Here is a 144,179-nt window from a genome sequence, read left to right on the forward strand (position 1 = left end):
AGATGTCGTTTATCGCGATGCCGACTAATCTTCATGCCAAGGATGTGTCGTGCCGGACCGAGGTCCTTCATGGCAAACTTCAACCGCAGTTGCCGAACGAGATCGGCAAGTTCGCCCGCGTGGCGTCCAGAAATTAGCATGTCGTCCACGTAAATGATGAGGAAGATGGGTGATCCATCTTGAGCTGTATTGGTGAAGAGACAATGGTCCTCATCGCTTTTGGAGAAGCCGATCGATTGGATGAAGTCGTCGAACTTCTTGTACCATTGTCGCGGTGCCTGTTTGAGGCCGTATAGACTCTTCCTGAGTCGGCAGACTAGATGTTCTTGGCCGGTTGCCACGAAGCCTTTGGGCTGCTCCATATAAATTTCCTCGTCAAGATCACCATGGAGGAAGGCTGTTTTGACATCTAGCTGAATCAGCTCCAAGTTGTCGGCTGCCACTACGCCGAGTAGGAAACGAAGGGTTGTCATTTTCACCACTGGTGAAAAAATCTCGTCGAAGTCGACGCCATATTCTTGTCGGAAGCCCTTCGCAACTAATCTGGCCTTGTGCTTTGGGGTGGTCGAATCAGACGTCTCTTTTAGTCGATAAACCCACTTGCAAGGAAGAGCACGTCGATTCTTAGGTAGTTCGACCAGATCCCAAGTCTTGTTTGCCCGAATGGAGTGCATTTCCGACTCCATCGCCAGATGCCAGGTGGCTGAATCGACAGATGTCGATGCTTCTTCGTAAGACGTCGGTTCGCCGGCGTCGGTGAAGAAAATTCCAGGAGAATACCTCTCCGGAGGTTGCGACAGTCTCTCGGATCGGCGAGGTATGATTGGACTGGTCGCATCGGGTATCGAGGTCGGATGGTCCGAAACCGAATCATTCGGCTGTGCCGAGTCAGAGTTGTCTGAGTCGGTAGTGTAAGGTTCAGCTACCCGTGAAGCTGACCGTGTGTTGAGAGCGGGGCCTTCTTGAAGGGTCGTCGGCACATCGGAAAATGTTACCCTTCGGACTTCGATCGGTTTTTCGATTGATGGATTCATAGCCGACTCGTTGAACACAACGTCCGAACTTCGAACGATTTGTCTGCGTTCGGGGTCCCAGAGTCAGTATCCCATTTCGCCGTCGGATCCATATCCAAGGAAAATGCATTTCCTGGACCGAGGTGCAAGTTTTCGGCGATCATCTTTCGGAATAAGGGCGTACGCCTCGCATCCGAAGATCCTCAGCTTGTCGTAATTCGGCTTACTGCCGATCCATAGTTCCTGAGGAATTTGAAGTCCTAGAGGTCTACTTGGCGACATATTGATTATGTGTACTGCCGTGAGTAGAGCCTCTGCCCAGAAGCCATCCGACAGTCCGGAGTGTTGGAGCATGGAAACTATCCGTTCTTGGATTGTCCGATTCATTCGTTCTGCAATCCCGTTTTGCTCCGGACTGTGTGGTGCCGTAAATTCACGTCGGATGCCGCGTTGTCGGCAGAATTTGACGAATTCTTCTGATTTGAACTCTCCCCCATTGTCGGTCCGAAGGCATTTCAGCTTTCGGTCGGTTTGATTTTCTACCATAGCGAGCCAATCGGTGAAGATCGAGAAGACCCGATCTTTGGTGCGAATTGGATAAGCCCACACCTTTCGAGTCGAATCGTCAATAAAAGTGACGAAGTAAGAGGCACCGCCGAGAGACTGATGCGGCATTGGGCCACAGACATCCGAGTGGACCAAATCGAGAGGTCTCGTTTCTCTTGGTGCTGATGTCGGGTGTGATGCGGCGGCTTGTTTGCCATACTGGCAATGCTCGCAGAATTGATGGTCCGAGAAGGAGAGTTTGGGGATGTATCCGGCTCTAGATAGGTGCGTGATGCCGGCCTTGCTGAGGTGTCCTAATCTTCGGTGCCATAGTGATGACACAGGAATATCCACCAGAAACAGGTTACCCTCTCTGAGCGTAACATGTAACGGATACAGGGAGTGTATCTTGGGTCCTCTAGCAAGCAGGAGGTTCCCCCTGTGGAGTGTCCACCCTCCCGAAGAAAAACCGGCACGAATGCCGTCTTCATCTAGTTGTCCGACTGAGATCAATGGCCTTGAGAGCTCGGGTACATGTCGGACATTGTGGAGTACAAGTGTAGAGCCACCTGCAAGGTTGAGCTCTACTGTGCCGATTCCGATGATGTCGCAGTGTTGCGAGTTGCCGACCCGAACTGAGTCGGAGTGACGGATCGTATATTGCCGAAATTGGGATCGATGAGGAGTCACGTGAAATGACGCGCCCGAATCTAAGAGCCATGTGCTCGATTCTTCAGTCGTGAGCAGAACTTCTGATCCGACTGGATTTTCGATTGATAGTATATTCGGGTCGTCCGGTAGTACATCAGCTGAGAAGCTGACGTAATTGATCTCCTCATGCCGGCCACTCTTCTTGTTGTTCTTGTTCTTGAGTGCGCGGCAGTCGGCTTTGATGTGTCCGGGTTTCTTGCAATAGTTGCAGATTCGATTATCCCGTGACTGGCTCCGTCTTCGCTGATTGTTCGGCGGTCGTGAGGAATCTCTTCCTCGTATGTTCGATCGGTCTGTCGAACCTTGTACTACGTAAGCGTCATCTGTTGAGTCTTTGGCGAAAGACTTTCTCCGAGCTGCTTCGGTCAGGATTGCGCTCGTGACTTCGGAGTATTTAACAGCCGTGGTTGACGCGTTGCACACGGTTGTAACGAAAGTTTCCCATGATGAGGGAAGGCTGCTCATGAGTATCATTGCTCTGAGTTCATCCTCGATTGCCGTCCCCTGTGACGAGATTTGGGAGCTTATGCTTTCGTACTCATTGAGGTGTGCTTGAACCGAATCGGATTCTTTCATCCGCAAGTTGTAGAGGCGCCGGATCAGAAACATCTTCGTTGCGGCGACCTTCTTTTCGTAAGTGTCCGACAGTGTTTTCCACAGTTCGAATGCTGTCGTACACGATTGCACCGTAAAGTATACCGATTCCGATAGGTGCATCCGAATCGTGGCGCGGACAATTCTGTCCAGCTTCTGCCACTCAATTGGTTTGTATCCTTCTGGAGGTTCTTCATTTTCGATGGGATCGATTTGCCCCTTGACTATGAGATAGTCCTGCATTTGCTCCTTCCAGAAGTTGAAGTTCGATCCATCGAACTTTCGTAGACTCATTTCTGACGAGCCTGATGTTGATGCCATCAAATTCGGTTTCGGTTGACGAAGCTCGGTTCGGAGTTGACTGTGAACCTTGTTGGAGTGCAGCCGGTTGGCTCACCCGATATCGTTCTAGTCGGATTTGAACCCGAGTCGGTTCGGCTTCGGAACTTGCTCGAATTGACTCCGGTAACTTGAGGGACAGAACCGACTGGTCTTCCCGAGTGTTGCCGAGTCGGAGTGAGCCCGGTTCGCTTCGGATATATGTGCCGAATACCGATTATTGAAACCGATTATCTGGACCGATTCTGCTTCGGGTGGCTGCAGCGACGAGAGAGACAGATCCAACTGATTCTCTCGAATGTCGATCAGCCGGATGAAGCACGAATTGGGTTTGTTGTCTTGAGACCGATCTGCACCGAGTGGTTACAACGAGCAGCGTTTGGTGACCTCTTCGGATGCCGTTTAACCGAATGGAGCACGATCGTGTCAATGATGCACAAGGGGATTTCACCTCGAGCGGTTACGATCACAAGGAACAGAGTACAACCTGAGGGCTTACTCCAAGCAAGAGGATCTAACTCGATGAGGTGCAAACCTCGTTTTTGTTCTTCTTCTCTCTTTCTTCGAATGACGCGAATACTGTGCAGGCCGAGATGAAGTGAAGAACCGAATGCTGTGCAGGCGGTGATGACGGCCGAACCTTGCTCTGATACCAGATGTTGGAAGCGAGGTCGTCAATGCGGAAGATCAAGGAGCATTCTGTTCTGTTCTGAGTACCTGCGTATGACAGAAGGTAGGTCGTTGCACAGAGAGAGAGAGAGAGAGGCACAAAAGACTTTCTTATTGCATAAACAAAGAATACAACAACCAACCTCACAAAGAGGTTACAAGGTCACTATATATAGTGACCGACTTAGGGCAACTACCCTTTATGATAATTACATAAATGGCCAAAACGGAATAGTGTGAATACGTCCATTATACACATGTATTCGACAATGTGGTCCAAACTAAAACAGATGTTTGAACCACAAGATGGTACTACTAGAATCCATAGTCTTGCTACCCTATTTCACATGTGTGTTTTGCAGGAAGAAGAAGATGTTCTTAGCTTCTTGGATACCTCAGAGACATATCTCGAAGAAGCCACCCTAGCCAGAAATGAAATCTCAAAAGAAATGAAGATTGGGCTCTTATTGAGTAAACTTCCAGAATGGCAATGACGACAACTTAAAAATTCTACTCCATCAATGGCAATGATGGCTATAGTCAACAAACCACAAAAATTGTCATATAACAATTGCTACAAGCCTAGATCTGACAATTACAAATACACTGAAGTCTCTAATTCGAGAAAGGGAAATGAATCACAGAGAACTTCATCAAAACAACCTGGTGGAGGCTTCAAACTAGTTTGCAGATATTGCAAGTGAGAAGGGCACACTGAGAGGGTATGTCGATTCAAGAAATTTGCTAAAAATAAGAAACTACCACAAGCCAACAATGTCATTTTAGAGGATAAATCTGATGATAAATCAAAATGATATTCAGAATCAAGAGGTGATTATGATGACATGCCAGAAGAAGGAAACATTATTCAAGCATACCACATCACTACAGAAGAATTCAAAAAAAATTATGACACATGGTACTTGGATATTGGTGCCACACACCATCTCACATATCGAAGAGACTGACTAGAAGATTATCAAGTTCTCTCCAATCAGTTGCAGGTGATTTTTGGTGATTAAGAAAAGAAATCTCCAATCAATAAAGGTACAATTAAAATCAAACTTTCGAAATATCACCTAATTATTGTTCATAATGTGTATTATGTGCCTGGATTGGCAAAACATATGTTATCAGTCAGACAAGCGACAATAGATGGACTTACAATTCAGTTTTGCAGAGATAAAGCAATTCTACAATTTCAAGATGGTAACTCATCCATTCAGATGGTTTGTCCTAAAGAACAACTTTTGTATCCAGTCCATAATCAATCAGCATATGCATTAGTTGCACCTATTGAAACAAAGAAACAATCAGTGCACTCAACAACATATTTATGGCATTGTCATTTTGGTCACTGAATATTTCAGCATTTCAAAAGTGTCAACAACTAAAAAGAATGAAAGGATTGCCAGGCATAGGCTTCAAAGCTATTTCTATATGTGAAAGCTGCTTGTTCGGAAAGATGTCCCATCAACCATTTGCCAAAAGCAAGACTGTTACAGAATTCCACTTCAACTTGTTCATACAGACCTGTGTGGGCCATTTCCTGTACCGTCTCTCTCCAGAGCAAGGTATTTCATTTCATTTATTGATAATACTACCAGATTCACAGTAGTTAGCTTCTTAAAACAGAAAAGTGAGGCATTTGCGGCATTCTATAAATACAAACAACTTGCAAAAAATCAAACATCAAGAACAATTAAAAAGTTGAGAAGCGATAATGGTGGAGAATATGTATCCCAAGAATGGGAGAAGTTTTTCAACAAAAATGGAATAATTCATCAAAAACCAGTACCCTACACTCCATGGCAGAATGGCATTGCTGAAAAAAAGAACAGAACGTTGTTAAATGTTGGTCGTAGTCTGCTCAAAATGGGACAAATGAAACAACGGTTCTAGGAAGATGCAATCTCCACAACTTGCTATCTGCAAAATAGGACTCCTCATACTGCATTACAAGGTTAAATTCCATTTACATTATGGTATGGTGAAATACTTGATGTTTCCCATCTCAAAAAATTTGGTGCAGTAGCCTATGTATATGTAAATCCACATCACAGATCAAAGCTGGATGATAGATGCTTCAGAGGATGGTTCATTGGGTATGGGGAGCAAAATGGTCTCAAAGCATACAAAATATTCAACCCACAAACAGGTAAAACAGTTTACAATAGGTCAGTAAAATTTGATGAGTTGTCCCTTGTAGAGAGAAATGGAGATATTATAACTAGTGAAGATGAAGATCCTGGATGTCCACCACACTTGGTGGAAACTGATCACAACAGTATTTACCCGAATGAGTTGTAACAGTATTTACCCGAATGAGTTGTATCGCATTACATCTCCTAATGATGCAGCAAAAGATTCTTCATCACAGATGCACACAAATCCCAGCATCAAGGGACAACCATCGAGAACTGAAGCTCTTGTGTTTCATGTCACAACAACCCTGCTGCATCCTCTCAACCTGATGTGCTAAATATAATAACCTCATCATCTCCGTTAACCGCGGAGAAATGGTCTCACAGGTACCACAGAATAGATGAGATTAGGAATCCTCTTATCAATCTCGACCGCTACTTTCTATAGTCATCACAATGTCACCACTACCTAGGTGCTCGAAGGAAAATCCACACAGAAATGATAGAATGACAAAATCAGCAAGTAGAGCAAAAAAGGGGAAAACTAAACCTATCCAAGAACTTTACGAAACTACAGCTACCATCGACGAGTATTTTGAATCTGTCATCGACTCTAACATTTCAGCCTTTGTCATGTATGTCAAAGATGCAAGCATCGATTTTACTCCCATTTTAACTCTGAAACAGGTTCTCCGAAGCAATGAAAAGGAAAGATGGCTACAAGCGGTACAAATCGAGGCAGATGCACTATACAAAAACAAGACATGGAGCTTGGTTCCAAAACCATCAAAATCAAATATTATTAGTTGTAAGTGGTTATTTACAAAAAAAATTGATGCTCAAGGCAATTCTATTCGCTTCAAAGCTCGATTGGTAGCTAGAGGATTTACTCAGATTATGGGGGTTGACTATCATGAGACTTTCTCTCCCACACTTAGACTCACTTCTCTCCGTCTCATATTTGCCATTACTGCATATTTAAATTTAGAACTCCATCATGTTGACATTGAGACAGCTTTCCTACATGGAGATTTGAAGGAGGATATCTACATGGAGCAACCCCCAATACTTCAAGCTAGTGCACATCCCGACTATGTATGCAATCACCACGTCAATGGTATGCCAAACTCCATACCTTTCTCCTTCACAAGGTTTTTATGCAACTACAATCAGAACTAGCATTGTACATCCGCAAGCAGGATTCCAATTTCCTCTTATTCGGAGTTTCTGCAGATGACTTACCAATTGCTGGTACCTCCCAGCATGACATTCTTCAATTTCTCAATGAGTTACAAACTTCCTTTCCCACCAAGCACCTTGGAGAACTTGAATACTTTCTTGATCTAGAAGTCAAGCGCAATCACTGTATAGGAATACTCTCCATCTCCCAAAATAAATTAGTTGATGGTATTCTTCAAAAGTTTGATATGATGGATTGCTCCTCCATTGCTACTCCACTCACTATTCTTGCCATCTATCTAGCTTTGACTCCCCCTCTACTCCTGAAGTAGTTGTGTTTATGAAAAATATACCATATCGCCAAATTCTTGGTAGTTTGCGGTAATTAGTGAGCTGCACCCGCCCTGACCTATCATTCTCCACAGGTTTTCTATCACGTTTTATGGAGCATCCAAGCCCCCGTCATTGGGAAGCCTTGAAACGTGTCCTCTGATACTTAAAATACACACGTGATATGACCCTCTCTTACAAAGCCTTGCCCGCCTTCTCTAGGCTAAGCTCTTTTGCATAAAATAACTAATACAAGAAATATTGTAACTAATACTTGTTGAACTTGGTGACCATTTCTTCTAGGCTAAGCTCTTTTGCCACAACTCGTTAAAAAACTGACACAAGAAGTTGCTCATCCTTAATTCCTTCCACCGCTCTCCAATAAGACAACTTCATGTCGTCCGTTGCTTCCTCTATTGTCAGTTCAATCTTCTTGGCAACATTCTACTTCAATTCTAGATGAGGGTTAACTTTCAATTTCTTTTGTCTTTGACCTTTGACCTATTTGTTCTCCCATGTTGTGAAAATCCAGTCTTGTAACTCCCACACTTCTCCATTTGTAAAGGCCAGCTGGAACCATGACTCGTACTTTCTAATGCCCTTAGACATCGCTTGATCATTCACCACAATTCCGACCTCATGAAGACATTGACGTCTAAGAGCAAGATATAAATTTGCTCCATGATATGACGTCTAAGTATTCCTAGTGGAAAAACCTATTTGTTCAATTGAGGACATCTTCTAGCAATAATCGTTGTCATTGTTATGGTCCCATGCTAACAACCTTGCCTCTTCATTTGTTAGTCCCACATAAATTTTACATTCTGCGTATTTGAAGAAATATGTGATGGGATGTTCTTTGACCAACTGCCTCCTTGCCTCTGCCGAGTGTGAACCCCCAATTACGTAATAGTTATATTGGACCTCATGTTTTCTAACATCGAAGTCCCCTAAAGACGAACACTCATCTGGATCGACCATTACGATGAATGGAACAACTGTAGCATGGGGATTAATCTTCATTTTCTTTTTTAAGTTTTGGACATGTAATTTGTGAGGCTCTCTTATCTCTAGTGTCCGACGTCGAGTCTTTTCAACAACAGGTGGGCGATGAATTTGAGTGATAGGAAGGTTCAAGACTTGTCCTTTCCTCACAAGCTTTCTTTGATTGATCTCTCTTCTAATTTTGTTTTTCTTGGTTGAAAGGACACCAGACGACAACTCTGCCCTGGTGTTGTTCGATCATCTTCATCATCTATTGAACTTGAGGACTTTGATTCAAACATTTTGGTCACTTTCTTCTTAGCAGGCCTCGAGTGTGTGGCGGGTCTTCTAGTTGCTACTTTTACAGGAGAGAGGGATGTTAGGGTTATGTTCTAAAGTAAGCATATGATAAGGATAACAAAGATAGATTATAAGAAAGGAGAGAGAGAGAAAGAAGGGTATTGATCCACCCAGCCACCCCCGGGCGAAGGGATCGAGATGGACTCGAGCCTCGATCGGCGTACCATACCATCGTCGTGGCGTCGGGTCGTACTTGGTGCTCGCGTGCTCGCAACAAGAGTTGACCCACCACAAGAACAAAGTCTCGACGTAGTCAAGAGATGATGAAATGAGGGTAGCTACGCCTCATATTTATAGCCAGATCCAAGGCCCCCAGGCAAGTTCAGACTTGGCCTAATGGGTTGTCTCAATCCTGAGGATTAAAAGTAATTCTCCCCTTCTTTACACTCTCGTTTAACCCTCACACTTTATCCACGTGTATAGAATACTATGGTACATTCTCACCACGGGATATTATATGGTCATGCCCGTAACATACTCCCCTTCTTTAAAACATTGCACTCTTGCAATGGAAAGTTAGGGAAGTTAGTTCTAAGAGTATTTTCATGTTTCCGTGTGGCATCTTTGATAGATTTATCCATCCATTTAATTTTAAATTCTCAGATTATTTTAGAATGCAAATTTTGTGTTTTAACATCGAGAATTCGTTCTAGTACATGTGGTTTAGACGATAATTCTTAAGTGTAAAGAATTGACGCTATCAAATCTTTCGCCTCTCGGCCACAACCGAGACAACACGGATCAATGCAGCAGAAATAAAAACACAAAGACCCAGAGAGACGAGTACACAGGGTATAACGTGGAAAACCTTAAACAGGAAAAACCACGGGAGTGCACGACTCCAACTACCACTATACACTGGAATATACAATGGCGAGCTGCAAGGCGACGACCTTGAGCTCGCTGTCCTCGCCACAGGCGGCGGTATTACACAGAGGCGTCGACCTCTTTGTTTCTCTCTCTCTTTCTCTCTTTCTCTCTTTCTCTCGCGGCTGCTCTCACTTTGCTCCCTCTAAAGTGAAAACAGAAAATGAGCAACAACAAAAACTGTTTGCCCTAAGTCATATTTATACATATATGACTTTCGGGCTATTTACAAATATAGCCTCAAGGGCTCTTAGCAAACATATTCACAGATATGTCCCTGCATCCGGATCTCTCTCCGGGTACATCCGTCATCCGGCTCCGTAGCCGGGGTCTTCATCATCCGGATCCGTATCCGGGTACTCTTCATCATCCGGATCCGTATCCGGGTACTCTTCATCATCCGGATCCGCATCCGGGTACTCTTCATCCGGCTTCATGCCGGGTACTCTTCATCATCCGGTTCCGTAACCGCAACCGGGCTTGCCGTCATTCATCTCCGGACATCCCATCCGGAGGGACCGTAATCCCAACAAACTCCCCCTTCACTTCGGCATGGGATGTCTCTCCAATCCGATCCTCTTCCGGCATGCTTCCAGCTTGTCGGGTGTGAGCACCTTGGTCAGCATATCCGACCCGTTCTCGTCCGTGTGGACCTTCGTCAGCACGAACTCCTGGTCTTCTATCCTTTCCCGGATCCAGTGATATCTTCGCTGGATGTGCTTCGTCCGGGAGTGATAGGCCGCGTTCTTCGCAAGGTGGATGGCACTCTGACTGTCGCAGTAGAGTCGGTACTCCTCCTGCCGGATACCGAGCTCTCTAATGAAGTCCTTCATCCATATTATTTCCTTGCCGGCTTCAACAGCCGCCATGTACTCCGCCTCCGTGGTTGACAACGCAACCGTCTTCTGCAGCCTCGACTGCCATGAAACAGCTCCCCCTGCATACGTCATCACATACCCTGATGTGGACCGGCTGGTATCTGCATCAGCCGACATATCCGAATCGGTGAAACCGTCGAGTTCGGGCTTACCGGAGCCGAATCGGAGGCACACGTTTGCCGTGCCCTTCAGGTATCGAAGTATCCACTTGACCGCGTTCCAGTGCTCTTTGCCGGGATTGCTCATGTACCGGCTCACCACTCCGACTGCGTATCCAATGTCTGGTCTTGTACACACCATTGCGTACATCAAGCTTCCGACAGCAGAGGCATAAGGTACTTTCATCATGTCCTCTTTCTCAGCCTTTGTCCTGGGGCTTTGCTTGCTGGACAGCTTGCAGTTTGCCGGGAGGGTTGATCCGACCGGTCTTGCTTCCGACATGTTGAACCGGTGAAGCACCTTTGTCACGTACTTCTCCTGTGACAACCACAACTGCTTCTTCTTCCGGTCCCGGATGATATGCATCCCTAGTATTTGCCTCGCCGGACCCAGGTCCTTCATTGAGAAGGTTCGGTGAAGCGCTTTCTTCAGCATCCGTATCTTGACCTGATCCCGTCCGACGATCAACATGTCGTCCACGTACAGGAGGAGTATTAGAGAGTCTCCTCCTTCGAACTTCTTCACAAACACGCAGTGATCAGCCTGCGTTTTGTGGTACCCTTCGTCGGTCATGAAGGAGTCGAACTTCCGGTACCATTGCCGGGGAGCCTGCTTCAGTCCGTAAAGGCTCTTCTTCAACCGGCATACCAGGTGCTCCTTCCCTTTCTTCTCGAATCCTTCCGGCTGCTGCATGTAGATCTCTTCTTCGAGGTCACCGTGAAGGAATGCCGTCTTCACGTCCATCTGTTCTACCTCGAGGTCCATGCTTGCCGCAATGCTCAGCACCGTCCGGATGGAGGTCATCTTCACTACCGGGGCAAATATCTCGTCGAAGTCGACGCCCTTCTTCTGCTGGAACCCCTTCACCACGATCCTGGCTTTGTATCTCGGGGGGTTTCCGGCATCTCCCGGTTTCAGCTTGAACACCCACTTGTTACGGAGTGCCCGTTTTCCTTTCGGCAACTCCACAAGTTCATATGTGTGGTTCTCATGCAGGGAATCCATCTCGTCCTGCATGGCACTTAACCACCTGCGGCTCTGGGTGTCATGCTTTGCTTCTTCAAAGCTCTCCGGCTCCCCCTCGTCGGTTAGCAGCACGTGCTCTGGTTCCGGAAATCTCCGGGGGGCCCTTCTCTCTCTTAGAGGATATCTCCGTTCCGGAGCTTCAGTAACCGGTTCTTCCGATTCTTCTTCATCCGAATCCATTTCGGGATCGGGGCCGGTTCCGGTATCATTTTCATCTTCTTCGGCCGGTTCTGTTTCTTCACCGTCTTCGGCCGGGTCCTCGAGTGCTAACCGGTCCCTTGCCGGTCGGGACTGCTCCTCGTAGAGTTTATCCTCACCAGTCGACTTGGAGCTCTTCATCTTCTTCTCCGACTCCCAGTCGGCGAGTGTCTTGTTCTCCATAAAGACGATATCTCGACTCCTGAATATCTTCTTGTCGACCGGGTCCCATACTCGGTAGCCAAACTCGTCGTCGCCGTAACCGAGGAATATGCATGGCCGGGTCTTTGGATCTAACTTTCCTCTCCGGTCCTTTGCCACATGCACGTATGCGAGACACCCGAACACCTTCAGATGTCGGTAGGACACTTCCTTACCGGTCCACACTTTCTGCGGCGTGTCTCCGTCCAAAGGTACTGAGGGTGATCTATTTATCACATACGTCGCCGTCGACATTGCCTCAGCCCAAAATCCCTTGGGTAATTTCGCATGCGCCAGCATACTCCGGACCCTCTCCATTATGGTCCGGTTCATCCTCTCGGCCAGCCCGTTCAGTTCCGGCGTCTTCGGCACAGTAAACTCGAGCCGGATTCCCTTCGAGCGACAGTACTCCTGGAACTGCCCCCGGTATTCTCCTCCGTTATCCGCTCGTACCGCTTTCAGCTTCTTGCCGGATTCTCTTTCCACCCTCGCGTGGAGTTCTTTGAAGACGGACAGTACTTGGTCCTTTGTCTTCAACGGTGCCGTCCACAGCTTCCGGCTGTGGTCATCAATGAATGTCACGAAGTACTGGGCTCCACCATGTGACTTCGTTTCTACTTGACACACGTCTGTGTGCACCAGCTCCAACGGTCCGCTACGTCTCGTCGGTGGCCTTGAGTGGAAGGAGGTCCGGTTTTGCTTACCGGCCAGACAGTCGGTGCACTTCTCCAGGTGCACATGCTTTACTGGAATAAGGTTGTCTTCTGCAAGCCTCCTCATCCCCTTCTCACTCATGTGGCACAGTCTCTTGTGCCATAGCTCACCGGCAGCGTCGGCTGCCACGTTCAGCTCCTCCGGACATAGCCGGGAATTCATCAGGTACAGTGTGTTGACCTTCCGGGCCCGAGCCACTATCAAGCTCCCCTTGCTGAACTTCATGACACCGTTCCGGATGCTACCCGTGTAGCCTTCATCATCTAGCCTCCCGGCCGAGATCAGGTTCAATCGGACCTCCGGAACGTGTCGCACATCCTTCAGCAGCATCTTGCATCCGGTCGGGGTTGTCAACCACACGTCTCCTATGCCGGCAATCCGGCACGTACCTTCGTTTCCCATCCGAACACAGCCATGCTCACCGGCTGTGTAGGATGAGAAGTATCTTCTCTCCGGGGTCAGGTGGAACGATGCTCCGGAATCGACCACCCAGGTCGTCTCATCGCCGGCAATATTTAGTTCACCTTCTTCGGTGATGAGCATGATCTCCTCTTCACTTGCTGCGAGTGCCGTCGTTCCTTTCCGGTCCTGCCCTCGCCGATCCGAACCTCTCCGGTCCGTGGCTCCCCGGTATGCACCGTTTCTCTCCGGTGACTTCTTCGAATCGGTGTCGTCGGCTCCGTTGTCTTTTCGGTAATGCCGACAATTCTTTCGGAAATGCCCCGGCTTCCCACAGTGAAAGCATGTGGGCCTTCCTCTTGACTGCGACCGGGTCCCCGACTTCTCCCGTCTTTGCGGACTCCGGTTCCATTGTCTTCCCCGATCCGATTCGGTAAATAGCATCTTCGGTTCGGAGGCCGGTTCCTTGTCTCTCCGACGCGCTTCTTCGTTCAAAATGCTTGTCTTTACCGTTTGTAGAGACAAGTTATCTTCGGTGCAGGAGGTGCTGAGAGTCACCACCAAGTTCTCCCAGCTATCCGGCAATGTACACATCAGGATGATGGCTTGCATTGCATCCTCCAACGGGAACTTGATCGCCGCAAGCTGATTCACGAATCCCATGAACGTGCTTACGTGTTCCACCATACTCTCGCCGTCCCGGTACTTGAGATTCACTATCTTCCTCATCAGGGAGGTCCGGTTCAACGCATTCTTCCTCTCGTAGAGGCCCGACAGCTTCTTCCACATCTCATATGCGTTGGTGTCGTTCGCCACATGTTGTAGGACGCTTACATCGACATATTGTCGGATCGTCGCTACGGCTTTCCGGTTCAGGAGCTTCCACTCCGACTCAAGTACCCCTTTCGGTATTTCCGACCTGTCAATCGGTTCATACAGGTCCCGAACGATCAGAAGGTCCTCCATCTTGATCTTCCAATCGGCGTAATTCTGCGCGTTCAGCACCATCATCCCCGGCTGCCCGCTGCCGCCGCCTTCCATTTTCTGCAACGATCGCTCTGATACCAATTTGTAAAGAATTGACGCTATCAAATCTTTCGCCTCTCGGCCACAACCGAGACAACACGGATCAATGCAGCAGAAATAAAAACACAAAGACCCAGAGAGACGAGTACACAGGGTATAACGTGGAAAACCTTAAACAGGAAAAACCACGGGAGTGCACGACTCCAACTACCACTATACACTGGAATATACAATGGCGAGCTGCAAGGCGACGACCTTGAGCTCGCTGTCCTCGCCACAGGCGGCGGTATTACACAGAGGCGTCGACCTCTTTGTTTCTCTCTCTCTTTCTCTCTTTCTCTCTTTCTCTCGCGGCTGCTCTCACTTTGCTCCCTCTAAAGTGAAAACAGAAAATGAGCAACAACAAAAACTGTTTGCCCTAAGTCATATTTATACATATATGACTTTCGGGCTATTTACAAATATAGCCTCAAGGGCTCTTAGCAAACATATTCACAGATATGTCCCTGCATCCGGATCTCTCTCCGGGTACATCCGTCATCCGGCTCCGTAGCCGGGGTCTTCATCATCCGGATCCGTATCCGGGTACTCTTCATCATCCGGATCCGTATCCGGGTACTCTTCATCATCCGGATCCGCATCCGGGTACTCTTCATCCGGCTTCATGCCGGGTACTCTTCATCATCCGGTTCCGTAACCGCAACCGGGCTTGCCGTCATTCATCTCCGAACATCCCATCCGGAGGGACCGTAATCCCAACATTAAGAAGTAACCAAAGTTTCAGTTGTAACTGTATTGTCGCCAAAACCTAAAAGTTTGTTTCAGACGACTTATATGAAAAACTGGATGGATTTCAACGACATCAGAAAGAGCGAGACGATAGGCTCATGAACCAATGCATTTGAGGACTGCAAAAGGTCCACAAAACCATGCCCGGCTAACTTAGCACAGTTACCCATAGACAATATCTTAGAATTGTGAGGTACATGTAAAAATACCTTCTCTCCATGGTTGAATACACGAGGTTGCCTATTATGATCGGCATAAAAACACGCTATCTTGAGCTATTTTTATATTATCTCATGCAATATGCAACATATCTTGCATATCCCGAAGAAAGTTTTGCGTACTTCTCAACTCATCATGATGTATATTAACATCAATCGGGGCTTGTGGCTGAAAACCATACATCAACATAAAAGGACTATATCACGTCGATGTATGTTTGGAGCTATTATAAGCAAACTCCAAAATTGGGAGATAACATTCCCATTTTGTTGGTTTCGCGCCAACATATGCACGGAGCATGTCCTCAATAATTTGATTTACTCGTTCTATCTGTCCATCAAATTGAAGATGATCCGTGGAGCTCATGCTCAATGTAGTTTCTAACTTCTTAAAGACATGCATCCAAAAGTCACTAGTAAACTTTGGATCTTCATCACTCATGATATCCATTGGTAACCCATAAAAACGAAATAACTCGTCCACGAATTGGTAAGTCAATTCAAGAGTTGTTACCATGGTTTTAGTAGCAATAAATCTAGCCATTTTAGTTAGTCGATCAACCACAATTCAGATGGCATCATGGCCTTTTTGGGTGAGAGGAAGGCTAACAATAAAATCCATAGATATACTTTCCCACTTATTATTGGGAATGTCCAAGGGATGTAAAGTCCAGCGGCTTTAAGTCGCTCGGCTTTGTTAACCTGACATTGGTGACATTTAGTCACATAGCTATGTATGTCAAGACGCATCTTAGGCCAATAGAATTGAGTCGAAATAAGAACGAGTGTGCGATGTATTCCAGAGTGCCCTACTGAGAGTGCATTATGACATTCAAAACGAATTCTCTTTTTGACCTCAGACAAATCTAGAACACAAACCTTCCCATTATGGTAGAGCAAACCATTAGCAATGTTCCAGATTCAACTCTTGCCTAGTATTTTGCAAAATAAGTGTCATCAGGATACTTTCCTCAAAGAACCGAGTCTCGAAGTAGTCAAGAGATGATGAAATAAGGGTACCTAGGCCTCATATTTATAGCCAGACCCAAGGCCCCCAGGCAAGTTCACACTTGGCCTAATGGGTTGTCTCAATCCCGAGGATTAAAAATAATTGTCACACTTTATCCACGTGTATAGAATACTATGGTACATTCCCACCACGGGATATTATATGTTCATGCTCGTAACAAGGGAGAAGCCTCCTTGTTGAGATACAAGCTCAACATTGGCCGGACCGGTGCATAAACCGATGCGCAACAAGAGGCCGAATCGGTGCGGAAACCGGGAGTCCATTGAATCGATATTCCACGCGGGAATATATTTGGGAGTTAGTGAAGGAGCTCATTTATGAGAATTGAAGTACATGTCAGTACTTCTGTCAGTCCATATGGACTTGTATAAAAGTGCCCTCTGAGCACATCCTATGTATAGAGTTTTACACATTATTTTGAATTTAGTTTTTCTGTGTGTTTTCCCTCTCTGTCTCTCCGACATACATTGTGTCTTAAGCTCTCCCTTAAACATGTTTTTTCTCTGTCGGTATTATGTGTTTCGTATAGCTTCCGCATGTAACATTTCACATGGTATCAGAGCGTGAGGGTTGAGAACCTGTTGAGAGACAAGCTCAACATCAGCCAGATCGGCTGAGCAAGCCGAGGACCGGATCGGTTGGGACTGATCGGTTAGGTCGGACGGGTGCGTAAAACGGATGCGTAAACCGTTACGCAAACCGGTGCATAACGAGAGGCCGTATCGGTGCGTAAACCGAAAGGCCGTTAGAGAGATATTCCTTGTAAAGGAATAAATTTGGGAGTGAGTGTCGAGGCTCATTTATGAGCAGTCAAGTACTATCAGTACTTGTGTCAACCCGATTGTCAGGGCTTGTATAAAAGGTGCTCACTGAGCACGATGTATGTACAGATCGAGTATTATTTTTGAATTAAGTTATTGTGTTTACTCTCTCTTTGTCTCTCCCGTGCGTACTGTGCAAACCTAAGCTTTCCATTAAACCTACGTTTTCTGTTGTTCGGTTTCCTATATTGCTTCCGCACGCCATTCTTTTCATGGTATCAGAGCGCAAGGGTTGAGAACCTCTGCAGTAGACTTTGCTTGAAGGAAAAACCAACGAAGAAGAACAAGAAAACCGATGGACAGAGGAATGGCTAGCTCACTTCCAACGGAGAAGCTCGACAGAACCAACTACGCATCTTGGTCCTACAAGATGCACTAGTACTTGCTTGGGCACGGTTACTGGAGTTATGTCGAAGGAGTGAATGACGTGGCACCCGAATCGACACACAAAGACTTCCCGACGTGGGAACAATCGGTGAGCAGAGTGTGTTACCCGTAGGAGTTGAACAGGGCGGCATAAGGGTAAAACACGTTGAAGGGGTTGTTCGGTATGTGTAATATGTATATGAGTGTGTGAGGATGAGTATGTGTGAGTACATGCACAATTATGTGCATGTGACAAGAGTGTAACGGTCGTCTCTTTTGTAACAATTATTATTTACCGTTACATTTTGTATTATATAAACCCCTTATGGGGCATGTAATGAAGATAGTTTTTTCCCCTCATTTTTGGTGTCATCTTGTATTCTCACTCTCCTTAGCTCTCTCTATTGTAATCCCCTTGGGAGGGGAGGTAAAGTCATTCTAGGCTTCACCCCCCACCCCAACAACAGAGTGTTGTACTGTTTCGCGTTTTGTGTGGGCGAACAGCTATTAAGCTACGTTCGGGATGCAAAAATGCCGAAGGGTGCGTGGGAAAATCTGAAGAAGATCTTCGTCGTGACCACCACAGCCAGGAAGCTTCAGCTCTAATAGGAGTTAAGCAACCTACGACAACGCGATTTGTCGGTGGCTGACTATACCTCAAAGATCAAGGACATATGTGACTCCTTAGCTTCCATCGATGTGAATATCGAGGAAAGCGAGATGGTCCAGGTCTGTCTCGGGGGTTTGGCATCAAAGTTCGGATCGTTCCGAACTGTTGTGCATACATGGGAGAATACGTCGTCGTTTTTCGACTTACAGTCGATGCTCCTTATAGAGGAGAACCACGCGGGTGCGTCGACAAGCACACATGCCGACAACAAGATGTTGTACAGGGAGGGAGATAGGCCCCGTGGTCGTGGCGAACGGGTTGAGTTGGTACGCAACAGGATCAAGGAAGAAGGCACCGAAGTGATGCCGACAGCAATTCCGGACCCTCCGAAAACAGGGGGAGTCGAGGCGACGAGAACCGATAAGGGAAATCCGCCCGCGGATTGCTAGTACTGTGGCAAGAAAGGCCACAGGGAGAGCGAGTGCTGGAAAAAGCGCGCCGATTCGGAGAGAACCGGGTTCGGAACAGGTTCCGAATAGACCGACAAAAGAAATCGGCAACGATCGCACTACGTCGAAGGATCCGGAGAAGCCAAAAAAAGGTTAGTCTTCGTGACAAGACACAAAGCAAACTCAATGAAGAAGATCTCCCCGAAGTCGGAGGTGTGGTACGTCGACTCTAGCGCGTCAAACCACATGACATGCCATAAGGAGTGGTTCTCGTACCTAGAGAAACCGACGCAACCAGGAGTAGTTGCAACCAGAGACGACACTCTGCATCCGATCGCGAATGTCGGTGAAGTTCCCTTGAGCTATGTCGGGCAGAAAGGGAAACTCATGAATGTGTTACACGTCCCAACAATCACAAAGAACCTAGTGTCAGTCGGGCAGATCGTTGACCAGGGGATGCAGGTTCGGTTTACGCATCTTGGGTGCTTCATTGAGGAAGAAGGTCGTGTTATTGCACAAGGGCGCAGAGATGGGAGGATGTTTATCCTCGACTCTAGTGACGGTAGCACCGCAATGTTCGCGAAGGGACAAAAAGTCGAGTCGGATATCGACTTATGGCACAAGCGGATAGGCCACATCAACTACTAGCGGCTTCAGGAGCTGCAATCGAAACAAGTGGTGTTCGGATTGCCCAAATTTAGTGGCCGGAAGGCACAAATTTGTGAAGCCTGCCAGCTTGGGAAGCAACACCGACTTCCCTTCCCCAACGAGCGTAATCGAAGTCGGAACAAGCTCGACTTGATACACTCCGATGTGTGGGGGCTGGCACAAAACGGTAGTCTTGGCGGGAGCCAATATTTCGTCTCCTTCATCGACAACTACACGCGCAATGGACATGGTGTGATCCTTACGCGGAGCAAGGAAGCAAATGCATCCCTTTCTTCCAATTCACAACTAGATTGGGTCGCCACATTCTAGCTGCTCAAACCGCCCGAGAGCCGGCTGCTGCAAAGGTCTGGCACACATTTCAAGTTCCTCACACAATTATCACCAAGTTTTGGAAAAAAATTTAGAAACAACAACACGTGAGGCGAATTACCACGTTCCAATGGCTATTAATACATAAGTCACTACCGGTGGGAGTATGGCAATGTGGGAACCTTAGCTCTCCTAATTGTAAAGAGCGCCCAAATGTAGTAGAATTAATACGACACGCTCTATGGGACTGCCTAGCGTCCCATGGAATATGGCGGGGGGTTGGCCTCTTGTTGCAATTATGCTATCATGGCAAACCCCAGTTGGCAGATACAAGCATTAGGAGGGGATGACTTTGGTGAGAAAAGCACAATAAACTTTTTTTCTCCACCAACGGCAATGTCCACTCAACTCCTCTTAATGACAAATCTCAAGTTGTGTTGGAATTGGTCAACTCAATAACTCTTTGGATTCTATGGAAACAACAATGTAGATGAGTCTTCTCCAACCAAACCGCACATCCAACAAGGTTACTACAAGAGATATGGAGTGAAATTGTAGCCACTCTAAAGAGCCAATATGATATCCTCAAGGGCAGCTCTGATGGAGTTGAAAGACAATGAATAGCCTTCATACAATAGTGGGCATCCACATAAGGTGGAACTATCGCATCCCTACAAGGATTTGTACATAATAGTCTCATTTGTAAAATTTTATAACTAATGGAAGGAGTTTTTTTTTTGGAAAAAAAAAACACGAACAATATTATAGTTTTCATTTAATTTTTGTACAATATAAATCCAATTATTATGAGACAAGTCATATTTGGTGTTGGTCTTCATGAAAAATTTATGTTTAATGAAGGGACTTAAGACTAGTATAAACTAGTCCATTGTTTAAAAGTACATGAATGAAGTATTTAATGTATTATACATAAAATATATATCTTAATATTTTATAACCATTTAAAAAATACATATGCACATAGAATATTCAAAATACTTTTACTTCAAGGGGTAGTTACGTCATATTAATACGCTAAATACACAATAACAAAAAATTGCCACAGTAGTTAAATTAGCAAGGGAGGTAAATGGCTTTTGACATTGTTGGCCTTGTTAGTAATAATTACATGTTGAAAACGATTTGTACAATTGTGTAAGCCTACTCTTCATGTTAGTGTGTGACATAAAGAGGGAAATGAACATGTTTCAAGATTGTATGTTTATTATCTATAAGTATGTGTATGAATGTATTCGTGTTCCTGTGAACGAGTAGCAAGGAGTAACAGGTGGATTGTCTGAGGGATTAACAAAGTGGTTTGTTTGAAGCTTTGTTCATCAGCGGTTCCAATTTGATGACAAGTTAGCTCCCCTTGTGTTCACACATCATTAAATGCGCAGGGAGTGAGGGTCTTAATAGTTAAGAACCAAATTGTAAATTTAGAAATACAATTCATAGTGTTAGCCAAAAAATATTAGATTGACTCAACATATATTACAAGTAAGCTAAAATCTCCGTGAGATATTATAATGGATGATCCTGATTACATATACTATTCTCTTGTTCAAGAATAAGGAAAAGGAATTAGAGAGGGAAAGTTTAAGGCACCGACTCCAAAGAATGATATAAGTGAAGAAGTTTATCCTTTGGCTTGTAAATGTCCTGTAGATTAAGTATTTACATCTGTCCCTTTTCTGATTGGAGACATTAGGTTTTTTTCCCTGTGATTTATAAGTCCCCCCTTGTTTCGGACTCACATTTGTATCATGAAAAAAATATCTGAAGAGAAGCACCTGGCCAATACTGAGAGAGAGAGAGAGAGAGAGAGAGAGAGAGAGAATTTAAGAGTATCACTAGAAAAATCTTCTTCTATCATTCTTCATATACGTTTTTGAGGACTTTACAGAGTGTAAATCCCCATGGCAAAATGGGCAATATTCATAGTGGTTCAACAATAAAAAACTCAAAGAATGCTTACATACATTACAAATAACATATTTCTCACCCATAATTAATTGTCCACTTGCCATGCATATATTGTATTTGTAGTTACACTTTGTACATCTTTGATCTTTAACCTGGGAATATGTAAATGGAGATTTTCGATTTGAGTTCATGAATAATCCAATCAAATTCTATAAAGGTTAATTTAAATGAAATCAATTCAAATCATAGTTTATCTCAAATACCTAAAATAAATACACCTTAGAGCAGAGGCCTAAAATATCCTAAAAGACCTAAAGCGATAAATCATGGTTTTGACTGAAATGTAAATTATAAACTAATCTAATAAGTAAATGAAAAAGTTATCATGGTGTCACGAATGTCAATGCATGATCTATCCATGCAGGTTAAAAGGTTTCACAGTTATGGAAGTGTGAAGACTATCACCTAGGACAAACTTCACAATACAATCATCATGTCCACGACCATAAAGAGAGAGAAAGAGAGAGAAGGGACATCTATGGAGTAAGAGGGATGTGAGAAAATTGGGTTTTGAACTCTCAATCAATGGTCATGCCCAGACAACATTCCATTGGTGACTGTGATATCATGGCCTTTAAATCCTTGAGACAAGAGAATAGAGAGACATTTTCCATGCATATATTGTATTTGTGAAAGGCAGAAAGGCAGAAAGGCATTGTAAAAGCTATAAAAGACAGTTGCATGAGTCCATAAAGCTTCCTAATATTGTGGTTTCCTTTCTTTGCTTTACGCATTTATTGTGTTAAGTACCTTAACACCTATATTTAAGTCTTCATCTATTGAATGCATGATTAGGTATCAAGTTTAGAGGTTGTTTGTTTGTTAACCTACTCTTACTTTTCCCACAAACAATAGAGTAGACTGTCCCAGATCTCTAGATCATGGTTCCAATGTAGTTACGTGCAGCTAGGTAGAGCATGTGGTAAGTTCAAAACTTTCCCACAACCTTTTAGCAGCTCTTTCTAATAATGAGAGATGTGAATATAACACATCTCCATGGGAAACCATAACCTAGTAGTCAAAGTGTTAATGATGACATTTATCAATATGCCACTGATCATTTACTATGATCTTCATAAATGATTAATGTATGCATTCCTTAATTTCTAGAAGACTCTCCCATAGCACGACCAGGATGTAGTGCCAGGAAGTGCAAGAGCATAATCTAAACCCATGACTACAATAATAATGAGATATTCTCCAGTGTCAGCTTCTACGGGAATCTTAATTGACTATGCCACAGTTGAACATTTTCATCCAATCAATATGTACATGTGAAAAACAAATTCACTATGCGTTGATCGGTTTCTAATTCAAAATGGTATCAATAATTATGATGACATTTATCAATATGCCACTGATCATTTACTATGATCTTCATAAATGATTAATGTATGCATTCCTTAATTTCTAGAAGACTCTACCATAGCACGACCAGGATGTAGTGCCAGGAAGTGCAAGAGCATAATCTAAATCCATGACTACAATAATAATGAGATATTCTCCAGTGTCAGCTTCTACGGGAATCTTAACTGACTATGCCACAGTTGAACATTTTCATCCAATCAATATGTACATGTGAAAAACAAATTCACTATGCGTTGATCGGTCTCTAATTCAAAATGGTATCAATAATTATGATGACATTTATCAATATGCCACTGATCATTTACTATGATCTTCATAAATGATTAATGTATGCATTCCTTAATTTCTAGAAGACTCTACCATAGCACGACCAGGATGTAGTGCCAGGAAGTGCAAGAGCATAATCTAAATCCATGACTACAATAATAATGAGATATTCTCCAGTGTCAGCTTCTACGGGAATCTTAACTGACTATGCCACAGTTGAACATTTTCATCCAATCAATATGTACATGTGAAAAACAAATTCACTATGCGTTGATTGGTCTCTAATTCAAAATGGTATCAATAATTATGGCAATCTTTCCAACTGCCAATTCTTATTAAACATGAACTATATGAATTACGCTATCCACTGCTTTTAACCATGTTTAAATTCATTTTGTGTACAGGTTTACGTGAACTAATCTCAAAGACTTTGACTTTTACACCACTCTATGCTAAAATACAGAGTCAAGCTTATACTAAGGAGAAGTGCTTATAGATGTTCTCTCAGTCACCCATTATACCACAATTGTGACTTAGACTTAATCTGAGTCTTGTTTAATCCCAGAGGCTGAGAGAAGGGTGAAAACTTCCTCGGGAGTTCCTTACTTCCATTGCCAACCCAAGAAAACATTTGTGCTTTCTTGAAATCCGTTCTCTCCTAGACTTTGCAAAGACAAAAATGACTTTTCAAGAAAACGAAACAAGAAAAGAAACTAATTGGAAAGTTATGAATACAAGAAAAGAAACTAATTGTATTTCGGAACAGCTGCTAACTTATGCAGTATGATTATATCTCTCAAGAAACCAAAACACATGCTGGATTGGGCTGCATAGAAAATGAATCTCATATACAATGTTGCGATTGCTTTACCGAATAATCTGAAATGGAAATACGTAGAAATGAAAACACAGAAATTGTGCACCATTGACTTAAAGTTGTAATTCCACCATCAACTTAAAGTTGTATTGAAAATTCCATTTTATTATTGGCTTAAAGTTGTCTCCTCTGGTATTATATCCCCCATAGCATTAAATGGAATATATTATTTATTTATATTGGCTTTGACTGTGGAGATGCCATGAAAGAAAGAAAGAAAGAAAGATATATTAACGTCTTTTAAGAGGCCAAAATGGCCTATAAGACCGAATAAGAGATTACATCTTAAATGTTTTCTCGTCTTTGAGAACAAATCAAAATAAAGTAAATATTACACAGTAAATATAAAAGTAAATAAGATGAAAAGAAAAGAGACGAGAGAATCTGGTTTTTGGCACATGCGAGATTCTCAAGTTAGGTATATTGTAGTTTTTGTCTCCGAAAGATCTCTATCATAGGTCGATCCAGAATGGAAATGTCTCCAAAGCGAGGGACGCACCTACGATGGCGGGAGATAATGGCTTTTATTTGTCGATGACAAGGGTGTCGAGGTCATGGTCCATGGGGCCGGGGCCTACGTGCACGACAAATTGCCATTGCCCGATCAATCGTAACCCCTTTGTTATATCCTGGTCTGGGTCCCATTTCTGTATCCTGGGGTTGACTTCTAGCATTAGGAGTGATGGAGCTAAAGAAAGTTGTGATTGTTCTTTGTGGATGAGCTTGTGTGGCTGTATTCTTCAACAACTTTTCCCGATGTCTCTTGAGCTCGAGCAAGAAAAGTCCTAGGCATCTTTGGTCCTCATATTCCATTACCTTGCGTAGTGGGCCAAAGCCTTGTTTAAAGAGGCAATGATATCTCCCTCTGGATTTCATAAAAGACACTACAATAACAAACATAGTGTTCTTCAGATTCCACTCCTTGATGACACAATTGGCAAATTCTCTCTTCTAGAGGTAGTCGTGTATATCTGCCCACCTCAATCTGTAACTGATGTGATGAGGTTCACAGCTGCCCTATCACACTACGCAGCGCATAGGATAGATGTATGTCCATATAAGGTGGCCTTATGACAAATCCATTCTCCGACGTATGTAAGAAGTGTGTCTTATAGTGGGCCATCTTTGTACCAAGTGGTATTTTGGGGCTGATCCATGTTATCTTGTTTTCTAAGTTAATAATATCAGTTCGGATCACTCTATTCTTTTCCACTTTGGTCATATTGAGATGGGGACAGTCCAAGCTATATTGGAACGGGGGTACTGCATTTATACTCATGCCATGTGACTCGAACCATTGCTGCATTTCAGCATACCAACAATGAGTGTCTCCATTTTCAGCCAGTTGTCTTGATGACATAAGTGCCAACCTTGGGTACCTTCGTTTAGGGAGCTCCCAAAGACGTTGGATAAATGTCACTGATCGGAACAATGCCTCGGTTATTATAGGTGCTGCTCCCATCTCTGCCCAGATAATATCGTGGGGCACCGATGCTTTGCTCCTTATCATGCGAGCAATCATTGACACTAAAGGTCTCTCTAAATCTTTCCAATGATTGGCCTTGTTAAGACTCGGTCCCCATGTCTCTACTCCATAGAGAAGAGTTGGTGTGACAAGTGTATCAAATAACCACAGCTTAGTCTGTGGCTCTTGGAACTGCAAATGTGCACATTGTCTTTCGAGAGCACCAAGGGCTGCATATCCACGAGAAAGTCGGGCACAAGCGGCCTCTTGTAAGGAGAACCTAGGTCCTGTAAATGTTACTCCTAGGTATGTGTAGGAGCATGTGTATTCAACCTTTTCCTCTCCCAAGAAGAATTCTGGTTCTGATCTTGTTACCCATGCTTGGGTGGTGTTAAACACCATCACTTTAGTTTTATTCATGTTGATTGACAAACCTTTGTCCGTACAAGATAGTTTTAAGGCATTTAGATGTCTTTGTAGTCCCTCCGGAGAGTCAGAAATCAGCACAATATCATCAGCATATAATAATATCTGTATAGCTATACCTGCTAGGTGTGCTCTGGAACCACCAAATCTCTCTATGTACTGTGATACCTCATCTATATAGAGACCAAAGAGTGTGGGGGATAGTGGGCATCCTTACTTCACGCCAATTGTGCTAGCCACCGCCTCTGACAAGCCCTTAGGAGACAAAACTTTTCCTGAAACAGATTCATAGAGTGCATAGATTCCCCATTGCATATCTATAGGAACACCAATGGCCTCTAGCCGCTGCATAAGCCGAGCACGTGGCACAGTGTCAAAGGCTTTTCGAAAATCCACAAAGCAGCAATAAATCCTCTTATTGTGGGCTCTGCCCTCCTCAATAAGGTCCCGGAGGGTGAATATGTGATCCAAAGTTGTGAAACCCTTCCGAAAACCTACCTGTCCAATTGAGCGGCAGCCATTTTGCTCTGCCCATATACTCAATTCTAATTCCAGAATCGAGCCATATAGTTTGGCCAAGTAATGGCCAATCATGATTGTCCTATAGTTGCTTGGCATCATGGGGTCTCCACTCTTGAGGATTGGCACAATGGTATGCTGAGTCCATCTAGTAGGAAAACCTTCGCACATGGCTCTATTAAAGATGTGTGCTAGCAATGGGAGCAAGGTGTCACGGGCATAGATAAAGTGTCCACCCACCAACCCATCATGATCTTGGGCCTTCCCAATTTGTAGCCTATCAATGGCATTTCTTACATTTTGTGGTGTAAAGAAGGTTGATTCATGTGGGCGTGAGGCATTCGGGTGGGGAAGAGGAGGTTGCCTCGGGATATCATATAGGACCTTTGCATATTCGTGCCACACCTGAGGTGAGGTCAGTTGAGTGGTGGGTTGCCTCTCATTAAACAGTTTCCATGCTCTTTTACTCTCTCGTCCTAGAAAGAAAGAAGTATTGATGGCTCTAAAGAGGCAAAAATAGCCTATGAGATTGAACAAGGAATTACATCTTGGAGGTCATTTAAGAAAAAATAAATATAAGCAAATATTAACAAACCAGAGATTTACCCAATGAATATGGATGCCAATGATTTGCAAAGATTAAGCAAACATTTGCAAAGAATGAAAGTGTTCATATATGAGGGCCTGATGATAATCTAGCCTCTGGTGTGTGTAGAAAGTGTCTTAGCCATCTTCCTACCAGATAATGTTTTGGGGTTAATACATGTTATCTTGTTTCTCAAGTTAAGAATATCAGTTTAGAACTCTCTACTCTTTTCCACTTTGGTCATGTAAACAAACTTAGATGGGGGCAATCCTGGTTATATAGCGCATTTACGCTTATGCCATGTTAACTGCCCAATCTCTCTGTGTAATGTGACACCTCATCTATAGATTGATTGATTGATAGATATTTCTATAGAAATATATATATATATATAAACGTCTTTTAAGAGGCCAAAATGGGCTATAAGACCAAACAAGGGATTACATATTAAGTGTTGTCTTGTCTTTGAGAACAACAAATCAAAATAAAATAAATATTACTCAATAAATATAAATGGAATCTGGTTTTCGGCACATGTGAGATTCTCAAGTTAGATATATTGTAACTTTTGTCTTCGAAAGATCTCTAGCATAGGTCGATCCAGAATGGTGAGGTCTCCGAAGCGAGGGAAACACCTGCAATGGCAAGAGAAAATGGGCTTTATTATTGATGACAAGGGTGTTGAGGTCGTGGTCCATGGGGCCGGGACCTACATGCACTATTTGCTATTGCCTGATCTATTGCAACCCCTTTGTTATTTCCTAGTAAGGAGCCCATTTGTGTACCCCTTTATTGACTCATAGCATTAGTAGGAGTGATGAGGCTAAAGAAAGTTGTGATTGTTCTTTGTGGATGAGCTTGTGGCTGTATTATTGTCCTTCAACAACTTTTCCCTATGTCTCTTTGTTGAGATACCAAGCTCAACTAGTTTTAATGTAGTTGTTGGTAGTTATTAGTTCAGCTAGAATTTAGTGCTCATGAATGAGCGAATTGTACGTATGTCAGCCCGCTCCTTTATGAGAGGAATAAAAGGGCTTTGTATAAAAGGTGCTTTGTGAGCATGTTGTAAGGTGTCGACCATTTTTGTTAATGAAACTGACTCTTCTGTAATTTGGTGCTAACTCTCTCTCTATACTGATGTATGCGGTTTGTCTAATCTCTAATTCCATCTCAGTTTTCTGTCTCTTTGATTCCATATGTGTTATATAGCTGTTTCGGCCCTGCCGACTTTGTGTCAACTTCTGAAATCTTTACACTCTTGAGGTCTAGCAAGAAAGGTCCTAGGCACCGTTGGTCCTCATATTCCATTACCTTGTTTGGCGGGCCAAAGCCTTGTTTAAAGAGGCAATGGTATCTCCCTCTGATTTCATAAAAGACAATACAGTGACAAACATAATGTTCTTCGGATTCCACTCCTTGATGACACAATCGGCAAATTCTTTCTTCTAGAGGTATTCGTGTATATCTGCCTACCTCAATTTCAAGCTGATATGATGAAGTTCACAGTTGCCCTATCACACTGCGCAGTTGCTCTAGGATAGATGTATGTCCATATAAGGTGTCCTGATGATGAATCCGTCCTCCAATGTGAGTAAGAAGTGTGTCTTGTAGTGGGCCATCTTCATACCAAGTGATATTTTGGGGCTGATCCATGTTATCTTGTTTTCCAAGTTAATAATATCAGTTTGGATCACTCTATTCTTTTCCACTTTGGTCATATTTAGATGGGGACAGTCCAAGTTATAGTGGAACAGGGGTAGAAAATCTATACTCATGCCATGTGACTTGAACCATTGCTGTATTTCAGCATACCAACAATGAATATCTCCATTTTCAGCTAGTTGTCTTGATGACGTAAGTGCCAACCTTGGGTACCTTCGTTAAGGTAGTTCCCAAAGACGTATACATGTCTAGCAATGGGCCCGGTTTCGGCTCAAACCGAACCGAACCGATAAACCGTGCCTTAACGGTTTATAGGTTCGAAGATAAATAAAGGGTTTGGTTTGGTTTCAAATGTTACTAATTAGTTTCCGTTCGGTTTTGAATTTACCGGTTTAGCAGTTTAGCGGTTTATCGGCTTCATAAATTTTAAGCAGTTTGGTTCGGATTTTTTTATTAATAAATGGTTTGGTTTGGTTTGGTTTCATGCCACTGATCGGGACAATGCCTCAATGATTATAGGTGCTGCTCCCATCTCTGCCCAGATAATATCGTGGGGCACCGATGCTTTGCTCCTTATCATGCAAGCAATCATTGACACTAAAGGTCTCTCTAAATCTTTCCAATGATTTGCCTTGTTAAGACTCGGTCCCCACGTTTTTACTCCATAGAGAAGAGTTGGTGTGACAAGTGTATCAAATAACCAAAGCTTAGTTTGTGGCTCTTGGAACTACAAATGTACACATTGTCTCTCGATAGTGCCAAGGGCTGCATATCCACGAGAAAGTCGGGCACAAGCAGCCTCCCCCGTAAGGAGAACCTAGGCCCTGTAAATGTCACTCCTAGGTATGTGTAGGAGCGTTTGTATTCTACCTTTTCCTCTCCTAAGAAGAATTCTGGTTCTGACCTTGTTACCCATGCTTGAGTGGTACAAAATAGTTTTAAGACATTTAGATGTCTTTGTAGTCCCTCTGGAGAGGCAGAAATCAGCACAATATCATCAGCATATCGTAATATTTGTATAGCTATACCTGCTAGGCATGCTCTCGAACCGCCAAATCTCTCTATGTAATGTGATACCTCATCTATATAGAGACCAAAGAGAGTGGGTGATAGAGCACATCCTTGCTTCAATTCCGATTGTGCTAGGCACCGCCTCTGATAAGCCCTTGGAAGACAGCACTTTTCCCGACACGGATTCATAGAGTGCATAGATTCCCCATTGCATATCTGTAGGAACACCAAGGGCTTCTAGCCGTTGCATAAGCCGAGCACGTGGCAGTGTCAAAGGTTTTTCGGAAATCCACAAAGCAGCAATAAATCCTTTTATTATGGGCTCTGCCCTCCTTGATAAGAGCTCGGAAGGTCAATATGTGATCCAAAGTTGTGAACCCCTTTCAAAAGCTTGCCTGTCCAGCTGAACGGCAGCCATTCTGCTCTGCCCATATACTCAATTCTGATTATAGAGAGGCCAATATATAGAGACCATAGAGAGTGGGTGATGGCATCCTTGTTTTACTGATTTTGAGCTAGCCACAACCATGATTGTTCGATAGTTGTTTACATTATTTGTATATCCACCTTTATGTCAAGATATGCTCCTATTTGTACTCCAATCCTAGGACATACCATGTCGCGATGCACAATTAAACACATCACTTGTCACATGCATGTGCTTCGTTTCCAATTAATTTGACCATTTCTACCTTCATACCTTCAAGATCTTCTACCTTTAGAAGGCTAGTTTTTTAACCCACATGTATGCATCCTCAATGGTAAAGAAAAAAAGAAAAAAAGAAGCATACACTAACATTGTAAAGAATCTAACTCTAGTAGAGTTGAGTATTCAGAAGCGTAGTGTGTGTGTGTGAGAGTGAGTGTATAAGCAAGAGAAGGAATCAGAGAGAATAACCAGAAAATAAGAAAACACACAGTAGGGGGATGACAGCTTATGCACTTAAGAGAGCTATATTAATTAATTAAAGATCATCAACAAAACAGAATGGGCAAAGGGGGTTTTATATACAAGTCCTAAAGGGACTGCCATATTAAATGTGTTGGTGGATCTAACCAAGATATCCACTTGAGTATGATTTTGTCATAAGAATATCTAATATTCTTTGACCACATTAACACTCGACAACTACACAGATTACAATAAAGTGCGCTCACACACTTTTTCACACACCGTCCTTTTCTTCATAAGCACATGTTCACACAAGTTGAGCTTGATTCTCAACAAACGTCTTTTAAGAGGCCAAAATGGCCTATACCTATAACACCAAAACAAGACATTACATCTTGAGTGTTGTCTCATCTTTGAGAACAACAAATAAAAATAAATAAGTGTCTTGAGTGTCCTTTAAAGGCAAGTGAAAGGATTTGTTCATCTGTGGAGAGAAATGACAAAATGGTTCGGCAATATCTACCCCCTTGATGGTTGTTTCCTCCATAGGTGGAGTTTGTTTTACTATATGACATAGTGAGGGATATACTTTTTTCTCTGCTATAGCACCTGCACTGGCGGGAGAGAATGGCCTTTATCTGCCAATGATAAGGGTGGTAAGATGGTCCATGTGGCCATGGACAACATGCACAACAAATTGCTATTGCTTATTGTAACCCCTTTGTTATGTCATGGTCAAGAGCCCATCTGTATAGCCCTTGATTAACTTGTGGCATTCGTAGAAGTGATGGGGCTAAAGAAAGTTGTGATACTTCGTTGTGGATGAGCTTGTGTAGTTGTATTGTTGACCTTCAACAACTTTCCAAAATGTCTCTTGAGTTCTAGTGAGAAAAGTCTCAAGCACCGTTGATCCTCATATTCCATTACCTTGCATATTGGACCAAAGCCTTGTTAAAGAGGCAATGGTATCTTCCTCTTATTTCTTTGGATTCCACTCCCTGAAAACACAATTGTCAAATTCTTTCTAGAGGTATTTGTGCATATATGTCTACTCTACTCTAACTGATGTGATGAAGCTCACAGCTGCCCTATCACACTGCGCAGTGCATAGGATAGATGTGTATCCATATAAGATGGCCTGATGATGAATTCATCCTCCGATGTGTGTAAAAATGTCTTATAGTGGGCCATCTTCGTACCCAATGATATTAGATGGGAACAATGCAAGCTATATTGGAACGGGGTTAGTAAATTTACACTTATGCCATGTGACTCAAACCATTGTTGCATTTCAGCATACCAACAATGAATGTCTACATCTTCAGCAATTTCTTTTGATGACATAAGTGCCCACCTGAGTACCTGATCGGTATAATGCCTCGATGGTTATGGGGGCTGCTCACATCTCTGCACAGATTATATCATGGGGCACCAATGCTTTCCTCCTTATCATGCAGGCAATCATTGACACTAAAAATGTCTCTAAATCTTTCAAGTTATTTGCATTGTTAAGATTTGGTCCCCACATTTCTACTCCATAGCGAAGAGTTGGTGTGACAAGTGTATCAAACAGTTGAGTTCATGGCTCTTGGCACTGCAAATGTGCACATCTTTCGAGAGCACTAAGGGCTGCATATTCACAAGTAGCCTTCCGTAAGGAGAACTTAAGCCCTGCAAATTTTACTCCTAGGTATATGTAGGAGCATGTATATGCCACCTTTTCCTCTCCCCAGAAGAATTATCGTTCTCAATTTGTTAACTACACTTGACTGGTATTAAACACTATCACTTCAGTTATATCCATGTTTATCTACAAACCTTTGTCCATACAAAATACTCTGAAGGCGTTTAGATGTCTTTATAGTCCCTCAAGAGAGTTGGAAATCAGCACAATATCATGAGCATATAGTAAACATATACATATAAACATCTTTTAAGAGGCCAAAATGGCGTTCAAGACCATACAAGAGATTACATCTTAAAATGTCGTCTCGTCTTTGAAGACAACAAACCAAAATAAATGTAACTGAATTAAAAATTAAATAGAAAATAGAATAAGTCGTGAGTAAAGAATCTCATCATCTATACATTTAAGATTCTCAAGTCACTTGGATTGGTGATTTGTGAGAGAGAGATAGATAGATAGATAGATTATATTATCGTCTTCGGAGAGAGAAAGAAAGAGAGAGAGAGAGGAACCTGGATTGGTGACTTGCAATCTCTGCATATATATTCAATGCCCTCAGCAAATTCCAATGTATGACTCTCTTTAGATATCACCCTACAAAGATTAGATAATCTTTGCATTGTCTCGTTTGAAATATTCTCCATACGTTGCAATACCAATGTTGCATTTTTGCATTCTTGGAATCTCTGGAAGTGAGTATCAAATAATTAAAGAATGTGATAACAAAGAAATTATGCTTTTATCAATCATTTCTATAGTACTAAATGAGAATATTAGGAAGTCTTATAAATTATATGTTTGTTTAGGAAACAAATGTTCTACTCAAATAAAGTTTATTGAAAAGACGAAAAAAAAATCTGAAATCATAGGGCTACTAATATAAGAATATTTTCATATATTATCAGGAAATATAATGTGGAGTACCCACAGGTGGCATCCAACCCATGGATAGTTCAATTAAATCATCATTGATGAGTATAGTCATAAGAAACTTAAATGATGATATTTGACGTATAGTTGTTGACCATGCATGCAAGTACATGCTTTAAGTAGTTTTTTCCCTTCATTTATCGCAAAAGAATTACAACAAAATGAAGTTACAAATAAACAAGAATAGAAGTCCTGCAAATTGCTTGTTTTATTTAACAAGGCAACTGCCAATAATACAAATCCCTTACCCAAGTTTCAACCCTAACTACTAACTGAAAATGCCGATAGGAAAACACTTAACTTGGATGAATCCAAATGATCAAGAAACTCTTGAATATTTTATATATAAATAAAGTGAACCATTTTAGTTCAAAACCTGTACACACTAGAAAGAATAAATATGTGGGTTCAAACCCTAAGCATACCCAAACAAATGCTCTCATAACATATACTTCAAACAAATAGACAAATATGTATACATGATCAGACATTAATGAGCCATGGTAATCTCAGAAGGTGCAGTACATCCAAGAGATTTCAAGACTCATAAAAATGCACATTGAATATCTAAACAAAGATAATTTTCAGGCCGAATCTTATGCTTTTATAACATTCCTTTTGATATCTTTGTAATGACAGCACTCAAATAAGCATCTATAAAATACAATCACATAAAAAACCCCAACATTCTATGCACACATAGCATAGTGTATCAATATGTCGTATCTATTGCCTTCTATGAATTGCCTTTCTTTAACGAACTTATGAGTATAATATTTTAAAATAATAGACTAAAACGGAAAATACCTTGACATAAAACGACAACACAGCTATTAAGCAATATATCTTTTTTGGGTCAATAACATTTTCATACTCCTTGAGCCATAATGCAACCTGAATAAACAGTGTAAACGATTACTTATGTTTACATATTTTTGTAGTCTAATATGTAAGAATGTGTATACAATAACTGAACAAATTAAACATAGAGCCTGCTTCTAATCTTCTTGTATACATGCTAGAAACCTAGATATACCTTTAGAATAAAAATAGATAAAAGTTAAGAAAGACTTCATAAACCATTACACGAAATGCATATTCGAAGTTCCCTGAATAAAGATGGTTGTGCGCTAAAAACCAATAATGGTAAGCTTCTGCATGATGCCAAGGTTTCTCCAACATGTCCATTAAATAATCATCTTCAACCTTTAAGTACAACAAATCTCATTGTAAGCAACACAAACAATAACTGTATCTATTTAAGAATCATTTAATCAATTATTAGTGTGTGCTGAAACAAATTACGTTTTATTTTTTACAAGCATGTGCACCACTGCATTTGCAAACATTGATGTCAATGTTCAAACCAGTATCATGATATGCAATTAAATTCAAATATTTAATCCCTCCTATTGAGGTACAAGAGGTCTGACTGAATAGAAGATATTCAAAATTTATGAACATTACAATGTTTCTTTCTATAGAATAAAAACCAAGTGGTAGCATTCATATATCCATCAATGCATAATAACAAATGTTGTTATGCATAACTCTACAAACCAGAGCAATACTGATTCAACAAATATTATATGGTGTTTAAAGTCTCCTCTCAAGAATATCCTCTCAGATAGACTGAATGCTCATTAAAAGAACATGTAAAGAATGTTCTACTCATGATTCTGACGTCTAGAATTCATTTCAACCTATCCGACTGCCTCTAAAATCAAGGCAAGGTCTGACCATGACAAAAGACTGTTGTCATAATGTTATATTATTTGGTAGCAAAGAACCCTGATTACTCATAAGGGTTTAAATTCTTTTTTAGCTACACCGTCAAATTCCTAAACCTCTAATAGGAGTACCTACCTATTGGCCCCAAGCAATGGACAGAAGAATATTTTCTCATTCGATCAGTGCCATAAAATCCATCCGAAAACTTAACCCTCCAGATGAAATAGTCACTCATAATCAACTCAATTCTGATGGAAGAAATCTGGTATTGACATCGCATATGCATAAATGGTATGGTCATAATCTCTCTTATCACCTGGCTGGATATGTAAGATTCTGCCATTCAGTTTATGAGTCAGCCTTCTTGAGTACAAGGAACATCTATATTATAATTCCTCTTGAGTAATGATATAAGGATAATGTCATCATCATATGGATAGTATTATCTTCTCCTACCCATTTTCTTCATTTAATACTTTAATACAGACGAATTACTTCATACCAAGTTATTAACCTCGTGTTGTCAATGTTAATAATGCAAAAAAATTTAGCATGAGGAGAACCTTCAATTTTTGTGTTTCAAGTTTCCATTTTTCGATCTTCAAGGCCATTGCAACATAGACCTTCTTTCTTATGTGTAGAGAAACCTGATTGCCAAAAACAAACATCGTAACCAAAGAGAAGTTGAAAAAAAAACTGAAATAAAAAATAAGATTAATGAAACATAAGACCTAAAATTTCTAACCTTTTCATTGATGATTTTCTCTGCAAATTTTCGAAGTAGTGTGGCAGCTTGAAGATGTTGTTTTACATCGTCTGCTGCTCTTATGGCTAGACTGTGTTTCTCACAACTTAAAAGGTATTCTATGTATGTATTGAATTTCTCTTTCACGAGTACAAGATGATCATATTTCTGCCCAAGTTCAAAAGCCAACTTCCATGCATGGAGGTCTAAGCAGCATTCAACGGACGACAATATGGAACCATGTTGAATAAATGCACATACCTATGCAAAGAATATGATACGATAAATGAAGACATAGAAGGAGAGGATATTACATCCAACCTAAGAAAACTACGACCTAGAAGTAACATGAAGAATTGTTTGAATGGAACAATATATTGAAACTATAATTACTAAATAAATGCACAAAAAGAAAACAGAAACCAGACAATGTATGTTGTGGAGATGAGAGGAAGAGCAAGTAAAAATGAAGCTGCATAAGAAAATATGTAGCTATACACCATCACCTATACCAAGCATGTAAGCTTGACCATAAACCATCTCTGACTTTTCTTCTTTCCTACTTACAATCAGCACTGGAAACATGTGGTAGAGCCACAAAAATGGTTGGTATGATGATGAACGGCGTGATAGAATGCAATGTGCAAATCTCTCTATACACCTATAATGAGCACTCAAAACATGTAGTAGAGCCGTGAACATCGTGATAAAATGCAATGTGCAACTAGCAATCTGAAGCTCCCAATGTGCATTGGGATTCCATGCTTAACTTGTAAAAGGAGCTACAGACCGTCAGGATCCAGCTGATACATGATGGAAGGTCTACAAACTATGTTCAGTTTCATCGATAACACATCAAAAATGAGTTATATGTACCTCATCAAATTAGTAAAAAGTTCTCAATCACTACCAAAATTATATTTTATAATAAAATAGAAGCATTCTAAAAGAACTTGAGACTGGTCCTATACTACATGCTAAGGATCATTTCTCACTGATCAGTCAGTACTCACCGCTTGATCACACATTCCAACATTCCAAAAATAATTTGCCACGCATAGAAGAACTGGATCTTCTTTCTTAAGTAGCTTACACAATCCCTCAAGAGTCGTCCAATCTCCAAGTTTATGTAGGCAATAAGCTATGCAAGCATTGTTTTTTGATTGTTCATAAAATTTCTTAGCCTCTGTCCAATTTTGCCTTTCCAAATAGAACTTTCCTATGTTATCGTTAATCAACTGAATCACAGAATCTTCAATAGCAGAAGCAACCAGCTTTTCAAGACTGCAAAGAAAATGGGAGAGATCTTCAAATACCAGTGGCTACAATCACGAAACAAAGTTCTTCACAGGGTAATTTTGGACTAAAGAGAAACCCTTTACAAGTGACATCTGCTGTTATTAAAGTAACACCTAACAGATATTATAACATTATTCCATAAACATAATTTGCATTAATTGTAAACATGCATATCACACAAGTTCCCTTGTTCATATTGTTCATAAACATAATTTCAGATGTTCCCAAATATTAGCAACTTTGGGGGCTTTCGGATAAACTAGAATACCACTTGATGCACTACTATTAAACACACATTGGATAAAACCAGCAAGGATCCAATTTCAGGGGGTGGGGGGAGACTCACGCAAACCAACGTCCAAATTTCATGTGCATTTGCAAAGCTAAATCAGCTCGCTCCAATTTAATAAGTAACCTCTCAGCTTCATCAAATCTTTTAAAATATGCAGAGACCTGATGAAAAAGAAAAAATTGTTGTGAGCTAACCAAATACATAGCTAAAACCTTGAAAGTTTTGTGTTTATATCTCTCATTCTTATCTTGGATATTCTTGCAATATTAGACATTTAATATGATACATAGAAATAAGTATGCATACAGAATTGCATGTCACAATTGTCACAACCAACGTGATTCTAGAAATCAACTTCAAGTAGTTTATGTGTGTCAGTATATTGTCTGGTTAATCTAATGTCAAATGAGTGGTCACAAGGTGACTTGTATGCATATCTTCCATAGAGAGGTACAAGATGGCCCACATTCATGGCACTTGTGACTTGTATGCACGTCTTCCAAAGAGAGGTGCAAGGTGGCACGCATTCATGGCCTAAATAGGGGGTTCCCACCCTGGTTGTCCTCAAGGAGTTCAAAACAAGTTATTGGGTGTATTGGACTCTATTCATGGCCTAAATAGGGGGTTCCCACCCTGGTTTTCCTCAAGGAGTTCAAAACAAGTTATTGGGTGTATTGGACTCTATTCATGGCCTAAATAGGGGGTTCCCACCCTGGTTGTCCTCAAGGAGTTCAAAACAAGTTATTGGGTGTATTGGACTCTATCTACTGATCTTTCTCTTCATTGCTCTTTTTTCTTCTTTCTTCTCTCTCGTCTCGCTCATTCGCTGGTTGGCTTGTCTTTCTCACCTTGCTTGTTCACTTATTTGTTGATCATCGTCTTACATTCGTAACAGTAATCCATCAAACAAAAGGCAGGCTCAAAGTAAAAGTTGGCTGAACTATCAGGTAATACACGTGCCCAAGCTCTCCCTGGCAAGGATACTGATTGAGAAATGAAAGATGATGGAAGCGTTGAAATGATTTTCAGATAGAATGCACCTCACTGAACTGCTCTCTTTTGAAGAAAGAACTTCAAAAAAGCATTAAAAGAACTGAATGTTAGCATAAAACAACTAAAATATAAACAGGCTGGATAATCCCAATGGTCAATAGAATATTACAGAGTACACAACAGATAGAACGGGAGAAAAAAAGAACGATACATTAACATCTCTAAAAGACTGTAATAGTCAATGAGACCTGACAGTGGTTCAACCATTTATATTAATTCATCAATGTGAATAATAAAGAGAATACAAAAGAGAAATATTTTTCTACAGTAGCTTCCTAAAACTAAATTGACATAAAAGACAAAAAGAAATATCTCTAGATTGTGACATATCTGAATCGTCAATGCGCTTTCACAGGGATCCATGCTATAAGGGTGACTCTAGCAGTAGCCATATGGAAGAAATCTGTCATAGTTCTCTCTCTAGGTGGATTAGCGACTGCCACCCTCTCTATCAAGAGGTTCTCTATGTCTCCTAATCTAAGGAGTTTTTATCATTGTATTCCACTCTGTGGAGATCACAAAATTTCTTTGATTATCACTCACTCTCTTAGATTTTTATATAGATGAGATATCTAATTACATAGAGAAATTATGTTCTTAACGAGCATGCTTAGAACAAGTAGCCACACCGATATTACTGTATGTTGATGACATTGTGTTGATCTCCATCTAAACGCTTTAAAGTCATTTTGTATTGAGAAGGATTCGCCGGTCAACCTTGACAAAATTACAGTGACAGTGTTTAACTCTACCTCACGCATGTGTAACAAGACCAGAACTACAATACTTCTTGAGAAAGGAAACAGTGCCATACACGTGATCCTACACATATGTACGAGTAAAATTCATAGGGTCTCAATTCTCCCTATAGGAGATTTCTTGTGCTTGATTTTCTAGTGGGTAGGTAGCCCTTGAAAGACAGTGTGCACATCACATTCCAAGAACGAACTAAATTTTAACTGTTCAATACATTTCTACAAAATAGCAATTTTGTGACCCAGCCTCCAAGGACTCATAATTAGACATATTTAAAGAGACCTTTAGTCTTGATCATTGCCCCCATGATAAGAAGAAATGCATCAATGCCCCACAATATAATCCAGATGGAGATGGGTGTAGACTCAACAGTGATCAACCCATTATTCCAATCAATAATCTGTATCCAACAGATTTGAGAAATCCCTAACCAAAGGTACTCAAGTGCTAGGGCAAAGATATTCATAATGCTCCTCAGATTCAACTTTATGATTGCAAAGCTGCCAGGTGCAGTCCTCTAAATCTAAATGTATATCATCCAATCTGCTGGGCTCACACTAACATATTGAGACAAAGTTTGAATCCTCTTTGTTGACAAAAACTTCAGACCTGCCCTGCCATTGTTTGAAGGGAATGTAACAAGTGTGTCTCCTCACTACCCCCACTGCATTGAAGCTTGGATTTTCCACACCTTAACGCAAAAAAAGATGCAAAGGAATAGAGTAATTTGATTTTGTCATTAAATTGGATACAGAAAACATGGATTAGCTCTACGTCTATTGGTTGGAAGATGACCTACACATTGCAAGATTGTTGTATCATCAAGCCTTCTTATATGGATATAAATCTATTTCATGTGCTCTATTGGCATCATTAGAGATGCAACCAAGGGAAGAATGGATGTACTAATTGTGTTGTGCCATATGAAGTACACGGGAGATACCATTGTCTCTTCACACAAGGCGTTGGCAAACTACACAAGGTAATAAAACTGAAGACCAATGGTGCTTGGGACATTTCTTGCTAGAAATCAAGATACATAGAAGTTGTTGAGGAATAACACAGCCACAACAGCTCATCAGCAAAGGGCCATCACAACTTTCTTTAGCTCCATCACTCTACAAGTGACCTAAGGGCTACGTACGTAGGGTCTCTACCACACACTTGAAGGGCGTTACAATAGACCAGGCAGTAACAATTCAACAAAGGGAAAATGCATCCCAAGAGTAGTCGTCGAAGAGCCCAAGCTCAAGTGGCAGTTAGAGATCTTTCCTGGATCCTTGCATGTCAACCATATGGCTAACATTAAAGAGAATCGTGTTTAAAGATTATCATAGAAATTAGGCCCATTAGCTTGAAAGTACAGCAGCTCAACAAGACTGCTATATGGACAAATTTTTGGACAAATTTTGCTGACTCGCACTGCAGTTTCACATTCAGAATATATAGAAATCTTCTTGGACAAATTTTCAGCAACACAGTGCAGTTTCACATTCATAATATGTTATTATTGCATTTAATTTTACAAAGTTCCATTTCTCAACTTTTGAGGAGCTTTCAAGTATAACCTTTTTTGGATAAAGAGATAGTGCCCTGGAGAAAACTAACTTACCTCTGCTTTTTTCTCATTATTCTCTTTCAAGGAATGAATTCTTTTGACAAATTGAATTCCGAAATAGTTCTTGCATTTGACAAAGGCCTGCATATTATGTATTAGTGTAGGAATTATAAGTATATCTTCAAGAGCAAAATAAGAAACTCATCAATACTTTTTCTGCAATGGAAAGATCAAGCTTTTCAAGCGCATGCTCTGCAAGTATTGTCCAGAGTTTCGGATGAGAATGATCCTCAATATAAGAGAATGCATCTTGAAGCTGTGCAGCTTTTAGTATCTGAAGTGTGTCACGTTGAGACTTAGTTTCATAGTAAAAAATGTGCTCCTTTCCTGGATCCTCAGGTTGTTGCATGATCTCATCTAGCTGAACAGCTTGTATCTAACAATTGACACATAAACAAACCTAAGACAACACTTACCAGATCTAGAAATAAACTAGGCACAAACCTATACAACCACATAGTTCAATGTTTATGATACACTCCAACCAAATTGAAACCTTTCCAATTCAAACTTGTAAATAAACATAAAAAAAACAATCCGTTGAATGTGCCACCCATGAAACTGGTATTGGACATGCCACCTAACTATATCTTGTCTACTCACAAATTATGGTCTTTTAGAAAGAAAGATATAATAGTATTTTTAAGAGCCCAAAATGGCCTATAAGACCAAACAAGAGATTAGAGCTTAAGTGTTGTCTCATCTTTGAGAACAACAAACCAAAATAAATATTACTAAGAAATATAAAAAACTAAATAAGATAAACAGAGACTAAAGAATCTTGGTATCAGTACATGTAAGATTCTCAAGCCAATTGCCTTCAATGATCTCTAACATAGGTCAATCCAGATTGGAGAGGTCTCCAACAAACAGGAATCACTTCGATGGCGGGAGATAATGGTTAATAGTTTCTTTCAACAAGACAGTCATGTTTCTGAACGGTTTCACCATCGTGGATCACACAATGGCCTTCAAATCCTTATTGAGGAAGAAAGAACCAAAAGAGGAAAATCAATTATTTATATGTAGATTCCTTAAATGCATTCGACACAGTACTGCAAGCAAAGCTCATGCAACGACTAGTGGCCATTGGGGTCTTATGTGCTAGATAGCTAGAAGAAACATGAAGATAGAGTCAGATCTCCCTATAGGAGCCTGCCTGTTCCCAAATTTTCAAGAATATGCAGTCCTTTCTGCCCGTGAGAGAAAATGTCAACATACAGCGCTGCAAGCTAAGCTCATGCAATGACTAATGGCCATTGGAGTCTTATGCGCTAGATAGCTAGAAGAAACATGAAGATAGACTCAGATCTCCCTATAGGAAGCCTGCCTGTCCCCAAATTTTCAAGAATATGCAGTCCTTTGTGCCCGTGAGAGAAAATGTCCACATACAAAATTCCATGAGCCACAAACAAAATTGAGGCCATCCAATACACTAGTAATATTAACTCTTCTCCATAGGATAGAAACTCGTGCACTCCATTTATTTTTTATTTAATGGTCTTCAAGATAGACACCATTATCAGATATAATTCCTTGTTCATTTTCAAAGGTTATTTTCGCCTCTTAAGAGCCAATTGTGTGATCAAGGAGTGGAATCCGAAGAACACTATGTTTATCACTGTAGTGTCTTTTATGAAATAAGAGGGAGATACCATTGCCTCTTTCAACAAGACTTTGGCCCACTACCCAAGGTAATATGAGGACCAACGGTGCCTAGGACTTTTCTTGCTGCAACTCAAGAGACATAAGGGAAAACTTATTGAAGGACAACAATAATGCCACACAAGCTCATCCACAAAAAACAATCACAACTTTCTTTAGTCCCATCACTCCTACTAATGCAACAAGTCAATCAAGGATACAAAAATGGACGCCCATAACAAACGGGTTACGATCTATAGGGCAATAGCAATTTGTCGTGCACGTAGGCCCATGGACCACGACCTCACCACCCTTGTTATCAATAGATAAAGGCCATTATCTTTCACCATAGCAGGTGCTTCCCTCACTTAGGAGACCTCTCCATTCTGGATCAACCTATGCTAGAGACCTTTCAAAGACAAAAGTTACAATATATCTAACTTGGGAATCTTACATGTCCCGAAAACCAGTTTCTTTAGTCTCTTTTATCTTATTTACTTTTATATTTACTTAGTAATATTTAATTTATTTTGATTTGTTGTTCTCATAGACGAGACAATACTTAAGATGTAATCTCTTGTTTGGTCTTATAGGCCATTTTGGCCTCTTAAAAGAAGTTAATATATCTTTCTTTCTAGAGTTCTTAACAGACAGCTTTTGTCAGTGTTGTAACTTTGGTTTCCTAGTTAATTTTCATATTTTGCAGACATTAAGATGGTATACATTTCATTTTGATTTTTCTTATAGGTCAACTAAGGCTTTTATTGTTCCTTTCTTTTGTACTCTCTCAAAACTTCAACCCCATAATATTCTGAGAAGGTTTGCATTACACTATCAATATTAGTCTTCTAACAGAAATAAATGAATAAATATGGAGAGTTAGCCCATACACATCTGAGATTTAGAATCCTTACTTGTAAGGCACGAAACCTGCATAAATAAGCAGTACAAGGAACTGGCTCTTCAAGTTCTGTTCCACGGAGTATATACATTCGAAACTTCTCCATGATGGCAAGAAGGTCAGTATTATCATCGGCCCACTTCATATTCCACACATCTTTTCTTTCGAAGTTCAACATTTTGATACCTTCTCCATTCTGTAGCACAAGACATCACCTTTTATTAGATACTTTGGAAATGTGATTTTTTGTGGATTGTCTGCAGTAAGATATATGGCTGGATGAAGAACCGTCAAGTATATACCATTACAAGACCATATCCAATACACAATGTCCGCCTCTGGGTTGGCAGTATTACCCACAGAAGAAACAGGCATTGCCTTTCCCTCGGAGAAAATGCCCCTTTCTTGTTACTGTCCTAACTTGTCAAAGCTGCTCTATATGCAACAATGCAGCATATGAACCAGACATGAAAACAGAAGATGGCATTCCCTGTATAGATCCTACAACGAAACCTTCTACAGGTAATTTTAATACATTTTAATACATGAGAAACTGGTTTGGGTTTAGATCTGGAAGCGTGAGTTATAGATAACAACTTGCTATAAAATATATGTATCATAACTATGTATCTTTCACATGGCTCTTGAATGCCCCTGACATAAGAAACTTATTTTAAAAAGATGATTGTTTTTACCTATTCAATGAGATTGGTACATGACACTGGGTGTTTGAATTTCAAATCAAAATGCAGAAACAGCAGTACATCTGTAAGAAATAGCCACTCTTTGATCTGGCAGTCCAGACATGTGTCAATAATCTGACAACATTTCTGTAGCTCATGAACAAAGAACAATCACAACTTTCTTGGCAGAAAAAAGTAACAATATATCGGACTTGAGAATATTACATATGTAGATGACAAGATTTTTAATCATGTCTTAATTCTATTTCTATTTACCATTTTATTATTTTGGTTTACTATTCTCAAAGATGAGACAACATTTTAAGATGTAATCTCCTGTTTGATCTTATAGGCCATTTTCGCCTCTTAATATACATGGGCCGTATATAGAGATGGCAAGGTCATTATTACAAAGAAGCGAACCGCATGATGATATATGGCCTATGAGACCCTACGCATGACCTTATGGAATTGCAACGGCTCTCTACGGACAGATGTCGGATATTTTGAAGATACATTGAAAAACACAGATATTGCTATATATACAGAGAGAGATTCACCAATGCATGGCTAGCAAACTCCCCGAGGTACAAGGATATAGATGGGAGTCAATATGTCGCCCCCAACCTCGGACATGAGGAAGTACTAGAGGTTCAGGAGGAGTGGCTGTCCTATACAAAAAGGAGTTCCATGATAGAGTGCATGTTGTCCGTAAGGATGTAGATGCACGCTACATGTGGATACGAATAAAAAGAGGGGATCTTAGGGAGTTATATATTGCAATTTGCTACTTTTCGCCTGGTTACTCAAGGTTTGCACCTCTACGTGAATCACCATATTTACCTCTATATGATATGACATCATAAGATTTGCTACTATGGGGGACATTATACTATTAGGAGATTTGAATGCACAAACCAAGGATGAACAAACAACTATGTTTAACACCAACGAGGCTGTTTATGGAGAAGTTATGGCAGAAGAGGTTGGTCTAAAGCGACAAGCTCAAGATATGAGTGCTATAACGGAATATGGAAAACACTTTCGAGCCTTAGGAAGTGCGCATGGATTTGTGATATATAATGGCTTGTCACAATGGCCTGGATCAGATGCTTTGACATGTTGGAACCCAAAAGGGGGTGCAAGCACAATTGACTATCTAATGGGATCTCCATCTCTTATACCTGAAATAAAAGTGTTCACTATATCGGGTAGGCCTATTGGCTTGGCAGCAGATCATGCATATCTACGCTTCAAGGTAAAGGATGGATGCACAAAGGATGTATATGCTAAGGAGAGTGGGCTGGCTAAGTATCTATTTACTGATGAGACAATTGGTGTGTATAATTGTGGTGTACACAATGGCATGCTAGATTTAGATCCTTTCACACCCCTTGAAGAACTTACCCAAGGATTGTCCAAATCATTGCATAAAGCAGCCACAAATGCCTTCCCTCACACAACGGCCAATCCCCCCAAACTTGGTAGAGTAATACAAAATAGTTGGTATGATGAGGAATGTCGTGATACAAGGAGATGCTTGCAGCATGATGTAACTCGGGGCATTTATACACACAACCAAGCAAGAGCAACCTTCCAACACCTCGAAAGGAAGAAGAAGAGATTGTATTTGGCTAAATTTGAAGATCATTTGTATCACTTGTTCCTAGGACAAGAGAGTAAAAGAGCATGGAAAATGTTTAATGAGAGGCAACCCACCACACAACTGACCTCACCTCAGGTGTGGCATGAATATGCAAAGGTTCTATATGATATCCCGGGGCAACCTCCTCTTCCCTAACATGCCTCACGCCCACATGAATCAACCTTCTTTACACCACAAAATGTAAGAAATGCCATTGATCGGCTACAAATTGGGAAGGCCCAAGATCATGATGGATTGGTGGGTGAGCACTTTATCTATGCCCGTGACACCTTGCTCCTATTGCTGGCACGCATCTTTAATAGAGCCATGTGTGAAGGTTTCCCTACTAGATGGACTCAGCATACCATTTGTGCCATTCCTCAAAAGTGGAGACCCCATGATGCCAAGAAACTACAAGACAATCATGATTGTCCATTACTTGGCTAAACTATATGGGTCGATTCTAAAATCAGAATTGAGTATATGGGCAGAGCAGAATGGCTGCCGTTCAGTTGGACAAGCAAGCTTTTGGAAGGGGTTCACAACATTGGATCACATATTCACCCTCCGGGCCCTTATTGAGGAGGGCATAAGGTTTGTCAATCAACATAGACAAAACTAAAGTGATGGTGTTTAACACCACTCAAGCATGGGTAACAAGATTAGAACCAGAATTCTTCTTGGGAGAGGAAAAGGTGGAATACTCACGCTCCTACACATACCTAGGATGGGTAACAAGATTAGAATACTCACGCTCCTACACATAACAAGGATGGGTTTGTCAATCAACATAGACAAAACTAAAGTGATGGTGTTTAACACCACTCAAGCATGGGTAACAAGATTAGAACCAGAATTCTTCTTGGGAGAGGAAAAGGTGGAATACTCACGCTCCTACACATACCTAGGATGGGTAACAAGATTAGAATACTCACGCTCCTACACATAACAAGGATGGGTTTGTCAATCAACATAGACAAAACTAAAGTGATGGTGTTTAACACCACTCAAGCATGGGTAACAAGATTAGAACCAGAATTCTTCTTGGGAGAGGAAAAGGTGGAATACTCACGCTCCTACACATACCTAGGATGGGTAACAAGATTAGAATACTCACGCTCCTACACATAACAAGGATGGGTTTGTCAATCAACATAGACAAAACTAAAGTGATGGTGTTTAACACCACTCAAGCATGGGTAACAAGATTAGAACCAGAATTCTTCTTGGGAGAGGAAAAGGTGGAATACTCACGCTCCTACACATACCTAGGATGGGTAACAAGATTAGAATACTCACGCTCCTACACATAACAAGGATGGGTTTGTCAATCAACATAGACAAAACTAAAGTGATGGTGTTTAACACCACTCAAGCATGGGTAACAAGATTAGAACCAGAATTCTTCTTGGGAGAGGAAAAGGTGGAATACTCACGCTCCTACACATACCTAGGATGGGTAACAAGATTAGAATACTCACGCTCCTACACATAACAAGGATGGGTTTGTCAATCAACATAGACAAAACTAAAGTGATGGTGTTTAACACCACTCAAGCATGGGTAACAAGATTAGAACCAGAATTCTTCTTGGGAGAGGAAAAGGTGGAATACTCACGCTCCTACACATACCTAGGATGGGTAACAAGATTAGAATACTCACGCTCCTACACATAACAAGGATGGGTTTGTCAATCAACATAGACAAAACTAAAGTGATGGTGTTTAACACCACTCAAGCATGGGTAACAAGATTAGAACCAGAATTCTTCTTGGGAGAGGAAAAGGTGGAATACTCACGCTCCTACACATACCTAGGATGGGTAACAAGATTAGAATACTCACGCTCCTACACATAACAAGGATGGGTTTGTCAATCAACATAGACAAAACTAAAGTGATGGTGTTTAACACCACTCAAGCATGGGTAACAAGATTAGAACCAGAATTCTTCTTGGGAGAGGAAAAGGTGGAATACTCACGCTCCTACACATACCTAGGATGGGTAACAAGATTAGAATACTCACGCTCCTACACATAACAAGGATGGGTTTGTCAATCAACATAGACAAAACTAAAGTGATGGTGTTTAACACCACTCAAGCATGGGTAACAAGATTAGAACCAGAATTCTTCTTGGGAGAGGAAAAGGTGGAATACTCACGCTCCTACACATACCTAGGATGGGTAACAAGATTAGAATACTCACGCTCCTACACATAACAAGGATGGGTTTGTCAATCAACATAGACAAAACTAAAGTGATGGTGTTTAACACCACTCAAGCATGGGTAACAAGATTAGAACCAGAATTCTTCTTGGGAGAGGAAAAGGTGGAATACTCACGCTCCTACACATACCTAGGAGCAACATTTATAGGACCTGATTCTCCTTACAGGAGGCTGCTTGTGCCCGACTTTCTCATGGATATGCAGCCCTTGGTGCTCTCAAGAGACAATGTGCACATTTGCAGTTCCAAGAGCCACAAACTAAGCTATGATTATTTGATACACTTGTCACACTAACTCTTCTCTATGGAGTAGAAACATGGGAACCGAGTCTTAACAAGGCCAATCATTGGAAAGATTTAGAGAGACCTTTAGCGTCAATGGTTGCTCGCATGATATGGGGTAAAGCATCGGTGCCCCACGATATAATACGGGCAGAGATGGGAGCAGCACCTATAATAACCGAGGCATTGTTCTGATCAGTGACATTTATCCAACGTCTCTGGGAGCTCCCTAAACGAAGGTACCCAAGGTTGGCACTTATGTCATTAAGACAACTGGCTGAAAATGGAGACACTCATTGTTGGTATGCTGAAATGCAGCAATGGTTCGAGTCACATGGCATGAGTATAAATGCACTACCTCCATTCCAATATAGCTTGGACTGTCCCCACCTAAATATGACCAAAGTGGAAAAGAATAGAGTGATCCGAAATGATATTATTAACTTGGAAAACAAGATAACATGGATCAGCCCCAAAATACCACTTGGTACAAAGATGGCCCACTATAAGACACACTTCTTACATACATAGGAGGATGGATTCGTCATCAGGCCACTTTATATGGACATATAACAATTTGTCATGCACGTACACCTGGCCTTATGGACCACGATCTCACCAACCAGGATAATGCAAAGGTATTCTAATATATAAAACAATTGCAATTTGTCATGCACGTATGCCTGGCCTCATGGACCACGATCTCACTACCCTTAAAGAAAAATACAGGCCATAATCTCCCGCCGTAGCAGGTTCTTACCTTGCTTTGGAGACCTCTCCATTCTGGATCAGCCTATGCTAGAAGTCTTTCCAGGACCAAAAGTACAATATATTTAACTTGAGAATCTTTACTTGTATAGATGACGAGATTCTTTGGTCACATCTTAATTCTATTTCTATTCACTTATTTTACTTGGTTACGTTAGACATTAATATATTAACTTGGAAAACAAGATAACATGGATCAGCCCCAAAATACCACTTGGTACAAAGATGGCCCACTATAAGACACACTTCTTACACACGTCGGAGGATGGATTCATCATCAGGCCACCTTATATGGACATACATCTATCTTATCCGTTGTGTAGTGTGATAGGGCAGCTGCGAACTTCATCATATCAGTTACAGATTGAGGTAGGCAGATATACACAACTACCTCTAGAAGAGAGAATTTGCCAATTGTGTCATCAAGGAGTGGAATCTGAGGAACACTATGATTGTCATTGTAGTGTCTTTTATGAAATCCAAAGGGAGATATCATTGCCTCTTTAAACAAGGCTTTGGCCCACTACGCAAGGTAATGGAATATGAGAACCATCAATGCCTAGGACTTTTCTTGCTAGAGCTCAAGAGACATCGGGAAAAGTTGTTGAAGAATACAGCCACACAAGCTCATCCACAAAGAACAATCACAACTTTCTTTAGCCCCATCACTCCTACTAATCCTACAAGTCCATCACGGGATACACAAATGGGCTCTAGACCAGGACATAACAAAGGGGTTACAATTGATCGGGCAATAGGAATTTCCCGTGCACGTAGGCCCCGCCCCCATGGACCACGACCTCGACACCCTTGTCATCAACAGATAAAAGCCATTCTCTCCCGCCATCGTAGGTGCTTCCCTCGCTTCGGAGACATTTCTATTCTGGATCGACCTATGCTAGAGATCTTTCGAAGACAAAAGCTACAATATACCTAACTTGAGAATCTCACATGTGCCAAAAACCAGATTCCCTCGTTTCTTCTCTTTTCATCTTATTTACTTTTATATTTACTGTGTAGTATTTATTTTATTTTGATTTGTTCTCAAAGACGAGACAACACTCAAGATGTAATCTCTTATTTGGTCTTATAGGCCATTTTGACCTCTTAAAAGACGTTAATATTTCTTTCTTTCTTTCTTTCTTTCTTTCTTTCTTTCTTTCTTTTGTAAGCCTAGAAAACATTGTAAGATGTAATCTCTTGTTTGGTCATATACACCATTTTGACTTCTTCAAAGACGAGAAAACATTGTAGATGCAATCTTTTGTTTGGTCTTATAGGCCATTTTGGCCTCTTAAGAGACATTAATAGCGCTTTCTATGTGAAGTTGGAAGTGAGAATTAACCAGAGAGTCTATCTTGAAAAAGATTAAAAATTCCATTGGGTATTCTAGCAGGATTCCAATCCATTGCAGCTTTCAGTGCCCATACGAACAGATGCCCTTACATATGCAGATGTCAGAACTATAAGAACAGTGGATGATACTTTCAGTGACAAGTTACAATAACTTCTTGTATTTAACTTGTTCCAGATGACAGTCATAAGCTTTAAAAAGAAAATCAATCAAAAAGCTTGACCACTTTTCATTACAAGAATTGTTCATTAATTTTTCCTGAATATGCAAATACCCTTTATCAACCCTTCATAAATATTTTTCATTTATACCTTCTAACATGCATCAACTGCTCCAACTTACCATTTGTTCCTTTTCTGAAATATTCTTCATATCATATAACTTCAGAATCCCATTCATGTCTATGACTGCCAGGCGGGTTGAGTTAGAATTCAGTTCCATTGCTGTTAGATAATGTATAGAAATCTAGTTAGAAAATATTGGCAGAGTGCAAAAAATCTTGCGGCAAAATGTTATTTTAAAAATCTTTAGAAAAATACCCAATAAACTCCAAAGATATAATACCTTGAGGTCTACACTGCAGTAAATCTGTGCTTTCTAGCATAATTTGGGGAAGAACAAAACGGTGAAGGATCCCAGAATCTCTTCCTACCATCAAGAATTCTTTGGAGGAGCAAATGCAACTGATTTGGTCATTGCAGTCTTTGAACTTTTCAGTTTTCTCCTATATCAGTACAGAAAACAAAGGTGTTGAAACTTTCAAAACATATAAATATTATAGATAAGACTGAAAGTTTCTTGATCTACCAAAGAAGAGAACTGTATCATATGCAGCATAGCTAAAAATGCTTTACCTGAGAAGGTGCAAGGCCAAAGTGAGGATCCAGCTGGAAAGTATGACAATCATTTATTGCCTCTGACTCTGATCTTGACATCAAGATCTCCTTCTTCGGTGAGCGAAGTTGACAACTTTGATAGTCCCAGCAGAACAATGAAATTTCAGATGCAACAAAAGCAAACCTCTGCATTAAAATTGATGTAAGCATATTACTAACTTCTGAAACTTTTGGCTTTGACTATCACCTTGAAATTCAAAATCATGTTTCTATATTATTTTCATAAGTAAATTGATTGGCAATAGAATAACCTTTCAGTTAACGACATTATGCTATAATGATTCACAAAACGATATGGTATTACAAATAGATCCAAATAACACACAGAGATGGGTCATCCTTTCTTCATGACAGTTACAGGTGTCTTACATTTTATTTTACTTTGCTCTCTCCTGAACAGCAAGAAAGGAACGAAGAGGTTGACAACTAAACAATAGAGTTTGAACTTATGTCAGCAGCATAACACATAGTGAGGACTCATGAACACAGCTAGAATTATACAAGGAGATATTGCAGCACGGAGTCTGATGCAAGTTGTTAAGGGGTTGAACTTATATTTGTAACTCTTATTTTTACGGGTGTTTTCTGTACATTCTGAGCGCATGACCCACAGGATGTTTTTTTACTCTAAAAAGATATTTCATGGTTATCAATCAGTAAAGAAGACCAGGGCATGACAGGAGAGACTTGCAAAGCTCCACTGGTTCTCATTTTTTCAGATCCTTTTTTTTCGTTCTCATATTATGCAAATGGGACGGAGGCCATTTTGTACATATGAAAAATGTCATTGTCAATCAATATGATTACTAAATGCTGAAAGACCAAGATTTTCCAACTCTCATTAGATTCCAAACACCCTGTTACTTACAGAATTCATTGACAGAAATTGAGGCTCCACGGTTGTGGATTTAGAAGAAACACATTGTCCAAAAGAGTTACACAGATTCAGATCATAATTACCAGCTCCATCACCCTGTTTCAATTTACAAATACTTTCTTAATACATCACTTCTGAATTATTCATATGCTTTGGTGCTCTTTCATAGTTCTTTTACCTAAGAAATTTTTTTATGTAGAAATTTTAAGATGCTGCACATCTAATAAAACAGAGACAATTTATTAATTAAAAACACTCATAAGGGGGTGGATCACATCAAACACATGAATGCTCAATGCTGTGGAAAAGACTTCACGCTGACAATATCTATGACTCCCAATGTCATACTGTCAATGATTTGTAGAAATGTAGGGTGGAATGGTCGGATCATCTTGAGACATCCAACAAAAATGATGCGGGATGCAACGAAAAAAGATATCGATTGGACATTTGTCTTATGACTTCAACCTTCCAATTTTGGTAGTTCAATCATAAGGGATCGTCAATGATTGTTATATAATCACAAGGGATGGAGTTCCTTTATGGTGGAATGCAACAATAGAATGCGAGATGCAATAGAAAAGGACTTCAAGCTGACAAACTTCTATGACTTAGAATCTTCAGCATTCATAAGAGATCGCCAAATATTCACACAAATGTAGTGTAAAATGGCTGGATATCCCTAAGACATCCAACTGAAATGAATGCAATGGAAATGAGCAACAATCTTCTATGACTCCAAATATTTAGCATTCATAAAGAATTCTCAATGATTAGCACAAACATTGAGTAGAATGACTGGAATGCCTTAAGATATTCAACAGAAATAAATGTTAGATACAGTAGAAATAGACGACAAACTGATAATCATCTGATTTCCAAGTTCCACATTTGGCAGTCATAGGACTGTCAATGATAATTATATCACAAAAATGGGTGGAGTTCCTTTAAGATAGAATCCAGCAATAGAATTCTAGAAAGAAAAAGACTTCAAGCTAACAATTTTCTATAACCTGCATTTGAAAGCAGCCATAAAAGGACAGTCAAAAGATTATTATGGAAGAAAAACTGCCAAGGTAGCCATAAAAGAAAGGTGTGGAGTGCAACTTCTGCACATATATAGTTCACAATATTTCAGAATGTTTGTGAAAGTTTCCTAAAATAATTCCAAGTATAACTTCATTCTTAAGACCATTTACATAAATTTGCGCCTTATGAATTCATATCCTAATACAGCAAGACCCACACATCAATAACAACCACAAAGTGGGTAGACTGGTTAAGAGTTTTAGACCTAAACTTTGCTATACCCTTGGCAATTATATTGGTTATTCACTTAATTTCATCAAAGCATAAAACATTTCAATGAGTGGAACTCATTATTGAGGGAAAAAAACCCTAATAAGATATTGAATGAGGTCTATTGTTTTTCAGAAAATATATGTAGTACCATTGTTGCAAGCATGCAATATTCTTCATTTCCACATATTCTGATCAAGCCTTTTATGAATTTAGAATGCCTGAAATTTTCAGATATTTTCTTGTTTCAAAAACGATTTCATCAAATAAACTGCATAAAGAAAAGAGCCCATTACATGAGATATAACAACTGAGAAGAATCTGGTTCTATCTTAATTGTTTTCACTATCTATGAAATATGCAATATTCAATGAGGGATGTACCATAAAGAACCAGTTATATTGTAAACTGAAATTTTCCACATGTTCCATATTAATATATTTACCCAAAATTTATGTGCCTCTCTTCTTACATGGAATGTCAGTTATCAAATGATATATAGAAACCCTTTAAGACAAACCATCATTAAGAATACAGGGATACCTTTCTCCATTATTGATATCCCAGAATATAACACAATAGTCTTCGCTTCCTTTCTTTTGGAAACTATAAACACATGTGCTTCCATTGAAGAATGACCATTTGTATTCTGGTCTAATGTTGGCAAGATATATATAAGAATCCACTGCCAAGGCTAATTTAAGGCCACCCCCTTCCCAAGCCAGTGTACTGAAGACATATGTACATACAAAGAAAAAGACTGATCAGTTCCAAACGAAGCTTGAGCATTAAAATATTTAACAGAAAACAAACATCAGAAACAAAAATTTGGTTACAAGTTTTCCATTATACCTACCAAAATTATCTCAGAATGAGGAAAAGAAGGTTGGCCTAGTAGTTCAGATTCTTCCCTTCTAAGACCTGTGTTGGGAGTTCAACAACTCCCCCCCCCCCCCAACCATGATTGGCATTGTATCATCTCTTACCTTACTTTCCTGAACAGTCATGGCTTAATTTCCTCTTAGCACTACTCTACATCCATGTTTCTATTGTCCTTTTATTTAGATGGCCACATGAGCAAATTGAACATAAAACCTTGTAGTATTAATATTTATTTCATTAGATTCCGACCACTAAATTGTCAACATGGAATGGAAAAGAATTTAGGTCTTTCTAGTTTTTGTTGTATGCAAATATCTATTCGGGATCTCCAGTTCGGCCGACTAGATTTACAAATCTAAGTGATTAACTCATTGCTATACTTAAATATCGATCCAAAAACCTAACAGTTTCCATATACATTGCATTGAATGTGAGCAATGATTACCTGCTGACGCTGAAGCATAAAGAAAACATAACCACAAACAAAGGATTATTGCCTTCAAGTCAATATAGAGATGCCTTTTGTTTCACAGCCAAATTATATGAGTTCATCGCAAAAAAATGTTTCAAAAAAGTACCTTATGTTTTTCCCCGGTATTTGTAAAGTGCGAAGATGTATCCCATTGTGCGAATATAACTGCACACTTGGGCGATTTTCCACAGCACCACGCATTTCAGACTTCTCAGTTCCAACAACACCTAAAACTTCACCATTTGGACTCCATCTAATGCGAGAAATGTTCATGTTTGTATCTATTAATACAGGCTCTTCATCGAGTTCATGCCTCATCATCTATAAGCAAGTAATAATTTGTGAGTATACTTCACACACATCAATTAAAATGAAAGAATGATTTTTTACCCATTAAAATGTAGACATGTGTGTCTGGTTTTATGGCATAAAATAAATCAAAGAAGAGAAAGTTTTAAATCATAAAGTTGGACCTGAATTTTCCCATTATAGAGTGCAACTGCCAAAGTTGGGGCTCGCGAATCATACCCATCAGCCTTACTGAACCAATCAATGCCCATTATTGACGGTATTTCTACTTTAGAATCAAAACAGATATGTAATCGTGAAAGAAAATTTCCAATATAATCATGAATGTTGCATTGTCCCTGTGTTAGTCACATATTGTCAATCCATATTAGCATTACTCAACAGAGAAAACTCTCGTTCATGTTACCTTCTCATTATTTAATTTAATTAAAATAAACGACAGTATACAATGTTCACAATATACTATGAATTTAGATTCTTCCAATGAGCTCTAGATCAAGGCGGAATTTCTTTCTCTATTCTTCAAAAATTTAAATTTTGATGAAGCCAAGGAGAATAGCGACACATTGTTAAAGTTGCATAAAATACGGAGGAAGCACAGAGAATTATTTAGCACAGAGCATACAATGGAGAGCAAGAAAAACACAACATGAAAGGTCCTGAGCTGCCCGATCACACTGTGGGACACATGAGATCGATGTGTATCCATGTAAGGCCTGTAAATATCTACGAAAAAGTCGAATATAAGCAGCCTTCCATGGGGAGAACCAATGACCTGTGAATGTTATTCCTAGATGTGCATCGGATTGTGTGTATGCCACCTTTTCCTCTTCCAAGAAGAATTCCAGTTCTGATCTCGTTACATACTCCTAAATCACCCAATCTCTCATGTAATTAGATATCTCATCGATATAAAGACTGAAACAAGTAGGTGATAGGAGCATCCTTATTTACTCCAATCATGCTAGCCACAACCTCCCATACACCAATAGGAATATGTACTTTTCTTGAAAATGATCCATGGGTGCATAGAATTGCATATCTACTAGAATTCTGACAGCTTCTGGTCATTGCCTGAGCTGAGCATAGTGGAAAAACGTCAAAAGCTTTCTAGAAATCCACAAATCAACAATAGATTCTATGTGATCTTCCCTCCTCAATAAGGCTCAGCTCGGAGAGGCAGTATGTGATCGAAAGTTGTGAAAACTTTTCAGAAACCTGCATGTCCAGCTGAACAACAGCCATTTCAGAAACCTGCCATTGCAGGTGCTTCCCTCGCTTCGGAGACCTCTCCATTCTGGATCGACCTATTCTAGAGATCTTTCGAAGATAAAAATTATAACATATTTAACATGAGAATCTCACATGTGCAGAAAACCAGATTCCCTCGTCTCTTTTTATCTTATTTAATTTTATATTTACTGAGTAATAGTTATTTTATTTTGATTTGTTGTTCTCAAAGACGAGACAACGCTTAAGATGTAACCTCTTGTTTGGTCCTATAGGCCATTTTGGCCTCTTAAAAGACGTTAATATTTCTTTCTTTCTCCAACCATAGTCTCAATTCTAAGTCTAGGATCAAACCCTATAGTTTAGCAAAGTAACACCCTAACAGGGATCATAATTATTGTGCCCCCTTATCATAACTTTCAGTAGTTAATTGTCTTTATTATTTTTAGAAAAATCATTTCACACGTGAAGTTGCAACCTCCTCTTTCCAATAATTAATTTTACACTTCTATCCATGTTTATTATAACTTAAGGACCTTATCAATGAGCTAACCTAGAAGGGCTTCCAAAGTTCAAACCCATGACGAATCTCACAATATTCCCATTCCCATTGGCTGAACTTCACAGCAAATTTATCAAGCTCAAGACCAACGTATTTGATGTTTGTAGCAAAATAATTTTCAAAGCAAGGTCTTATCCAAAGGACTTTACGATGACTGTTTGAATCTACCTGTCTCTGTATATGGATAGAGATTCCTTTTGATAGGTTGAACAAAGGTTCCATCTCCTTCAGCAAATCTCTTAATCTAGCATATTGATGGTTCTTGCTATCATTCAAGGCTTGTGGTTGTTAAATGAAGTGTGGAGGAATATGGAAGATTCTTGTTACATCTATTGGACAGCATAAAGGACCAACTCGTGATTTTCAGTGAAATATTGTCCAATGAGGCACAAAAGAGAAGTATTGCATGGTTAATATGGGACCTTACTTCATCAATAAAAAACTTAGCTCAGAAAGTAGAGCATCCTCACAACTAGACTTTACATTGTAGGGCCAGATCATGAATATGATGTAGGTGACACTATTTCATCAATTCAGAAAAGTAAGAAAGATAAGTTGTGGATAAGAAAATCATGATTCGAGACTGAATCGCTGGAGAATTTTGCAAATTTTCCCTCATACAAGTCATGTACGAAACATGCAAACTCATACTGAGAAAATGTTTAGACATGTACAAAAGAACATACTTGCATATAAAAACACAATTTTAGGTACATTTTTTCATTCAAAAACAATCATTAGACAATGCACGAAACAAATATGCCATCCATGCATTAGAAACTTCAGATATGAAGAAACTTACGTCCTTTGTGCCAAAAAGCAAGAGTCTTCCATCCGGCGACCAATCCACTGTACTTAGCTTCACATTCAGGTTTTTTCCCCAGATTCTATCTCCATCGACACTCCCAACAATCACTTGCCCATCCTCGTATATGATGCAAATTTTTTTTCCATCAACAGACCATTTCATGTCTTTCACTAAACTTTTGTTTCTGCTGTTGACCATTTCTTCAAACCACATTCCCTGAAAACATTATATGAACAATAAGTCTGGATTTAATTTGAATAAAAATTTCAGATATCTTAGAACTACAAAGCAACCTAAAAGTAGCTTACACAGTCAAAACTGTATGAAAAACTTCAAATAATAAGGAGAAATTATTCTACGATAGAGCATTAACCTTAGACCCTTCACAAAAATGAATGTAGAGTCAAAGTGGAAAGACATCACTTATCTTTGGCAGTTTTACAGCTCTAGTTATATCTATTTTTATTTGTTCTAAAAGGTGAGATGTCATTTTAAGATGTAATCTCTCGTTCAGTCTAATAGTCCATTTTGGTCTCTTATTTTTCCATTTTCTTTGTAAAAGACCATAATGTATTGCAAGGCCTTACGAAGATTACACGTATTCATGTTAATTTGTCAATGTAAGTATGGACCTACTCTAGCCTCCTTGAAATGTAATGTGTGTATTAAAACAATTACAAGCAACACAAAAAGCATGTTCTTCTGCAAGCTATCTTGTATCAAAACTGAGAAAGTAAGATTGGAAACCTTATGGAGGATCCATACAATAATGAGACCTCTGTCATCACTAGATGTCAGCTTCCGATAGTTCTCATTCCATTGTACAACAAGGACTGAACCTTGGTGTCCTTCAAGGGTTTGATTCATTGAAAGATTTGACTGTGCTGCAGAGAAAGGATCCTTGACTTCATTTTCACACGATGTTCCTGATGCGGGAAGTTTCAAGACCTGATTATGAACAAGTAAATCAAGAGTTAGTAGTGAATGAATATGCACATTGGTTATGTATACATACACATGCAGAAGAAGAAAACACAAAGGCATGAACATGATAACATTTTGACTTAGTACACTTCAAGATTATGTCCCTCCTAAACTCAATTAACTATTATTTCTTTTCTTCACACTCTATGTTGTATCCTTCTGCATCTTGTGATGAAGATCTTTAAAGAACTCTTTCGATGAGCAACTTTATTTTAGAGTGGCCATTATTGAGCTCTAACTTGTCATATTTGAATTCCCTGGTATCATTTTGAATGGGGTATCTTTTCTGACACAAAAGAGTTCCACTTCATCTGGCATTAACAGGCAAACATCATGCAAGACACGGAAACTTTGGCAAACATCCTTTAATGCATTCAGTGCCTCTCGAGGTTTTGCATAATGGAGTGTGTAATCGAGTTATCACTTTACAAACCATACATTGAGATCCTTTTCAGATAGAAAAGCATTATTTATTTAAGGCAGCATTTCCATAAGAAAAGGTTAATCGTGGCTAAAATAATTTACTGTATTGATGGCCATTTAATATGTTCCTCCTGTCCAAGTTCGCAAGATATTGTTAGACAACATAGAGTGTGCAACAAGGTTTAATATGAATCCAAAGATTTGATCCACGACAAAATTCTATCATTGACCACCCATGCTCTTCTCTCAGTTGAAGGAAGGCATGTATGAATGGCCAAAGGTAATAAATATCATGACGAAATGGAACAAGTTCTCATGATCCAAATCTAAACACATGGGAGGGAGAGGAAGCAAACGTGCCATGATCCTCCCTATGATGGTCCTTAACCATTCCACGTGTATGTAGCATTATTGCATGTGTTTAGCACAAATTCATGGGACCCCTAGCCAAAGTTCATGACCCTGTGATTATTAGCCTTTGCAAATACCACACATACCTCCTCACCTCGGAAATATTACCTAGTGGCCCTAAGCAACATGGTAGTGTCTGGACTCTGGTGAGCACATCCATGTTCAGGATGAGACATTGGCTCAAATATTTACAGGCACATGGGAATTTACAAACACTGTCAATCAATCACATTTTCAAATCCGGGTCGGATTTTCCAAACGATCTAAAATCATGTAGTTTTTCGAATTTCTAAGTGAGCCAATTACAACACCACATCATTCATGGAGCTCCAAATGAAGAGACCATAACATGACATGGTACAGCATAATCGTTAGACATTGCATTGCATACAATACCATAATGCAAAACAAAAGGAGATGTAAATAAAGATCAAATCTAAGACTGATTTACCTTGAGGAGGCCATTGTCCCCCCCACAAGCAAGCCATCCTTGCTGAGCGTTCCACGCAAGGCTCCTCAGACGAGTGCCACCTGGCATGCTCACTTTCTTGTTCAGGTACACAAACATCGAACACGCGACGAAGAAGAAGGAGCAGAAGCAGCAATGATGATGATGATGATGATGTCGTTAATATATATGTGTTGGTCTTGGTCTTGGTCTTGGTCTTAGTCTTGGTCTTGGTCGTCGTCGTCGTCTGCTGCTGCTGCTGCTGCTGCTGTTGATGGTGGTGGTGGTGGTGGTGGTGGTGGTGGTGGCACTGAGGCCAAGCAGACAGACAGACATAAAACGCGCGCAGGCAGAGAGAGAGCAAGAATTCGTGCAGTAGTTTTTTGCAGCAGCCTCCTAACTACTAAATAAACGCTCCTGGTCAACCCAACCAACAAATACATACAAACTGAAACAAACAAACAAACAAACAAGGAAAGGGAAGTGAAGGGAAGGGAAGGAGCCGTCCGTTCGTCATGGTCATGGTCATGGACCATGCCACATGGTCATATGAGGTCACGGTCATGATAGTGTATGCACATACATACATACATACATACATACATACATATATCATTCGCTTCAATGCTTGGTCTCGGAATTTTATGTCCATGTCTCGCAATAATGAACTTTCAAGATATGGTATCAGTGACCATACGTTCATAACCAATATCTTAGTGTGAATGTGAATAAACGACATATGTCACTGTGTCATTTGTGATTATAATTATCGTTTGTTGCACAAGAAGAATACTACATAGTATTAAGAAATGCCCTACAATTGTACATGAAATATGTACATTTAGGTAATGACCCCCATGCTAAGTTCTAATTGTCGATTGACTAGCAAGCACATTTTGGCAAAGCCAATTCCAATTCGGCTCTAGTGGTCTACTATGACAGCCAAGGTGTTGTGACCTTATCGAAGAATCTAGTTCATCACAACTTGTCGAAACATGTCGACATTCGATATCATTTCGTTCAAGATTGCGTAACTTCAGTGAAGCTTGACCTCGAGAAATTCTCTATGGCGGACAATGTAGCAGACAGGATGACCAAGTGTCTTTCAGCTAACCGATTCCCATCATTAAGGCACCAAATGGGTTTAAGGATAAATCAAGCCAATTGAGTCGGACAACAGAGATGGCTTTTGACAGTCGACCTCGACACTTCGGGATTTGGCTTTCAGTAATCGGCATAGACGATCTAGCTTCTACTCTCGAACCAATTGATTCGGCCTCTGTTCTTTCCATCATTGCCGATTCAGCTATAAGCCGATCTATCCTAACATCTCTGTATTGTATTGATTTATATTACATATTCTTTTATTGTATATGCCCATTACAGGGGAGTGTCATGCGACTACATAACGGCCGTATTCACACCATCCCACTTGGACAGACTAGGTCTAGGACATTTTTGTAATTAGACTAAAGGGCAGTTGCCTTAGCTTAATTACTTTATAACTGAGCTTGTAACCTAGTTCAAGTTTATGTTGCTGCCTCCATTTGCTTTGAAACTCATATTTGAATAATATCGTTACTTCGTTGTGCCATTACTATCTTTCTCTCTCACACATCATGTTTCTTGATCTTGATCCTATTAAGTTGTCTTTGTCTTGTTCATCTGTTCATTTTGATTAAGTCTATCAACCTGTGGTTCTTCATCTCTTAATGTTGTTTTTGTTTCCGCATTGACGGCCTCATCTCCAACACCATGTATACATCATTTGAGGGCATATTGGTATCAATAGTGATATGATTCTTTTCCATATTTCCTTTGCATAATTGCAACTCCACAAACAACGCTTAGTTTTTTCCACGAGACTCATACAAAAAGGACGCATATAGTCTACATTCACCCTTTTTTCACTAACCATTGACTAACATAGCTCTATGAATCAACACCATTGAAATTAGACAATTTTCCTACTCATTTTTATGCCCCACAACCATTTCCAAAATTGCTTGAGATGTTGGGGAGAAAGTCTATTTTGTCTCGAAAAAAGGATATGATATCTTCACCCTTCCAGGGTTATGGTAATTGATTTGTAACGGCATACTCTTAGGAGCAATTTGTTAGTGTAAACATGTTGAATGTTCCAAAGGCAACAACAAAGTATCTACTTAAGACCTGAACCCATGGTGTTAATGCCCCAAAGCATAAATTTTACCACTTCCATGTGCACCATTATGTTTGTGTCATCAAATTTAAATATTCTACTACGATTTATCGATTGAAAATATAGATTTTAGATATTGAAAGCTCATACAATGGCTTGCACAGTGTAGGAGCCTTTATGCAAGTATCTTCTTGCATACATTATACAATTAGTCCCTCCCTCTTCCAAGTTTCGAATTTCAAGGCATTGTAAATCTAGACATCCTCAAAACTTGGCAATTGTATATTGAGGTAAAATTTTAAAGACCAAGTACCTTGAACACATGAAATTCCCCCCCCCCCCCCCCCCCCCCGATATTTCTTTTGGGTTTTAATGTGAAAATGTAAGAGGTTTGTTCTCTCTCAATTGTACGAAATTTTAGAGGTTTCAAAACAATATGTGTCATGAGCTCATTGAAGGCATTTCATTTTCTAATGACACTTCAAATACAATTCGTACAACGACATCAATATACTTCGGATGAACTGACAACATATAAATGCTATGACATGATGAGCATCTTATGGAGGTACTTTTTATAACAACCTCTTTTGAGTGGGTACCCATTTTCTCCTTCATAGCTTCCATCTTTTTTCAAATCTCTTTTTGTCTTTCATTTTTCTTTGGCACAGACCCTTGATTTTCAAAAAGAGCAAACAAAATTCATGATGAGATTCTGACAAATGCAAAGTGAGGTATAGTTTCTTCACATATTGTATCTAGAGTTCTACACATTCATGTAAAGCAAATGTTATAAAAGTAAGAAGTTTGGACATTTTGTTTTGTTTTGTTTTATTTGGTTATCAAACTCTCCAACTATATTGCAAATTTCATGTCCAAATTTGCCAGCTAACTCATGACATACTTCCTTCTTTTTTCTAATATCTTTGGTCTTCCATTATCCTTTTCTTGCTTGGCGTAGTCATTTAATTTTCAAAAAGAGCAAACAAAATTCACAATGAGATTTTGACAAATTCAGAGTGAGATATAGCTTCTTAAGATATTGTGCCCAGAGTTATACACATCAATGTAAAAGCGAATGTGATAAAAGTAAGAAGTTCAACCATTTTGTTTTGTTTTATTTGGTTAATGAGCTTTCCAACTACATTGAAAAAAACGTGAATTTCATGTTCAAATTTACCGGCTAATTCATGACAAGATGAAGATTTTGTAAGGATCAACAATATAACAATAGAAAATATTATATGTTGTTATCCTATAAATGCTCGATATATGTAGATACAATGGTTGGTGAAGGCAATGTAGTTCATTTGCCTCATCTATTTTACATGGGTGATTTGATTATGTAGAAGTAAAATACATTTATTTACTAGCGTAGCCTCAACAAGACACACAAATGGGTCCCTCCTCAATAGAAATTTGATGAATATAAGAATTCCTTGCATTGATTCTTTTCAATGCTCCAGATTCTAAGGCTCAATTTTCATTTGTGGATTGATCAAGAATTCGTCTGCAAAGAATTTTATGGATTAACCAATCTTAATGTCGTCAATATGCCTTCTTGTCAAAGAGAAAAAAAATTGTTCTCAAATAAAGCTCATAAAAGTCAAAATCTTACCTTCCACACTCAAGCTAGTTATAGGAGGTGGTGTAATTGTGGTCGTTTGTATCACACTTAGTAGCTCCTCATCCCATCTGGTAGAGGAAATGATATTTTGCGTCTATATATAATCACGAGAGAATCTTAATGCAATTACAATATGAACAATTATTGTTATAACTTTTGTCATTGTCTTTATTCAAAAAGTTGGGTTATGCTCGTCAATAATACCTGTGGATCAATTGGACAACCCAATATGTTATCCACATTGGGTTTTGAACTAATAGTCGAACTCATGAATGTTTGCCTAATATTTGGTGATAGAAGAGATGGCAATGTTTGTGAATCCAATGGCGAGAGATCCTTGGCCAAACTTCCAATATGCATCGTATGCATTTTAGATCCTTGTTGTTGATGTGTAATGGAAGGATAAGAGTTTGGTTTCGCTTGAGCAAAAGGCGGTTCATGATGGGAATTCAATATGAATGGAGATATCGGAATCATCTGTTGCACAAGTATTTCAAAGAGATGGTTATAATCATAACTTCGATAACAAATGGCATGCGTGAAAATAGACAATGGAGACACTTGAAGGTGAATGTATTGCATATGTCCAACGTTAATTAGTTAGTGCCTCTTAACATTTAGGCTTCCACCATCTCATCACTCACACATGTTGATGATGGTTGGTTTCTAGTGGAAGGGTGAGTCCATATCGTAGATGCCAACTAAAACATCATATTGCCAACAACTTCACTATATTTGCATTTACATTCCACATATAATAAGGCTACAGATCATGTTGTTACAAAGAAGTAGAGTTTGTGCTTGATTAACTTACTTCTCTCCCATTAAATAAACCAGACATATTGTAGTCCATGATTGGGTTCATCACGGCCAACTTCATTGATAAAAACTACATGAAAATAAATTTAGGCATAATGAGTAATGATGACAAATTATCATGTATATGTATATACATACATACGTACATACATACGAGAGGAGGTAGTGCACTACACAAATATTTTAGTGTGTTATTGATGATATTGGTCATTAACCTCACCTCTACTTGTCTTTGGAGAGACTGAACGTAATTTATAATTTCGTCGAGCATTAGAGCTTTGCCAGTCACCTAATATAAACAATATTTTATGATGTCAAATAAAACTATAAAATATTACATATGATTAGGGATTATTATAACTCCACCATTGTAATCAATACTCTCAAGGAAGTAAGCATCCATTTTACATGTGTTGAGCTCTATGTTAATTTGGCTATTAATAATTTAATCATCCACACTAATTTGGTATTCTAATTAGGTTGATGTTTTATTGGGAGATTTTGATCATGGTAGTTTTCTTCTTTATAATATAAAGTAAACAGAACAGAGATCTGAGCGAGTGTTAGAATATATATGCATAGATAGACCCACCTTGCTACAACCTGGGACAAGATCTTGAAGATACTTCATCCTCTCACTTATCTTTTCCCGTCTAACCTGTGCATAAATTTGATTAGGGAAAATGTGAGACAAAACATATTAACTTCTAGAGACAAAACATATTAACTTCTAAAACCAATCTTGAGACTTTCAAAGCATACTACGTATGTAATAACAACTCACAATTTGCAGCTTACTTCCTATTCTTCATATTAAGACTGAACAAATCGCAACGTAATGTAGGTGCTCTACTTGTATAACTTATATTAAACTCACCATATATAGCTCTACAAAACTGGCATACATTACTACATGTATACCCACTTTGATTAAAACGCTTATTCACATATAATTTCATAGATTCTCTATTATTAGCTAAAATGAACAACTAGGCATGTGATACTATTTTTATATGGATTGAGATTTCATTCACTCGTGGCATCGGGTCTCCTTCATGAAGACTTAATAAGATCTGCTTCAAAGTTAAAAAAAAAAAAAAACAAACTTGAATGTATGGAGTACATCCACACAATCTTGTGGGCACATCAATCATATATGTGTACATAAATCAATCTACTAGAGACTTTATTTAAGCCACACACATATACATTTAGTACACTAGTCTACATGTCATGAAAAATCAAGGGTTTATTTAATTTGATTAAAAATTGGATCTTCTAAAGAAAGAAATACATAGATATATGTATATACGTACGAAAGCTTTGGTAGGGGGGCAAAAGTTTATGTTAACCAAGAGTATGAAATTAGCTACCTATATCATTAAAAAATTTATATATATATATATATATATATATATATATATATATCATAATGAGGATTCCAACGAAACACCACGGACTCTGCACTTGTGTGAGAATGATGGCCTTTTTCTTCAAGGCACAAGTCCAAAAAACTCAAAACAAAAAGCTAGATATGTATGTATCTTGATTAGATTAATACCCAAAACCCTTAAGATTGAGTCCAAATTAGGATCATTAATGCAATTTAGACTACATACATACATAGTTGTTCATGCGTGTGATCTTACTGACTTACCCTCTCAGCAAGGCTATGGCTATCTGTGGCCTGACCTCGTCGAGCTCGCACATGTATGTAATCGGTCTTATTTGATAGGTCTGCGGCAGCTGCCGCCTTTGGGCTTTCGGTAGCCAATGAATCTGCAGAGTTGCCACTACCACTACTTTGATCATTGGCGTTGTTATGGTTGCTAACATAAGTGTCCATTCCGTTAGGATGCTCGCCACCTTCTTCTTGTTGCTGATCATCTGCTACTAGTGCTCTAAGTGCTGCTACATCATCAATGTTCTTATTATTTGCATTAGTAGTGGTAGTAGTAGTAGTAGTAGTAGTAGTAGCATTAGCATTAGCATTAGCATTAGTAGTAGCATTAGTCGTGTGTTGAGATATGTTAGTAACATTACTATTACTATTATTATTAGTAACTGTAGTAGTATCGTCTTTGGTGTGCACTTCAGTAGCTGCTTCAATTGTTTCACAATCCTGTCATCAACACGATTGTGAATAAAGAAGTTAGCGAGTAAATTAAGAAATTGGGACAGTCTCACCAAATTCAAACTCAAAATTGGAGTTGGAGGAGTACAATTCGCGTCTTCCAAAGTTAATAATGCTTGGTTTGTATGTACCCACCCTACTACAAACTAATTAAATTAAGCCCATTCCAATACATACATACATACATACATACATACATACATACATACATACATACATGAAGAAAAACACTAGAAGAAGAAACATATTGTCATCATTAATATACATGGCATGATCATGAATCATGATGATATTTTTATAACGTGTTAGTTAATTATATATAAGGAGGAGAAACAAGCATTAATGGATGGATGGATACCCTAAGCAATTACATACAAAACATATGAGAGAGAGAATTAATTGAGTTAGGACAGATTGATTGTGTGTACTACAGAAGAGGAAGGAGGAGGGAGAATTGTTAAAAAAATTGCCTTAAATATGAGGAAGCTGCTGCTGATTGAATTAGCGGCTGCCGCGCCCCCTTCAATCTGATCTGCATTATTATTAGTATTACTTCCTATTAATATGTAACCTCCTCCATTTCCATTCATGCCCTTCAATCTCTTCCTTCCACTTCCACTTCCACTTCCATTTCCACCGGGCGATTTCTTATGGGGCACCATACCCAGTTGATGATTAATTAGCCTACTACTACCATTATTAGTAGTAGTAGTAAAAGTAGGGATTCTGCGTGGCAGCTTCATGTTAGAGCTGCTGGAATTAACCTCCTCTTGATCAATGCCACCGTTATGGTGGTGGTGGTGGTTGCTGCTGCTGCTGTTGTTGTTGTTGTTGTAGAAATTGCTCTGAGGCAACCCTTCAGACTCAGCAGCGTTGGTTACATTATTAGACTTCTGAGGGTTACATTGCTCTGTGCCTGTGCCTGTGCCTGTGCCTGTTTTGTGGTCGAAGCAGCAATAGCTGCTGCTGCTAATACAGTTAATAAGGGGGTGGGGGGCATTGGGCGGATATTGGATGATGGAAGTAGAGCGTTTCGTATCATAAATCCCTAACTGCTTCCGCACGCAAATTCTTGTCATACGATTCTTGTTAGCTTCGTCTTCGTCTACTGATCTATTAGTAGTGCCGCTACTTAGGATGGTGTCTGGACCAAAATTATTATGAGGGGTAATTTGGGGAACATCATTAGCTAAGCGAGGATTGATTTGTGGGCTAATTATTAGCCCAATATTGCTGCTATTCTGGTTAATGACCCCTGTTTTTGGTAACATCAATATTGAATGGCTCGTCTTTTCTGGGCCATTATTGACATTCATGTAACAGTTATTGTTGCGGGCAGCCGACATTATCAATTTGCCCCCGTAGTACTCATCTTTCTCCAATGTTGGTTGTGAAGAATTAAATTTAATGGGGCTACTTATTCCCGGGTTACTACCACAGCTACTACTTTGCACCAACATGATGTTGTTATTGAATCCATCCTCCTCTGACTTACTCATCAATCCGAATACGAATCCGTCCCCAGTAGTAGTATTGCTGCTAATATGATTAGTTATCAAATCAGCTTTAGTAGTACTACTACTAGTAGTTGTTGTTGTTGTTGTCGTGCAGTTCTCTAAACCATTATATTTGTTGTTATTGTAATTATAGAGCACCATATTCGTATGATGATGGTGATGATCATCATTATCATCATATGGAAAGAGAGACGGTAAATTTATATTTGCCATCATGTGTTTTGGATTAGAATGAGAATGTGGTAATAATAATTTGTGTTCATTAAGGAATTGAGAATCCTGTTGAATCAAACTATTAAGTGGGTCTGGATGAGGATGGTCAATTAGGGCATGAGGAGCATAGCTATAGTTAGTAGGAGCATTAATAGTATAGTGATGAGCACCTGATCCATGATTATGGGTTGTAAGGTTAGTATTTGTTGTAGAGATGAGGTGGAAGGGATTATTAGGGTTAAGCAGATAATTAGATGAGCCAGGCTTGCTCTTAGACATGACAAAATTTATATTAGATAAGGGTATCTACAAATAAACTTCTTCTGCTTCCTTTGGTCTCTCTTTTAAGAAGAATTAGAAGAAGAAGATATGTGTGAGCGTGTATATGTACAGATATATCCTCTCTGATCTGATCTTCGATCTGAGGAGGGACCTATTCTTCAACCTTTTGAATTTTCTAATAGCATGCATTTATATATATTGACTACAATATTGTTTTTTCTCCTCTAACTTACCTTTATACTATCTATTTAATTAATAATACATAGCAGGGATAGGGAAGAAGATGAGGATGAGGACCCCAACACACACACACACACACACACACACAAAAGGTTTGGTTCTTCTCAAAAGAACCGGTCGGTAACAAAGAGGAGTTTGTACCTCATTCTTTTGATGGAGGAAACCATCCTGTTAGTGTTAATCATATCATCCACTCTCAAATCTAGAAATGGAGAGAGAGAGAGAGAGAGAGAGAGAGAGAGAGAGAGAGAGAGAGAGAGAGAGAGAGAGGATGAAAGGGAAATTGATTTGGCAATTTTCACAACTATGTTGTATGGGGATCTTGTCCCAAGAGGAGATAGACTTATGTCATCTAGTTTTACAACACTTCAGAGGGTTTCCCTTGCACTATCACTATTTATGATGTAGTGAAGATAGCAAGGGGTGTATTATCATTTTGTTTTAATAACAAACATTGATTTACGAAAGAGAGAGAGAGAGAGAGAGAGAGAGAGAGAGAGAGAGAAAGAGAGAGGGAGAGATGGTGGATGGCCTTAACCCCAAGCTCGGTCCACATCCACATCATTGTTGTAGCTAATTGGTCTGTAAGTTTCTCCCGTGGAGACCACGAGGTCGTGTGTTCGACCCTACACATTTCGTCTCCAACACACACACATTTAAAAAAACTTTGAACAAACCAGAATCTACCCTAATATCATCCAAAAAAGAAGAGGGATGCTTAAGAGAGATACCTACCCATGCTGGTAATGGCGTAGGGTTGTACTTACATTTGGTTGTAATGCCTCACATTGTAACTTGGTACCTGCATTAGTAATAGGCCGATTGTTGGATTAATAGAGACGACCATGTCTACAAGTTAATTATCTATCCTAGTAACTATTAGTTCTAAGGTAATGTACATTGTACACATGCATATATGTATAAGGAAATAGTACCCCTATGTTAATGCTAGTGGTTGTGCCTACAACTAGGTATGGCAGTTTGCTAGTAGCCATCAAAAAAAAGAAAGAAAGAAAATTACCACAAGGACCTAGTATGTACCTACATAGCTAGCAACCAATCAAAAAAAGAAAGAAGAAGAATTATCACAAGGACCTAGCCTAATTGGTCAAGTGTGTTATCCATGACCTCAAGATATACCATTTGAATCCAAAATGTTTAACAATTGAGGTATTTGCACATGGAGGGGAAATTTAAAAGACTTGTCTACATGCTCATGTCAACTAACATCATGGTTTGATTTCAAATTCATTAAAATTGGAGCACTCTTACAATAAGGGAGTTAAAAGACTTCTGTATGTGTTGGTCTAATTAATCCATCAAGCAATAGTGATAACATTGATTGTCATTTGCCATGTAATTTTTTAGTGCAATAAAGTAGTCCAAATAACAATAAGGATCACAAGAAGCACATAGGTTGAGAAGGGGAGAATCCAAGCCCTATATGCACTAATCTGTAATAATTTCGATTTTCTTTTCAATATGAGTCGCGTGGACTTCACAAATGACAATGTAGTGGTAAACCTTGTATTTTGCAACCATAACGTTTCCATGTTTAATTCTTTAGTAAGGTTGTTCATGTTGTGTATTGTAGGTTATTTTAATTCTTATATTAACCGATCATGCATAGATAGATATCTTCTTAACATCCATGGGAGACCAGTTGCAATCAATGGGTTGGGTCCTAGCCTGAGTGTAAACCACTAATGAAACAAAGAGAGGGAGAATGAGCGAGCGAGAGAGATTGTTGTCTATGAGACAAATCCTAACATATAGTGAAGATCAAACTTTAGGTTCTCTCAATTTTATGATTTTGATGCAATTGTGAAAGTGAGTAGCGATTTTCGATATTCGAGAACTTTACTAATGAAAGTTGTAATCAAGAGTGGACACCATGTTTATGAGAGAAATATGTGAAAGGATTGGGTTTGGCTGAAGCTGTGTGGAAAGCATAGTTTGATGTGATCAAAGGCAACGCATTGTATCAAAGTGCGATACTCATACTCCAGAGAGACAGATAGACAGACAAACAAACAAAGCCATGGTCAAATATGACCTATGAGAACCAAAAACATAGTGAGTAATGTCTTTCGACGTTCAAGAACTTTACTAATGACACTTAAGTGACAGTCATATATTATCATATGATGGAACCTTTAATATAGATTGAGAGAGAGAGAGAGAGAGAGAGAGATTTGATTATGATCGTCCTTAGAGGTCAAATATGATCCATGGAACCAAATCAAAACATTTCCACTGAGTATGTATGGAGTTGATTGGTGGCTCTCAATTTTCAAGAATTCTACTACTTAGATTGTGCAATGTGATTGCGAAAGAAATTTGGGTAGGGATATGTTTGGATTGAAATGTAGGGAAAGCAAACTTCAATTGCTTAGAACTGGAGCATTGTATTAGCATATGATACTCAAATGCCCAAACTTGCTTGAGGCAAAATATGGATAGTCAAATCTCGTTGTGTCCCATCACCTAGTTTGAAATGGAAAAGAATGTGTCGTAAGTTGCATGGAAGCAATTGATGACGGGATTTGGCTCTAACATGGATGTATGATGAGTACGATTTGCATGTTTTGAGAAGAATATGGTATTTTTCTTTGGTTTAGGGTTCAATATACATATGTATTGTGTGTGAAATGTGAGATTGCACGTTTCTTCAAGGGCGGTATACATTGGCATTACAAAAAAGCCTCATTCATTGAGGATTTTGTTGACTAGTCATGCAACAAGTGTAATGCATCCCATCTTCCAAACCATTTCTTCATACTTTGCATCCATCTAGAACTAGGGAACTATTTAACAACTTCTCTGTCCATGTTTATGATTAATGTTGCCAAGGATTTTTCCATTTGCATAAGAGGGTGAGTCTAGATGTAAAACAAAATGAAAAACTAAGAGTCAAAATGAAAAAAAATAAAATCCCAAAATTCAGTCTTTGGATCTTTTATGATTTTGGTTCCATGGTTAAGTAGACAAGAACAAAACATACCTAAATACTGGGATTGAATAAACTAGTTACATGGAATGCCATATGTGATGGTTTTGTTATTGTTAGGGGCTCTTCAAAACTAATACAACTTTGTAGGAATGCCCAAAGCTTACGGTTAAGGTCTCATATTTGAATCATTCTAAAGTGAAATATTGAGGAAATATTGGTCACATATGCTCATCTTTTGCACAATATCAACCAAAGCCCAATCCCCATTTTCAATGTGTGTGCAATTTATGCATGAATGAGAAGGGCATATCTCACTCTTTTGGGCACGTGAGCGAATTGCCTTCGTTAATTTTTCCAAGCTTGAGCATTAATTCAATTACAATAGTACCCTAACCTAGATTTATGGGTTCTTCTTCATTTTGTGTGGAGGGGTTCCAATGTAGTAGTAGAGTAAAACATGAACTTGTGTTCCTACATGACATTGGGAGACAATCTTTATGCATTGTCATTACTTTCAACAAGTACTTGTATGTCTTTGAAGGGCATAAAATTCTATTGGTCTCATTCAGGTCTCGAGCATTACATAGTACATGATTGTGCTCTAACCCCTAAATGACATCGTACATATTTTTTTTGTCTTTTTCTTAGTCCCTTCCATGAGCTTGCCAGAGTACTATCTCGCCAAACCTCTATTCCATAATGCACGAACTTGCTAAGGAGGAAAGAAAAGGAAGGGGGGATAGGCATATATTTAAATGCCCAATATATTCGTATTAAGTTTAGTTGGAAAGGTTGATGTAGTGTAGACCAAAAACATCTCGTAGTGGCATGAAGTAAAGTAGCACATCTAGTGAAATTTGGTTGCAATGACATGGAATAAGATGGTGTTGTGCAATGAATGAAATTGAAGTGAAACCTACGCCTCCTTTGTGGGTTAATATATAAACATGCCTTAGAGTGCATATAACTAACACACATTTTTAATATGCAAAATGAGAGAGAGAGAGAGAGAGAAAGAGATCCTTTATTTTTCCCCAAAAAACTCCTTCCATTAGTTATAAAATTTTACAGATGAATCATGAGAGTGTTATATACAAATCCCTGTAGGGATGCGATAGTTATGTTGGAGATCCTATCATCCCTGTGTTATGTTGGAATGAAACATTTTACATGTAAGGGAAACTCATATAATAATAAGAGGTAAGAATTTTGGGGACCGGAGAAGAACAAATTTATGTAAGGAGACTATCTCATCAAAAGCAATATCAAATCAATCCATCATCAAAAGCCTACTCCTAGCCAAGAGAGAGGGGCATCAATATATTTGCAAGAGAAAGGATAAATGATATTCATGTAGGGAATCTTCAGAAAAGGAAGTGAGAGAAAAGGAGGGGTATATATGTACATGCTCATGATTCATGATAGAGACAAGCCTCATACGCTCAGACTCTCTCACATTCTGCCATTTACTACCTGACATGCAACGGAATTGAGAGAGAGATAGAGAGACCCAATCATGGTGTATGTGCATGAAAGTTAGGAAAAATGTTTCACCGAAAGGCTAAATCTTTATATAAATTAATTGACATCACTTACTAATCAATATCTTGCCATTGGTAAAACCTTCCTTTAAATTCATTAAAATTGTTTGAGCCAACATCTCAATAATTTGGAGGTTTTATTTTAAAATATCTCATGATTAAGAGATATGTCTACATGTACCTTCAATTTTCAAACTTTAGAGGAGATCCTCGAATCTTACAAGTGCAAATTATCACAGTAAAATCAGGTTATTCTTGAACATTGATCCGACCATTTCTGTAGAGAGAGAGAGGGAAGCCAAGGAGAGAGAATGTCATATTGTGGAAGAAAAGTTTGAACATATCTTGATTCTACACATCTTTCTAGAGAGAGAATGCCATGTTTTATGCAAGGAAATCTTAAATGTATGTACATAGAGAGGAGAGAGAGTATGGTAGGTAGAAGAGTAGAGACTTATTTTAATGTGCTCATATTGTGTAGAGACAAAGATATATGTAGATACAAAAGGAATAACAAGGACTTACTGGATGTGCAAGATGAAAATTTGAAGAATTGGTTGGTCACATTCCATATATAGAGTGACACATTATTTTGAAGATAGATAACTACAATATTCAATATAGGAAGAGGATGTATATCTTGCAATCAAACGTTCATAACACGTACAAGAGAATGTATTTTCTTCCATAGATATCTTCGTACATCCCTGTGTATGTTCAAATATAGAGAGAATTGAGGAAACAAACTCAAATTGGAAGGTTGTCGACGAAGACAAGAAGGCCATGTGATCTTCCATAGTGTTAGATGCTAACAAAGTAGAGCAATTAGTAAGATTTGAATAAATTGGTGCATTAATTGATAAAAGTGTGGTTTACTAGTAGGATTCACACACACAATCATTCATGGGAAATATAATACGACATGTGCATGGGTTGATAAGAGTATGGTTTGCCATTAGGGTACACACACATGTGCATGTGAAATATTATTTAAAGGAAATCAACTTTCTTGTTCACATTATATTGGAAACAGAAGACTTTGGGTGCCATGTTGTTCACATAGAAAAGAAGAGCATGTCCAGTAGAAGGAGAGCAATGATGATCGTGGTGTTCCTGAATTTATATTGAGAAAGAATGTGTTTTTGTGAATGCTAATGTAGACAGGTTGGGTGTTTACTCTTGGATCTAAATTTCTCATGTATCTAAAGAAAAAAAGAAATTGACAAGAAAGATGATGCTAAACATTAGTCGAAGATTTTTGTAAGTTATCATTGTCACTATGATTTATATTCAGACTCTACATGGATGATTGCCATGGTTGCTAAAGAGAAAATTCTAGTCATCAAAGAGATAATCCCTAGAATTGTGCATAACTTTGACAAGTATTCTCTTGAACTAATTGAGATCTGAACCCTTGAATGATCAATACTACGAGAAAGTACATGCGTTCAACTTCATCTAGAAAGAACGTAGAGATGTCTAATTTCTAAACACTATAAAGCTAGGGAAAGAAGAATGGTCATAGATTATTGTTCTTATGGTTTATTACATTTTTACAGACTTGCAGAAGGTGCCACATTATAGCACCAAAAAGAGTTTGTTATTGAGAATATAATTGAAATGAACAAACATGAGTATTTTAACATTTCTACGGTTTATTTACCTACAATGTTGTTAGTTACATACTATTGTCTCAAGTGGATGATTATGAACTTAAAATATTATATTGTATATCTTGTCACTAACCACCTATGATCATTGAATTAAAAAATGATGCAATAGTAGGACACGTCTATTGAATTTAATATACTGAAGAATATACTCCAAAACCCTATGAATGCCCATGATTTCAATGGTCAATTATCCAATCTCAAGAAGTAGGACCATGTATGGTGTTTGTCTCTTGATTTGAAGAAACTTCATTAGCAAACACTTAGACATTTTCGAAGTGTTTGTCCCAAGGGACTTAGAGATGTTACCAACCTATCTTATGACCCTATAAAGAAACATAAATGTAACCAAAGTATCTAATCTCGAGAACACAACATTTGCTTTCTTGCCCAATTCCGCGTGGTCTCAAATTCCTTCCTTTGTCCCACTTTCAAGCGATGAATATGATGTATCACAATTGGATGAAACCTCAAAGCAATTGTAGTGATTTTGTGAGAGAGAGGCCTAAATAGTAGGGATTATATTGAAGAACCCAAAGCATAAGGTTCAAATGCCAACATGGTTTCAATAAGGGACACCATGGAAGAAGTAGATTTTAAATTGCTTTTATATCAATGTTATCATGAAAAAAAACATGTATGGGTCACCTTTTGGGCATCAATGTAGGGTTTGGATATTCATTCACAATGCCAACATACACCACACACCAATACGATGATCAAATTGAGTTGAAGTTTTTTCATACAATCGACTTTACAATTTTGAGGGCATCGTGATATTGGAAGACAGTGAAGGACTTAGGGAACCATATGGTGAGTGTGATTTTGACATGGATAATTTGAAGTAGCCTTAACAACACATCATATATCTAATTGCTCTAAGTATGACTATGATCATAACAAAAGATGTCGGGTAATATGAAAAGAGGCCAATGTACTAATTGGGTGGGTTTCTTGTTGATGTCACATGTGGACTTGTTGTCATTCTCTAATTGTTGGTTTAATAAGGAAATGGTTTCCATGCAAGTAGCTCAATTGGTAAGGTTGTTCGGCACAAATCCAAAGGTTGTGACCTCAACCCTTACATTTTGTAATGAATTCTAGTGTATATGATGAGATTTGAACTTAGAGACCCACATATGCAAGTATTTCTTTTCTAGAAAAACACTACTTCGCATTAGTTAGCAAACAAAATACAACAAATTCAAACACTAAGATCCACAATGACTAACCTTAGAGGGATCGATATATATAACAACTCCAAAATCAGCAAGACTCACGTTGTCCTTCCCCCCACAAATCTGGTAATAATCCCCACCCCCTCTTTTACAACAAAATTATCCCACCTACTCTTTTACAACAAAGTTATCCAGGTAACACAACTACAGTAACTTACTTGTGCCACAACTATCTGTGCAAGTATTAGCTTAACACCCATATCAAAAAGTTTATTGTGCTCATTCCTATGTACATAATAATGAGAAGTTTAAAAAAATATTTAACCGATATTCATCATTACATACGAAGATTAGTTTTTGAAGTATCCTTAAAAATTCTAGAATGGAGGGTTTAAAATCACTATTGTTTATGTTGATAGAATATAACATAAAAAATGTTATATTCTTTATGCATAGACTTCCAAAACTTTGGTATTTATGTCTTTTCCGGTCTCTAGTTACATGCAAGTATCATGTGTAGAAGAGTCTATAGTTTGTCATATATAAGAGATGTTTTGCATGGGGTTTGTCCTCAATATTTGAATGTTGTACCTCAATATTGTTAATTTTTTTATAAGACAAGGTCAATCCATTGTTATATCTTATCAACTATGGATGCCATTTTGGTGCAAACTATTTAGTCTTCATCACCCATTTTCATCTCATAATGAAACAATAACATTTCCTTTTATTTCTTTCAGCACTTTGGACTAAAAGCATTAAAGCTAACATTTGGCATAGAAATTTATATATGTTTACAAGAATTTCTCTTTATCCTATCATGAATATTTCTTGTTTTCATCTTATTTTATCCTCACACATTATAGGCATGCGCACTAATAGAGGGAATAGGACATCTTTGTTCATTTAGTAAAATGAATAAGTCACATGAGAAGATTGATCAATGTCAGTAAGATGTCACGAAATTTTAGAGTTATCTAGGACTTTAGCTTATGATGAGTCATGTAATGTTAGCTTAAAACATTAGTACCATTATTATATTATAGCTTGTCCAACTACTTTATATTTAGTATACACACTCAAATAAAGCACAATGAAGTCCAACGTGATATCGCGGCGTTATATTAAGAGTTTGCACCATAAAGTTGTACGTCTCCTTGTCTTAGGGTTGCTAAAAACGGTGATACGATGTTTTTATGAAAGAAGCCACCTTTTACAAAAAGACATCAAGCTTTAACAATGTTTTAGGGAGTGAATGTCCTGCATTTGTTTCAAGTGTCAAATTAGTTAATTAGTTGGCGAAGTCGATCATTTGCGAGCCCGCATGTCAACATCAACCTAAACACTTATGATGAAAGCTAAAGCATCACTAGAATAGAATGTACATTATATACTATCAAGTGTTACTTGCCTCTGAAGACCTAAAGAAGGAATAAAAGATCACTAACTCCCATGATTATGGCACAAAATTATATGCAAGTGAAATTATGTTTCAAGTATAATAATTTCATAGTTATATTTTAAGCGATCCAGATCAATAAGAATAATGTGCAATCATTGTATCAAAGAAAGAGCCTTCATTTGTCAAAAAAATGAAACTTAATTTGTTGACGTTCATGACAATTCTAATGGAAGTAGTTTTGGAAAAAAAAAACTACGTAAAGGAACTCCTTTAATCTTGTTAGAAGTAAGTTCACAACTGTAGTTGAGAAAATTACATTTTTTATTTTCCTTATGTCAAATTGAGTGATTATGATTTTAGTAAAAAACAAGAGGCTTCAAAATATGTTGAAATGAAATATGCACAAATTGATCCGATTTTGGCCCATGAATGTTTATATAAATCTTCACAAAATATATGAATATAGCAATATTTCCTAGCTTGCCGTAGCAAAGGTTATATTTGGTCTTGTCTTCCATAATATATACTTGTGGAGATGAAACAATATTATATACTATTTGTATACTGCCTCTAGCCTTTTATTAATACCAATGGAGCATATGTTTTATGGAAAAAAAAGAAGCAATATTTCCTACAAAATTTAAGCTTTTAGCATATTATTTAATCATCAGTAAATTCCTTGTAGATTATAGAAGGATGTAGTTAAAAGTATAGATAATATGGATAATTTCTAATTATAAGATACTTGAATTTGCTATATTGCTAATTGAAATAGACAGAATGATGTCAATGTATGTATTTGATTCAATAATGATTACAACAGGTGGTAAGAGTGTGAGATTCAAATAATTTAGGCATATGATCATGGCACACTACACATGTAGTAGCACGCCTATGAGATGGAGTTTCTCATATTCATAGACTTTACTTAATTAGAGATTGAAGCGAATCATAATACAAATCACAAATACTTAATGAGAACAACGAGAGATCATGGATTTCTTTATATATTATGTTTAATATTATATTAAAGTAGCTAAAGTAGGTTTCCAAAATTTGAGATTCTAGAGAACACATGCCTTTTTATATCTAATCCTATCCTTTACCATTTCATATCTTGTCATACAATGTTTAAATAAGCGATATCGCAAAAAATACGCGCATGCTTGTGAAAGTTGAGCTCTACTGAACAAAGGAAGATGATATTTTTAGCGAAGGTTTGTGGATGACTGATATGTCACTTGTTTTCCTTGTTGGGGATGTAAGGTGTACTTAACAATCGACAACGGTTCAGTTTAAACTAAACCTGACCATGAAACTGCGGCTTAACAACTTAACGGTTTGGTTTGGTTTGGTTTGGTTCAAGTTCAAGTTTTTTTAACGGTTAGGTTTCGGTTTCAGTTTGGTTTGGGGGGTGAACCGTTTAGTTTGGTTTGGTTTTTGAAACTGCGGTTTAAAATGTTTATAAATCTTAATATTTTTTAAAATATATGTTTTAAACAACCTTTTCATTTTAAAGCCTAATTCTCACATTTTAGGAAAAATCTTTAAAAATTTGAAAAAATTTGAAATTTGAAATTTGACCTAATTTGAAAACCGAAACCAAACCACAAAACCACGGTTTTAACTGTTTAATGGTTTGGATTTTTTCTACTAGTTTGGTTTAAATGGTTTCATGGTTCGGTTCGGTTCGATTTAAGTTTCAAAATTTTTAAATAGTTTCGTTTTAAACAGGTTCGGTTTTGACACTCTTGAACCGAATCAAATTGTTGCCAATTGTTAGGTGTACTTGAGTAACAACCCTTTTAGGATAGAGTCCCAACAATCATCCCCTGGTTGGAGTTCTTAGACCACAAATTTGGCGAGCAGTGCTTTGGAATGTGAGAGGGGATCAATAAGACCCATCCCTTCTCTTGACTTGGGTGAAGTGAGGACATGCCACCTTGTTGTTGTGGTGTGGCCAAAGGTAGGAAGTGGGAAAACGTAGGGTGGGGAGCGTGTGAAGAAGAGGAGAGAGATGTTAAAAGGAGAAAAAGAAAACATTAGAGAGAAGAAAAGAAAAAGGGGGGCAATGGTTTGTGTAGAGAGATTGAAAGGAATAAATTTAGATTTGTCACCACGACACGGATTAAGGAGAGCATTGAATGCAAAGGGCATGCCCTCTTCCTATAAAAGGAGGGGTTGAGGGCATATTTTGGGATGTTCTAGTCAAGCTCTTATGCGTTCTTCGCCTTTGACGTCTTCTGCGCTTTGCACTTGGAGGAGCTCAGGGAATAGATCATCTAGCTCGTACGTTGGTCGCAAAAGAGAGAACGAAGTCACCTGAGAATAGTACCCCGACTCGTGGCGTTGGAGCCATCAATGGTAGCAATGGTCCAACGGCCCACTCATCTCGTCTTCATTGTAAGCTTAATCATTCCCCTCATATCCATCTTCTCTCTCTCTCTCTCTCTCTCTCTCTACTGTTAGATTAGTGGTTGGCATAACCACGGCATTTGTACTCGCCTACCCTCTTTGTTGTACTCCCCGTGATATAAAGGGTTTCCCTTGTTACCGGCCGGCAAAGGAGTCCAGAGTGGGAAATGAAGAGTTATTTAAGTAGTAGGAATGTGGTTGTAATTAAGCTATGAGTGTGGACGGACGGACCGGAAACGGTATGGCGTTCCGGATCCGGACCAATCCCGAACAGGTGCGGATGGCACCGTTTTGTAATACAGACCGGAAACCTATTTAAAGGCCCGGATACAATGTAATCATTAGCGGTTAATTAATGAAAGCTTAAGCGTTGTTATCTCTCTGTGTTAATTGCCGTTCTGTCTTAATTGTTATATCTTACGCGTGTGTTATGAAAGACGATCATAATAAGTAACTTAATCAAGTAGGATTAAGCGTTGAGGTAGATCCGGTTGCAATAACACCCTTTGGGGAAGTGTCTTCCGTAGACACCCTGTGTTAGGCCATTGTCCGGCCCTAAGAGTTAACACAGTTTGGTGCACTTGAGCAAGGATGCAAAACCAGTGGCACAAAGACGGTACCGGATGAATCCCAATTATGCCGCCAAAGTAAAGGAGGAAATCGACAAACTGCTAAGAGTTGGCTTTATCCGTCCGGTAAAGAAAGCGACATGGCTGAGCCTGATCGTAGTCGTACTGAAGAAGAACGGAAAAATTCGAGTTTGCGTGGACTACCGGAAACTCAATGCGGCTACGGTAACGGATGCGTTTCCACTTCCGTTCATAGATGGAGTGTTGGATGCCGTCGCCGGCCATGAGGTCTATAGCTTCCTAGACAGATTCACCGGGTATAATCAGATCCAGATGCACCCTGACAACCAGGAGAAAACGACATTCGTCACCGAATGGGGGGTCTTTGTGGCCGTGGTGATGATGTTCGGACTCAAAACGACACTGGCAACATTTCAACGAATCATCATGGAAATCTTTGGTGAATATATACCGGCTTTTATGCAGGTTTTCCTTGACGATTTCGCCGTCTATAGCCGGGAGGAGGACCATTTTCAGCACCTCCGTCTTTGTCTAGAAAAGTGTAGAGCGTACCGGCTAAGCTTGAATCCGGCAAAGTGTGTATTTGGAGTGTCCAGTGGAACTTTATTAGGACATATTGTGAGCCAGGAAGGTATTGCAGTCGACCCGGACAAAGAGAAAGCCATATTAGAAGCACCAGCGCCAGCAACGGCAAAGGCATTAAGCCGGTTCTTAGGCCAGATCCGGTGGCACAGCCGGATGCTCCGATACTTAGCCGACCTGGCTACACCGTTGCATGTCGTCGTACATCGGACACCATTCCAGTGGACCGACACCGAGGATAGAGCGTATAGGGCCCTCAAGGTACTATTGTCGCAGGCACCGGTAGTACAACCTCCGGATTGGAGTAAAGAATTTCACGTGTTCGTAGACGCCTCCGACATAGTAATCGGAAGCGTACTTATGCAGCTTACGGAGCCAAAATGGTACCGGCCAGTGTACTATGCCAGCCGAAAGCTATCCCAAGTAGAACGAAACTACTCTACCACGGAACGGGAAGCTCTAGGGATGATCTACAGTGTGACAAAGTTTCGGCATTATTTATTGGGAAGGAAGTTTTCCTTCCATGTAGATCATTCGGCACTCCTTTACCCGGTGTCCAAAGCGTCACTCACCGGCAAATTGGCCCGGTGGACCTTATTGTTACAGGAGTTCGAGTTTGAAATATTCCACCGACCCGGTATACAGCATGCCGTAGCGGATTACTTAAGCCGATTGGAGTCCGGAGAGACGGGTGACGGAGTAGCGGATGAGTTTCCGGATGCGGAGCTGTTTCGAGTCACTACGGAGACGGCAGTAGATGAGACGGTGGCCCAGGAAGACAAGTGGCTCACAAATATGCACCAGTTTCTGAGCACAGGACTGCCTCCGGAAGAGCTGAACCGGGACAAACGGAAACGCCTGGCGGTGCAAAGCCGACATTTCTGCTTACTACAAGACACACTGTACCACAAGGGCGCGGACGACATATGGAGACGGGTGGTGCGCAACGATGAAAAGGAACTGATACTGAGGGAAGCCCACTGCGGAGTTGCCGAAGGTCACTATGCCGGAGATGCGACGGCCAGGAAAATATGGCAAAGTGGCCTATGGTGGCCAACGACACTAAGAGATGCGGTACGATACGCAAAAGAATGTGACCTATGCCAGAGAATGGGCCAGCCAACAGAGCAGGCTCGTATGCCACACCAACCGGTTCTACCACTCGAGCCATTCCAGAAGTGGGGGCTGGACTTTGTAGGACCCTTCAAACCACCGGCAATGAGAACAGGTAATCGGTATGTCATCGTTGCTACGGATTATTGCACGAAATGGGTGGAGGCCAAAGCATTAAGGGATAACACCGCTGCGTCAACGACGAAGTTTCTATATGAGTACATCTAGTGCTGTTACGGATGCCCAATTGAATTAATAAGCGACCAAGGGGGGCACTTTCTCGGCCAAGTAGTGGAAAGCCTGACGACATTCTATGCCGTTGTCCACAAACGGAGCACACCTTACTATCCACAGGCGAACGGTTTAGCGGAATCAACGAACAAGACGCTCCAAAATATCCTCCGGAAGATCGTCAACGAAAACCGGACGGATTGGGATACAAAGCTACATAGCGCGCTTTGGGCATACCGGACGGCATACAAAACGAGCATCCGAACAACACTGTTCCGGTTAGCGTTCGGACTAGAGGCGGTCATGTCGGTAGAATTCCAAGTACCCAGCTTACGGATCCAGCTACGGGAACGGCTGAACGAGAAGGAGTCAGAGGCAATACGGTTGACAGCGCTGTGTGAGCTCGAGGAACAACGACTGGCCAACATCCTACATTTAGAATTGGAGCAACGACGACGGAAAGCATTTGTCGACCGGCACAGGAAAGGTAACGAAAAAATGTTCGCAATCGGCAAACCGGTGTTAGTATTCCAAACCCGGATGGGCAAGATGCCGGGCCGGGTAAACTACGGTTTAGATGGACTGGACCGTATTGGCTAACACGGGAGTATAATGGGTCCTACCAGTTAGGGACGCTTGCCGGCGAAGTGCTAGGCAAATGGGTCAACGGATTCCGGTTGAAGCCATATAGAGGACCGATGCCTAAGAACCCATTTGAGCAAAGGACCGACACCAGTGAGGGAAACGGCAACCACCAAGACGGCAGAGAAGGCGAGCCGGTAACTGGGGAGAATGAGGCCGATAAGGGTCCGAGAGGACCAACGGACAAGTGACGTCACACTAAATTAATTATGGTTAAAAAAAATAAAAAATAAAAAATAAAATCATGCAAAAGCGAGGAATGAATGGATGAAAGAGCGAGGAGCGAAAAGGTACGTAGTGGGCATTTAAAGCGCCACCATAGGACATAATGCTATTTGAGTACACGACATGCACACACTCGAAAAAGGCGCCAGAATCACAGACAAAAACCACTGTGCGTAGAGACCCTTTACTTTCGCGAACCCAGGAGCACAGAAGCACCAAGACGCTGCAAGATCATTAGACGAGAACCTGCGCACAGAGAACCCCCGCCTTCTGAACTCTCTCTCTCTCAACCTCACTCTCATCACCATCCAACCTCGCCACCGCAATCCGACCTCGACACAGAAATGGACCCGCAAACGTTGTTGGAAGCCGCCAAGACATGGCTAAAGCAACACAGGCTTGAGGGCTTCTTGATGATGATGGAAGTACCGCCACACAAAGAAGCCGACAAAGTGATCAAAGAAATCGACACAGAGGTCATAACGACAGAGGCGATTCAAGCATTAACAGGCCTTCCGGAGGGAGGCATACTCACGATCGACAATCCAACCCCGGAGCAACTCATCAGGTATTTTGGTGAGTACTCTCTAGCCAGCAAGGGCTACCGGACACAGGGCGGCGGAGATATGCTGTTCCGCGAAATTGCTTGTGTGCTCCACGAGTACGGCCACGTGTACCCTAGACCCCCTGTCATGCCGCAGAACCGGGCAGGGATGATCATTGCCACCTATGAAGGGATCAAGGTGGATTGGCCGGTATTGATCGCAGACGGGTTGTGTGCGGCCATCGAAATCGTCAGAGGCAAAGATGGCAAAGAAGGCCGAGACGGACGGAGGATATGGCACGCAGTAACGCAGTGGCTCACCTTGCTTGTGCCACCCGTCCAGCCCGTCCAGCCCAAGAAGCGAGGAAGAGTGGCAGACGGCACCCCAAAGACGGCTTCCAAACGACAACAGCTGTTGGCCTCTAAGGCCACTAAGGGAAAGGCGGCGGATGTAGAACAGGCGGCAGTAGGAAGCGGCAGTCGGAAGCGCCCAACGGAGGCGCAGGAGGAACCACCGGCACGGCCCGTAAAGGTCACACTTCGCCGACCGGTGAATAGAGAAGCAGACTTCTTGGCGGCAAAACTCAATGCCGGAGCTCAGGAGGAGGAAATAGAGGAGGAGCCCACGGAGCACCTCCAGCGACGGTCGTCGGCAAGGACCGTTGAGACAGCCGGGAAACGTTCGGACCCTCAGACGGAGGGAACACCGGCTCCCCTTAGTGAGACTCCCACGCCAAGGAAGGAACCAGAACCGATGCATATGGCACCGGAAACAGAAGCCCCGGCACCACCGGCAACACCGGCAAGTCCCATCCTGCCAGAGCCGGAAAGGTCAATGCAGCCTCCCTCGGTCAGCCAAGAAGAAGCGCAAGGGGAACCAGGACAGCAGGGTGGTCCACGGGCAGAAACGGAACTACAACTCGGCGCAACCAGGCGGGACCACCCCTCTACAAGTGAGCCCATCTGTCAAACCTCCGTGCAAGCACAACAAGGCACCGGTAGCCTGTGGCTCCGGTGGATAGGCGAATAGATAGCCGGAGTAGTGGGGTATATTGAGGCGGAAGAAAGAGCTCAAAGCGAACGGTTGCTCGTCACAACTGAACAACTAGAGACGGCCTGGTCCAGAATCCGGTGCCTTGAAAAAGACTTGGATCAGGTCACGACAGAGATGGCCAAAATGGCCTTAACGGCAACACAGATCCAATCACAGGTGACTCCGGTAAGTGTACAGAATAAAGAAACGGAAAGACCTGTACATATCAATACGACCCCGGCAACGGAAACCGTTCCGGCGAGAGATGCGGCGCAAGCCCATGAGCTTACGGAATTGAGAGATGAACTTGCCGCACAAGAAGCGCTAAGGAGCCGTGAACGAGAATTGAAGACAACGGCCGAAGCCGAATTAAAGAAGACTGCTGAGAACCTCCGCCGGGCAGAGGAGAGCCTCCGGAAAGGCCATCAAGCGTACGACCGGGTAAAGGAGGAGAAAGACAAAGTGCTGTAGGGAAAGGACAAGCTGCGGAAAACGGCGGAAACAGAGATTGAACGGCTAAAGGAAGAGCTCCGCCAGCAGAAGGACCGCGAGGACCGGGCCCGTCGTCAGATCAACGCACGGCTCAAGCAAAAGACAGATGATTTTGAGCACCTGCACCGGGACTACAAACGGCTGGAAACGGAGCATAAAGAATGGATGGCCGAGCTTCAGCAAGTAGTTGATCGGGCCGCGACGGCGATGGCCGACGAACGTGCGGAATATACAAGACGCTTGGACGAGGCGGAGAAGGTCCGGATGGAGCTCCAGAGGCAGCAACAGGAAGACAAAGAGAGAGCGTCAACAGTATTGCAGAAATTACAAAGCACATATCAAAGGCAATTGACGCATTACAAGGCGCAGGCGGAGGACAACGTCAAAATCATCAAACAACTGAAGGAGGAACGACAAGCGGCGGAAACCAAATCGCAATTGGGAACGAGCCGGATTTAGTCCATCCTCCGGGCATGGCTGAATCAGACAAAACACTTGATTGATGAAAGCTCCGTAAAATGGTGGACAAAGTGGGCACAAAACGCGGCGGAACTCCAGTTGCTACGGGCAGATGTGGCAAACCGGCGGAAGGAAGGAGATGATTGTTATACGTTGACTTCCGAGGACTTCACCGCCATACGGGACGAGTTGGCCGACGACTTCCAAGTCCTGGCAGATGAACAGCTGGCGCAGGTCAGGCAGCTCGCAGCTCAGCTAGACGATGATAGGCTGGACGCTCAAATCCAGTTTGAAAGCTACGAGCGGTCCCGGGTTCGGGAAGAAAAAGCACGGGAAGCGGCAACAGTTAACCTTAGTGATGAGGAACCGTCACCGGCTGAGGGCCAGCCGGGAACCAGTCAACCGGAGACCACTACGACGCAGGGAGCAACGACGGAGCCGCCAGTGTCAGAGCCACAAATGGAGGAGCAGCCACAACAACCACCAACGGACCCGCCGCAGCAGACATCAACAGGGCAACATCAACAACAACAACAACCACTTCCAGATGAACCATTGGAGCCTCTCGAACAAAGCATTCTGGACATTTTGGACGAAGAATAGCAAGGGTCGGTTGTGGATTCGACGTACAAGGTACTGTCCCACGGGCGTGCCATGTGTTACCGACCGACAAAGGAGTCCAGAGTGGGAAACGGAGAGTTATTTAAGTAGTAGGAATGTGGTTGTAATTAAGCTATGAGTGTGGACAGACGAACCGGAAATGGTATGCCGTTCCGGATCCGGACCAATCCCGAACAGGTGCGGATGGCACCGTTTTGTAATATAGACCGGAAACCTATTTAAAGGCCCGGATACAATGTAATCATTAGCGGTTAATTAATGAAAGCTTAAGCGTTGTTATCTCTCTGTGTTAATTGCCGTTCTGTCTTAATTGTTATATCTTACGTGTGTGTTATGAAAGACGATCATAATAAGTAACTTAATCAAATAGGATTAAGCGTTGAGGCAGATCCGGTTGCCGTAACACCCTTTGGGGAAGTGTCTTCCGTAGACACCCTGTGTTAGGCCATTGTCCGGCCCTAAGAGTTAACATCCCTTTTGGTAAATCAAACGACTGTAATATGAAACAAGGCTTTTGGTCATAATCTTGTGTTGTCATGTATTAATACTGTGACTATTACTTTAGTTGCTTACCCATACTGTGATTATTACGTTTATCACCTATCCTTCCCTAAACTCGTGCACTAACCACAACTTATTTCCAAATGAGAGAGAGATAGATAGATTATATTATCGTCTTCAGAGGTCAAATATGACCTATGAGACCAAAAATAAAACATTTCACGTGATACGTGTGAAAGTGAGTAGCGACTCTCGATGTTCAAGAACTTTACCAATGAATGTTGCAATCGAGAGTGCACATTGTGGTTGTGAGAGAAATTCATGCAAGGATTGGGCTCGGTCAAAGAGATGTGGAAAGCATGGTTGAATATGATCAAAGGCAGAGCATTGTATCAAAGTGTGATACTCAGACTCTCGAACTTGTTTAGGGCAAAGTGTGCATAGCCGACCACTCTCATCACTTGTGCCCCAACGCCCCGTCTCACATCGCAATGCATGTGAGCTAAGTCGCATGGACGCAATGGTTCGAATGACAGATAATGAGATGGGCTCTAACATGTATCCATGTGTACGGTTTCCCTGTTTCGTGAAGAATATGGTTTTGTAGTTAGGTGCAACATGTGTAGTATAATGTGTGAAGCTTGAGACATTTGTCCCATGTCATGATACATTGGTGTTGCAAAAAGGCCGCATTTATTGAGGAATCTAGTGATGCATCATGAAGCAAGTGTCTTGCATCCCATCTACCAAACCATTTTTCTATATCTCGCGTCCAACTGGAACACAAAATTTTGCTTTATGCGTCTTTTGGATCTTTTTGCTTGATTCCCATGCAATTATAGGAAGTCGATGTGAGGGACTTTTTTGAACCTTAAGCATGTATTCAACAACCCTTTCCATGGCCATGCTCTCAATGGGAAGAGATCCCGTCTCAAGGAGGTAGAGGGCGTAGGGTGTAGAGAGATAGAGAGAGAGAGGAAAGTTTAGAATAGGTCTCTCCCTTTGACTTTGGGCTTCCTTCGAGTCTAAGCTCCCTTGAAGTTTAGCTCTATTCGACTATGTATTCTGTTCGAGTTTGAGCTCCCTTCGACTCTAGGCTCCCATCGAGTCTAAGCTCTCTTCGACTATGGGCTTTGTTTAAGTTTGTGCTAACTTCGAGCCTAAGCAACTTCGAGTTTGAGCTACTTTCGACTATGGGCTCCCTTCGAGTTTGAGTTCCTTCGAGTCTGAGCTCCCGGTGAGTCTGAGTTTTGTTGGCTCTGTGCTTCCTTCAAGTCTGAGCTCTCTTCGACTTTGCGCTCTGGTAGAGTCTGAGCTCCATTCAAGTATAAGGATCCTCCCTAGTGCTCCCTAGTGAAGCTAGAATTGGAGAAGAGCCGGGAAGAGGAAAGCCGGAAGGACAAAATAGAACTGGAAGGAAGTTGGGGGAACCGGAATCCGGAATCAGTATGAACTAGAAGCGGGACGAATATTAGAGGATATGTCCTAATTAGAAATATTAGGAGAAGCGAAGCATTGTAACAGAAATAGATTAGATGAGTTATTATGTTAAGGGATGACGGATCCGGAAATATGCACGGATCTGGATGAACACCGTTTTGTATCAAAACCAACTATCTATATAAGGATTCTGGATTGTATTGTTGGATGTGCAAGTAATATTATATTTGGAAGATTTGTGTACTTGTTGTCTCATGTACTTGAATATCTAATCTTATGTGTGTATTTATTGTGTATTGTTGATTGTTAATTGTTATCCAGATTGATGGATTGAATATGTAGATTATTACCATCCCGCCGACCACACCTTTGGATTGTATTCCAATATGGAGTACTTATGTGTTTAGGACTAAGATTTAGTCTAGGAGAAACACAATTTGGCGACCACAATTTCTGCAAGAAGTAGTGAACAATGGAGGATGGATGCCATCTAGACAAATCAACGATCCAATAATTGAACGGGAGAAGAGGCTAGAAATCAGGCTACGGAGATGGGAAGCATACAAGAAAGCAACAAAGGAGATTCGATAGGACCGATCATTTCCCAGAACGCTTCAGAGGGTAGTGGAAGAAATGATTCACATACGAAATCAACATGACTGGGACAAATGAAGCAACCTAACCAACCTTGTAGATGCCGAATCGACATTGCAAACTTTAGTAGCGGAAGCAAAGGATTCGACCACCTTTTCGGCATTTGAGTCAGAATCGGACAACAACATGAACGTCGATTAGAGTATCAAGTCCAATTATTGTTCCAGTCATGGCATCCCGAAGGGGTTGGAAGAGGAGGCGTTAAAACAGACACCGCCAACAGATGCGGATATTAAGATACCAACACCACCAACGGACACAGAGATAATGACACCGCTAGCAAATGAAGAGCTTTCGGTACAAACACTGTTAGCCACGATACAACTAGTTGATGAAGAGGACAACATGCCATACCCTTACCCGAAGTATAATGACGAGCCAGACATGGAGGCACATGTCCAAGCATTTCTTATCACATGGCCCGCAAACCATGTGTCCCAAGAACTGGCACAAGCCGCTGCAGATGCATCAAAGATAATAGAATTCGGGCTGTCCTTGGAAGGGCAAGTGGTGAGCTGGTATTCCCTGCATGGTCCGAAGGACTTCACAACATTCATGGAACTAAGAGACAAGTTCCTCCGTCTATTCCATAGATGCATAGCGCAAAGGGAATTAATGCGCCAATTTTACGCGGCATTCTAGGATACACATGAAACGGCGCCACGGTTTATCATCCGGTTCCAAAACATTAAGAAACAGTTAACCAAGCCACCGCCAAAGGTGGACGTAAAGGAAACATTTTAAACAACGCTCAGAGAGACACTCTGAATAACGTTGGTAGTATTGGACCTCAACACAAGTACCATCAACCAAGTCATTGAGAAAGCGCTTGATATGGATGGGGTGTAGAATAGCAAAAACATGTCAATGGAGGCTTTGCAGAAGGCGCTGCCGAAGGAGGAGGAACTCATATTTCGGCAAGTAGTGCAGTGCACGACATGTCTAAACTGTTAGGAATATGTCCCTCTAGTGGGAGGAGCCGACTACTCGGAGAGAGCCAACAGTCGAAGACAGGGAGCAACTGACTGATTGGATGAGAGCTCACGATTGAGGAGTCGACTCAGAGAGAGTTGATCGCGGTTGAAGACACGACTGGCTAGTTAGGCTGACCGGATGATTGATGACCAGGCTGACTAGTCGAACCACCCCGACAGTCGGCGAATGAGTCAACTGATTAGTAAGATTATTATTATTATTATTGGATAATAATAATGTCCATGATTGTAAATAGCCCATTCTGTGTATTAGTATAAATACACTTAGGGCAAACAAAACATGTAGAGATATATGGGTGAGCCTCTGTAGCGTAGGGTAAGTGCGTGAAGAGAGTGTGTGGGAGCATGAGTGAGTGAGCGGCGCCATAGTTGTGCTTTAGAAACATCATACGCCAAGAGCCCTGCGAGGCTGTTTACACTCTGTGTAGAGAGTGCTGTACTTTGATCTCGTTGTTGTATATCCACTCCATTGTATAGTGAACTTCAGTTCTCCGTGGTTTTCTCTCGCTTTAGGGTTTTCCACGTTAAATCTGTGCACACTGTTTTATGTGTTTTAGAGTTGTGTATTTCAACATATTCCTTTTCTTTTGGATTGACGATTCGTTTCTCAACATAAACCTCGATCACTCATCATTAGAATGCACAATGAGGACGCACTGTGCTTTATGCCATTTGTAAAAGAATACGTGTGTGGAAGCGTGTGCGATAGACACCGAGTACACAGTCGGTTTCGGAAACTCGATAGTTAGGTAAACACAGATAATGGATACACAGTGAGAGAGTGACAAAGTAGAGTAGGCAACAATATTTTGATTACAAAAGACTCTGTACGTACAAGAGTGCTCAGAGTGCACTTTATTTACAAGCCCTTGATGAGTGGGCTGAGACAAGTATCATCAGTACTTGAATGCTCATAAATGAGCCTAACACTAATTCTCCCTACAATATTCCTATTTATTATAATAGGAATATAAACCCTCAACGGCCTTTTCGGATTTCATCCGACTCGGCACACCCGAATCGAACTCTATCCGATTCGGCTCCTCAATTTTTGGTCCTTGATCCTCGATCCTCGGATCTTGGCTCTTGGCTCTCGGCTTCTTCAGCCGATTCAGCCCATGTTGAGCTTGTCTCTCAACACTCCCCCTCAAGCTCAACTTGAGGTCTCGCCGTGTCAGCTCCAGCTGGTTTGTCATTCCAGCCTCTCCTGGCATCCTGACGCCTCGCTTGGGATCCTCGTCCAATTCGGCCTTGTGTCCCACGACCCCTTTGGTCCAACGCTCTTAGACTTGTCTGGTTCCACGCACCTCGACCCCCCCAAGTAAGCTTCGTCGCTATCGTGGTGCTGGTGTTAGGAATAGTACTAAAATAGAGAGGGAATTAGTACTGAAAGATGAGGATTAGTACTAAGAACAATGTAGAACTCTCGAGAGATGGAGAGAGAGAGAGAGAGAGAGGGTGGGAGGGAGAAAGAGAGAACGATGATAACAAAAGATATATATATCTTATATGAAGAGAATGTACAGGAATAGATAGGAGGCTTAAGACTGGCGTTGAGCCGATTTGGTTCGCAATAATGCCATGTGTCTCTTTTTATAATGGCTTCGGAATACTCTTGACATTTCTAAAATGTTCTAGAGAAATCTAGAATATACAAGCATTTCCTAAGTGAAATAATAAATGAAAATTTGCATTACAATGTATAGCTTAATGATAAGGCTTCAACTCATGTGAGACAAGGTCATGGGTTCAAATCCTTTTGAAGCCATACCATGCTATACATTGTAATACAAATTTCCATTTATTATTTCACTTAGGAAATCCATGTATATTCTAGATTTCTATAAAACATCCACGTCTTAAGGGGAGGGTAGTGTCATGCTCTTTGACCTTCTCAGTTGGTTTGTTTGCTCAAGAGGCCCATCTCAACTTCTTTGATGCTGTGACTTCAACGCTTCTTGACCCGTCGGTTCCTCCATGTCAGCATCGACTTCCGCTACCTCCTCGTCCCTTTGGCCTTCTGTTGATTCAGCTCCTCCGAATCGAGCTTCTCTTCTGAATCAACTGCCTCTGATTCATTCCAGCTCTTGTCTGAATTGACTGTCTCTAATTCATCTTCAATCTTTAGGCCCCTTACCACATCAGACCATGTCTGAGTCTTTGGCCTTCTTCTTTCGATCGGATTTGTCCTTCTTGAGTCTCCCACCATTGCCCCTTGTTCTGACTTTTTTGGATGTGCTGACTTCTTCATTCGACTTGGCTCCCTTTTTCTTCTTGTCTCCCCCTATTTCGGTCTTTTCCTCCTCTTCGACTGTGTTGTCGGTGCCTATAATCAGCTTTGTCCTTCTTGAGTCTCCCGCCATTGCCCCTTGTTCTGACTTTTTTGGATGTGCCGACTTATTCATTCGACTCGGCTCCCTTTTTCTTCTTGTCTCCCCCTATTTCGGTCTTTTCCTCCTCTTCGGCTGCATTGTCGGTGCCTCTACCTGTTCTCCTGGTTCTCCCCCTCATGTGCGGCATGTCGAGATGCTGCAACCCAAGCATCTCCGAAAAATGTTGCAACTTGTACAATCCGAGTGGCTTGGTGAAGATGTCGGCAACATGCCGATCTGTTCGAACATACTGTAGTTCGACTTCACCGCTCAGGACCAGTTCGTGCACAAAGTGATAATGCACTTCTATGCGCTTCGTCTGAGCATGGAACACAGGGTTCTTGGCTAGCTACATGCTACTTATGTTGTTGTAGTAGATCGGGATCGAAGTCGATACTTAGATTCGGAGGTCCTACAATTGCCGTTGAAGCCATATGACTTCATAGGTGGCGACGGTAGTGCCCCAATACTCAGCCTCAATGCTCGACAGAGCCACTTTCGGATGCTTCTTGTTGCTCTATGTAACAGTCGCGCTACCAAGAGAGAACATAAAGTCGGATGTTGACTGATGACTCGACGCATCACCGGTCGAATTAGCATCCGTATAACCCACTATCTTTTCAGTTATACCGTGTCAATATAACAGTCCTTGATCCTTAGTGCCGCTCACATATCTCAATAGTCGATTGTTGAGAGACAAGCTCAACATCGGCCTGATCGGCTGAAGAAGCCGAGGTCGTTAGGAAAGATATTCTGTGAAGAATATATATTTGGGAGTTAGTGTAGGAGCTCTTGATGAGCATTGAAGTACTGTCAGTACTTCGGTCAGTCCTTCTAGGACTTGTATAAAAGTGTTCACTAAGCACGTCTTATGTACAGACTGAGTATTATTGTTGAATATAGTTCTTGTGTTCTCTCTCACTCTCTCTGTCTCTCCCGCGTATATCGTGTAAGCTCAAGCTCTCCATTAAACCTGAGTTTCCTTCCTTCCGTTCGGTCTTCATACTTGCTTCCGCACGCTACTTTTTACATGGTATCAGAGCGCGAGGGTTGAGAACCTCTCTGCAGCCGACACAGCTTGACGAAGAAGAACAAGAAGAACGATGGATAGAGGCATGGCGAGCTCGCTTCCAACAGAGAAGCTCGACAGAACCAACTACGTGTCTTGGTCCTACAAGATGCACCAGTACCTGCTCGGGCACGGCTACTGGAGTTATGTCGAAGGAGCTAATGACGCGGCACCCGAATCGACACACAGAGACTTCCCGTCGTGGGAGCAATCGGCGAGCAGGGTATTATACTACTTCGCGTCGTGTGTGGGCGAACAACTATTGAGCTATGTTCGGGATGCAAAGACGCCGAAGGGTGCGTGGGAAAATCTGAAGAAGATTTTCGCTGCGAGCACCACAACCAGGAAGCTTCAGCTTCGACAGGAGTTGAGGAACCTACGACAACGTGACTTGTCGGTGGCGGACTATACCTCGAAGATCAAGGATATCTACGACTCCCTCGCCTCCATAGAGGTGAACATTGAGGAGAGCGAGATGGTCCAGATCTGTCTCGGAGGTTTGGCGTCGATGTTCGGAGCGTTCCGAACGACTGTGTGTACCCGGGAGAATACGCCGTCCTTTTTTGACTTACAGTCAATGCTCCTGGTAGAGGAGAACCACGCGGGTGCGTCTACAAGCACGCACGCCGACAACAGAATGCTGTACATGGAGGGAGATAGGCCCCGTGGACGTGGAGGATGAGGCGAGTCGGCGCGCAATGGAGGCGGCCGACGAGATCAAGGAAGAAGGCACCGAAGTGATGCCGACAGCAACTCCGGACCCTTCGGAAACAGGGGGAGTCGAAGCGATGAGAACCGGCAAGGGAAGTCGGTTCCGGGAGAGAACTGGTTCCGAGAACGGCTCCAGACATACTGACAAGGGAAATCGGTAGTGATCGCACTACGCCGAAGACTTCGGGAGAGCCGGAGAAGGGTTTGCCTTCGTGACGAGACATGAAGCAAACTCAATGAAACAAAGCACCCCGAGATTGGACGAGGTATGATACGTTGTCGTGGCGTGGCTCGCCTAGAAGCGTAGCGTTGTGTAGACAAAAGATATCGTGAAAGTGAGGAAGGAATCACTGGGATTATGGACAGAAGAGACGAAAGAGTAGAGATAGATAAATAGTGATCAACAAGATATGACAAGATAGGATATAGAATGATATTTGAAGCAATAAAAGAGATTTATAATTATTTGATAAAAGAGTTACAAAATGATTGTGCACATCATTGAACCTCTGAACTTTGTCTTGCAAGGTAATCGCTCTTCTCTTTCTTGATCGTAGACCATTACAATCTTCACTTCAATATTTTGATGAAGATAAGGCTCGAACCGCCTCCCTCTTGTTGAGAGTTAACCACCACGACCGTCAAGCTAGAGCTCCACGTTTATGTTAAACTTTTTCCCTTCTTTCTTTTTCTTTATGGTATCTCTTATGAAATATATAATTTGATTGATATCTCATACATATCCCCCCTTTGATCTTCTCTTTTACCATTTAAATAGGTGCCCCCATGCATATGATGCATTGGAGGGTACAAGTCATGCATGTAGTGCATGAAATGCATGTGATGCATGATCGCCATTTGGCGTTCATGCATTACATGTGATGCATGATAAACATCTCACTCATTTTGAGCTTTTATGTATGAAACAATATATGCAATAAGAATAAACATGAAAATATAATCTTAAAGAGAAATGGCCTAGCCTAATGGTAGGTGTGTTGACTTTGGTGTATGAGGTTGTGGGTTTGAGTCTCAAAATACTATTGAATACAACATACAACTTCATTTTTATATCATGAAGCAAATCCTTTATGTAATATAAAGTATATATAAAGTATGCTTTATTTTATGTATATTACTAGTTTAGAGTAAATGGTAAGATTTGAGAGTCATAGGGTGGGGTTATTGGTTCAAGTCCTTTCTTGTTCGTGTAATATAATATACTTATATATATATATATATATATAATTTTTCTTTACATATATATATAATATTATCATATGTGTTGTTAATATTATCTTTATATATACAACATTATCAAATGTTATTTTAGTTACGTATTTATCTTATTGTAGATTTTTAATGTGAAGCTTTCGTACTTCACGACATCATTGGTTCAAGTCCTTTCTTGTTCGTGTAATATAATATACTTATATATATATATATATATATAATTTTTCTTTACATATATATAATATTATCATATGTGTTGTTAATATTATCTTTATATATACAACATTATCAAATGTTATTTTAGTTACGTATTTATCTTATTGTAGACTTTTAATGTGAAACTTTCGTACTTCACGACAACGTAGACTCCGGCGCGTCAAACCACATGACGAGCCATAAGGAGTGGTTCTCGTACCTCGAAAAACCGATACAACCTGGAGTAGTCGCAACTGGAGACGACACTTCGCATCCGATCGCGAATGTCGGAGAAGTTCCCCTTAGCCATGTCGGGCAGAAAGGGAAACTCATGAACGTGCTACACGTTCTGACAATCATGAAAAACTTGGTCTCGGTCGGATAGATCGTCGACCAAGGGATGGAGGTTCGGTTTACACACCTCGGGTGCTTCATTGAGGAAGAAGGCCGTGTGATTGCGCAAGGGCACAGAGACGGGAGGATGTTCATCCTCGACTCCACTGACGGCGGCACCGCAATGTTCGCGAAGGGAAGAAAAACCGAGTCGGACATCGACTTGTGGCACAAGCAGATAGGCCACGTCAACTACCAGGGGATTCAAGATCTGCAATCGAAACAGGTAGTGTTCGGATTGTCCAAATTTAGTGGCCGAAAGGCACAAATTTGTGAAGCTTGCCAGCTCGGAAAGCAACACCGACTTCCTTTCCCCAACGAGCAAAACCGGAGACGGAATAAGCTCGACCTTATAAACTCCGATGTATGGGGGCCGACACAAAACGTTAGTCTTGGCGGGAGCCGATATTTCATCTCCTTCATCGACGACCACACGCGGCACACGTGGATCTACCTCCTTGAGAGAAAGAGCGAAGTCTTCGACTGTTTCCGTGACCTCAAAGGGTTCGTGGAAACGGAAACAGGACGAAAGATCAAGTGCCTGCGGTCGGATGGCGGAAAAGAGTACTTTTCCGGTCAATTCAACGGTTATCTACAACAAATGGGAATTCGCCGCGAATTTAGTTGTAGATACACGCCGGAGCAGAACGGTGTGGCCGAGAGGAAGAATCAGTCAGTTGTGGAAGCGGCACGGGTAATGCTGGAGGAGAAGAGCTTGCCCAAGTTCTACTAGGCCGAGGCGGTAAGGACCGCGGTATACATCCAGAACCAGATCGGAGACAAGGTGTCGGCGCACGAGCTATACTTCGGAACGAAGCCGAACTTACGACACTTGAGGGTGTTCGGTAGCATTGTGTATGTGCATATACTGAAGGAGAAAAGGAGGAAGCTGGACGCAAAGACCGAGAAATGCATCTTGGTCGGTTACTTGGACGAGCAGAAGGGTTATAAGTGCTATAACCCTCGCACCAAACAAGTGCGTGTTAGCCGCGGCGTTGTGGTTGATGAGTCCGTGTCTTGGTACCAGCCCCCGACTCCGAACCCCGATTCCAATCCGTGTTCTGACGATGAGGTCAGCAAGGCCGAGATGCCTCCGGATGAGCCCGAAATCGAGACACGCGAAGAGAGTCCGATTTCACTCCGCTTAAGTGGACCGATTGGATGACTGAGTCGGTACGATCAGTCCGATGAAGAGCCGGCGAGTAGTGGAGACTCGACCGTGCATGCCCCGCGCAGGAAGCCGAGGAGACGGCTTATGCACAAAGAGAAAGGGAAGAAGAAGGTGTCGGATTCTGGCACGGATAAGAATGAGTCAGACCGACGCGAGTCCGACTCCGAGGGAACTGGTGACGGGTCTTTAAAGGTGAAGACCGCGTCGACCGAGAAGGCCTTGACATCGGCTAATGTGAGATTACGCCGATCTACCCGCCAGAAGAATCCTGTTTTGCGGTTTGGATACAACAAGTACATGGCGCATCATTATGCGTACATGACCCGTGTAGCGGAAGTGCGTGAGCTGGAGAGCTACGCAGAAGCGTTTAAAGACGCGAATTGGCGTGCCGCGATGGAAGAAGAGATGCATGCATTGGTGGAGAACGAGACCTGGGACCTGGTTGACGCACCAAGAGGGGTAAAACCGATCGGGTGTAGGTGGGTGTACAAGGTCAAGTACAACACCGATGGCTCGGTCAACCGGTACAAGGCTGGGCTAGTGGCAAAGGGCTACGCGCAGAAACACGACATCGACTACGATGAGACGTTTGCGCCGGTTGCGAAAATGACGACCGTCCGTGTTTTGCTCGTAGTAGCCGTGGCCAAGGGGTGGCACTTACATCAGATGGATGTAAAGAATGCGTTCCTGCAAGGTGACCTTGAGGAACAGGTGTACATGGTACAACCCCCCGGATTTCACTCTAGAACGAACTCCTCGGCAGTATGCCGACTAAAGAAGTCCCTTTACGGACTGAAGCAAGCCCCGCGTGCCTGGAACGCGAAGATCACGCAACAACTGCGTCGGATGGGCTTCGTCACGTCAAAATCGGACTCTTCCATGTTCATCCGGAAAGGTCGACTCGGACCGGTTAGTATTTTACTATATGTTGATGACTTGGTCATCACCGGCGCCGACCTAGGTGAAATCGACCGCGTGAAGCTCCAGCTTGCGGCATCGTTCGACATGAAGGATCTGGGGGACCTTCATTACTTCCTCGGGATCGAAGTGATCTGTACCCTCGACGACATATTGATCAGCCAACGTCATTACGTGCTGGGTATGCTCTTCAAACTCGGGATGGCCGACTGTAAGTCCGTCTCGACTCCTCTGGACAGAACCATCAAGCTTCGTCTCGATACGGGAAAGGTATGCAACCTGACGAGGTTTCGACAAATTGTCGGAAGCCTCATATACTTGACCATCACCCGACCCGACCTCAGTTATCCGGTCGGGGTGATCAGTCAGTTCATGGCGCGACCTACCGAGGAGCACCTTTAGTGTGCGCAATGCATACTTCGGTATGTCAACAGCACTAAGGACCGGGGACTGCTATATCGGACCGGTGCAGCCGCGTAGTTAGTCGGCTACACTGATGCTGATTGGGCTGGCAACGCCGCCGATCGCCGATCCACATCCGGATACGCGTTCTCCCTCGGGAGTGCCGCGATTGCGTGGTGCAGTAAGAAGCAACCGACAATTGCACTGTCGAGCACCGAAGCTGAGTACCGAGGAGCGGCTGTCGCGACATGCGAAGCCATATGGTTGAAGCGGCTACTTAAGGATCTGCACGTGGAGGTGTCAGATCCGACGACGATCTACTGCGACAACCTCAGCAACATCCAGCTCGCGAAGAACCCCGTTTTTCACGCACGGACCAAGCACATTGAGGTGCACTACCATTTCGTCTGTGAGCGTGTCCTTTCCGGTGAAGTCGAACTTCACTATGTGCCGACGGATCGGCAGACAGCTGACATCTTCACAAAGCCGCTTGGTCTGGACAAGTTGCGGCAATTCTCAGGTGCGCTCGGGTTGCGTCACCTCGACGTGCCATACTTGAGGGGGAGAACAGTCCCGAACGACCAAGAAAGGCAGCAGGAAAGGAGCGGAGACTGCGACACCGAGTCTGGGTCGGTTGACTCGGTTGTCGAGTTCGAGTTCGGATCGGCTGAAGAAGCCGAGGGCGGACCCATGGAAAAGTCCGAAAGCGGACAAAAGGGGAGTAGCCGAAGGAGAGAGCCGATGCCAACCACGCATGGGGGAGATGACGCAATCGAGGACGAGAAGACCGAAGATGAGTTGGAGACAGCCAACTCGGACGAGAGCGAAAACCGATCGGAAGTAGCCGAGTCGGTTCGGATGTTTGATTCAGATATGCTGAATCAACCGAGGCCCAAGCGAAAGAAAAGGCAGCAGGAGAAGCGTCAACATCACAATAGCAGAAGAGTTGATAAGGGCCGCATGAGCAGACAAGCCGACCGGAAGGGTCGAAGCGCGCGGAGTCGAACAGGTCGAGGAGTGTGAGCGAGGCGTGAAGCCAGGAAGAACCGGAGCTGTGAGCCCGAGGATCCCGAAGAGCCTCGAGTTGAGCTTGAGGGGGAGTGTTGAGAGACAAGCTCAACATCGGCCTGATCGGCTGAAGAAGCCGAGGACTGGATCGGTTGGGACCGATCGGTTAGGTCGAGTGCGTAAACCGGGAGGTCGTTAGGAAAGATATTCCGTAAAGAATATATATTTGGGAGTTAGTGTAGGAGCTCTTGATGAGCATTGAAGTACTGTCAGTACTTCGGTCAGTCCTTCTAGGACTTGTATAAAAGTGTTCACTGAGCACGTCTTATGTACAGACTGAGTATTATTGTTGAATATAGTTCTTGTGTTCTCTCTCACTCTCTCTGTCTCTCCCACGTATACCGTGTAAGCTCAAGCTCTCCATTAAACCTGAGTTTCCTTCCTTCTGTTCAGTCTTCATACTTGCTTCCGCACGCTACTTTTTACATCGATGAACACACTGAAGGTGCTCAACGGTCGGCTTCTACATAAATTGACTGATCACTCCGACTGAATAGCTGATGTGGGGTAAAGTGATTGTTAAGTATATAAAGCTTCCGACAATTTGCCAGAACCATTTCTCATTGTAGGCCAGTCCGGATTTGGGACGTAGCTTGAGGTTCAGGTCCAAGGGTGTCAAGACTGGTTAGCATTCTGTCATGCCGAACTGTACAACATATTCAACACATAGTGTCCGGAGAGAGCAATATGTTGTCGGGGGTATGGATCGCTTCGATCCCGAGGAAGCCTCCACGTCCTTCATTTCGTATGTGACCGACAACGGGGACTTCACTCGGCCGACTTTAGTGAGGTCGGGCCTAGTAACGACCAAGTTGTTGACATTCAACAAAATGCATACTAGACCTTTCAGACCCGTTCGGATGAACAACAAAGAGTCAAACCTCAAGGCCGCAAATCCCATCTTACACAGCCGGTGCGTTATCTTTGAATTCCAGGCTCTAGGGGCTTGCTTCAAGCCGCAAAGTGACTTCTTGAATCGGCACACTGCCGACTTGTTCATCTTCGACTGAAAACCGGGGGGTTGGATCATATAGACGTGTTCTACAAGATCTCCTTGAAGAAACACATTGTTCACGTTCATTTGGTGAAGATGTCACCCCCTTGCCGCAAGAACTGCCAGCACCACACGAACCGTCATCATCTTTGCTATCGGAGCAAAGGTCTCGTCGTAGTCGATTCTGTGGGTTTGTGCATAACCTTTCGCCACTAATCAGGCCTTGTACTGGTTGGCTGAACCGTTGACATTGTATTTCACCTTGTATACCCGTTTGCAACCGATCGGTTTACAATGTCGAGGAGGGTCAACCAGGTCTCAGGTCTTGTTGGCATCGAGTGCATGCATTTCTTCCTCCATCGCGGCATGCTAGTTCGCGTCTTTCGCCACTTCTGCGTAGCTCTCTGGATCACACTTTTGCCACTTTCATCATTTATGCATAGTGATGCACCATGTACTCGTTATATCCATACCGCTTCATGGGGTTCTTCTAGCGGGTCGATCGGCGTAACTTCTCGTTAGCCAATTTAAGGGCCCTCTTGGGTGACTCAGACTTCGTTTCTGAAGGTCTGTCTTCGTTCTTTCCAGAGTCTGATTCGTTGCGATCTAACTCATCCCTACCGGTGTTGTATTCCGACACCTTCTTCTTCCCCTTCTCTTTGCGCGTGAATCATCTCCTCAGTTCCTTACGCGGGGACATCACGGCTGAGTTTCCACTACTCACCGACTCATCATCCGACTGGTCGTTCTGACTCACTCTTTCATTCAGCCCACTCAACCGGAATGAAATTGGACTCTCTTCTAGAGTGTCGAACTCTTCTTTCTCTTCTTCTACCCGGATCATTTCGGGCTCACTAACCTCATCCACACTTGCTTCATCCACACTGATCGGGTAGTCAGAGTTGTCGGGGGTCAGCGTCAGAGTCGGTAAGGAGTACCATGATGCAGACTCATCAAATTAGACATCTCGGTTTACTCGAACTTATTTGGTCTGGGGGTTATAACACTTGTACCCCTTCTGTTCATGTGAGTAGCCGACTAGGATGCACTTCTCCAACTTCGGGTCCAACTTCCTACTCTTCTCATCCGGCACATGCACATACGCTATGTTGTTGAATACCCTTAGGTATCATCAGTTCATCTTTTGTTCGAAATATAACTCATGTGCCGACACCATATCCCCGATCCGGTTCTAGATGTACACTGCAGTCCAAACCACTTCGGCCCAACAAAACTTGGGCATGCTTTTTTCTCTTCCAACATTACCCGTGCTTCCTCGACGATTGACCGTTTTTTTCTCTTGGCTACGTCATTTTGCTCCGGCGTATATCTGCACCTCAATTCCCTCTGAATTCCCTTTTGCTACAAATAATTGTTGAATTGGCCGGAAAAGTATTATTTTCTGCCATCCGACTACAGGCACTTGATCTTCCTTTCTGTTTCCCGTTCGACTAAACTTTGTAAGTTTTGGAACTAGTCGAAAACTTCGCTTTTCTTTTCGATCACATAGATCCATGTGTGCGGACTGTAGCCGTCGATGAAGGTGACGAAATATTGACTCCCGCCAAGACTAACATTTTGTGTCGGTCCCCAAACATCGGAATGTATTAAGTCAAGCTTGTTACGGCTCTGGTTTCTTTTGTTGGGAATGGAAACCAATGTTGCTTCCCGAGCTAGCAGGCTTCATAAATTCGGGCCTTTCGGCCATTGAATTTCGGTAGTTCGAATACAACCTGTTTCGAGTACAGGTCTTGAAGCATTTGATAATTGATGTGGCCAATCCACTTATGCCACATGTCGATATACGACTCAAACTTCAGTCCTTTTGTGAATAGATCGGTGCCAACATCATTGGTCTCGAGGATAAACATCCTCCCGTCCCGACGCCTTTGCATGATTATCTGGCCTTCATCCTCGATGAAGCACGTGAGATGTGTGAATCGTACTTGCATCCCCTGGTCGATGAGTTGCCTGACTGACACTAGGTTCTTCGTAATTGTCAGAACATGTAATATGTTCCTCAACTTCCCTTTTTGTCCGACATGACTTAAGGGGACTTCTCCGACATGTTCAATCGGGTGTGGGGTGTCGTCTCTAGTTTCGACAACCCCTCGTTACTCCGGTTTTTCTAGATACGAGAACCACTCTTTGTGGCTCGCCATATGGTTAGACGCTCCAAATTCAGCGTACCACACTTCATCCGATTGTGGACGTGGTCTTCTTCATCGGGTTCGCCTTGTGCTTCATCACAAAGGTTGGCCCTTTTTCGGTTTTTCCGGTTCCGGATCCTTCCGATCCTTTTGCGTAGTCCGAGCTCCGTCAATTCCCTTGCTGGGCCTTGCCGGATCCGGATTTATCCGAATCGGTGCGCTTCTTCCAACACTCACTTTCTCGGTGGCCTTTCTTGCCACAGTACGAGCATTCCGTATCGGCTTTAGATTGCTGGTTTCCTGTGCCACCTTGACTCCCCCTACTTGTGGAGGGTCTAGAACTGTTGTTGGCACTGTCTCTGTGCCTCCGATTCTGCTCTTGTCGGTCATTGCTATTGCGTGCCGATCCACCTCGTCCTCCATGCCCAAGGGGCCAATTTGCCTTTGTGTACAACATTCGGTTGTCCGACTGAGTGGTCCACGACCTACTCGCATGGTTTTCTTTGACCATCAACATCGATCGCAAGTCTAAGAAGGACGGTGGGTTCTCCTGGGTGCAAATCGTTGTCCGGATAGGCCCGTACCTTTGCGTTAAACCACCGAGACAAATATGGACCATCTTGTCTTCGTCCACCGTCACGTTGATGAACCCCAGAGCATCACATATCTCCTTTATTTTGGTGGTATAGTCGGTAACTAACATATCCCGTTGTCGGATGTTGTTGAGCTCTTGTTGGAGCTGCAACTTCAGGGTCGTGGTGCTTGCCTCGAAAATCTTCTTCAGATTTTCCCAGACTTTCAACGCTTTTGCATCCTTGATGTAGCCGAGCATCTGATCGTGCACGCAGGACGCGAGGCAGTATAATACTCAACTTGCTCCTTGCTCCCATGTTGGGAAGTCCTTCTGTGCTGGCTCCGGTGCTACATCATTCGCTCCCTCGACATAGCTCTAGTATCTGTGTCTGAGTAGGTACTTGTGCATCTTGTATGACCAAGATGCGTAGTTATTTCTGTCGAGCTTCTCCGTTGGTAATGAGCTAGCCATACCTCTGTCCATTCTTTCTTCGGCTTGCTCTTTTCCGGAAGTTAGGTTTTCTTTGTCTACTTAGCACTTTCTATCAGCAATAGAGGATTTTCAACGCTCACGCTCTGATACCGGATATCAACAAATGATATGTGCAGGTTTAGGAAGCTTCAAGATATAGAGAGAGTACGCGGGAGAGAAAGATAGAGCAGAACAGTAAACTCTATTTAGAAAAATAACAACATTGTAGACTCTGTATATAGAAATGTCCTAGGGGACACTTTTTATACAATTCCTTTAAAGCAGTGACAGAAGTACTGACAAGTACTTCAATTCCCGTACTGAGCTATTGACACTAACTTCTAGAGACATAAACCTAGTTACTAGGAGCGTGAGCCTCCAACGGCCTATCGGTTCTCACGTGGGTCGGCTCTTTGGTCCGACTCTCCGATCCGGCTTTCTGAATCTGGCTCTTGTTACCGGCTGGCAAGAAGGCTTAAGGAGGTCCAAATCAGAGTGTGAAAAGGAATAGTTTATTCGGGAACTGTTGTAATGAGTAATCTTAATATATATAGTAATATATGAGAAGATGTGGACGGACGGACCGGAATCGGTATGTCGATCCGGATCCGGACCGATCCCGTAAAGGTGACGGTTGGCACCGTTTTGTATTTCACACCGGAGACCTATATAAAGGCCCGGTTATATTGTAATCGGAAGCGGATAATTAATAGAGCTTATTGTCTTAATCTTCTAGTGTTGATTACCGTTCTGTATTCATTGTTATATCTTACGCGTGTTAATTACGGATTGCTAAGTAACCAATTAAGGTCTAATTAAGCGTTGTGCCGTAAGTCATTCTGCCGTACCACCCTTTGGTGAAGTGTCTTAAGTGGACACCCTGTGTTAGGCTGTTGTCCGGCCCTAGGATTAACATAGTTTTTGGTGACCACGATTCCTACACAATCGCATTGAACAACGGCAGGAATGGATGACTAGGCCAATAGACAACCCGGTTATGGAGAGAGCACGAAGACTTGCTGAACGAAGAAGGCGGCGAGAGGCTTTCCAGCAAGCAGCGGAAGAAATCTGAACAGATCGATCATTTTCCAAAGTGATCTGGAAAGTGGCGGAGGAGTCGCTCCGTCTGCAACAAAATGCCTACCCGGACGAAGGAAGCAGCTTAAGCAGCCTCCGGGAAGCGGAAACCCTTCTCCAGGCCTTGGCTGGAAGAGATGGCGAATCCGAAGCATTTTTGGCGCTGGAATCAGATTCGGAAGGGGGTTATACGCGCACACGAACTATCGCAGCAGTAACGACACCCCAGGAGGACCGGAGGACGAGGAGTCAGATACATTACCGACACCGGAATCAGAGTTGGCAGACCGGGAACCTCCGGCACTAGACGTGGAGCAACCTCCGGAGATGGAAATAGACCGGCAAAAACATCCAACACCGGAAGTCGAGCCGGCAACACCAAAGGAAGACCGACAAAGACCTCCGACGCCAACGAAATAATAGGAAAGACCACCGACACCACCAGCCCGCGTACCGACACCGGACGATGACATGCCGTTCCAGTATAGGGATGATCCGGACGCTGAGGCTCATGTTCACGTGTTTCAACAAACATGGGAGGCGAACCATGTGTCACAACGGTTAACCGCGGCAGAAGAGGAACGATTTAAGATAGCCGAATTCGGCGTGAAATTAGAAGGACCGGCCGCCAGATGGCACTGGATGCAGGATCGCAGCACCATCACCACCTTTGCAGACCTGAAAGACAAATTCTTGCACTTCTTCCAGAAGGATGTGGACCAACGTGAAATGGTGGGCTTATTTTATACCATCCGGCAGGACCCTGGGGAGAGCATCCCGCAGTTTGTCATCCGGTTTCAACGGATGCACAGTCAGCTTACCCACGCACCTTCGGAGGAAAAAATGCGGGCTATATTTTTAGCCGTGCTCCGGGAACCTCTACGAACGGTATGCATGGTCATCGACTTTTGCACAAGCACCGTCGACCAGGTCATCGACCGGGTTAGAGAAATGGCGAAAACGAGCTCTTGGCTAACAATGGGAGCCCTCCAACGAGCGTTACCAACCGATGAGGATGTCTGGTTCCGGCAAGCAATCCAATGCATGACCTGCTTGAATTCCGGACACTCGTCACTGGAGTGCACCATGCGGACGCACTGCTTACTTTGCCAATCTACGAGACACACGATGGACCGGTTCAAATATAACTTATTGAATTGGCAAGCACCACCAGTTCGGCAAATTGAGCCACGTAGCAGCCGAGACGAAGAAGACGAATGATGGCAGCGAGAGGAGCGATATTGACCGGCACAGGATGTTCGGTATGACGATAGGCGAGACAAATATGACCGGTACAAGAGATATGACAAGTACAAAGATTACAATGGACGGTACGAGCATCACAACCGGGATCACTCCCCTGGGTATCACCAACGACGGGAAGATTACGGGAGGTATGACGACCAACCCCGGCAAGGGTACCGCAACAAGAAGAACTTTAATAAAAAACGGCATTTCAAAAACGGGAGCCACCCATGTGAACCGGAAAAAGGCGCCTCAAGTAGCCAACCGGACCAGAGCCCCGCGGTTACCACAGGGCCTCCACCGTATACGGGAAACAATGCCGAATCCAGCAATACCCGGAAAGCATATTGCTATTATTGCCGGTAAGAAGGACATTACAGTAATCAATGTCCGGCAAAGAGCTATGATAAGCGACCGGTAGTAAACATGGTAGTCGCCGAAGTCGTAGACCTACAGCAGGTCACCACAAGGTCGAAGGGCAAGACGACGGAATGGGAGACACAAGAGGCCCTCTGGAAATAGGCAACGAAATGGGTGAAAAAGGCAAATGAGCGAAACGTAGCAGAACTTGTGCAACAAAAGGAGAACACCGAAGAGCTCTCCGGCGACAGTCAGTCCGAAAACGTGACATGGCAGGTATTGCAAGAATGCCAGATCACGTTGCCGTTAGGACGACTCTTGCAGCTAGTACCAAGATTCACAGAAGGACTCAAGTCCGCCATGATGACAGGCGGAACACCACCGGCTCCGGCATTCTTCTCAAATCCGGAGGAGGGACTGGCGGTGGTGGACACCAACAATCCGGCAATTACTGCCATTGTGAAATGGAAAGAACTCCCTGACACGATAATAGACGGAGGCTTCGGCGTTAATGTAATAAGCTTTCAGACGTGTGATGCTCTTGGAATCCAAGAGTGGGAGCCATGTCCGTTCTGGCTCTGAATGGCGGACACAAGCTCGGTGCGACCGATAGGATTAATACAAGACTTAGAAGTAATCATCGGGGGCCATACATTCCGAATATCAGCCGTAGTTCTCCAGTTGCAGGCTCAAGGAGCGTACGCATTATTGTTGGGACGCCCTTGGTTAAAGACGGCACACATCAAGCAGAACTGGAGGAGGAATATGATTACGTTCCGGCGGGGAAAAGCAAAGGTACGGGTACCAACACAACCAAGGAAGGGCACCGGAAAGGATCTGACATCGTTATATGCGGAGTGCGTCAATATGCTGAAATGATTAGCAGACGAAGAAGAAGATCAGTACTTGCTGGAGAACCCGAAGATTGTACCCCTATTTGAAATTGACGTCGCCGAAGCGGTATCACCCTACTGACTGCAACCGGACGGAACCGAAGCGGAACTGGATAAAGAAGCAATCCGGGAGTTACGACAAGTGCAGGAGGCGTTGGAAAGAGAAATGGCCATATCACAGCGCGTAAAAGCGTCTCAATTAGAAGAGGTAAATCTAGGAACGGCGGAGGAGGCAAAACCGGTGCACATCGCCAAAGAAATGAATGCAGAGAACAAAACAAAGATAATTACACTCCTCAACGAGTTTCGCGACGTATTTGCCTGGTCTTACGAGGATATGAGAGGGCTAGATCCTCAGTTGTATCAGCACCAGATACATATGAGTAAAGACGCCAAGCCGGTAGCACAACGTTGGTACCGGATGAACCCAAACTACGCCGCCAAAGTCAAGGAGGAAATCGACAAATTGCTGAGGGTTGGCCTCATCCGTCCCGTAAAGAAAGCTACCTGGCTCAGCCCGATCATAGTCGTACCGAAGAAGAACAACAAAATTAGAGTTTGTGTCGACTACCGGAAGCTCAATGCGGCAACGGTAACAGGAGCATTTCCACTTCCGTTTACGGATGGAGTTTTGGATGCCGTCGCCGGCCATGAAGTCTACAGTTTCTTAGAAGGATTCAGCGGGTATAATCAGATCCGGATGCACCTTGATGATCAAGAGAAAACGACTTTCGTCACCGAATGGGGAGTGTTTGTTGCCGTGGTGATGATGTTCGGACTGAAAACGGCACCGACAACATTCCAACGGATCATCATGGAGATCTTTGGCGAATACATACCGGCTTTTATGCAGGTATTCCTTGATGACTTCGCCGTCTATAGCCAAGAAGAAGATCATTTGTAGCACCTCCGACTATGTCTAGAGAAGTGTAGGGCGTACCGGCTAAGCCTGAATCCGGCGAAGTGTGTATTTGGAGTGTCTAGTGGAACGGTACTAGGGCATATTGTGAGCAAGGAAGGCATTGCCGTAGATTCGGACAAAGTGAAAGCAATCCTGGAAGCACCGGCACCGGCAACGGCGAAGGCATTGAGCCGTTTCTTAGGACAAATCCGCTGGCATAGCCGTATGCTCCGATATTTGGCGGACCTGGCTACACCTCTGCATGCGGCAGTACACCGAACACCGTTCCAATGGACAGACGTCGAAGACAAGGCGTACCGGGCACTAAAGGTATTGTTGGGAGACAGGTCCCTCCGGATGGTGAGGAGTACCCGGATACGGAGAGCCGGATGGTGCAGACCCGGTGAGAACCGGATGAGGAGTACCCGGCTACGGAGAGCCGGATGGTGCAGACCTGGTGAGAACCGGATGACGAGTGCCCGGCAAGATCCGGATGATGCAGGCTTGGTGAGGAGCGCTCTCCGGATGAAGAGACATATTTGTAAATATGTTTCTGAGAGTCCATCGTGGCTATATTTGTAAATAGCCGAAAAGTCATATTAGTATAAATATGACTTAGGGCAAACTTTTATGTGGTGTTGTTGTCATTCTCGTTAGTGAAAGGAGAGAGAGAGTATGCAATTGTGTACAGAGAGAGAGAGAGAGAGAGAGAGAGAAAGAGGTCGTTGCCTCTGTGAACTCACTATTGTACATTCTAACATAGTGATAGTTTGCAGCCTGTGGGCTGCTGTGGTTTTTCCCTCAGTTTGGGTTTTCCACGTAAACATCTTGTGTACTCGTCTCCTCTTCGTGTTGTTCATTATTTCCCGTTTTCTGTGTATGATTCTAAGCTCAGTTGTGGCCGAGCGTTGTGCATAAGGAGCGTTGAGTTCCCGTCAAGTGGTATCAGAGCGAAACGACACAGAAAATGGACGAATCGTTTGGCGGCATGTTCAAGCTCACCGGCTCCAACTATTCAGTGTGGAAGTCGAAGATGAGGGACATGCTCGTGGTTAAAGACCTCTGGCTGTCGGTTCAGTTCGGGGACAAGAGACCGGACAAAATCGACGCCGCGATATGGGAGGTGATGCACATGAAGACAACAGCATACATACGGTGCTTCATCGACATGAGCCTGTACAACAACTTCAATGAAGAGAGCAAGGCTCATGAGCTCTGGGAGAAGATCGACATAATGTTTCAAAACAAAAATGCTGTCAATCAGGTTTCGGTATTCAGGAAGCTAGAAGACTCCAGTACCAAGATGGCTCTAGCATGGCGGAGCACATGAATGCCTTCCAGGGGCTGATTCACCAGGCAACTTCATTGGAAGTACCTCTCGCCGATGAGGTACTAGCGCTACTCCTGCTCGGTTCCCTCCCGGATAGCTAGGAGACGTTGGTTGTCACTTTGGGCAAAGCCGGGCCGGAAGGAAAACGGTTATCCCTAGCAAGAGTAAAGTCGAGCTTGCTAGATGAGGAGGCGCGTCGGAAGGATAAAGATACGAGCTCCGACTCCAAAGCACTCCTTACCGAATCGGAACGCGGAAGACATAGAAACCGTAGTCCCCAGAACCAGGAGAAGTCGGGGACATGGTCAAAGTCAAGGGGGAGGCCTACTTGCTTCTATTGCGGCAAGCCAGGACACTTCCAAAAGAACTGTCGGCATTTCCGAAAAGACAAGGAAACCGACGGTACCGATTCGAAGCGGACACCAGACCGGAACGGTAAAGACTGTAGGGGACTGGACCGGAAGGGAACGACGGCAATCGCGGCAAGTGAAGAGGAGTTGATGCTCATCACCGAGGAGAGTGAGATAAACCTTGCCGGCGACGAGATGACCTGGGTGGTAGACTCCGGAGCGTCGTTCCACCTTACCCCGGACCAGAAATGCTTCTCATCCTACTCAGCCAGTGATCACGGCTGTGTCCGAATGGGGAATGAAGGTACATGCCGAATTGTCGGCATAGGAGACGTGTGGTTGACAACACCAACCGGATGCAAGTTGCTGCTGAAGGATGTCCGACACGTTCCGGAGGTTCGACTGAACCTGATATCAGCCGGTCGGCTAGATGATGAAGGCTACACGGGTAGCATCCGGAACGGTGTCATGAAGTTCAGCAAAGGGAGCCTGATTGTGGCTTGGGCCCGGAAGGTCAACACACTATACCTGATGAATGCCCGGTTATGTCCGGAAGAAGTGAACGTGGCTTCCGACACTTCCGGTGAGCTGTGGCAGAAGAGGCTGTGTCATATGAGCGAGAAGGGGATGAAGAGGCTTGCAGACGACAACCTCATTCCAGTGAAGAATGTGCACTTGGAGAAGTGCACTGATTGTTTGGCTGGTAAGCAAAGCCGGACCTCCTTCCGACCAAGGCCACCGATGAGACGTAATGCACCACTGGAGTTGGTGCATACGGATGTGTGTCAAGTGGACATGAAGTCACATGCCGGAGCGTAGTACTTCGTGACGTTCATAGATGACCACAGCCGGAAGCTGTGGGCCACACTGTTGAAGACAAAGGATCAGGTGCTATCCGTCTTCAAAGAGCTCCACGCGAGAGTGGAAAGAGAAACCGGCCGGAAGCTGAAGGCGGTTCGAGTAGATAACGGAGGAGAATACTGGGGGCAGTTCGAGGAGTACTGCTGCTCAAAGGGAATCCGGCTCGAATTTACCGTGCCGAAGACGCTGGAACTAAACGGACTAGCCGAGAGGATGAACCGGACCATAATGGAGAGGGTCCGGAGTATGCTAGCGCATGCAAAACTACCCAAGAAGTTTTGGGTTGAGGCACTGTCGACGGCGACGTATGTGATAAACAGATCACCCTTAGTACCCTTGGACGGAGACACGCCACAGAGAGTGTGGACCGGTAAGGAAGTATCCTACCGGCATCTGAAGGTGTTCGGGTGTCTCGCGTACGTGCATGTAGCTAAGGACCGGAGAGGAAATTTAGATCCAAAGACCTGGCCATGCATATTCCTCGGTTACGGTGACGATGAGTTCGGTTACCGAGTGTGGGACTTGGTCGACAAGAAGGTATTCCAGAGTCGAGATATTATCTTCATGGAGGACAAGACGCTCGCCGACTGGGAGTCGGAGAAGAAGATAATGAACTCCGAGTCGACCGGTAAGGATCGACTCTACGATGAGCAGACCCAACCGGCAAGAGACCGGTTAGCACTCGAGGGACCAGCCGGTTACGGTGAGGATACCGAACAGGCTGAAGAAGAATTAGAGGAAGCTGAAACCGGAACCGACAAGACCCCGAATTGGATTCGGATGAAGAGCAAATGGAGGAGCTAGATACCGAAGCCCGAAGACGGAGATATCCTCTCAGAGAGAGAAGGGCCCCTCGGAGATTTCCGGATGCAGAGCATGTTCTGCTGACTGATGAGGGGGAGCCGGAAAGCTTCGAAGAAGCGAAGGATGACACCCACAACCGCAAATGGTTAAGTGCCATGCAGGATGAGATGGATTCCCTGCATGAGAACCATACGTACGAATTGGTGGAGTTGCCGAAAGGAAAGCGGGCACTCCGTAACAAGTGGGTGTACAAGTTGAAACCGGGAGACGCCGGCAACCCCCCGAGATACAAAGCCAGGATCGTGGTGAAGGGGTTCCAGCAGAAGAAGGGCGTGGACTTCGACGAGATATTTGCCCCGGTAGTAAAGATGACCTCCATCCGGGCGGTGCTGAGTATAGCGGCAAGCATGGACCTCGAGGTAGAGCAGCTGGACGTGAAGACGACATTTCTTCACGGGGACCTCGAAGAGGAGATCTAGATGCAACAACCGGAAGGATTCGTGGAGAAATGGAAGGAGCACCTGGTATGCCGGTTGAAGAAGAGCCTATACGGGTTGAAGCAGGCCCCCCGGCAATGGTACCGGGAGTTCGACTCCTTCATGACCGATCAAGGGTACCACAAGACGCAGGCCGATCACTGCGTGTTTGTGAAGAAATTCGAAGGAGGCGACTTCCTGATACTCCTTCTGTATGTGGATGACATGTTGATCGTCGGATGTGACCAAGTCAAAATACGGATGCTGAAGAAGGCTCTCAACCGGACCTTCTCAATGAAAGACTTGGGTCCGGCAAGACAGATGCTGGGGATGCACATCATTCGGGACCGGTCAAAGAAGCAATTATGGCTGTCACAGGAGAAGTACGTGACAAAGGTGCTTCACCGGTTCAACATGTCAGATGCGAAACCGGTCGGATCGACACTTCCGACAAACTGCAGGCTATCTGGTAAGCAAAGCCCGAAGACGAAAGCAGAGAAGGCGGATATGATGAAGATTCCATATCCCTCTGCCGTCAGGAGCTTGATGTACGCAATGGTGTGTAACCGTCCGGATATAGGATACGCAGTCGGAGTGGTGAGCCGGTTTATTAGCAATCCCGGCAAGGAGCACTGGAACGCGGTCAAATGGATACTCCGGTATTTGAAGGGCACTTCAAATATGTGTCTCCAATTCGGCTCCGGAAAACCTCAACTTGACAGTTTCACCGATTCGGACATGTCGGCTGATGTGGATACCAGCCGGTCTACATCCGGGTATGTATTGACATATGCAGGGGGAGCTGTTTCATGGCAGTCGAGGCTGCAGAAGACGGTTGCGTTGTCAACCACGGAAGCGGAGTACATGGCAGCTGTGGAAGCCGGCAAGGAAATCTTATGGATGAAGGACTTCATCGGAGAGCTCGGTATCCGGCAAGATGAATACCGGCTCTATTACGATATTCAAACTGCCATCCACCTTGCTAAGAATATGGCCTACCATTCCCAAAGGAAGCATATCTAGCGAAGGTATCACTGGATCGGGGAAAGAGTAGATCACCAAGAGTTTGCACTAACGAAGATCCACACGGCCGAGAATGGGTCAGATATGCTGACCAAAGTTCTGATACCCGACAAGCTGGATGCATGCCGGAAGAGGATCAGACTAGTAAGACACCCCATGCCGGAGTGAAGGGGGAGTTTGTTGGGAGACAGGTCCCTCCGGATGGTAAGGGGGAAGAATAGTGCTAATGAACAAACTCGGCCGAGGCCGAAACTGGATGAGGAGTACCCGGCTATGGAGAGCCGGATGGTGGAGACCCGGTGAGAACTGGATGAGGAGTACCCAGTTACGGAGAGCCGGATGGTGCAGACCCGGTGAGAACCGGATGAGGAGTACCCGGCTACGGAGAGGCGGATGGTGCAGACCTGGTGAGAACCGGATGACGAGTGCCCAACAAGATCCGGATGATGCCGGCTGAGTGAGGAGCGCTCTTTGGATGAAGAGACATATTTGTAAATATGTTTTTGAGAGTCCATCGTGGCTATATTTGTAAATGGCCGAAAAGTCATATTAGTATAAATATGACTTAGGGCAAACTTTTATGTGGTGTTGTCATTCTCGTTGGTGAAAGGAGAGAGAGAGTGTGTAACTGTGTACAGAGAGAGAGAGAGAGAAAGAGGTCGTTGCCTTTGTTGTAACCGTCGCCTGTGGCGAAGACCGTGAGCACGAGGTCGTTGCCTCTGTGAACTCACTGTTGTACATTCTAACATAGTGATAGTTTGCAGCCTATGGGCTGCCGTGGTTTTTCCCTCAGTTTGGGTTTTCCACGTAAACATCTTGTGTACTCATCTCCTCTTCGTGCTGTTCATTATTTCCCGTTTTCTGTGTATGATTCTAAGCTCGGTTGTGGCCGAGCGTTGTGCATAAGGAGCGTTGAGTTCCCGTTAGGTATTATTGTCACAAGCACCGGTAGTGCAGCCTCCGGATTGGGGTAAAGAGTTTCATGTGTTCGTGGATGCCTCCGACATCGCAATCGGCAGCGCGCTCATGCAGCTTATGGAGCCAAGGTGGTACCGGCCAGTGTACTATGCCAGCCGAAAGCTATCCCAAGCGGAACAAATTTATTTTACCACGGAAAGGGAAGCTTTAGGAATGATCTACAGTGTAACAAAATTCAGGCATTATTTATTGGGAAGAAAGTTCTCCTTCCATGTAGATCATTCGGCACTCCTCTACCTAGTATCCAAAGCGTCACTTGCCGGTAAGTTGGCCCGGTGGACTTTGTTGTTGCAGGAGTTCGAATTCAAGATATTCCACCGACTCGACATACAACATGCGGTAGCAGATTATCTAAGCCGGTTAGATTCTGGGGAAACAGGTGACGGAGAACCAGATGAGTTTCCGGATGCGGAGCTTTTTCGAGTCACCACGGAAACAACAACAGATGAAACGGTGTCACAAGAAGATAAGTGGCTAACTAATATGCACCAGTTTTTGAGTACCGGATTACCTCCGGAGGAGATGAACCGGGACGAAAGAAAACGCCTGCCGGTACAAAGCCGACATTTTTGTTTATTACAGGACACGTTATACCACAAAGGTGTGGACGGTATATGGCGACGAGCGGTGCGCAGCGACGAGAAGAAGGTAATACTACGGGAAGCACACTGCGGAATCGACGGAGATGCGACGGCAAGGAAAGTATGGCAAAGTGGCCTATGGTGGCCGACGACATTGAAAGATGCAGTCCGGTACGCGAAAGAGTGTGATCTTTGCCAGCGAATGGGCCAACCAACGGAACAAGCTAGGATGCCGCATCAGCCAATCCTACCACTAGAACCATTCCAGAAATGGGGGCTGGATTTTTTCGGGCCATTTAAACCACCGGCAATGAGAACTGGTAACTGGTACGTGATTGTCGCGACGGATTACTGCACGAAGTGGGTGGAAGCGAAAGCCCTACGAGACAACACCGCGGCGTCAACGGCGAAATTCTTATACGAATGCATTTGGTGCCGGTACGGATGCCCCATAGAGTTGATAAGCGACCAAGGAGGGCACTTTGTTGGACAGGTGGTAGAATGTTTGACGAAGTTTTATGCAGTAGTACATAAACGAAGCACATCGTACTATCCGCAAGCAAACGGGTTAGCTGAGTCGATGAACAAAACGCTCCAGAATATCCTCCGGAAAATCGTCAATGGAAACCAGATGGATTGGGATACGAAGCTGCATAGTGCGCTCTGGGCCTACCAGACAACGTACAAGACAAGCATCCGAACAACACCGTTCCGGTTAGCATTCGGATTAGAGGCAGTCATGCAGGTCGAGTTCCAGATACCAAGCTTACGGATTCAGATTCGGGAACGACTCAATGAAAAAGAATTAGAGGCAATTCGGTTAAAGGCTCTATGTGAACTAGAAGAACACCGACTGGCGAGCATCATGCACCTGGAATTGGAACAACGGTGACGGAAAGCGTTTGTAGATCGTCACCGGAAGGGAAATGAAAAGATGTTTGAAATCGGCAAGCCGATACTAGTGTTCCAGACCCGGATGGGTAAAATGCCAGGCAAACTACGGTTTAGATGGACCGGACCGTACTGGATCACACGCAAGTTCAATGGATCCTACCAGTTAGGGACACTTGCTGGCGAAGTGCAGGGTAAATGGGTCAACGGATTTAGACTAAAACCATACAAAGGACCTATGCCCAAGAACCCATTTGAACGAAGGGCCGCCACCGAATCAGACGCCGACAGGCCAACCATGACGGCAACCCGTGAGGAAAATGGCTATCACCAAGCCGGTAAGGGGGAGCACAAACCGGCAACCGTCAAGAGGCCGGCAAGGTGCGTGTTTCGGGTAAGGGTCCGACAGGACCGGAGAAAAATTACCCACACAAATAACTTAAGAAAAAAAAAAAAAAAAAGGAAAAAAAAGAAAAAAAAGAAAAAAAAGAAAAAAAATAAAAAAAAAGAAAAAAAAATAAAAAAAAATAAAAAAAAATAAAAAAAAAGAAAAAAAAAGAAAAAAAAAGAAAAAAAAATAAAAAAAAATAAAAAAAAATAAAAAAAAATAAAAAAAAAGAAAAAAAAATAAAAAAAAAGAAAAAAAAATAAAAAAAATAAAAAAAAGAAAAAAAAAAGAAAAAAAAAGAAAAAAAAAGAAAAAAAAGAAAAAGAAAAAAGGAGCGAATCAAATAAATCATGGAAAGGAGTGGTGGAAACGGCTATGCAAACGAGGAGTAAAGAGGCACATCGAAAAGGTATGAGGGGCTATGAATAGGACATTTAACCACCGCCACATGGCACGCAATGCTATTATAGTACACGACCTGCACATGCGGAGGCTCGAAAAAGGCGCTAAGATGCAGAGAGAAAATCCCCACGCATTGAGACCTTGTCCTATCGTGAACCAAGGAGAACAGACGCAGACAGACGAGTGAAGATTAATCGAAGAGAGCTCGCACACAGAGAACGCCCTCCCTCATAACTTTCTCTCTCACACTCTCCCAACCACCAAACCTCGCAAACGCTCTCCGACCTCGACCCAGAGATGGACTGCCAAACGCTGTTTGAAGCCGCCAAGAAATGGCTACGGCAACACGGACTGGAGGGTTTCTTAACGATCATGGAGGCGGCGCCACACAAGGAGGCCGAAATGATCATCAAAGAAATCGACACAGAGGTGATCATGGAGGAGGCGATCCGTGCATTAATAGGCCTTCCGAAGGGAGGCATCTACAGGATCGATAATCCGACCTTTGAGCAGCTCATCAAATATTTCGGTGAGTACTCTCTCGCCAGCAAGGGCTACAGGACACATGGCGGCGAAGATATGCTATTCCGCGAAATTGCCCGTGTGCTCCATGAGTTCGGCCACGTGTACCCTCGACCCCCCGTCATGCCTCAGAACCGAGCAGGCTTGATCATCGCAACGTACGAAGGGGTCAAGGTAGATTGGCCGGTGTTGATAGCCGACGGGCTGTGTACGGCCATTGATATAGTAAGAGAAAAGGACGGCAAGGAAGGCCGGAAAATATGGCATGTGGTGACACAATGGCTCACACTGTTGGCGCCACCGATCGAGCCCGTCAAAACCAAGAAGTGGGGAAGATCAACGGACAACACCCCGAAACCTGCTTCGAAACGGCAACAACTGTTGGCCTCCAAGGCCACTAAGGGGAAGATGGTCGATGCAGAGAAGGCGGCAAAGGAGCGCGCCAGCCGGAAGCAGCCAACGGATGCAAGTGAGGACACACCGGCACGGCCCCTGAAGAGCCCACTCCACGGACCGGTGCAACAGGAAACGGACACCCTGGCGGCAAGAATGAATGCCGGGACTCAGGCGGAAGAAATGGAGGAAGAACCCATGGAGCACCTCCAGCGGCGGCCGGTGAAGAGCACCGCTGAATCAGCCGGGAAGCGTTCGGACCCACAGAAGGATGGAACGCCCGCAACTCACGCTGAGCATCCCACGACAAGGGAGGTACCGGAACCGGTTCTGAGGGAACCGGTCACAGAAGTCCCTACACAACAGGCAACACCGGCAAGCTCCGTAACTCAAGAGCCGGAAATACAAATGACAACCTTCCCAGCCGGCCAAGAACAAGCAGACAAGGGGCGACTAGCCGAAACACACTCAGAGCCGGAACGGCAAAGTGGTTAGCTGGCAGAACCAGAAGCGCAACTCGACGCAGTAAGGCGGGACCAGACACCGCCGAGTGAACCCAATAGCCAACTCGCCGTGCAAGCGCAACAACAATGCACCGGCAACCAATGGCTCCGGTGGATAGGAGACCAAATTGCCGGAGTAGTTAGATGCATAGAGGACGAGGAAAAAGCGCAAACGGAACGGTTGCTAGTCACAACCGATGAACTGGAGACGGCCCGGTCAAGGATCTGATGCCTCGAACAAGACTTGGATCGGATCACTGGAGATATGGCCAAAATGGCCTTAACCACAACATAGATCCAAGCACCGGTGACTCCGGTTGATGTACAAAGGAATAAGACCGCGGCGACACAAACTATCCCGGAGAAAGATGCGGCGCAAGCCCAAGAGCTTGCGGAATTACGAGATGAGCTCGCCACACAAGAAGCATTACGGAGCCGCGAATTCGACTTGAAGAAGGTGACCGAAGAAGAATTAAAAAAGACTGCTGAGAACCTTCGCCGGGCAGAGGAAAACCTGCGTAAAGGACATCATGCTTACGACCGGCTGAAGGAGGAAAAAGAGAAAGTGCTGCAGGAAAAAGACAACCTACGACGGATGGCGGAGACGGAAATCGAGCGGCTGAAGGAAGAGATCCAGCAACAGAAGGACCACGCGCGCCGTCAGATCAACCAAAGGTTGAAGAATGAAGACCGATGATTTCGATCATCTGCATCGGGACTACAAGCAGTTGGAGACGCAGTATAAGCAACAACAGGAATGGATGGCCGAGCTCCGGCAAGAAGTTGATAGGGCCACAACGGCACTCGCCGAAGAACGAGCGGAAAGTTCTAGGTTATTGGAGGAAGCGGCGAATGACTGGATGGAGCTCCACAAACGGAACCATGAAGACAAGGAACGAGCGTCAATGGTACTACAGAGATTGCAAACAACCTATCAAACTCAATTGTCGCATTATAGGGAGCAGGAGGCAGACACGGTTCGGATCATCAAGCAATTGAAGGAGGAGCGACAAGGCGCAGAAAATAAATCACAGATGGGAGCTGAACGGATCCAGTGCATCCTCCGGTCGTGGCTCACTAAGACTAAAAGCTTGATTGATGACAGCTTTGTGCGTTGGTGGGCAAAATGGGCGCAGAATACGGCGGAACTCCAATTTCTCAAGGTGGACGTGGAAAACCGGCGGAAGGAGGGCAGACCGAGAACCTCCGGCACTCGTCGTGGAGCAACCTCCGGAGACGGAAGTGTACCGGCAAAAACCTCCAACACCGGAAGTCGAGTTGGCAACACCAAAGGAAGACCGGCTAAGACCTCAGACGCCGATGGAACAACAGGAAAGGCCACCGACACCGCCAGCCCGCGTACCGACACCGGACGACGATATGCCGTTCCAGTACTCCAAGTATCGGGATGACCCGGACGCGGAGGCTCATGTTCACGCGTTTGAACAAACATGGGAAGCGAACCATGTGTCACAACGGTTAACCGCGGCAGAAGAGGAACGATCTAAGATAGCCGAATTCGGCGTGACATTAGAAGGACCGGCCGCCAAATGGCACTGGACGCAGGATCGCAGCACCATCACCACCTTTGCAGACCTGAAAGACAAATTCTTGCACTTCTTCCAGAAGGAGGTGGATCAGCGAGAAATGGTGGGCTTATTTTATACAATTCGGCAGGACCCCGACGAGAGCATCCCACAGTTTGTCATCCAATTTCAACGGATGCACAGTCAGCTTACCCGCGCACCTCCGGAAGAAGAAACACGGGCTATATTTTTAGCCGCGCTCCAGGAACCTCTACGAACGGTATGCACGGTCATCGACTTTCACACAAGCACCGTTGACCAGGTCATCGACTGGGTTAGAGAAATGGAAAAAACGAGCTCTTGGCTAACAATGGGAGCCCTCCAACGAGCATTACCAACCGATGAGGATCTCCGTTTCCGGCAAGCAATCCAATGCACGACTTGCTTAAATTCCGGACACTCGTCACTGGAGTGCACCATGCGGACGCACTGCTTACTTTGCCAATCTACGAGCCACACGATGGACCGGTTCAAATATAACTTATTGAATCGGCAAGCACCACCAGTCCGAAAAATTGAGCCACGTAGCAGCCGAGACGAAGAAGACGAACGATGGCGGCGAGAGGAGCGATATCTACCGGCACTAGATGTCCGGTACGACAATTGGCGAGACAACTACGACTGGTACAAGAGATACGACAAGTACCGAGATTACAATGGACGGTACGAGCATCACAACCAGGATCACTCCCCCGGGTATCACCAATGACCGGAAGATTACGGGAGGTATGACGACCAACCCCGGCAAGGGTACCGCAACAAAAAGAACTTTAATAAAAAATGGCATTTCAAAAACGGGAGCCACCCACGTGAACCGGAAAAAGGCGCCTCAAGCAGCCAACCAGACCAGAGCCCCGCGGTAACCACAAGTCCTCCACCGGGTACAGGAAACAATGCCGAATCCAGCAACACCTGGAAAGCATATTGCTATTACTGCCGGCAAGAAGGACATTATAGTAATCAATGTCCGGCAAAGAGCTATGATAAGCGACTGGTAGTAAACATGGTAGTCGCCGAAGTCGTAGACCTACAACAGGTCACCACAAGGTCGAAGGGGAAGACTGCTGAAGGAGGGAAGGCAGCGAAGGAGCGCGCCAACTGGAAGCGGCCGACGGATGCAAGTGAGGAGACACCGGCACGGCCCTTGAAGAGCCCACTCCACCAACCGGGCAACATGAAATGGACACCCTGGCGGCAAGAATTAATGCCGGGACTCAGGCAGAAGAAATGGAGGAAGAACCCACGGAGCACCTCCAGCGGCGGGCGGTGAAGAGCACCGCTAAATCAACCAAGAAGTGTTCGGATCCACAGAAGGATGGAACGCCTGCAACTCACGCTGAGCAACCCATGCCAAGGGAGGCACCGGAACCGGTTCGGATGGAACCGGTCACAGAAGTCCCGACATAACAGGCAGCACAGGCAAGCCCCCTCACCCAAGAGCCGGAGATACAAAGGCCAACCGCCCCAGCCGGCCAAGAACAAGCAGAAAAGGGGCGACTAGCCGAAACACACTCAGAACTGGAACGACAAAGTGGTCAACTGGTAGAACCAGAAGCGCAGCTTGACGCAGAACGACGGGACTAGCCACCGGCGAGTGAACCCATCAGCCAACTCTCCGTGCAAGCGCAACAATAGTGCACTGTCAGCCAATGGCTCCGGTGGACAGGAGACCAAATTGCCGGAGTAGTCGGATGCATAGAGGCGGAGGAAAAAGCTCAAACGGAACGGTTGCTAGTCACAACCGATGAACTGGAGACGGCCCGGTCAAGGATCCGGTGCCTCGAACAAGAATTCGATCGGATCACTGGAGATATGGCCAAAATGGCCTTAACCACAACATAGATCCAAGCACCGATGACTCCGGTTGATGTACAAAAGAATAAGATCCCGGAGACATAAACTGTCCCGGAGAAAGATGCGGCGCAAGCCGAAGAGCTTGCGGAATTATGAGATGAGCTCGCCACCCAAGAAGCATTATGGAGCCGCGAACGCGACTTGAAGAAGGCGGCTGAAGAAGAATTAAGAAAGACTGCTGAGAACCTTTGCCGTGTAGAGGAAAACCTGCGTAAAGGACATCATGCTTACGACCGGCTAAAGGAGGAAAAAGAGAAAGTGCTGTAGGAAAAAGAGAAGCTGCGATGGATGGTGGAAACGGAAATCGAGTGGTTGAAGGAAGAGCTCCGACAAAAGAAGGACCGGGAGGACCGCGCACGCCGTCAGATCAACCAAAGGCTGAAGCAGAAGACCGATGATTTCGATCATCTGCATCGAGACTACAAGCAGCTGGAGACGTAGTATAAGCAACAACAGGAACAGATGGCCGAGCTCCAGCAAGAAGTTGATAGGGGCACAATGGCACTCGCCGAAAAACGAGCGGAAAGTTCTAGGCTATTGGAGGAAGCGGCGAATGACCGGATGGAGCTCCACAAACGGAACCATGAAGACAAGGAACGAGCGTCAATGGTACTACAGAGGTTGCAAAAAACCTATCAAACTCAATTGTCGCATTATAGGGAGCAGGAGGCGGACACGGTTCGGATCATCAAGCAATTGAAGGAGGAGCGACAAGCCACAGAAAATAAATCAGAGATGGGAGCCGAACGGATCCAGTGCATCCTCCGGTCATGGCTCACTAAGACCAAAAGCTTGATTGATGACAACTTTGTGCGTTGGTGGGCAAAATAGGCGCAGAATACGACGGAACTCCAATTGCTTAGGGCGGATGTTGAAAACCGGCGAAAGGAGGGCGACGACTGCTATATGCTGACCTCGGAGGACTTCACCACCATAAGGGATGAGCTGGCGGAAGATTTCACAGCCCTGGCGGATGAACAATTGGGCAGGTCTGGCAGCTCGTAGCTCAACTGGACGATGATTGGCTGGAGGCACAAATCCAGTTCGAAAGCTATGAGCGGTCCTGGCTCCGGGAAGAAAAAGCGCGAAAGGTGGCAACGGTCAACTCCGACGGAGGAACCAACGACGGAAAACCCGGTGCCAGAGCGACAAACGGAGCCACAGCCACCAACGGAGCAGCAGCCACAGCCACAAACGGAACAACAGCAACAACCATAGCAGCAACAACAGATTCCCGACGAGCCATTGGAAATTTTGGAGCAAAGCATTTTGGACATTTTGGACGAAGCGTAAAAGGGCCGGATAGTGGGTTCGACGTAGAAGTTATTGTCCCACGGGCGTGCCATGTGTTACCGGCCGACAAGAAGGCTTAAGGAGGTCCAAACCAGAGTGTGAAAAGAATAGTTATTCGGGAACTGTTGTAATTAGTAGTCTTAGTATATATATATTATTATATAAGAAGATGTGGACGGACGCACCGGAATCAGTATGCCGATCCGGATCCGGAACGATTCCGTAAAGGTGCCGGTTGGCACCGTTTTTTATTTTGCACTGGAGACCCATATAAAGGCTCGGTTACAATGTAATTAGAAGCGGATAATTAATACTGCTTATTTGTCTTAATCTTCCAGTGTTGATTACCATTCTGTATTCATTGTTATATCTTACGCGTGTTAATTACGGATGGCTAAGTAATCAATTAAGGTATAATTAAGCGTTGTGTCGTAAGTCATTCTGCCGTACCACCCTTTGGTGACGTGTCTTAAGTGGACACCCTGTGTTAGGCTGTTGTCCGGCCCTAGCGATAACAGTCATTCTGCCGTACCACCCTTTGGTGAAGTGTCTTAAGTGGACACCATGTGTTAGGCTGTTGTCTGGACCCTAGGATTAACAACTCTCCTAATCCGACTCTTCATCCGATTTGGCTCTTGGCTTGTTCAGCCGATCTGGTCCACATTGAGCTTGCTTGCTCAACAAAACTCAACATGAGTCGGATCAACTAAAGGCCAGTAGGCCGGTCCGGTCGGCTGAAGAAGCTGACAGCCGATGCGGTTGAGTGAAGTCGGCTAAATAAGCCAACAACTATGTCTGTCTAGGATGAGGTTAATATGCCATTAGAGCCTATATTCCTAGTCTTAGTATTAGGAATATTTTAGTGATTTAGTGTTGTTGGCTCTTTATGAGCATTGAAGTACTGACGATACTTGTGTTAACCCTCTGTAGGGCTTGTATAAAAGTGCTCTATGACCACACTTGAGTATATAGAGCATATTATATTGAATCCAAGTTTCATTTTTCTCTCTTTGTCTCTCTCTCCCGGTCCCACTTAATGTATTTATGTTTTTTCCTCTGTGTTTACCTACCTGTGGCATAGCCAACTGTGTTGTTCATAAGCTTCCGCATAGGAAACTCTTTACATGGTATCAGAGTGCGAGGGTTGAATATCCTCTACTGCCGACAAGTGCTTTCAACAAAAACAAGCATTTGATCTTTGGACAAAGATTCATAGGAACATGGACAAAGGAATGGGTAGCTTTCTACCGTTAAAAAAGTTAGGCAAGAGCAACTATGCATCTTGGTTATATAAGATGCATTAGTGCCTGATAGGCCACAACTACTAGAGCTACGTGGAAGGAGTAAACGAGGTACCACCAGAGGCGAGATAGAGACTTTCCAGCTTGGGGGCAAGCAACAAGCCAACTCTTGTATTGCGTCGCCTCATGTGTTCACAATCAGATGCTCGGGTACATAAGGGATGCAAAGTTGCCGAAGGATGCCTGGGGGAACCTGAAGAGGGTCTTCGCCGCCAACACCACAACTTGCAAGTTGCAGCTTAGACAAGAGCTCAACAACGTCTAACAAGGAAGTATGTCGGTAACTGACTACACCAGAAGGATCAAGGAGATCTGTGACTCACTCGGCTCCATCAATGTGATGGTGGACGAAGACGAGATGGTGCAGATCTGTCTTGGCGGTCTAGCTCAGAAGTATGGGTTGATTCGGATGGCTGTTTGCACAAGGGAGAAACTGTCGTCATATTTCGACCTGTAGTCGATGTTCCTAATAGAGGAGAACCACACGGGTGCATTGACGAGCATGCACATCGACATCAATATGTTGTACACGGAGGCAGAGAGGCCCCGTGGTCATGGTGGATGTAGAAAGATACAGGTTGATTCGGACAAAGTCGGATCAAGCATAATTGACTCTGGGAGGCAATAGAGATTGCACTACCTTGAAGGCTTAGGAGGAGCCGAAATAGGCCTAGCCTTTGTCATGAAGCACAAATCCAACTCAATGAAGATGAGCACCTCGAAGCCGAACAAGGTGTGGTATGTGGATTCCGGAGCTTGCAACCATATGACTAACCATGAAGAATGGTTATCGTATCTAGAGAAGCCGGAGCAACTAGGGGTCGTTGAAACTGGGGACGACACCGCTCATCCCATCAAACACATCAGAGACATCCCATTGAACCATGTCGCCTAGAATGGGATAATGAGGAATGTCTTGCACGTTGTCGTGCCTTTCGGCTCCGGATCGTTGCGTGAGTCGGGTGGGAACCACTGAGGTTTTGGACTAGGAGAAAGAAGAATATGAGATGAGGCTAGTAATGAATAGATTATTAGAAAGAGAGATAGAAATTTCGTGAATCCCACGAGTGTATTGTATTCGATTAATCAATATTTAGATAAGAATATGTATTTAGATTGAAAGAAAGATATAAGAAATTTGTGAATCCCACAAGTATAGATTATATTATTTTCGTGAATCCCACGATTATATTAATCGGTTGGTGTTTTCGGAAATATATCCAATTTCCAAATATTTCACACCCTATTACATTGTGCTCCCCATCCTTATGTAGTGATGGGAGAGACTAAGCATAGCTACATGCTTTTTTTCTAATATGTTCATGCACACTAAATATGCATGTGATGCTTTTCTAATCCTTGCTTTTATTTGCTAAATATAGTGCTCATGCACGCTAGATGTGCATGAGTCACTTTTTTAGTTGCTTGCATTTTTTCTATAAAATATTCACGCACTCTAAAAAATGCATGATTTACCTTTTAATAAAGGTAGGCGTAAATAAAGAAGTTATAGTTATTAAATCTATTTATAAAACACTAAAGGTAAGGTAGCATAATGGTAAAGTTGAGGTTTGGCTACGTGGAGGTACAAGGTTCAAATCTTGCCCTATGCACGTGATAAATATCTTGATATTCTTATTTTATTTATTGGTGATAAATATCTTGATATTCTTATTTCATTTATTTATATGTAATTAAATCGGTTATATTATTTTTACTTTTTCACGTAGTGTACGAAATACACTACGACAACGTCCCAACGATAACCAAGAACCTGGTGTCGGTCAGTTAGATTGTTGACCAAGGTATGCAAGTTTGGTTCACTCATAAGGGGTGCTTCATTGAAGAAGAAGGCAAGATCATCACACAAGGGCACCGAGAAGGGATGATGTTTATCCTCGAGATGAACGACATAGGCACCACTATGTTCGCCAAAGGTCAAAGGGTCGAGTCAGACATCGACTTGTAGCATAAGCAATTTGGCCATGTCAATCTTCCAAAGCTTCAAGAGATGCAGTCGAAACAAATAGTCTTCGGCTTGCCTAAGTTCAATGGTCAAAAAGGCCAATTATGTGAAGCTTGTCAGGTAGAGAAGCATCATCAGCTCCATTCCCCAATGAGTAAAATCGGAGCCGAAATAAGCTCGATTTAATCCATTCGGATGTGTGGAAACCAACACAAAATGTGAGCATCGGAGGAAGTCATTACTTTGTAACCTTCATTGATGACTACACTCAGCACACTTGGGCGTGCTTGATCGAGAAGAAGAGCTAAGTCTTCTCCTATTTCTTGAAGGTGAAGAGCCTTGTTGAACGGGAGACAAGCAGAAAGATCAAGTGCCTCAGGTCCGACAATGGGAAAGAATATTTTTCCGACCAGTTCTCTAGTTATTTGTAGAAAGAAGGAATTCGACGAGATTTCTCCTGCAAATACACGCCACAGCAGAATGGTGTTGCCGAGAGGAAGAACCGAACAATTGAAGAAGTGAAAAGTGCAATGCTTGAGGAGAAGAGCATGCCGAAGTTCTACTGGGCCGAACTAGTAAGAACAACTGTATACCTTCAAAATTAGACATTTGTAGCTGGAGGGAAAGTGTTGCCACACGAGCTATACTTTAGGAAGAAGCCGATTCAAGGACACTTGAGGGTGTTTGACAACATCGCATATGTGCATGTGCCGAAAGAGAAAAGGAGGAAGCTAGATGTGAAGGTGTGAAAGTTAACGCGCGGAGGTGTAGACAACCGGTTCAGCCGGATAGCAATAGAAAAATAGAACTAAGGTTTAATTGAAAGCTTAAATTACACATAGAGAGTACGTGGGAGAGATAGAGAGAGAGAGTAGAACAACATAAAACTCAAATTACAAAATATCATTCTGTACATACAATGTGCTAAGTGAGCACTTTTATACAAATCCTTAAAAGTATTGACAAGTACTTCAATGGTCGCACTGAGCTACTGTCACTAACTCCTAGGATAACTACCTAGTAGTCTAGTAGTGTAGACCTCCAATGGCCTACCGGTTTGTACGTGGGTTCAGCCCTCCGATCCGGCTCTGGTTTACTCAGCCGATAGGGATCAGGTTAAGGTTTTCTGCTCAACACTCCCCCTCAAGCTCAACTTGAGGTCGGATCTCAGTGTCAGTCTTTGCCGATCCTTGAAGTTGGCTATTCCTAACGTCTTCTCATCTTGCTAGCACTCCTCGACCCGTCTGGTCCCACTTTCCACGACCCGTCCGGTTCCACGCACCTCGACCTTCTCGGTTGGCTTGTCTGCTCATAAGGTCCATCTCAACTCCTTCGCTGTTGTGACTTCGGCGCTTCTCGACCCGTTGGTTCCTCCGTGTCAGTGTCGACTTCTACTGCCTTCTTTTCCGCTTGGCCTTGAGTTGATTCAACTCCTCCGAATCGGGTGCCTCCGATTCATTCCAGCTCTTGTCTGAATTGGTTGTCTCCAATTCGTCCTCAATCTTCAGGCCCTTTGGATTCCTTTGATCTCGAGGAAAAGGGAAAGTGGATCCCTTTGACCCCGAGGAAATAATGAAGGTCCCCTAGGTCCTTCATTTCAAACGCATTTGACAGTTGCTTCACTTGGCCGATTTTAGCAAGTCCGAGTCTGGTGATGACTAGATCATCCACGTATAACGAGATGCACACTAGACCTTCCAGACCTCTTTGAATGAACAATGAAGAGTCGGACTTCGAGGCTGATGTTGTGATGTTTCTAACACATAGTGTGAAACCACCCTCGAAAATAAGTAAAATAGTAGTTCAAATAAACTAGTATTGTGAAGTCAACTTTATTGGTAGCAGAAATACTTTTTCATTTGCCAAAGATAATTCCTTATAAATAAAAGGTCAAAGGATTGAACCTTACTATAAATAATGATGAATATTAAGTTAGAGGCAGTTTTCAAAAGTAGAGAAAAAGATGGTGAGAAAAAAAAAGAGAGCACGCTTGGATATGAGGAGTACAATAGAGAAAAAAGATCATAATTTGCTCGTCAGATGTCCAAATTAGAAAAGAAAAGATGCATAAGAAAGATAACCCAAAGGACTAGAAAATAGAAATAGCGAGGAAAAGAAAAGTCGACTCATATAAACAAGCTTTTTTTTAGGGGGAAAAGGCAAGCAATCCTAAACCTATAAATAAGAGCCTATTCTAGTGAAGAAGGGGGGGAGGGAGAACGAACACGGAAGCTCTACTCAATTGGAAGGCAAAAGAAGAAGGATCAACAACATCGAGAGGCATCATCAACAAATAATCACCTTCTTCTCTATTCCACTCTCTTCTTTCCTCCACCTTGCTTTCCTCTTCCTTTATAAATGATCTCTCATATTCATATCAAACCCGTTGTAAAATTGATTCTTATTTTATAAAATAATCTATTATATTGCAATAAAATAATGTTTGGTTTCACCTATGTATCTTATATGTTATTGTCATTTGTGCTTATTTGTTTGTGTGTCTTGTGACAAGGGAGCGTTTAGGCTTGCCCATGCACCTCTCTTTTCACAAAAGCATTCAAAACTTTGTCTCTCTTGTGTGTAAGCAAGCCTTTTCCTTGTGTGTCCATGTGTAAGCCTTCCACACATGCATTCGTTCGCCTTGTGACTAGGGGTTGACTCAGGCTTGCCCATGCACCTCTCCTTTTCACAAACACGTTCGAATACTCGTGCCTTGTTTGTGTAAGCCTTCCTCACGTGTATTTGTTCGCCTTGTGACTAGGGGTTGATTCGGGGGTTGCCCATGCACCTCTCCTTTTCACAAACACGTTCGAATACTCGTGCCTTGTTTGTGTAAGCCTTCCTTGTGTGTCCATGTGTAACCCTTCCTCGCGTGCATTCGTTCGCCTTGTGACTAGGGGTTGATTCGGGCCTGCCCATGCACCTCTCCTTTTCACAAACATGTTCGAATACTCGTGCTTCATTTGTGTAAGCCTTCCTTGCATTGTGCGTGAGAGCCCTATTTCCTTCCCATCCATAACCCCGGTGGTTCCGCCTCACGATCCGCACATAGCTGGCGGATTTTCACGACACCACAAACACCATCTTATGAATTCCAAGCTTGGGGGGCTTGCTTCAAGCCGTAGCGCGACTTCTTGAGTTGGCAAATTGCCGACTTGTTCATCTCTGATTGGAAACCAAGGGGCTGAATCATGTAGAATTGTTCTTCAAGGTCGCCTTGAAGAAACACATTCTTCATGTCCATTTGGTGAAGATGCCACCCCTTGCCGAAGCAACCACAAACACCACACAGACTGTCAACATCTTCGCTACCGAAGTGAAAGTCTCGTTGTAGTCGATTCCGTGGGATGTGTGTATCCCTTTGCCACTAGTCGGGGTTTGTACTGGTTGACCGAACCATCGGCATTATACTTTACCTTGGATACCCACTTGCAGTCGATCGGTTTGTAGTGTCAGGGAGGGTCAACCAGATCCCAGGTGTTGTTCGCATCAAGTGCCCACATTTCTTCCTCCATTGCGGCACGCCAATTCACATATTTCGCCGCTTCTGCGTAGCTCTCCAACTCACACACTTCTGCCCCTTACGCATAGTGATGCGCCATGTACTCATTATAACTGTACCGCTTGACGAGGTTCTTTTGGTGGGTAGATCGACGTAACTTCTCGTTAGTTGATTTAAGGGCCCTCTTGGCCGATTCAGACATTGTCTCTGAAGGTTCGTCTATTTTCTTTTTGGAGTTGGATTTGCTCCAATCCGACTCGCCTCTGCCAGTGTCGTATTCCGACATCTTCTTCTTCCCCTTGTCTTTGCGCGAGAACTGTCTCCTCGATTCCTTGCATAGGGAGAGCACAACTAAGTCTCCCCTACTTGCTAGCTCATCATAATGCTGGTCTTTCCAACTTAGCTATTCATTTGGCCCGCTCATCTGGAATGAGATCGCACTCTCATCTCGAGTGCCGAACTCTTCTTCTTCATCTTCTGCCCGGATCATTTCGGGCCCATTGGCCTCATCCTCTATGATCGGGTAGTCGGGGGTCGGAGGAGAACTTGGTAAGGAGTACCATGAGGTTGACTCATCGAACTCGACATCGTGGCTTACTCAAATTTTTTTGGTCTGGGGGTTATACCACTTATACCTTTTTTGTTCATGTGAGTAGTCGACCAAAATGCACTTCGCCGACTTCGGGTCCAACTTTCTCCGCTTCTCATCGTGCACATGCACATAGGCAATACTGCTAGATATCTTATGGTGTCGTAAATTTGGCTTCCACTTGAAATATAGTTCGTGTGCCGACACCTTCTCCCCGATCCGATTTTGGATGTAGACGACTGTCCGAATCGCTTTGGCCTCGTAGAACTTGGGCATGCTCTTCTCTTTCAACATTGCTCATGCCGCCTCGACGATCGATCAATTCTTCCTCTCAACAATGTTGTTCTATTCCAGCATGTATCAGTAGCTGAATTCCCGCTGAATTCCTTTCTGCTGCAAATAACTGTTGAATTGGCCGGAAAAGTATTCTTTTTCACCATCCGACTACAAGCACTTGATCTTCCTCTTCGTTTCTTGTTTGACTAAATTCTGTAAGTTCCAAAAACAGTCGAAAACTTCGTTTTTCTTTTCGATCAAGTAAATCCATGTGTGTTGGTTGTCGTCGTCAATGCAAGCGACGAAATATCGGCTCCTGCCAAAACTAACATTCTGTGCTCGTCTCGATACATCCGAATGTATCAAGTCGATCTTGTTACGGCTCCGGTTTCACTCGTTGGGGAATGGAAGTCGGTGTTGCTTCCCAAGTTGGTAGGCTTCACAAATTCGGACCTTCCGGCCATTGAATTTTGGTAGTCCGAACACCACCTGTTTCAACTACAGGTCTTGAAGCCTTTGGTAATTGACGTGCTGATCTGCTTGTGCCACGGGTCAATATCCGCCTCGACCTTCTGTCCTTTTGCAAACAAAGCGGTGTCGACATCATTGGTGTCGAGGATAAACATACTCTCGTCTCGGTGACCTTGCACGATTATTTGGCCTTCTTCCTCCATCAAGCACCTAAGATGCGTAAACCGTACCTGCATCCCCCTGATTGACGAGTTGTCCGACCGACACCGGGTTCTTCATAATTGTCAGAACATGTATTACATTCATTAGCTTTCCCTTTTGGCCGACATGACTCAATGGGACTTCTCTGACACGCTCGATTGGGTGTGGAGTGTCGTGTCTAGTTTCGACAACTCCCGGTTTCTCCGGCTTTTCCAGATATGAGAACCACTCTTCGTGGCTTGTCATGTGGTTCCACACTTCGGAGTCAACATACTAGACTTCCTCCGATTCGGAAGTGGTCTTCTTCATCGGGTTCGCCTTGTGCGTCATCACGAAGGATAACCCTTTTCCGGTCTTTCCGGTTCCAGATCCTTCTGATCCTTTTGCGTAGTGCGACCTCTGCCGATTCCCTTGTTCGCATTACCGGATCCAGATTTATCTGGATCGGTGCGCTTCTTCTAGCACTCACTTTTTTGGTGGCCTTTCTTGCCACAATACCAACATTCTCTATCGGCTTTCTATTGATGGTTTCTGATGTCGCATTTGCAAAAGAATAGCGTGCGGAAGCAATAGAAAACCGAACACAGAAACACAGGTTTAATGGAGAGCTTGAATATACACAATACGCGGGAGAGAGAGAGAGAGAGAGAGAGACCTTTATACAAGTCCATACGGACTGACAAAAGTACTGACACGTACTTCAATGCTCATAAGTGAGCTCTACACTAACTCCCAAAATATATTCCTTCACGGAATATCTTTCCAATGGCCTCGCGGTTTACGCACTACTACGGCTTCTCGTTGCGTACCGGTTTACGCATCCGGTTTACGCACCAGTCCGGCCTAATTGATCGATCCCAACTGATCCGGTTCTCGGCTTGCACATCCAATCCGGACAATGTTGAGCTTGTATCTCAACACTCCCCTTCAAGCTCAACTTGAGGTTCCATCCGCTCTTCCGGATCTACGCTCCGGTTCCTTCTGGCTTCACGCCTAGCTCGCGCTCCTTGACCTGTTCGATTCTGCGCGCCTCGATCCTTCCGGTCGGCTTCTCTGCTCACACGGCCCTTCTTAGCTTCTTTGTTGTTGCGGTGTTGGCGCCTCTTCTACTGCCTTCTCTTTCGCCTGGCCCTTGGTTGATTCAGCGTATCCGAATCGACTCAGCTTCCTCCGATCGGATTTCTCTTTCGTCCGAGTTGGCTGTCTCCAACTCGTCTTCGGTCTTCTCACCCTTGATGGCTTCGTCTCCCCCACGCTTGGTTGGCTTCGGCTCTTTCTTTCGACTGCTCCCCTTATATCCTCTTTCGGAATCTTCCGCGGATCCGCCTTGGCTTCTTCAGTCGATCCGAAATCGAATTCGTCATCCAACTCGGTGTCGCGGTCTTCTAGAGCTTCTCAGTGGTCTCACCCCCTCAGGTCCGGCAAGTCGAGGTGACGCAACCCAACTGCACCCGAGAATTGCCGCAACTTGTCTAGACCAAGAAGCTTGGTGAAGATGTCGGTGGTTCGCCGATTCGTCGGAACATACTGAAGTTTTACTTCACCGGAGAGGACACGCTCACAGACGAAATGGTAGTGCACCTCAATGTGCTTAGTCCGGGCGTGGAAGACGGGGTTCTTTGCTAGCTGGACACTGCTGAGGCTGTCGCAGTAGATTGTCGTTGGATTGGATACCTCCACCTGCAAATCCTTAAGTAGCCGCTGCAACAATATGGCTTCGCATGTCGCGACATCCACTCCTCTATACTCGGCTTCGGTGCTCGACAACGCAACTATCGGTTGTTTCTTGCTACTCCACGTGATGGCGGCACTCCCAATAGAGAACGCGAAACTAGACGTGGATCGGCGATCGACGACGTTGCTGGCCCAGTCGGCATCGGTGTAGCTGACCAACTATGGGGCTGTACCGGTCCGATATAGTAGCCCCCGGTCCTTAGTGCCACTTACGTACCGCAATACGCGTTGCACACACTGAAGTTGCTCCTCAGTAGGTCGGGCCATGAACTGACTAATCACCCCGACCGGGTAGCTGAGATCTAGTCGGGTGATGGTCAAGTATATAAGGCTTCTGACTTTCTGTCGGAACCTCGTCGGGTCGCATACCTGTCCGGAATCAGGGCGAAGCTTGACGGCTGTATCTAGAGGAGTCGAGACGGACTTACAGTCGGCCATCCCGAATTTGAAGAGCATACTCAGCACGTAATGCCATTGGTTGATTAGTATGCCTTTGGGGGTGCGAATCACTTCGATCTCGAGGAAGTAATGAAGGTCCCTCAGATCCTTCATGTTGAATGAGATCGCAAGTTGGAGCTTCACGTGGTCAATCTCACCTAGGTCGGCGCCGGTGATGACCAAGTCATCAACATAAAGTAAAATGCTAACCGGCCCGAGTCGACTTTTCCAGACGAATAGTGAGGAGTCCGATTTTGACGTCGCAAAGCCCATCCGACGCAATCGTTGCGTGATCTTCGCGTTCCAGGCACGCGGGGCTTGCTTTAGTCCGTAAAGGGACTTCTTCAACCGGCACAACGCCAAGGTGTTCATTCCGGAGTGAAATCCGGGGGGCTGTACCATGTACACTTGTTCCTCAAGCTCACCTTGCAGGAACACATTCTTTACATCCATCTGATGTAAGTGCCACCTCTGCGTGGGGAATGCACAACCGAGTCTCCACTACCCGCTGGCTCTTCATCGGACTGGTCAATCCGTCTCAGTCGTCCATTCGGTCCACTTAACCGAAATGAGATCGGACTCTCTTCGAGGGTCCCGATTTCACCCTCATTCAGAGGCACTTCAGCCTCGCTGACCTCATCGTCAGAGCTCGGATTGGAGTTGAGGTCCGGAGTCGGAGGCAAGTACCGGGACACGGACTTGTCAAACACAACGTCGCAACTGATGCGAGCTTGTTTGGTTCAGGGGTTATAGCACTTATAACCCATCTGCTCGTCCGAATAGCCGACTAAGATACACTTCTCAGCTTTCACGTCCAACTTCCTCTGTTTCTCCTTCGACACATGCACATACGCAATGCTACCGAAAACTCTAAAGTGCCGTAGATTTAGCTTCCTTCCAAAATATAGCTCATGCGCTGACACTTTGTCTCCGATCCGATTCTGGATGTACACTGCGGTTCGTACTGCCTCAACCCAATAGAACTTGGGCAAGCTCTTTTCTTCCAGCATTTCTTGTGCTGCTTCCAAAATCGCCGTTTCGGCCACGCCGTTTTGCTCTGGTGTATATTTGCAACTGAATTCGCGCTGAATTCCCATATGTTGCAGATGTCATGAACACATGACCATTATGGCGTCACCCGGACTTGAACCTCGAACCTTGTAATTCATACTTGAAAACCTCAACCATTAAAATAGCTTATTGTTATATGAAACAATAAAAGCTACTTCTTGTATTACATTGATTATTGTAAAAACTCTAGATTATTCTAGAATGTTCTAGAATGTCCTAGAGTATTTTAGGTCTAGAACATTCTAGAACATTCTAGAAATCTCTAAGCTATTCTATAGGAACCTATAAATAAGTGCATACATGTATTCTCAAATCAATTCGAATCAACACCAGTCTTTAGCTCTCATTACATATCTTGTATCCATTCTCTTTCTTTCTCTATCTTATACATCCATTCTTCTCTATCCTTCTTCCATCACTCTACCTTTTATCCTTGGTTCTGACAGTTTGATTCGAATTCTCTCTCTCTCTCTCTCTCTCTCTCTCTCTCTTATCCTCCTTTGTAACCATCCTGAAACCATGGCTGCCATTAACTCAGAAGAATATCTCACCCTTGTTGCAGAAATGGAGAACCTTAAATCCAAGTTCGCATCTCTTGAAGTAGAGAATCAACGTCTACTTGGGGATCTACAAAAGGTTACTATAGAGAAGCAACAACAACAAGAGGAGTTCACGCGAAGAGTGCAACAGTTAGAGTCGACAATCGTCGTGTTACAACAACAAAGGGTTGAAGGTCATGGACTTATCAAGGAGCCCAAAATTAGCCTCCCAGCTAAATTTGATGGGTCGAGGGCGCATTTCCGAGGTTTTTTGAATCAAGTATGGTTGGTGATTCAAATGCATCCCGCACGTTATCCAACAGATGCATCACGAGTCGGGCTAGTGGGCACTTTATTGACTGGCATAACGTTGTCGTGGTTTGCTCCATTGCTAGAGACCAATTCTCCTCTACTGAATAATTTCGAGGAATTTATCAAGGAATTTAAGGCTTGTTTCGGAGATACTGATGGGGCGAGAACAGCTATCAACAAGATTCGTACACTTCGTCAAGGTGATCAACCAGCTTCAACATATGCTGCCAATTTCCGTCTCATCGCAAGAGATATTCCTTGGGATGAACAAGCCCTAATGGAGCAATTCCGTTCAGGCCTTCGTAGTGATGTCAAAGACTTACTTCTTACCTTCCTTGAGGATCCAAGGTCACTTACAGAAGCTATTAGTCGAGCAATACGGTGTGATAATCGCCTTTTTGAGCGTCGATGTGAGCGACAACAACAAATAACAAGATCTAGATTCACACCAACTTATGCATCAGTAACAGCGCAATCATCCCCAAGGCAAATGTATAGCCCTGCTCCAACTCCAAGGCAAATACGTAGTCCAGTCCCAATGGATAGTCCTACACCCATGGAGATCGATATGACTCAACGATGAGGATCGTTGTCAGACGAAGAGAAGCAACGTCGTCGAGCAAACCATCTGTGCTTATATTGTGGAGGTCCAGGACATATAACCATTCATTGCTCCCGTAGGCCGAGACGTCAGGTAAATCAAATTCACTATGACAATAAAAATGAGTCCAACATTTTAGAAGTAGTTAGTGAATCTAATATTATGAATAATCCACCCTTGTCCAATAAATTTGAAGTCCTAAGCCAATTAGAAGAGGAGTCAAACGAATAAGTCCGGCCAAAATAGGAGCCATTTGGTTGGACAACCCTAGATATGTACAACCTAGTGTGGGTTCCATTTCTTCCAAGCATGTTAGTAGAGTCTTCTCAGCCCTAGTACAAGTTAGGACACCCAGTTGTCAACTTCAAGTCCAAGCCCTCTTAGATACTGGAGCCAATTCTTGTTTCATGGATAGAGATTTTGCCCAAAAACACCAAATATCCTTGCATACACTTCCTTGTCCAGTTTCCGTAGTAGTGATTGATGGACGCCCCATAGCTTCCGGGAAGATATTTGAAGAGTCTGAGCCAATACACATACTCTTGGGTGATTTAGGATGTGTAGTTTCCTTTAACATAATCCGTAGTCCTGAGCATCCAATTGTCCTCGGTTTGCCATGGTTCGAGCTACATAACCCTAGAATCGATTGGAGGAAGCGAGAAATTAGGTGCCCTTTAGCAGAAAATATCATTCTCAAGGATCGAACTCGGGATTATCCTCCCAAAGTATATAGTTCTACCGATGCACCATATCCTTCTCATCAAATTTCAGCCATCACATTGCATCAATTGCACCAAGTGGGAGGCAAGGAGGACCTTTTCTTATTTGCAGTATCAGTGACACCTTCTAGTGTCACTCAAGGGAATTCAGACATCCAAATTCCCAAAAAATATCAAGACTATGCTGATGTTTTCGACAAAGTCAAAGCTAGTGTTCTTCCAAAACATCGGCCGTACGACTGTCCTATTGATCTCCAACTAGGAAAAGAGCCTCCGTGGGGTCCGATTTACAATTTATCACCCACTAGCTTGAGGTTCTTCGAGAATACATCGAGGAAAATCTTGCACATGGGTTTATTCGACATTCAAAGTCTCCAGCTGGTGCTCCTATCTTTTTTGTGAAGAAAAAGGACGGCTCCCTTCGTTTGGTCGTGGACTATCGAGGCTTAAATAAAGTCACCATAAGGAATAGGTATGCTTTACCTTTAATCTCCAATCTCTTAGAACGCATTGGTGGGGCAAAGCATTTTACCAAAATTGATCTAAGGGGTGCATATAATCTTGTTCGAATTCGGCCGGGAGATGAGTGGAAAACAGCGTTTCGTACTCGGTATGGTCATTTCGAGTATACAGTCATGCCTTTCGGGCTCACAAATGCACCTGCCGTATTCCAACATATGGCAAATGACATCTTCCGGGATTTCTTGGATATTTTTCTAATCATCTACCTAGATGATCTATTGATTTACTCTAAAACACAGGGGGAGCATGATATACATGTGCGACAAGTACTTGAACGCCTAAGGAAGTATGGTCTTTACGCCAAACTTGAGAAATGCAGTTTTGATTGCAAACAAGTTGAATTTTTGGGATACACTATTTCATCCCAGGGTGTTTTCATGGACCCGACAAAAGTCCAAACAATATTGGAATGGAAACCCCCATGCTCAGTTCGGGATGTCCAGTGTTTCCTCGGATTTGCGAACTTCTATCGCAAATTCATACATAATTATTCAAGCATTGTGTTGCCCCTTACTCAACTCACCAAGAAAAATCAAGCATTTTTTTGGAGTATCGAAGCGGACAAGGCTTTTACGCAGCTGAAAGAGGCATTCACATCAGCACCCATCCTAGCACATATTGATCCTGAAAAGCCATTTACTATTGAGGCGGATGCATCAGACTTTGCATTGGGGAGTATCCTATCGCAACCAGGCGAGGACGGGCAGATACATCCAGTCGCGTTTCACTCGAGAAAGTTTACTGTTTCGGAGATAAACTATGAGGTGCATGACAAGGAGTTACTAGCTGTGGTCGACTCATTCGAGCAATGGTGTCATTTTCTAGAAGGATCACCTCATCAGATTATCATTTATAGTGATCACAAAAATCTCACATATTTTCAAACAGCTCGAGTATTAAATAGACGACAAGCTCGGTGGGCCCAATTTCTAACGCGTTTCGATTTCAAGATCATTTTTCGCCCCGGAAAACAACAAGGGAAAGCAGATGCTCTGTCTCGGCGTTCGTATCTAGCCCTTCGACCTGGAGATCCGGCCTTTGACAATCAAAAGCAAACTCTCCTCGGGCCATCAAAGCTACAGGTAACAACAATTTATGCCACACCACTTGATTCTACCCTTCTTGACACTATTCGGCAACAACTTCATTCGGATGATTTTGCTAAGGATGTCTTAGCTCACTGTGGTTCAAGTCATCCATCTTGCTCCACATTGCCAGGGTCATCTCAACATTATCAGGACTTCAAGTGGCAAGATGGTTTACTCTTCTACAAGAATCTCCTTTACGTCCCCGACGGATCACCCCGACTTCAAGTGTTGGAACATTGTCATGATGCCCCCATGGCTGGACATTTTGGTATTTCCAAGACCATTGAGCTGGTGAAACGTTCATTTTAGTGGCCTCACTTGCAAAAATTTGTCGAAGATTATGTTCGCACTTGTGACACCTGCTGTCGCGCCAAAATACCCCGGCATCACCCTTATGGCTTACTACAACCATTACCCCCTCCCAACAAGCCATGGCAGTCTATTTCTATGGATTTCATTACGGATCTGCCACCTTCCAAAGGCTTTGATACTATTTTAACAGTAGTGGATCGGTTCACCAAGATGGCACATTTTGTACCATGTGTAAAGACCATCAATAGTGAAGAAACTACAGATCTCATTATGCGTGAAGTGTTTCGCCATCATGGTCTCCCGAATGATATTATTAGCGATCGAGGTCCTCAATTTATCTCACACTTTTGGAAGCACCTATGGGCAGGCCTCAAAATCTCTTGCAAACTCTCTTCGGCTTATCATCCACAAACTGACGGACAAATAGAGCGCACAAATCAAACGCTCGAGCAATATCTTCGATGTTTCATTAGTTATCAACAAGATGATTGGAGTAAAATTTTACATCTAGCCGAGTTTGCATACAACAACACGGTCCACTCTTCTACCAAAGTTACACCTTTCTTTGCCTACACTGGCAACCACCCTCGATGGTGAATACTGGATCTTCCCGAGGTGTCACGAAACCCTAGTGCGGCGCATCACCTCCACCGACTACAACAAATCCAGTTCGAGTTATCGTCACATCTTCAGAAAGCGCAAGCACACCATAAGACCAATGCCGATCGACATCGTCTTAAGTCTCCGTTTAAGGTTGGTGACCGTGTATGGTTGCTTCGTCGTCACATCAAGACTACCCGACCGTGTGCTAAGCTTGACTATCAACGCTTAGGTCCTTTTGTCATCACGGCGCAGATTAATGATGCAACATTTCGTCTTAACTTTCCTGCACATATGCGGCTTCACCCTGTCTTTCATAGCTCTCTTTTGGAACCTTGCCACACCTCTTTAATTCCTAATTGTGTTGTGCCACCACCGCCTTCTATACAACTTGTGGACGGCCCCGAATACGAGGTAGCTGCTATTCTTGATTCTAAGATTGTGCGCAATAAGCTTTATTATCTAGTTGATTGGCTTGGTTATCCTCCGAGTGATCGCACTTGGGAACCCATCGATAACGTTTGTAATGCTGAAGCTCTGGTCAACGACTTCCATCGTCACTATCCAAACAAGCCCGACCCAACAATGTTAACGCCGACTTCCACTCGGCGTTCTCGAAGGAGGGATAGTGTCATGAACACATGACCATTATGGCGTCACCCGGACTTGAACCTCGAACCTTGTAATTCATACTTGAAAACCTCAACCATTAAGATAGCTTATTGTTATATGAAACAATAAAAGCTACTTCTTGTATTACATTGATTATTGTAAAAACTCTAGATTATTCTAGAATGTTCTAGAATGTCCTAGAGTATTCTAGGTCTAGAACATTCTAGAACATTCTAGAAATCTCTAAGCTATTCTATAGGAACCTATAAATAAGCGCATACATGTATTCTCAAATCAATTCGAATTAACACCAGTCTTTAGCTCTCATTACATATCTTGTATCCATTCTCTTTCTTTCTCTATCTTATACATCCATTCTTCTCTATCCTTCTTCCATCACTCTACCTTTTATCCTTGGTTCTGACAGCAGATACCTGTTGAATTGACCGGAAAAGTACTCTTTTCGGCCATCCGACCGCAAACACTTGATATTTCTTCCTATTTCCCTTCCGATGAAACTCTTGAGGTCCCGGAAATAGGCGAAGACTTCACTTTTCTTCTCAATGAGGTAGATCCACGTGTGCCGCGTATAGTCGTCGATGAAGAAGACGAAATATTGACTCCCGCCAAGACTAACATTCTGTGCCGGCCCCCATACATTGGAATGTATCAAGTCGAGCTTGTTCCGGCTCCAGTTACGCTCGTTACGGAAAGGAAGTCGGTGTTGCTTCCCTAGCTAGCCGGCTTCACAAATTTGTGCCTTCCGGCCACTAAATTTGGGCAATCCGAACACCACCTGTTTCGATTGTAGGTTCTAAAGCCGTTGATAGTTGATGTGGCCTATCCGCTTGTGCCATAAGTCGATATCCGACTTGACTTTTTGTCCTTTCGCGAACATTACAGTGCCACTGTCACTAGACTCAAGGATAAACATCCTCCCGTCTTTGCGCCTTTGTGCAATAACTCGGCCTTCTTCCTCGATGAAGCACTCGAGATGCGTTGTCGTAGTGTAATTCGCACACGACCTGAAAAATTACATTTTTGGTTTCTCCAGATAGGACATGGAGTACCCGGTGAGAACCGGAAAAAGGAACCGGTAAGGACCGAAACCGGTAAGGAGACCCGGCAAGAGCCGGATGAAGAAGGCCGGTGAGAGTCGGTGAGAAACGGACGAAGAGATCGGTAAGGAGGTCCCGGTAAGAGCCGAACAAAGAAAACTAGCAAGCACCAGATGAAGCAGAATCGGAAAGAGCCAGATGAAGAAGGCCGGTGAGAGTCTCTCACCGGATGAAGAGACATATTTGTAAATAGAAGATGGTATAAAAATATATATATTACATGCATAGGGCAAGATTCGAACCTTGCACCTCCATGTTAATAATGTTAAGCCTTATCATTATACTAGGGTATTATGAATTTTAAAGTTATACTAAACTTTATCCCATGTAAAATTTCTAGACATGCATGGTACAAATAGTTATTCATGCATAGACACACGAGTTAAAAGAAAAGATGAGATAGAAAGCTAATCATGCACATGTAGTGTGCATGAAAACTAAAGATAGGAAAAGCATGAGCTTGCATGTGATAAACTTAGACTCTTCCAACACTATATAAGGAAGAGAGAAAGATGTATAGATGTTGTTGATTATTTTACAAGGGTTGATTAATATAATATAATCGTGGGATCCACGAGTTTGCTAACAATTTTTCTCTCTTAATTTGAGTACTCACTAATACACTATACTCGTGGGATTCACGAGTTTTTCATATCTTTGTTTCTTACAATATATTTCATATTCTTAATCGCCTTAGAAATTTCTTTCCTCCTAGTCCAAAACCCTAGCGGTTCCCACCCGACTCACGCAATGATCCAGAGCCGTAAGGCACGACATAAGTGGTGAACCCGACGTGAACACGGGTGGCAAGGAGATGGAAAATCAACTGGAGGCTAACAACATGATGATGATGTTCGAGCGGATGCTTCAGGAACAACGTGCGATGTCGGAGATAGTGGCGGCAGTAGAGCGGCTCGTGCAACGGATCGGGCAATTCAACGGAAAGGACGTACCACGCTATCTTCGGGACTACAAGGCGGAAATGTTACGGTGCGGGATTTCGGAAGGACTGCAAGTAGCATCCTTCAACCAGGTGGCAACCGACGGGCTTCAAGCAAGTATCCACGGGCTACGACAACAAAATCCGACGTGGGAAGCGTTTGAAGAGGTGCTAAAGACCACATTCGCTATCGAGGACTCCTCCAAGGCAACGTGGAGAGGATTCGAGGATTGGGTAGAAACGTCGGACAAGGGGATGAAGGTCCTCGATGTGTTTTCGGCATTCGAAAGTCGGTTCGGGAGGCTGTCTGCGAGAGATCAAGCTATCCTCGCACCGAACAAAGTTATCATGTTCTTACGAGCTGTAGACGTCCGAGACTGGAAGGATCTTGGAGTGCTTCTAGAGGACACGACTACCGAGAGTGGCCTCACCAAAACATGGGAAAGCGTGTGGGATATCGTCACGCGATACACAAAGAGGGGGCAATGGCTTGCCAACGAAGAAAAGAGGGTTTCGGAACCGATTCCGAAACCGAGATCCGGATCGGAAGACCATCAACCGCGGGCTCGGGAAGCTACGACTGAGAAGGGAATCGACGCAACTACAGTGGAGCAGTTGCTGAAGGAGATGGAGAATCCAAAAATCGCGATGGTGAAGAAGTCGGATGACCGTCCCACAAGTTCCAAGTATATAGACCGTCGATGCATATGGTGCGATAGCACCAAACATGATCGGAGGGATTGAGACGAGCACAAGGAAGCGCTACGACATGATCTTATCTACTACGAGGGAAATCAGATTCATTCGATGGACTCTTGGAAGCCGCTCCGATCGAACTTCCGAAAAGGCGGCATGAAGAAGGTCCTAGAGGAGGAAATAGTGGCAAAGAACAATTACGCGACAACCGCGGGAATACGTGTCGGGGAGTCATCGGGAGCAAAGGTGTCTTTTTGGCCGGAAGTGCTAGAAAACACCGAGAAAACCGACTCTAACGAGATCCGAGGCACCGCGGAAGGCATCCGGGAAGCTACGGGATGGGAGTGCCCCGTCGATAAGAATAGTGTGTTTGCTTTATGCCAATTGCATGAAGTGTATGTAGATGAGAAGCGACGGTGCACGGATGAGGCGGTCGGTCCATCGAAGACACTGGAAAGCTGGAACTCTGGAGGTAAGGGAAAAGAAAAGATGATTCCGGCATTCAAGCTCGCCTTGGACGTCGAACAACAAACGGACTTGAAAAAGGTGTTCGAGGAGAGAATCTTCGATAGCCGAGTAGATTTTTCACTTCGAGAATTACTCGGAATAGCGAAGAAGGAGATCCACGATCTTCTTGTGGATCTCATGAAGAGAAAAAGGCAAAGTATGGAGGAGAACGCTCCAAGGGTGAATGAAAATACCATTCTAATGAATGACACCGAATTGGAGGACGAAATACCGAATTCTCACTACACAAAGCCACACTGGGCACGCGCAACTACGGAGACTTCGGTCCGAATTGGTAACATCAAAGAACCTGTGGTAGCATTGATTGATCACGGATCGGAGATCAACTTGATGTCCAAGGAATTCTATCGGAAGGGTAAGTGGCCTATTAACACGAATCATGGGTGGAAGATCCGGGCGGCCACTAAAGCAACGGAAGATCTATTTGCGGCTTGTCCGGATGTGACGGTGAAGATCGGGGATGTCGAGATTGACCAAAATTTCTTTGTACAAGACGAGGTTTCACACTCCGTGATCCTCGGGCAACCTTTTATCACGACATCACGGATTGAGACAAAGGTGCTCGATAGCGGTGCGGCTTTTGCGCGAATTCGGAGCCAAAACGGAGGGAAATCCGTCCAATTCCTAATGGTGCCAGCAAATCATGAAAGGAACAAGAGAGAGCTCTTGTCCCAAACAAGAATGGATTTTTAGAGCGGACTGTTGCGGAGTGGGGAAGTGATAGTCCGAGAAGCCCTGATACCCCGCACAGGAAGAAACCTCTCGTTGCAAAACAAGTACGAATCGGTCCGGATGGGGCATCCACGTACACGGCCGTAACCGGAGGAATGAAGAAAGAATACCGAAAAGTGGAGGATAAGTTATGGTCGGCATCAATAATAAAAGAAGACGAAGAAATCGTGGGAATAGTCGAAGAGTTGTTCTATGGGAGCACACTACAACGGCTTGAAGAGCTCGCGGAAGATACAAGCCAGGGAAACCAGGTAATTCCGGTGGAATCGGTCGAGACGTACGATTTCATTGTGAAAATGGGGCCGAATGCGCTCCGCAAAGAAGAAGCAATGGTAAGTATGAAATACAAGACCGTGGAGAAGAAAGTGAAACCGGCCGCGGGACCATTACCTGCAGATAGCGAACAAAAGAGGAAAGAAGTCTCGGAGGATCCGACACTTTGGAAGTCCATGGATATCGGACATGCCTTCACGGATGAGACCTGGAAGAAACTTCGGATCGGTGGAGGTGGGTTCCTATTAAAGAATGAAGAAGAACGATTCCGTGGGATGCTAGAGCGACATGGGAGAGCATTTGCATTTACATCGAAAGAAATAGGATGCGCTAACCCGAAGATAGTGGAGCCGATGGTGATCTTCACGATTGACCATGTGTCGTGGAACCTGAAGCCGATTCCGGTGCCACGGGCGCATATTCCGAAAATCATCGACTTGCTCCAGGAGAAGGTGG

General features: G+C 43.1%; 2 protein-coding genes and 2 pseudogenes across 10 annotated transcripts; 1 reads left to right on the forward strand and 3 right to left on the reverse strand.

Moving 5' to 3' along the window:
• Positions 1-21,318: 21,318 nt before the first annotated feature.
• LOC147850861 (uncharacterized) lies at positions 21,319-60,040 on the reverse strand. Of its 9 annotated transcripts, none has more exons than XM_087336000.1 (22): positions 59,880-60,040; positions 58,376-58,558; positions 57,605-57,826; positions 55,175-55,348; positions 54,808-55,022; positions 53,891-54,076; positions 53,499-53,568; positions 52,040-52,144; positions 51,130-51,297; positions 50,840-50,999; positions 50,618-50,718; positions 43,327-43,509; positions 40,920-41,144; positions 40,763-40,849; positions 37,396-37,502; positions 36,764-37,034; positions 35,751-36,011; positions 35,569-35,652; positions 34,361-34,480; positions 34,082-34,168; positions 32,857-33,030; positions 21,319-21,676 (listed from the first exon to the last, which is right to left on the reverse strand). In XM_087336000.1, exons 1-22 carry the CDS (start codon positions 59,994-59,996, stop codon positions 21,452-21,454), a joined length of 3,525 nt encoding a protein of 1,174 aa, XP_087192126.1. In that variant the 5' UTR covers positions 59,997-60,040; the 3' UTR covers positions 21,319-21,451. The 9 variants fall into 9 exon arrangements, 8 of the variants coding, with proteins under 8 accessions (XP_087192126.1, XP_087192125.1, XP_087192128.1 ...); XM_087335999.1 differs by having other exon boundaries at positions 58,358-58,558; XM_087336002.1 differs by lacking the exon at positions 43,327-43,509 and having other exon boundaries at positions 58,358-58,558.
• On the reverse strand, positions 24,575-27,869 carry LOC147850862 (uncharacterized; annotated as a pseudogene).
• LOC147850863 (uncharacterized) lies at positions 44,874-48,684 on the forward strand (annotated as a pseudogene).
• A 3,230-nt stretch (positions 60,041-63,270) lies between the features above and the next one.
• On the reverse strand, positions 63,271-67,360 carry LOC147850864 (uncharacterized). The gene is made up of 8 exons (XM_087336026.1): positions 67,088-67,360; positions 66,141-66,605; positions 65,076-65,141; positions 64,704-64,772; positions 64,479-64,553; positions 63,869-64,141; positions 63,656-63,758; positions 63,271-63,547 (listed from the first exon to the last, which is right to left on the reverse strand). Exons 1-8 carry the CDS (start codon positions 67,358-67,360, stop codon positions 63,507-63,509), a joined length of 1,365 nt encoding a protein of 454 aa, XP_087192152.1. The 3' UTR covers positions 63,271-63,506.
• Positions 67,361-144,179: the final 76,819 nt, after the last annotated feature.

The sequence above is a fragment of the Azolla caroliniana genome, unplaced genomic scaffold (genome assembly GCF_043228905.1).
Source record: "Azolla caroliniana isolate FFs.n. ecotype wild unplaced genomic scaffold, voAzoCaro1.0.p SCAF_20, whole genome shotgun sequence".
Taxonomy (NCBI): Eukaryota; Viridiplantae; Streptophyta; class Polypodiopsida; order Salviniales; family Salviniaceae; genus Azolla; species Azolla caroliniana.

Bases quoted from the DNA above. Each gene is read 5' to 3' on its own strand.
- LOC147850861 (XM_087335999.1), bottom strand. From the start codon at position 59,996: ATGTTTGTGTACCTGAACAAGAAAGTGAGCATGCCAGGTGGCACTCGT. The intron at 52,145-53,498 runs GTACTACATATA...AAATTGAAACAG, and splicing joins ATTGCATGCTTGCAACAATG to GGTGATGGAGCTGGTAATTA. The intron at 43,510-50,617 runs GTAAGTTGGAGC...CTTGTGCTACAG, and splicing joins TTTCAGAAAAGGAACAAATG to AATGGAGAAGGTATCAAAAT.
- LOC147850864 (XM_087336026.1), bottom strand. From the start codon at position 67,360: ATGAAGCTGCCACGCAGAATCCCTACTTTTACTACTACTACTAATAAT. The intron at 66,606-67,087 runs GCAATTTTTTTA...TGTTGATGACAG, and splicing joins GCAGCTTCCTCATATTTAAG to GATTGTGAAACAATTGAAGC. The intron at 65,142-66,140 runs GTAAGTCAGTAA...ATTTATGCACAG, and splicing joins GCCATAGCCTTGCTGAGAGG to GTTAGACGGGAAAAGATAAG.